At 40.9% G+C, this 121,264-nt stretch overlaps 7 protein-coding genes and 1 long non-coding RNA gene across 10 annotated transcripts; 3 read left to right on the top strand and 5 right to left on the bottom strand.

Moving 5' to 3' along the window:
- Nucleotides 1–1,087: 1,087 nt before the first annotated feature.
- Nucleotides 1,088–10,722, bottom strand: LOC133960705 (prohibitin-2-like). The gene is made up of 10 exons (XM_062395506.1): nt 10,614–10,722; nt 9,165–9,297; nt 8,509–8,593; nt 6,638–6,717; nt 5,972–6,156; nt 5,728–5,857; nt 3,711–3,814; nt 2,289–2,366; nt 2,037–2,116; nt 1,088–1,811 (listed from the first exon to the last, which is right to left on the bottom strand). Exons 1-10 carry the CDS (start codon nt 10,632–10,634, stop codon nt 1,796–1,798), a joined length of 912 nt encoding a protein of 303 aa, XP_062251490.1. The 5' UTR covers nt 10,635–10,722; the 3' UTR covers nt 1,088–1,795.
- A 2,719-nt stretch (nt 10,723–13,441) lies between these two features.
- pde6d (phosphodiesterase 6D, cGMP-specific, rod, delta) lies at nt 13,442–31,483 on the bottom strand. Its single transcript, XM_062395957.1, has 5 exons — nt 31,222–31,483; nt 22,791–22,879; nt 21,991–22,116; nt 16,768–16,873; nt 13,442–15,874 (listed from the first exon to the last, which is right to left on the bottom strand). The coding sequence occupies exons 1-5, from the start codon at nt 31,269–31,271 to the stop codon at nt 15,793–15,795; spliced, it is 453 nt and encodes a 150-aa protein (XP_062251941.1). The 5' UTR covers nt 31,272–31,483; the 3' UTR covers nt 13,442–15,792.
- Nucleotides 31,484–48,437: 16,954 nt separating this feature from the next.
- Nucleotides 48,438–50,561, bottom strand: rpl36 (ribosomal protein L36). The gene is made up of 4 exons (XM_062396003.1): nt 50,503–50,561; nt 49,485–49,579; nt 48,861–48,995; nt 48,438–48,560 (listed from the first exon to the last, which is right to left on the bottom strand). The coding sequence occupies exons 2-4, from the start codon at nt 49,575–49,577 to the stop codon at nt 48,471–48,473; spliced, it is 318 nt and encodes a 105-aa protein (XP_062251987.1). The 5' UTR covers nt 49,578–49,579; nt 50,503–50,561; the 3' UTR covers nt 48,438–48,470.
- Nucleotides 50,562–53,558: 2,997 nt separating this feature from the next.
- On the top strand, nt 53,559–65,771 carry lmnb2 (lamin B2). The gene is made up of 13 exons (XM_062395010.1): nt 53,559–53,990; nt 55,668–55,804; nt 55,949–56,105; nt 56,611–56,736; nt 56,898–56,996; nt 58,566–58,637; nt 58,725–58,850; nt 58,965–59,185; nt 59,706–59,937; nt 60,044–60,151; nt 60,849–60,968; nt 61,238–61,321; nt 62,879–65,771. The coding sequence occupies exons 1-13, from the start codon at nt 53,778–53,780 to the stop codon at nt 62,912–62,914; spliced, it is 1,731 nt and encodes a 576-aa protein (XP_062250994.1). The 5' UTR covers nt 53,559–53,777; the 3' UTR covers nt 62,915–65,771.
- LOC133960422 (uncharacterized) lies at nt 64,101–66,611 on the bottom strand. Its single transcript, XR_009921922.1, has 2 exons — nt 66,482–66,611; nt 64,101–64,335 (listed from the first exon to the last, which is right to left on the bottom strand). It is a non-coding gene; the product is annotated as an uncharacterized LOC133960422 (long non-coding RNA).
- Nucleotides 66,534–72,925, top strand: commd2 (COMM domain containing 2). The gene is made up of 6 exons (XM_062395011.1): nt 66,534–66,744; nt 67,901–67,978; nt 69,489–69,571; nt 70,895–70,969; nt 71,049–71,147; nt 71,496–72,925. The coding sequence occupies exons 1-6, from the start codon at nt 66,678–66,680 to the stop codon at nt 71,721–71,723; spliced, it is 630 nt and encodes a 209-aa protein (XP_062250995.1). The 5' UTR covers nt 66,534–66,677; the 3' UTR covers nt 71,724–72,925.
- Nucleotides 72,926–79,683: 6,758 nt separating this feature from the next.
- On the top strand, nt 79,684–108,974 carry trappc8 (trafficking protein particle complex subunit 8). 2 transcript variants are annotated; one of them, XM_062395216.1, is made up of 30 exons: nt 79,684–79,997; nt 84,205–84,414; nt 85,560–85,643; nt 86,943–87,032; nt 88,683–88,857; nt 88,983–89,136; nt 89,704–89,794; nt 90,393–90,655; nt 91,028–91,143; nt 91,288–91,438; nt 92,188–92,288; nt 93,049–93,154; nt 93,744–93,875; nt 94,322–94,546; nt 95,164–95,269; nt 95,404–95,598; nt 95,977–96,149; nt 96,232–96,306; nt 97,231–97,336; nt 98,114–98,271; nt 98,950–99,383; nt 100,078–100,234; nt 100,342–100,438; nt 100,679–100,747; nt 100,844–100,902; nt 103,172–103,366; nt 103,955–104,056; nt 104,363–104,502; nt 106,152–106,241; nt 107,466–108,974. In XM_062395216.1, exons 1-30 carry the CDS (start codon nt 79,841–79,843, stop codon nt 107,698–107,700), a joined length of 4,446 nt encoding a protein of 1,481 aa, XP_062251200.1. In that variant the 5' UTR covers nt 79,684–79,840; the 3' UTR covers nt 107,701–108,974. The 2 variants fall into 2 exon arrangements, with proteins under 2 accessions (XP_062251200.1, XP_062251201.1); XM_062395217.1 differs by lacking the exon at nt 85,560–85,643.
- Nucleotides 108,975–112,405: 3,431 nt separating this feature from the next.
- On the bottom strand, nt 112,406–118,132 carry ctns (cystinosin, lysosomal cystine transporter). Of its 2 annotated transcripts, XM_062395782.1 has the most exons (11): nt 117,967–118,132; nt 116,969–117,071; nt 116,595–116,673; nt 115,873–115,963; nt 115,531–115,634; nt 114,925–115,062; nt 114,320–114,419; nt 113,995–114,114; nt 113,384–113,554; nt 112,983–113,100; nt 112,406–112,850 (listed from the first exon to the last, which is right to left on the bottom strand). In XM_062395782.1, exons 2-11 carry the CDS (start codon nt 117,042–117,044, stop codon nt 112,705–112,707), a joined length of 1,143 nt encoding a protein of 380 aa, XP_062251766.1. In that variant the 5' UTR covers nt 117,045–117,071; nt 117,967–118,132; the 3' UTR covers nt 112,406–112,704. The 2 variants fall into 2 exon arrangements, with proteins under 2 accessions (XP_062251766.1, XP_062251767.1); XM_062395783.1 differs by lacking the exon at nt 113,384–113,554.
- Nucleotides 118,133–121,264: the final 3,132 nt, after the last annotated feature.

The following is a 121,264-nucleotide window of genomic DNA, read 5'->3' on the forward strand; positions in this document are numbered from 1 at the left end:
TCAGCTAGTTGTTTCAAGTGTTTGGCAAGCTCCTCCTCCATCTCATCTGTGCATATTCTCTTTACCTCAGCTACTGCACCCCAGGCTACTGATTTTACTTTCCCTTTCTCTTTTTTCTTTATGAATCTTTTGAGGGTTATCAATATTTCTCTCCATTCCAGCTTTTCTTAAGGACTTCTTTCCTTGCATGACCTCAGCGGCTGCACTCTCCATCTCTGCAAGGGGTGTTTGGCCCCAGGTTGTCTTCCTGGTGTATAGTTTCCTGGCATGATGGCTTTTCTACAATGTTTATCACATTATATATAGTTGTCCCACTTTACCCTAGCCACCGTTTTAGAAAAAACATCTCTTAGCAATTCAGGCTAATCTTCAGCTAGCATCAATCAACCATCACCAACTTCTCCTTCATGGCAAGAGGGGAATGGGAGGGGCTTGAAAACATAATGGTCAAATGACCACAAATGTGTTCCGTTGCCTAGATACAGGGGGTGTCCCACATTACCCCGCTCTCCCCTACCAGCTTGTCAACTGTTGCTGTACTGTGAGCGTTCACAGTAAGGGCTCCACGACTATAGACATTCCATTGGAAATCAGACAATCTACCTTGTTCCCCTCTTCTAAAAGTAAATTAAGGACTCATTAAAAAGATAAAATAAAGGGCTTTTAACTAGATTTCTTAAGTCTCTGCATGTATTTTTCCATTTGTGTTTGTAAAGCACTTTGTAAACTTGTTTTTGAAAAGTGCTGTATAAATAAAGTTTTGCTATTGTTATATAAAGACTGCTTTTTTACTCAACTCTTTCCTAGTGTGTGTCCTCAATGTGCCTGACAGAGACTCAAAATCTTAAGTCAATTGTGCCAACTAACATTTGAAGTTTAGGAGAATAATCACATGGTCATGATTTTTATTATATATATTTAACACAAGATGTGACAGTGTTTGTTAACAGAGTGACTGACTTAACATTTTATGTTGAAGGCACCTTATATGGAACTCCAAGAAAACCAGCTGAAGGTGAACCTATTTACCTACCTGATGTTTTGAGTAAAAGTCAATCACATCAAATTGACAAGATATGCGACAGAGTACCTAAAACAAAAGTTTATTGACAGATAAATTAGCATTGACTTATCTGCCAACACTGGTGGCTGTATATGATCAGGTTTACTATAACATCTGGAACACCTGCTCGACCAATGTGGAGATGTGGCCCTGACAAACAGTGTCAGAGCTGCAAAGACTTACAGGAAGAAGACTGGAACATTTCTGATGAGATGTGTAGAGCAGAGAAAGATCAGGACTAGCTGTGGCAGATGAAAACAGGAGAGAAGGTACTCATCGGACCCTTTGTCATTTTGGACACAAGTTCTTACTAACAGAAGACACTGATTTCCTTTATTATTTTTAATAATTGTTGCACTTCTACTGAAAATCATTTGATCACTTAGCGATTATCAGACGATGAGAAGGACAACCTGTTTTTGCCAAACAATTGTCTGAATTGATCACTTTGAAGAATGCAAAAAAAAAATAATATATAATGGTGTAATTTCAGTTAAATAATTAATGGACAGAACTTGAAATATAATGCAGGGTGCTTGCAAAAGTCTTAGGGAGGTAAAAAAAAAAAAATAGATGACAAAACAAAATAGCTTTTTTCTTGTTGTCCACTTTCAGACTTCTCCAGTCTCGTGTTGATTCTCTGTTCCTAAAAGCAAATGCGAGACTGTTTGGATGAGGCTGACCACGGAGAAAGTTCTGCTTCCTCTCTACACATCCACTTCATCACATCTTTTAGTCCAGTGACAAGCTGAAAAACAGTCATTTATTAAATCAGCAGCGTCCCACCGACACAAATGACAGAAAAATTGTTAACTGCAACTTACAGGCTTTTGTGTACACTCTAAAGTCTGAAATATTACTCACACAAGGTGACAGGGACACTGGATTTAAAAGAACTAGTGCAGTGCCTGTTCTAAACACTTGCTCCGGAGCTACTGTTGCAATGTTTTTGGAGCAAGTCCGTGAAACCTACTTGTTAAAAGATGCCTTGTCTTGTAGGTTCAGGATCAAACTGTCAGCATTAAGGTACACCTTGTTCTGCGATGTTGCCACCTGCAAAAACACACAACAGCCATTTACCTCATCATCACCATTGATTATTTTCTATGTAGCTGCTCATTCTGGAATCCTGTAATATTTACACAATTTAAATCTTGCACGTTTCATGCAGTATCATTGGGATCAGACAGAAATTATGTTGCAGGAGATGAAAAGTATTACTCACTGACTTAGCGATGCTCTGTGCTGCTCTAATTCTCCTCAGCTTCAGGTAACCCGGGTTCTTGGTCACTGCTTGTCCCAACTGACACACAAATAGACAGGAAAAATGATATGCAAAGTCAGCAATGGCATTGATCTAGACCAGTCATTCCCAAAGTGTGGGCCGTGAAGCCACTGCAGGTGGGCCGTGAGAAGTCATCGGAAAATAAATAGATACAAAAGTTTCAGATTTGTAAGTAAGCGTTGATTACCACTAAACATTTATAATAGATTTGTTTTAAAGTTATAATCACAGGTAATGAAACAGACACAAGATTTAAATTCCACGTTGTTCTTCTTTATCTGACCTATAGATCAGGTGTCGTTGTATTTCCTGACCGTCACATTAACACCTGAATACATCCTTAGGTGAGGGAGAACTTTGTTGTGTGCTGGGTCGAGCAAGATGGAGCTGAGGAAAGCTGCTAATGACGAAGGGGAATCAGAAAGTTCAACTGATTCATTCAAAACTAAAAAGAGGACTTGCGGAAAGGACTCAAGTGTGTACCTGTTGCAGGCCCAGAGGACAACCCCCAAGCCTGCGTGTGTGCTGTTCACAAGTAATGTGTAAACTGCGCCGCCACCATTTAGAAACTAAACAGGAACAATATTTATCCAAGCTTCGAGCATCTTATTAAAATACGCTGAGAGAGAATCGGAGCCAGCTCTCATCGAGTGAGTTACAGGTGACCCATTGTCACTTTACGCGATGTGTGATTCAAAATCAAGTATACCGAGATAAACTGGTTGAAGTGTCAGACTAGAGGAATTCCAGTGTTAATGTCAGTTTTTGGACACTTGATAGCGAGTTTTTTTTTGTGGGGGGTTGGGGGGATTAAACGCCTTAAGTATATTTGATTACGCCTCAAATGTGTTTGTCTTCTCCCGGATTTTCTTGTTGTGCTCGGTTATACAAACAATACGAATATATTTTTAACCATACACTTTATGTATTTTACATTGGTTGCTTTGCAAATTGTTACGCTTAAATGTTGATGATGTTGGATTTGCATTGCAAATGCCTGCGTTTATATACAATTATTTTTGCTATAAAATGAATAATATGTATGATTCTAGTTCTGTGTGTGGATCATATGGTTGTGATTAAAGGTGTGGGTGGGCCGCACACATTTTTTCAGTTTTCAAATTGGACCGCGGCATTCTTAAGTTTGATAATGGCTGATCTAGACTATTCAGTCTTCTTAGTATATATCAAGTCCTACCAGTCAACAATTGACTGCCAAACTCAAGTTTAGGTAAAAACAGAATGTGAGCACTGGTTCTGAACATCAGTGAACATCCAAGCAGAAAGCAATGTTCGAGGTGGAGCACTGCAGCTGTCACTGTAACTAGGAGAAGCAGGTTAGTCATGTGATCAATCAGTCACCATTTTGGCAGCTTCAGCCTCTCCCTCAGCCTGGATGATCTTCTGTCTCTGATCCTGTTTGGCTTTCTCCACATAGAACTGAGCTCTCTGGGCCTCTTGCTGGGCTAAACAAACAAGAACAGAATAACTGATACAATTCTATGTACAAACTGATTATTCATAAATGTGCAAAGCAAAGGGAAATTATTTCAGAGGCAAGAAACATTTTTATAAACAAATATTTGTTCTCAATTTATTTAGTGAATACTCTCATTCCTGCAAATACGGACTGCAGGTTACAGCCAGTGTAGCAGCTGTGGTGAGAAGAACCAGGCAAGCAGCAGCTGACATGATGTGAGGCCTTGTTCACACCTGGTATTAAAAGGGATAGTTTACCGAAAAATGTTCTGTGAACTATCACTTTAACCTCAGTTCTGAGAGCACTCCTCTCAACCGGACAGATCTAAGTCCGGTAGTTCATGCCTGGTGTTAGGAATGTGTCTTCTGTAACCAACATGATCAGAGCTCACTTCTCCATTTCTTTCTGTTCACAAAGACTACATGATGCTATTAGCCAGACTGGCTGTGTACATTGACAATGTGTTTGTGAGTCGTTGGTGTATGTGTGTGAGAAAGAGAGGCAAGGGGCTCTTTTTCATTCAAAATAGTAAAAAATAACACTAAATGCATTTGTGTTCACACGGTGATTGAATCTCAGGAATGGTAAATGGATTTGTATTTATATAGCGCTTTTCTAATCTTGATGACCACTCAAAGCGCTTTACACTACAGTTTCACATTCACTCAATCACACACACATTCATACAGTGCATCTTTCCCAGCACTTTGTTATTCTATGGGGGCCATTCAGGGTTCAGCATCTTGCCCAAGGACACTTCGGCATGCAGATTGTTCAGACTGGGGATCGAACCGCCGACCTTCAGGTTGGAGGACGACCACTCTACCCCTCAGCTACAGCCGCCCAGGAAGCGCTGATCACAGGAGTGAATTCCTTCAGACCTGCACTGACCACTTGTCATCGATCACTCGGATGTAAATATCGGGTCTGAATGAGATCACAGAATACCTCCCAATGTGGTCTGAGTAATCAGATCTCACATCAATCAATCAAATTAAATTTTATTTGTATAGCCCATATTCACAAATTACAATTCTTCTCATAAGGCTTTAACCGGATGTGACATCCTCTGTCCTTAACCCTCAGCAAGAGTAAAACTACAAAAAAAACTTTTAACAGGGTAAAAATACGTAGAAACCTCAGAGAGAGCCACATGTGAGGGATCCCTCTCACAGGACGGACAGAAGTGCAATAGATGCCACGTGTAGGAAAACATCATCCAGATTAAAGTTTTTAGCAGCATCGATGAGGGTAAACATCCTGAAGGACAACCCCAACAAGACATGCCAAGCAGTCCCGCTGCAATCACAGTCCACATGTGTCCTCAATGTGACTCGGATGGTTTTCCTTACTGAACTTAAGAGCTTTCTACTTTTGATCAAATCACCTCTATTTCGTTAATACCAGATGTAAACAGAGCTAAGTTCAGTTTCCTTGCTTTGTATTATGTCTTTCTAAACTAGCTCATTTAGAGAGCAAAGCATCAGTTAAAACTCCTCTGCACATTAAAACAGAACCTTTATTAAATTAAGTATATTGTGATGATCAGCAGCTTTCCTTGATATGCAATTAACATTTCTGAAATGTTGTATTTTCAACCGGATATACATTTTCTTTTTGTTTTCTTGAATAAAACGTCATCTGCAGACACACTTGCTCACAGTGAATCCTGCCATTTTCTCACATTGATCCTCCAAACCTTCTCCAGACTTTATACGAGCGGGCCAGATGGAGAAAGTCTACAGAAACTCTAGAGGTTCTCAGTCGGACATTTGCGTTCACACACTGGAAAAAATCCAGAAATCTCAGCGCATGTCTGAGAGCAACTCAAGACTAATAAGGCAGGTGAGCAACATTAAAACATGGCTGGCAACACGAGTGTGGTACGCTGAGCCTTACCAACTTGCTTTGCCTCCACAGCAGCAGTGTACTGGCTGCTGAAGCTCAGCTCAGTGATGGATACATCGTCAAGAATGATGTTGAAGTCTTTGGCTCTGTCATACAGCTCCCTGCGCACCAGCAGGGACACCTGGACAACACATTCACCAAGGGAAAAGTTAACTATAAATAGGATGAAACAATGTTACAGGCCAGCGTCATTGCAGCAGCTTAAAGAGATGTAAGGCTGTGGTAGCAACAGTACCTGTGCTCTCTGTGTGATGAGCTGTGAGGCGTTAAACTTTGCCACCACAGACTTCAGGACCTCGTTGACAATGGAGGGCAGGACTCGCTCGTCATAGTCTTTCCCCAACTGCTGGTACATGATCGGCAGGTTGGACGCCATGGGCCTGGACAACACACGCACTGCTATGCTGACCATCTGCAGATCTACAGAGACATACACAGATATTAGAAAAAACTGAGAATAATCTATTTTACAGAAAGTCTGCAAAAAGTATCTTTTATATTATATTAATTTGACATATTTAATATAATACGCTGACTTAAACATGAAAGCAGTTTATAAAGAATGTGCAACACATCCATTATGTCTGTTATTGTTCATTAATGTGTCTTGTGTGTTTGTTAAATTGCATGACTCCATTAGCTATTAGTGCCCTCTTCTGGTGAAAAAAGAATGCTTATATCTCATCTTATATTTTAGAGCTTTAAACGTTATGGCACTATATTACATGATTTATATAGCATTCAAGACCTTTACCGCCTTGTGGTGTGTAAATTACATTGGAGGGATGGTTAAATCGGATTATTGTATGTTGATGCATGAATTTAGTTTATCCTTGATTCCAAGTGGACTCTCTGTGCGTGTGTGTGTGTGTGTGTGTGTGTGTTTGCGTGTAAGTAATACCTTTGCTGCCAGTCAAAGAGGATATCTTCCTGGGTTTGGCTCTGATATCATAGATAATAGGGTACTGGAACCAGGGGATTCTGCAACAAAGGCATTGATTTCATGTTACCTGAAGTTACAGTAAAATTATCGGTTTCAGGTTTAGAGGATCCAATCACAGAAACATCTGGCTGTTCCAGCTGCTGACTGGATATAATATAAACTGAATGCCATGAATGCCAATGAAAAATAAGGTAAAAGGCCTATTTGAACATGGTGAGCTCATACCCCCTTCCACAGGGACATCGTTTGTCATTCAGGGTTAAGGAATGGCTGATAATTCAAACGATGACCTTTGAGTTTGAAAACATGATGCATTTATCCAGTATTTCTCTCCAAAAAAACACTTTGTTACTGAGAATCGCACCAGGAAACACTCAGAAAAATTATTTTAAATTATATAAATGACATATTTGATATTATATTAACGGTTAAATATGCATCCCATACTTTGGATTTCCCTTGTGTTGTCCTGGAGTTTCACTTCCCCCGATTTTCCTCTCATTATTAAATGTCCCCATTTTTTGTGCTCTAGGAGGAGATCTAAATGCAACAGAGTTTGTCAGGATTATCTGTCTTTTGATCAACCATTCTCTGGTGGGGTTTTGAAGTTAAAGATTGATTGTCACGAGTCTCATTTGAGTGATCTGTTCCACCAGTGAAGATTTAACAGTGCGACCACTATACCCACATTTGCAACTACAAACAGATGTGTGTAGATTAGGGGTGCAACGATTATTTGAAAAAAATAGCTGACGACGAATTTATTCGTCGATGATTCGTTGGTTACGTCATAGCGCGTGTTTTTCGTGCCGTGCAGCTTAACTAAATGTTGTTTTACCGAAGGTGCTGATGGAAGTATCTGAGGAGTTGAGCCATCTCGCTTCCTTCCTATCTCGGAAAGTCGCGTGTATGCAAAAGCGACAAAACATGAACCAATGTCGAGGTCAGTTGCAGCAGTATCACGTACCAGAAAGTCAATAGTTCGAGAGAATTACAACCTTAACATAGCCCGAAAAAAAAACACTGTGCAATATCTGTCGGGCGGACCTGCTCTCCATGGGAGTAGGACACGTGCATTTGAGGAGGAGGCACGTTTGACATCGTAACGTAACAGATGCAGACTCACTTTTGTAAGACAGCCTGTTAGCTAGCTTTCTATATAAACGTATATACCTATGCGCAGGATTTAAACTTTTTGTTAACGAGTTTAAAAGCGTAATGTTATCCTATTGCCTGAAAAATTAATTTTTTTATTACCATTATGCAGTCTGAAGAAGACTTTTCGTTTGTTGATGTTTTTATTGCTGCTACTTTCCCTGTCCTTTTTGTTAAAAGGAAATATGGATACTTGCTTTATATAAAAAATGTTGTATCAGCACTTGGCCTGTTCTTAGTTCACAGGAAAAAGCGAAAACCTGAATTTCGTTTTTTTTATTAGTACTTTGCCTGTCATTGGTTTTAAATGCACAAAAACTTGATCTTCCTTTGCTTTTGTGTCAACCGTAACCTTTTATGCACCAAAGTATATTAAAAGACATTTTAGTATCGATCTTTATTGTCTTTATTTTCAGTCATCACATGCCTCGAGCAACGTCAAACTAAAATTAAAAGCTGTTGGGAATTAAGAGCAATTGAGAATTTGTGTCATTCATAATACGATTAGTCGATTAATCGTTTCTATAATCTTTGACTAATCGACTATCAGAATAGTCGTTAGTTGCAGCCCTAGTGTAGATAATTTGAGTAAAGGTAAAAAGTTATCGATATTGATTTGAAGTCATATTGCCCAGCCCTAGTATCAAGTGAGTGAGTTTATCAACAGATCCTACCTGAAATGCAGCCCCTCAGCCAGAACAGTGTCCATCTGCATGCCTCCAACCCTGTTGAAGACGATGGCTCTGTGACCACCTTCCACTGTGTCCGCACACACAAACATACACACGTAAGAAATGGAACAGCACAACATTTTGCTGAGAATGTCAGCTATTATTTATAATCAAGATGAAACCAATTTTATTTTTGTGTCTGCCTCGTGACCTTAAAGATACTACCTCCTATTACAATTTGAGAATTATCTAATAAGGCCATGACTGAGAAGAGAATGTAAAAAACCCAGTGAGAAAGAAATACTCAGGTATGTGTTGGAAAATGGACAATGTTCAACATTCTGAGGAAAAAATGGCTTGGAAAGCGTCTTTATTTGCTTGTGTTTCTCTGTCGGCGGTGCAGTTCTTTATTTTGTGTGAGTATTGTCAACCAACTAACTTGTGTCTTAGTTTGCAGCTTTATAAAGCTAAAAAATGTCTCCAACTGCAGGCTGGAAATCTGACTCTGCACGAAGAAGCACATACAACAGCAAGTTGTATGTGCAACAGCAAGTTGTATGTGATGCTTTCTAGACATCCGCATCTCTTGGTGCCATCTGTGGGAATGACCTGCCACATGGTGAGAGCTTTATGGGAAAGTCCTGCAGAGTTGTGTTTACCTGTGTAGGTGGCTTCTTTGACGCCATATGCCAAAGCACCAGCTCCAAGCAGCAGCTTCAGTCCTAATCCTGCTCCTCGTCCACCAGTTGAAGACATCCGACCTGCCACATCCCTCAGCTGCTGGAATAAGCGCTGAAATGTACGCAAGACACACACTCCTTTAACTATCTTAAGTGGATAGTTCTGGTAAAATTATTTATTAAGTTTTGGGAAAATTAATTAAGTTAGCACCTCATGGTTGGATCCTCTGCCAACATAACCTGAATATTTTAGTGCCTACTACAGGAAAATGTCACACACCAAACTGTGTGGTTGAATTAGGCAGCTATATTTTGGAACGCTGATGCATTTCGATTCTCTGCCCTAACACCAACCCCTACCAAGATAAATAATAAGACCTGCTCCCTGCGGTTGGAAACAATTCATATATAACCAATGAGAACCTCTGACTATGACACAAATACATGATAAACTAAAGACTGACCAGCAGGCACCGTTGTGTTGCTTGATTTGGTGTCAATAAGCTGTAGAGTTTTTGATATTTCTTTAAATTCACATATTGTGACATGAGGGGCGTTGTTTACCATTCTGCATTCATGGAGAATGGTAAATTCTCCATGAATGCATTCATCTTTAGATCAATGTCATAATTCTCGTGTGTAATATCAATTTTACTTTAAGATTTACACAATACATAACTCACCAATCGGGTTGAAAGTTATTGAATGGATACAAGATAAGGGTGTAAACGATTCGGGTTCATCGTTTCTAAATCTATATATTTGCTTTGAGTATTGAAAGAAGTATAATGTCCTAACAATTAAGATCTGTCGGTGGTGGCTGATAGGAAACTTGCTCAATATGACATCCATCAGCAGGCGGTGACAGGGAGCCCGTGGCCTGTAGACCACAGTGGAGCAGCACCTGTGCTGAGTAAACCTTATGTACCGGTGTAACAGAGAGAAGCCGCAAAATGCTCAGCCACTGACACCGATCACACTTATCACACCATCAGCTGATCTCGGAATCAGTTAGTTAAAACACGCACAGAGAGGGACACGACCTTTCAGATAAATGGACTCAAGGCGAACTCCACATTAACTCTGATGAAGCAAAGTGAATGGAGAAGAAAAGGTCACTGGAGCAGCTCCTAGCTCGTGGTGTGTTATCACAAGAGACTGTATATCGGCACATTACCCGTCTACAGTCACAGCTCAGCACACACGACCTTCCTAACAAGCACCGTGCCCGAGCAGCTAACTACTGCGCCATGCTAACTGACCTAACGTGAGTTCCAGACTCTTCTTCTGCTAACAGCTAGCTGGTTGACAGTGTTAACGAGAACTCACGACCACACCATTAATGCCTTTAAGGACAGATACACATATGCTACTCAGTCGGACGAACAGACTGGTGAATAAATGTAATTCAGCTTTTAAAACACTTACATTAGGCTCCTTGCTCGCCATGCTGCCGTACGTCAAACTACAAGGTCGACACTAAACTCCGCCCCTCATCAAGCGCAATGCACCTTGGGATATGTAGTCCTTATTTGGCCCACAGCCAGAGCAAATTACTCGTTCAGCATTTAAATGTTGGTGCGAGATCAATTCAGAATCCAAGCAAAAGGGATGAACTTTTCAACGGTTTTGTATTGTAGTGTTTTACTGTTACATTGGATTTATCAGGTTCGGTACTGGACATAAGAAAGGAAAGAACATGTGGCACCTTCCTTCCTCTGGGTTGTCTAATTTTTACAAAGTCACCAGTGACAAACACAAAGGTCGAATGACGCGCAGTTGTATGTCTCCGCCCACCAGTCTCGATGCAGTTTACATTCATGTTTGACTCATGTGAGCTAATGGTATTTGACTTTAAAATAATTAGCCTTTTGTTAGATGGAATTCGTCATAAAAATGAATGAACTACACCAAAATCTAGTTTACTTCTCTGTTGAGTCCAAGTAAACGGATGAGCCATATGAGAGAAAATTCTCTCAAAATGTCAATTTCAGGGGTTTCAAACCAGTTACTGTTTTTTATGTTGTAACTGATTGGTTTTGTTTATTTTACCAGACATCTGCTAACTTGTCTTAGAATCAACTGACTTCTGATGTCCGGATGTTCATGGGGAGCTCGTTCCACCATCTAGGAGCCAGGACAGCAAACGGTCGTGATTTTCATGAGTGTTTAGCTCGCAGCTGATAACAAAGGTAACTCTGAAAAATCAATGAATCAGCGTGCAGATGATAAATCTCTCCGATTTAAAGATCAGAAAACCCAAAGCAGTCACAAAATATTCCAATAAGGGCATCAGGTTTCTATCTAAAAATGATGAACTGTCACATCATGGTTATCAAGTTATGTACTGGATTTGCTACTTACAATGATCCAGTGAAAAATTCCCTTTAGGTTTGGGTATTTTAATTTAAAAACTTTTTTTAAAAGGAAATACATGTTCCTCAAGCTTGATATCGCACTTGAAACTCAAAGGAACTGGTATATGGTCCATATTTATATAAATATTTTCAAAGCATTGCAGATTTTGCCGTCATCTATTCTCTATGATATATTACTCACACACTGCCTACAGCCATCAGGGGCAACTTGGGGTTCAGTGTCTTGCCCAGGAGCACTTTGGCGCGTGGAATGGATGTTTAACAAGGGATCGTAATTGATGAGGTAGAGTTCAGATTATGAAGGCAGAGGGAAAATACTGACTTGTGCTGAAACAGCAAGAAATCAAATCTGTGCTTTTAAGTTTGAGTGAGGTTAAGTGAACAGTGAGTGTATGAGTTTTATTGCACACACGCAAGTTCCCATTTGTTTCTTTGAAAGACCATGTTAAAACCCGGGTGTGTGTTTATAATATGAATAACTTTATCCAGAGTATAGTCTGAGGGGATTCTGTGGGCAAGTGTAAATGTCTGAAACAAGCCATGTCTGTTTTTTTAACTTAAGAGAAAAAAAAATGTCATCTTAATATAGTAAACACCATTATTAGTAATTTCAGTATGCATACTTTACATGTCATTTAGCTGACGCTTTTGTCCAAAGCGACTAACATTTTTAGAACGCTCAGCATTTATGAGGGGCCATTTTAGGGGCTCGGTATCTTGCCAAGGACATAGGCATGCAGATGGGTATGAGTGGGATTCGAACCGGCAACCTTCTTGTTGCAGAACACCCGCTCTATCCCCTAGGCCACGCTCTCCCCATCTGTCCTCATTTACACTGTTCAATTCTTGCTAAATACATTTATAAGTATACTCTGGTCAAGTTATTCTATTGATTGTATGTCAGTGTCCTAAATGCTTGCATGAGCTACAGTTCATGTTACCTGCAGGTTATAGGTCAGGTCCAGGGTCCGACGAAGCTTGGAAAAAGACACCACTTCACTTACTGGGTTTTGATCAGTGTCCGGATACCTATGCAATCATGATTATAGAAACTCAGACAATTGAGCCAAGGTCGTCAAATGCTCTGCTTGACATAACTCCACAAACCTAATACACCAAAAAGGTCCGTGACAAGCATTTTGTGTACAGAGAACATTAAGGGTCATTGGTCATTGTCTAATGAACCACTTACATATTCATGTATTTCTATCTAAGTAGAGCTAGAAGATTGCTACCGAATCATACATTGTATTTGTTTCTAAATTAAAATCTTTAATGTGATGTTTTGTTGATCAGTATGTCAACTTTTGCTCGTCTTGCACTCTTGCAGGTGGTGCCACCTGTCCAAAAGGCAGGAACAGAAGCTCATCAGTGAAGTTGATGGCTGAGAGTACAGATCAGTTCAGCTGCAGTCTTGAGAATCACGCCAGAGCACCAGCAGAGCGGCGGATGCACAGACTCAGTCCAGGTCTTTTTCTTCTGTTAATTTCTGAATGTCTATTATATTATTTTAAGAACTGTTCACATTTGAGATTTTAGTCTGGTGAAATTAGAAAATAGGTCAAACACCATGTGATCCTCCTGCATCACTTGAACAGGCCTCACATTGTTTGTTCGAGAAATTGATTGATGAATGGACACATTATTCTTATATTTACTTTATATTGTATAGCATTAAGGTAATCAGTGGGAGACACAAAACAGTAGCAGATACTATTGCTTTCATTTAGGCTGATATATGTTTACTTTTAACAACATGGCTGAAGTCCAACATAAGGTCAAAGACTGTACTGACGTCCAGTTCTAAACACATTTCATATACATTTCTCACTTCTTTATACAGTAGGTGATCAGCATAAAGTGGGTATTAGATATATTTGGTATAAATTAATGAGATAAGAAAAAACATATCATTTCTATATTTATGTTAATTTGGAAAATTATACTTTGCATCAATCTTTATTCATCATTGCATCATATCATTACTGATACATTAACATGTGTAGGTGTTAGGGGCTAGCTGAGCTGAAACTAATTAAAATTTATTACAATGTTGAGTAGAAATATTTACATCACTGTGGCCGTTTCTGTTTTCTTAGTTCAAATCTTAATGTGTAAAAGAAACTAACTACAGCAGTCACATACTGTATATGCTGTTATGTTCTGTATATGCTGAATATGCTCAATATTCCCATCACCATTCCCATCATCATGGATTAAAAAGTAAAGGCTGCTCATAATGGATAGAAAAATAATGCTATCTTATAAAGAAAATGGTTAAACATATATGGGAAAGCTGGAGCAGAGTGACTATGGGATGCAGACTTGAGCTGTTGTCAAAGGCATGACAAAAAAGGTGATTAACAATGTTACCCTGATACATGTCAACAGATGTCAGTCATCATCTGTACAGATAAGCCTTCAAAATTCAGCTGAACCTAAAGATAATTCATGTTTACACACACTGCAACTGCATTTCAGTTCCTGAAGGTGGAAATTTCACTTAACCAGTGTCATAGACATACTAGCTGCTTCACTAATTAAATATTATATTATATTATATTACAATTTTAAGTGTTAAGAAGGCGGCAACACATGCTTTCAAATGAGGAGCATGTTACCTTATTTGAAAGAAATGCAATAAAGACCACACACGTTATTACAACATTGGATGACTTTAATTCACTACCCCTGTCATATTAAAACAAATCTATTTTACAAATCTTAGTTAGCAGCTAAAGTAAAAACAAACAATGACATGAATGCAGTGAAGTGGACAGGAACCTCGAAGTTCAAACCTTACCATGATGTACGGAGCAGAGCTGTGTTAAACACCATAAGCAGCTGTTAACCTCAGGGTCAAGCTCAGATTAAACTATAAAACAGGTGAACTACTGAGAACAAAGGATGCGACTCATTACGACTCTGTCAACACCTGATGATGATTTTAGTGGAAAGTTAAACAATTTAAGGAAGCAAGAAAGTAAAACAACCAGCACATAGATGTTCTCAGAGAAACCCCTTGTGTTGATGAATACTTTGTGTCATTGTGACAATGTGCAGGTTCTCAGTTCAAACCATGGTACAGTACAGACTAGAAGCAGTCCAGTTAAGCCAGTGGCTCCTTGTGCTGGACAGGAATAAGAACAGGTGCTTGGGCCTCCATTACTCTACACTGAAAACCACTGTTCTGCACTGTTTGGTGTGTACAGAACAAAGAACAGGTTTAGTTGTAGAAGCTGTGTCCGACTTCAGAGGCTGCCTTAAATTTGTGCCCTTCAGAATAAAGCTACATTCGCAGTTTCGGTACTTGGCCTCACAGAGACCGCCCTTAACAGTGCATTCAAACAGTTCTTATCAAGTTGAGGTGATGGCTGACAAAGCAATTATGGCCAAATACATCCACATAATTTCCGTTGCTCTGGTAACAGAATCATTTTCTGACTTGACAAGTTGATAAACTGACCGCAATATCTCTTTTTTTCTCATGTAAATGTTAACAAATGAAATCACATTCCACTGGGCTTTTAAGACGGAAAAGCCTTATTTTTACCCATGATTATATTCTCTGTCAGGAAATGAAAGGGTCACAGGAGGAAGCCTCTGGACTGGGACACAGCTAGAGGAAATTATGTCTGGGGTTCTATGATGAAGACTTGTTGGGCTCAGGTGAGACACTGAGCTTCATCGTCCCTCGAGTATGCAGCTCCTGTTTAAATGGATGACACAATGGCGAGCAGTATTTCCATGTTCAGACAGAAATAAGATCAGATCACAGAAGGTTACAAGTCTAATGTTCTGTTCCTGAGTAAATGCAACCTTGGAGAGGAAGGGTAGAATAGAAAAAAAAAAACACAAACACACACACAACTGTGTCATTTCAGAGTAGCTTCCCTGCTGATTTGAAATCAGTGGTGATGTATTTACAGTGGAACAGTCTGAGGAGGAGGGGGTGAAGAGAGAGATAATTTTGGAGCAAGGGGAACAACTGAGTCTTCTCTCCTCCTCTTCCCTCTCCGCCCAAGGTCTAAGAAGTTTTCAGGTAAACGCAAAACATGAAAATAACACAAAGCTCACTGCACTGACCGTGGGACCACAGCTGGGTTTCACCCAAATGTGCTGATCCAAATTCAGCAAGGATCGGTTTACTGGTGCAAATGTTGGGTAACCTCGGAAATGTATAGACCTTGGCAGGACGTCAGCATTTTGGAAGGTAGGTGGGTCAGTGGTCAGACGTAGAAAAGTCGTACCCTGGAGGTGCTGACATGGAGGTCGTCATCATAGAACTTAGTCTCGATGATCACATTACCACTGGAACACAGACACATAAACTTACGTTCTTCAGCTATAACAGTATATTTCTCTGTAAACAGCAAATTGCTGAAGTGAACTGATAACATGATGACGTTACTAAGGAAAGAGAAGTCCCATGACCAGACATGGCCATGGTCCGTCCTGGGAGAGGGATCCCTCACATGTGGCTCTCTCTGAGGTTTCTCCATATTTTTACCCTGTTAAAAGGGTTTTTTGTAGTTTTTCCTTACTCTTGCTGAGGGTTAAGGAAAGAGGATGTCACACCCTGTTAAAGCCCTATGAGATGAATTGTAATTTGTGAATATGGGCTATACAAATAAAATTTGATTGAATTTGATTGACATGTTCGAAACAAACCAACCTCATTTCTGGGTCAAACTGGCCGGTGGTCATGCTCCAGAGCTACCTCAGAATTATTCCTTGTGAATACTCCTCAAACAGTTCTACAAAACACTTCGTTATTGTTGGTGTCCTGGATATTGTGTGCAGAGCTTTAAATAAATAGTCTATGGTACTGAGTGAAGTTAGAGGTGTGTGGTTTATGTATAAGTTTGAATGATTTACTTAACTGATGTTAATTTTCTATAGATTGCATGTCAGCTATTTCAGAGTTCTGTTCAGCAGCCAAAACAATCTTCAGTTCACAACTTTTCAAAATAAAAGCTGCCCTGTTCAGCTTGATATAAAGCATTGAAACATTAAAATGAACTTTGTGCTTTTACTTTGAAGACAATTTGCTGATAAGGAAGTGATTCTATGAATGTTGCTGCTATGACTGAGATGAATATCTGTGACAATCTGACTCCAAACCCTCACCCATATACTGAATGTGTCAGCAGTATGGAAACATAAAATGCAGAAAAAATTAACACATCTTAGAGGAGACTCACGTTAAAACATTGGCCGGCATCATCTGGGACTCTGGAGCTGCTTCTATCAGAGACTGCCATGTGTTGGTGGAGTTGGGGATAACAAAGCCAAACTCAAAGAACCATTCTGGACAAAGACAAAAGAAGAGAAGAGATTTCAGTGCCATCTTCACAACATACATCATCATCATTGTTATTATCAAAAGTTCAAAGTTCAAAGTTTTTTTATTGTCACATGCACCAATGACAGCGTCAGCGGAGCAGTGAAATTCTTGTGACATGGCAGGCAACATCTACGCAGTAGACGACTTTACAAAATAGAAAAATAAAATACTATATAACATACAACATACAGTATAACATAACAACGTAACATAACATAGTCAAATGAAGCAGCAGTTAACAGGGTGAAGGAGTGGGGAATATTAAATTAAATAATATGAATATATGTATAACATAACATAGTCAAATGAAGCAGCAGTTTACAGGGTGAAGGAGTGGGGAATATTAAATCAAATAATATGAATATATGTGAAATAAGTGTATTTGAATGAGTGGGGGGGGGAGAATGTACATGGTGACTGTTCAGAGGGTCAGTGTTGATTGTTCAGAAGCCTTACGGCCTGGGGGAAGAAGCTGTTTGAGTCTGGTAGTGCTCCGGAAACGTCTGCCAGACGGCCGCAGTGTGGGAAGTCCACAGCCTGGGTGGCTGTGGTCCTTAATGATCTTCCGTGCTTTTCTCAGGCATCTTGTGTTGTACATGCCTTCCACGGAAGGGAGATGGCAGCCGATAATGAGCTCCGCTGTCTTCACAACCCTCTGCAGGGCCTTGCGGTCAGCAGCGGAGCAGCTACCATACCAGTCAGTAGTGCAGCCTGAGAGGATGCTCTAAATCAGGGGTCTCAAACTCGCGGCCCGTGGGCCAATTGCGGCCCTCGGGACGATATTTTGTGGCCCCCACCTTAATATGAAAGTTTAATGTTAGTGCGGCCCGCGAGTTTTATATTGTAGCGACCCCGCTGTTAGCTTCTGTGTGGGACAATGTTATGATGTTCTGGTTTCCTACTGTGTGCCTGTCCAGTGAATGCAGCATGCATGTGAGTGACATGGGGGGCGGGGTCGTGTGTGTGCGTGAGAGTGAGTGCGAGAGAGCCGGAAGAGCAGGAGGGTGAAATTCATAGTTTTCCGCCCTCTTTCGCGCAGGTCATGATCTATCCAGTGCTTCATTTGTAAATGACAAGGTGCCGGAACGCTAAGTACATGTGACAGCGCAGGTACGACGAGCACAGGTCCCGGAACGCACATAAAACGACGCTTAAAACAGCACACACATGCCACTTATTTAGGCTATACTGCAGTGACGGTATCAGTCTTTGTGTCAGTGATTAATAAAGTGGCATCTTGAGCAAAGGCGACTTCTGTGTCCAGCGGAGGAAACGAACGGAACACACACACACACACACACACACACACACACACACACACACACACACACACACACACACACACACACACACACACACACACACACACACACACACACACACACACACACACACACACACACACACACACACACACACACACACACACACACACACACACACTTTGTCAAATGAGGAATGAAGGCAAATTCAAGGGACACCACGGCTCCTTTACGCACACGCTGCGCTGTGAGGTTTTGGGAGCTTCTTTACGCAGACGGATTTTTCTAAACAGCAGCAGTTTATAACACGTCATTGAGCTAATATCTACACTTTACAGTCTGGGCTGTTTTACATTATTATTTACACCTGATATGTGTGGATGAATTTTAATGATTTAAATTCCCTCAATTTAAATCTGTGGCTGTGGTGACATTTACGCACCGAGCCACAGACTGTACATGAATTATTTTGGTTCATCTTAGAAGTCTGCATTCGTTATTATTTTATGAAATGTGATGCTGTTGTTAAGAAAGCTTTATATATAATTTATTAGATTATCTTGTTATTGCATGGCCACAAATTAGTAATTTATCCACTGATGTCAACAGGGGCTCCGTAATTTTCTAGTGATTACATTATATTGTTATATTTTATTTTAATTATTTCTTTAAAAACTTTATTTTCGATACGAGAGGTACCGGATCTGGCAGCAAAAAGTAGGCAAGAGAAAGCATGTTCAGAAGAACCGTTCATGTTCTTCAATATTCTATTCATGTTCAGAAGAACCCATTGAAGTTAAATAACTGTTAATAAGGACATTTGAGAAGTTTGGATTTTTTTAGCAAATTTTTTTTTGTGGAATACGTGATGCGGCCCAGCCTCACCCAGATACTGCCTCCAGTGGCCCCCGGGTAATTTGAGTTTGAGACCCCTGCTCTAAATAGTGCACCTGTAAAAGTTTGTTAAAGTTTTTGCAGCCATGCCAAACTTCTTGAGTCTCCTCAGGAAGTATAGGCGCTTTTGTGCAGTTTTTACCACAGAGTCCGCTTGTTTGGACCAGGTAAGCTCATGTGATGAACACACCGAGGAACTTGAACTCGGAGACTCTCTCCACTACAGCTCCATCGATGTGTATCGGACTGTGACCCCCCTCTGCAGCTTCCTGAAGTCCACGATCATCTCCTTGGTCTTGCAGACAAAGCCATTCCTGGCTTTGTTGTGCTCTTCTCTATTTTTCAATAAGGGGTTGATGCTCCAGGTAGACTAGAGGTACAGCAAGGAAGGTGCAGGTGCTGTTGTGCTTCTGGGAGATGAAAGAGGACTGATGAGGCCTCTGCCCAGCCCACATGTGTGTGTGTTTGGTGGGTGTGCATTATTACATGTCAGAGGAGCCTGATTATGAGGCCCAGTTAGATATGGAGCTTCTGGAAATAAGTTTGGCCTTTTTTTATTACACTTGGAAAACAGCTCCACCTATATTGTTCACACACATCCACAACCATAACACAGAGCCATCTGTAACCATCCACTTCCTCAGCTCTCCTTGGCCTGTCTCCACGACTGCAGGTTCCTAATTAAGTGAAATGACCCAGAAGAATCTAAGTGTCAGCCATGATAAGCACTGATCCAATTCTCTAAATGCTGAGGAAAGAAGCTTCAGTGTTTCCTTTCCTCTCTCCTATAGCATAGGATATATTGATACATATTTTAAATAAGGAAAGATAATCCCTTCCCGCAATTCATTGCAGCAACAACATTTAAACTACTAGACCATTATACATTTAGAAATAACAGAGCATCCTTTTTTTACTCTTCTGACATAGTCCAAAACTGATATAAATCCTCATGTTAGTTTACAAGCATATTCAACATATAGTTCACATTATAACATTATAACAAAATACATATATATATAAATGTTGGTTCCCTATATATCCCCTCCATTGTGAAAAGGCACCCAAACATTTATTTAAATGTTTAAAAGAGGTTTAAGTGCCCATGCAAGGAAACTCTATAAGTTTAAACATAATTTACTCAATTGAATTATTTTCAGTTAATCATTATTTATTTGGCTTATTTCTAAGAATGGACATTTCTCCCATGTTGTTTTATTATTTAAACATCTTAGTTTTGTTTTTGTTGCTTTACATTACTATATTCATTTTCTGTGTATTGATCCCTCTGTATAAATGTAAAACTTCCTTCCTTTACTTTTCTGAATCCATTTCCACCATCAGCTCATCCACCAGATAAACCACACCATTGTCAGATCATCTGCTCATATTCCTGCTTGTGTTTTCCGTGTGGTCCTGCTACCAGTGTGTTTTTTCCTGTTTCTTCTGCCTGCATGTCAGTTTGTTCACTCAACAACCTGTTAGCCACGCGGGTTACTGGACTGCAATGGAGCAAATACGTTTCCTCCTGTAGAAACCAGTGACATAAACATGTTGTGTAGGTGAGGATTGTGTTGTCCCCTGGGACTCTCTGTAGCCTCACCTCTGTACTGCAGCGCCCCTGGGACAACACTTCAAAACACACACACAACACAGGAGTGACAACACTGACAACATAAGATACACAGCTAACTGAGCTGCCTACTGAGGTGACTACAGTTGATGCTTCGCTCTGCACAGGGCAGCTCTGAAATATTACCAGGAGGACGGGATTTAGAAAATAACTGAGGGATGAATCTTGTGACATTTAAGGGTACCAAATATAAAATATCTTAAAAACACAACAACCCATGTTTCAGCCAAAATTGATTCATAAAAACACAGCTCTCAATCAGTACCAGTTTAGTGTATATTTAACAGTATTGACAAACTCAATAGCCATTCATCGCTATCCAGGTTTTCTTAACATTATTTCAGTGGAACAGACAACTTTCCCTTTAAAGTAGATGAGGGGATATGTTAGATAAGAGAAGCCAAGATTAACTCACTGTATTTGGAGTAGTTTTTAGATGCCTCACAGTATAAATGTCATTAGCAGTGACTGAAGAAGAGAAAGGTGATGGAAATGCAGGACAGCAGAACACCGGACAGAAAGACTAATTTTTGTTGTCTGCTCTGATCCTCCCTGCTCTGGTGGCCAGGTGACAGCTCTGTGTGACAAAGAGATGCTCTGTGCTGCCTTATCTGATCACTGACCAAGACTCAAACTGTCTGATGTTTGTACATCCTAGATGATGAACAAAGACTAAAACAGAGTATTTATGCGAACCATGAGTAATTTACAGGAAAAAAGTGTGAGGGGGGCAGCTCTGCAGCTGAGCTGACACTACCAGTCCTAACGTACACCCTGTGCCAAGCACAAGCTAAGCGTCACTTGAATTTCAGTGCGGTGCAGTGCAGTAATTATTTTCTTGTCCAGAATATACCCAACCTAGCATCCATGGGTCTGCTGAGCAGATAAAATGTTGGAGCCTTGTTATCTTGACAGTGCATTGTGAATGTGTGATGACTGACCAACAAAATCCTGGGCGGTGGTGGAATATTTCTGCCTTAAATTAAATAAATGAGTTTATATGGAAACTTCTTGTGAAGGGTTCCAAAATCGGCAGGTGCACGTCCAAGTGCTACACACACTTAGACGTGCAACAGTGTTGATGAATGAACATGTCTAATTATATGAATCAGGGATGTTGAAACAGATAAATTCCTCTGCCGAGAATCATTGTGACATTGTTGTCCACCATTAAAACTGCCAAAAGATAGTTTGGATTTTGACAGAATAAATGCCTGCTTTGTCTGCTTTCAATGATGTGTTTAGATTCCTCCAGGTTCTTGTCCCTGCAAGACAGCTTTTTGGAAATTACCTTCTAGACACTGCCCTTTGAAGAAGACTTTCTGCTCCAGCCTGAACTTCTCCAATTTCTCAGAGGAGGAAAAGTTCAGTTCTCTGGACACTGCTTTACACTTCAGGATCTTCTTTGGGACACGAGCTAGAGAGAGAATGGGAAATTTGTATTAACTGTGCTGAAAATGTGAAAAAAAGTGTAGAAAAGAGATTCATATATATATATATATATGAATATATATATTTTATATATATTATATAACATATATATATATATGTTTTTGTATGTGACAAATAAACCTTGAATCCTTCTGCGTGACATTAACAAATGTGGATAAAAGGTGACGGGGTGATAAAATTCTGGTTTATTTTAATTTCTAACAAACTGCAGTACACTGGATTCAGGTATACCAATGTGGCTCATATGGCTTCCGTGTTCACTGCGCTGTAAAGCTGTTTGTCACAACCACAGCTCTTTCTAATGTAACTGATAAGCAAACCTCAGGAATGAATGCTATCACTGTGAAACTATTGAAAATATCAGAAAATAACCGATCTCGTAATGTGAGGGAAATTAACCAAAACATTTTGGGATCAGTCTCATTCACCAAATCTGCACCAAACACTTTATGGGTTCTTCACTCACCCATGCCAGATCCCTCCACACAGGAAGGGATATGGCACAAGTCATGGTTGAAAACATAAACTCCTTGGTGGAGTTAAAAGGGCTAGAATAGTGAAAATAAAAGTTTAAAAATCCTTTAACCTGATTTGTGATCATACATGCAGTGCATTGTTATGCCAAGTTTGTGAATGTACCTTCATGTTCCACTCCTGGTACAGAGAGGTCTTCAGTCCCCTGCCACAGCACTTTGCCTGTTTCTGCATCTCTGAGATTCATCCAGTTTCTGTCAGGAAAAGGTTAAGTGACAACAACTAAAGAATGTACAAAGTGAACTGAAATATCCATAAACACCAGAGGGAATGGCAGGCTGATCTAGCCTCAACACAGTCTCAACAATCTTTAACACCTTTGACACTAAAGCCTGAAACATGCTTCTGCGTTTTCACGGGCCCGTAAGCGCAAGAGCCCCTCCGGGTCCCTAAAGCCTGAAACATGCTTCTGCGTTTTCACGGGCCCGTAAGCGCAAGAGCCCTTCCGGGTCCCTTACGTGCTTATGTATCCCTCCTTACGTGCTGACGGGTGTCGACCACCTTTTCTAAAATTTACGGCAAAGCTCCGCAAGCTCACTCAGCCCGCAAGGCTGTGATTGGTCTGCTCTACATCCCTTCTGGAGCTGCATTTCCGGTTTCATGCCCCATAATACAGGCAGAAACAACGGAAGATTTAAAAAAGAAGAATGGACAACCGCGAAGAACTCCTGTCGGAAGAGGTCCGAAAATATGAGTCCTTTATAACCCGTCGATGTCCGAGTACATTTAACCTACGCCTCTGTACAGACCACCTACGCCTCTGTCTCCTCTCCAGTCGCTTTTCATGATGACTAATTATAAGAAGTTGCTCTTCAATGTCCAGCAGCTCCATCTCAATCAATTGTTGTTCGGTTGGAATCGTGAATACACTCTCTGCCATGGTTCACCGTGTGTTTGTAATGGAGAACACGACTGGTAGAAAGTAAATAAACAGTCAACAACGATTGCCACACCCACAAAGAAGGCGTCTCTCAGGTCGTCTTCGGCAAAAAGCATTACTCCGCCTAGTGTTCTGGCGCGGAATTGCTTTGTGAGACGCGCAACGGTTGGGGAAGCATGAATGAAAAGGAGTCTTGCGCCACAGCGGCGTGAAAAGACGCAGATGCAGTCGCAGAAGCATGTTTCAGGCTTAAGACAACAAGGCTGTGGTGGACTATGGATCACCTCAGAGTGGATAGAACCTTTGTTCAGGTTAACAGGAAGAGGATGGAGATTAAGTCTAATAGTCACTCACCAATAACATACCAATATTCTCCCCATTTATAGAAACTGCATCACTAATCACTATACAAGTGATTCTGTAACATTTTACATATTGCATTTTTGTCATCTACAATTTCCAAAGCAGGAGTCAATCGTCTTTGCTGCACTATAATGCATAGGAAAAAAAAGGCTGCCACTAGATGCACTGTAGAATGTGTGTGTGAATTAGTGAAAGGCAAAAAAACCTCTCCTGTAAAGCACTTTGAGTGGTCATCGAGACTAGAAAAGCGCTATATAAATACAGACCATTTACCATGAGAGAAGTATTGCATTACCATACTACACAGCCTGATGACTACAACAACTTGAATGACTTTAATGACTAACCTCAAGTTTTAAAAACACAAAAAAAATGTACAGACTAGCATTCAACAGCGATCATATCCCCAATCACAAATCCGTGTCTCAGTGGGACTCAATTTTACATGCAATTGAGTGGCTACAGTTCCCTGTACAGACACTGCAGAGGGGCTGAAGAGCCTTATTCAGCTCCGAACCCTGTGTGGAACCAAATTTGTATGGTGTATTGGACGTTTTTGTGTCTCCTGTGGCAGCAGTGTCCATCACTTTTAGCTCTCCTGAGAAAACTCTTCCCTTGTGGTTTCTCCTCTATTTGCAGCGCGTTTCTCTATTTTTTCTGTAATGTGTTGTGTTGTGAAATTGATGAAGATGTTTTCTTACTTTGCTTGTGTTTTGTCAACTTGCATGTGTTTTCTTAAGTTGCTGTTCGTTGAGCTCTCAGGGCCACCGTAATAAGAGAGGGGAACACCTCTCAAACATAACAACTGTTAAAAACATCACCAAAAAAGTTCAAGTCCCTTGAACTGCTTCAGAAAATGGATCCTGTGTTTTAAAAAACCCTGGGAAACTGATTTTGCTGCTTTATTATTTTAATTCTACACTTGTCCTAATGGTGTTGTACTTTAAGATTAAAAGAAAACCACTATTATCAACCACTAGTATTTGACTAGAATTGCTTGAAGCCCAACATTGAGGTGTGGAAATGAGGAAGCTGAAGAAGGCTTTGTTTAGCTGGCTGTTAGCTGTCCCATCAGGCTGTCAGCTGGTCAGCTGTTCTTGACCTCCACTAACGCTACCAACACAATACAACCATCATTCACAGCCTGTGAGCACACAGTGGCTCCACTGTGCATTACAGCTCATGCATTATTTACCAACTGCTAACACACACACACACACTCTGTCCTGACCCTCGACAGGAGTGAGTAAAAAAAAAAAAAACTTTTAACAGGGGGAAAAACCATAGAACCTTCAGAGAGAGTCACATGTGAGGGACCCTTGTCTCACGACGGACAGAAATGCAAAATTAAAAAATTTCCAACATTGATAAGAACGAAAAGATTTAAGCATAATGGAAAGGGTGTCAATGTTTATACATAAGAAAAGGGAGCAGAAATGACTAATATGTTGCTGGTTTGTTTCTTTCAAATACAGAACAATACCTGTGTGCAGGCTCAACAGCCCAGCAATAGCATCAATCCATTGAAGCATGCCATCATCATCCTTCTGTTTTAGAAGATTCTCCCCTCAACGCCCTGTCACACTCAGACACTACTTAGTGTCACACACACACAGTCAACTCCGTACCATCTGTGAAGCCCTTCATCCCACCACAGCCGTCTCACACAGCTTCTACAGCACCACGTCTCTCACCTTCCATGGCAGCAAAAATACTGTTTCACATGTGAGCTGCATTCACATTACTGACAGAGTAAACTACACCCTTTCTCCTGCACATATTACTGAGAAGGCGCATTATTGCCAATGTAAGGACGACCAGTTTCCTAACCTAAGTTTGTTATGGTAAATGGTAAATAGTTTGGTATTTATATAGCGCTTTTCTAGTATTGATGTCTCAAAGCTGTTTACAGTACAGTTTTACATTCACCCATTCACACACACATTCATACATTGCATCTATTAGCAGCACTGTGTTTTATGAGGGAGAATACAAGGTTCAGCATCTTGTCCAAGGGGGAAGACTGGGGATCGAACTGCCGACCTTCAGGTTGGAGGACGACCACTTTACCCTCAGCCACAGCCGCTTATGCAGGTTATTCATTGGGTAAAGATGTGTTTTTCATTTTCCTGCATTTTTTCTTTGTGTGTAGTTGTTTGTTTTCAAAATTAATCTGACTTGTGAAACAGAATCTCAAAATACTCCTCACAGATTTCTTTCAGGTCCATTAATCAGTTGATTTTTCTTTTATTCAAATCACTGTTCTATTATCTCCACATTAATTTAAATTTCTAATTAAAGCAACGTTTTATGCAATCATAATTTGATGACCAATTTGAAAATATTCATATTGTATACTACTCATCTGATATTACCTGCAAGACAATTCAGTCCATGTTTATTGGGGTTGTACTGGCCTTCAGAGACCTGTAAAGGTCACAGACCTCCACCATTTCCAACAACCCCTACCTCTTCCACTGGCTCTTCAGTAAAGTGTGCTAAATTCAATTTCTCGGTTTGTCTAATCCTCTCAAGTATAAGTAAATCCAATCTCCCACATCAAACTCATAATCCACCACATCTTCAACAATAATCCAGGCCTGGCTATAAAGTCATTCTCATTGATGCTCTTTTACCAGGTTTCACTGTAGTTTCTAAACATAGTAAAATAAAGCACACGTTATTTCAGTAAAGACTATGACGAGACAGTGGCCTAACAAGTGGGCAGCCTGTTCAGCTAGAAAACACACACACTGATGGTGTAAACCCCCAGATCACACACTCACAAACAAAAGGAATATAATTTCAGCACTGGAGCTGCAACCACATCATACATGATACTATTGTTTCCCCAGGGCTATCTGCAGGCGGTGGCAAGTGTGTGCGTAAACCACCAGGGTGTCAGCGCACACACACACACACACACACACACACACAAATGAGCCCCCAGTGAAAAGCTGCTGTCAGTGTTTAGTCTGCATTTATTTTTAAAGATGCTTTAATAGCTCAAACTACTCCTCACCACGACCTTCAATCAACCCAACAGCAGACAACACATCTACACGACTGATACAACATCTCAATTCAGTCTATTCATACTTCAACAACTAAGCAAGACTTGGTCCATAAACTCAGCGAGCATCTATACACTCCTCCATTATTCATATGGTTTCCCAACCTTCACTATAATGAAATCATGAGGTGGTAAAGGATTTTTTGTTCTCATGGTAGAAATATACAAGAAAAAAGGAAGCTGTTTGATAACCTATTATTTATTTGTCATTAAAAATAGTGAAAAGAAAGTGATAAGCTTAGTCAGAGGTCACATTTAGTAGTTTTTGTGTAAATCCTGAACGTCAAAACCAACCAAGAACAGACACAGGTGAAGACATAAGCTCCTTGGCAGAGTAAAAAAGAAGGCTGGGGAGAAGATGAACACAAACCAGTCTGATCACCAACAAACATTGTTTCCATATTTTCACTTTTACAGGTCTTCACCATTTCCTTTGCCATGAAAGTTATATTTCACCACTGTTCATTTACTTGTTTATTTGTAAGCAAGATTCTACAAAAACAACAGAACAGATTCACATGAAAATGGTTCCAGATCAGGGGTCAGATCCAAGAACCTTAAAAAACCTTTCGCGCAGAGAATAATGCAGATATCTTGATGGCGGGAAAAGAATCAGACACATTAAGGGGAATGATATCTATGAGAGTGTAAAATTGGGGGAATCTTGATCGAATATTAATGAACTGCAGGGGTTGGTCAGTATGTGTGTCATATACTTAGAATCATTAAAGTTTGAAGAGTGACCATTCTCAAATCCTCAGTTCAGTACATACCCTGATTTTTTAACCATGGGATATTTTATTGCTATCCATCATTTGCCAATCAAAACTGTTATTGTAGTCTTGATCACTTGTTCATGACTGATGGATAAAATAGGTGTAATGTGTAATATTCAAAACTTGCTAAGAGTTAAAGAAAATAAGGAGAATTTTGTGATTTACTTGTGTTGAAATTTGAATTGGGAAATAAAAAAAAACTGTTACATTAGTAAAGTGTTCCACAGGCTGTACCTGCAGTGGCATCAGATTTAGGTGTCTTGGTTCACTTGTGCTGTATCATGATACCAGATTGTTTGTATTTACGTTTTCAGTCTTGCTTTAAGATTCAATTCATACCTTTAGTATTACTAAACTGCTGCTCATGTTAAACTACAATGTAAATGGTCAATGGTTTTGTACTTATATAGCGCTTTTCTAGTCTTGATGACCACTCATAGCTCTTTACAGTACAGTTTTGCATTCACCCATTCACACACACATTCATACAGTGGCAGCACTTTGTTATTCTATATCAGCATTTTGCCCAAGGACACTTCTGCACGCAGATGGTTTAGACTGGGGATCGAACTGCCGTCCTTCAGGTTGGAGGACGACCACTCTACCCCTCAGCCACAGCCACCCTGTCTTAACAAAAACACTTTTTCAAGTAATAAAACTATCTATATGCAAATGACCACACTGTTTCAGAAGTGATATGAAATGTTTGGTGTTTGCACTTGATAAATGATTCATAAATAACTCATTACTCCCCAGTCTGTTCATTACTCAGTTAGCTGACCAGTCGACCAGTAACATTAGTTATCCTTAAGTAGAAGTCTAACAACTGTCATTTTATATTAGACACTATTTTAAGACAACACATTTCTTTTTTGTAAATTATGTTATGTATTTAATTTAAAGCTAATAAATGAGGAAAAACAATTCAGACTGGTAAATGTTTTGGGCAAATGTATAATTAAATTAATTATTGTATATATGAAAAAAACACAGACCCAGTGAATGCTTTACACAAATAAGTTATAGAGGTCCCTAGTGAACCTGCTTCTTGGAGCAAGCACCTGGGAAGGCACTTGTTCACACTCTATAGCTTGATGTAGCATTATTTCCATTGTCATTTTGTTTAAAAAAAAAATAATGAAAAATGGTCATACTTAAGATGACTAAGCATGCTATTGATAAGAAAACATTGTAGAAATTCCAGACAAAAGATACTGGTCAACAATTTTTTTCACAGTTGCATTGAATTTGTGGTAGCAAAGGAGCCCTGGGTGGGTATTTTTCATTTTTCATTTTGTTTGGAGGGGTGTGTACACCTCAATACTTTTTTCTTCTATCTGTCTAAGAATGATGATAAATTCAGCCAAACTTTGACTGAGAATATTTATCAGTAGCCTAGTAGCTACAGAGAATATGTCAGTAGCCTAGTAGCAAGGGCTTTTGTTTGAAATGCTCTCCATGTGCTACTCTTGACACACACTCCCCAACAAAGTGAGACAGCTCCCTTTTGCTTTAGGTTGTAGAAAGGTCCAGATTCACACTTTTATTTATTAGTATTTCCGAGGTTAATGTTGTACCTTAACAGTCTAGAAAAGCTAGCTTCTGTGTTGGCTTTAATAAGGCTCTATGGACAGAAGGTAGTAAATCCCTGCCCCACTAGATCATGGATTTAGGCATTACCACACTACAGCCAGAGGGTTGTCCTTACCAGGAAACACACACAAACATTCATACATTCACCTTTTGTATTGATTGGGATAAGAGAGGGGGCCAAATTTCACACCAATAAATCAAATGAAAGGTTTTTTGTTTCACCTACACAAGTTATACACTCATGTTTTCCTGGTGTGTTGCGACTACAAAACTGCAGCGCTCTACTGCTTGTTCTAGAAGGTATTACTGGGGATAAGTATTCAGTCCTACGTGGTCAAGTGAAGTTCAGGCAGTAATATGATAAGCATCGACTTGCCATGTTGGCTCCACCAAGACCATCTCATTCTATATATATATATAGCTCCAGTTTGCTTTTATACATGGTTTACAGATTAATGGCAAATTAATAATGTGGAAATTGAAGTCACTATGGGAAAATGAAACTGTGAAACACGTTTGATGTAAACTTCTAATGAACAACAAGAAAAAACTATGACAAAACACATTTTTGAGTAGCCAACTCGAATCTTAGAACTACTGGCCTCAGGTTACATTTACATATGCGAGTATCAGTCACAGGACTCCTGAATTACAACGAGGTTGAGGTGAACTCAGAATTTAACTGGTATAAAACTATATTTTTAGGCGTGATTAGTGCTTCGAACTATCAATAGATCACGTCTGTATCCTCCTGCTTAAATGTTCAGATCAGGTGAATCAGCTTTAAGGGCCTGATTACAATCCAAAGCGGACACAGGCACTGACTACCTTTAGCTGACTCAATGAACAGATGCGTTCACATGTGCTTGTTGCCACATGTGGTCTGCATGTTCATAAATTTCGAACATGCACAGATGGACACATGTTACCGCACAGAAAGTATAATAAGGGCAAATGTGTGTTACAACTGCTCTCCAGGTTCTGGGACCTTGGCACTTCAGACTACTGATCGAATTTGTTGTAATGAAATTGGTTGTCCTTTTAGGAAGCTTAGCAGTCAATTTCGCATTTTAGCTTTGAATTTCCCCTATTTCTGTGAGTTTACAAAGAGGTACAGCACAGTCACTACTAATGAGGTTTTTACTGATGCTGAAAGAAGGGCTGACCCTAAGAATGAAAGTGGCTTAAGCCTCTATTCTATTTTATTGATTTACTATATTTTTTATTCTATAGGTAGCTTCAACCTGAATAAAGAGCAGTACAAGAGGCGAGGATCAGATCACTGTAAACACAAGGGCCAGGGTGTTCTGGTGACCTAGTGCTCTGGGATGCTTACTGTACCACCACAACATCACAGCTTTCATTCACACCTGGGACCTTTCTTATATAAGCAGCAACACTCAGTGTGACCTCACTCACTGTTGGTATCAAACTAATACAGGTGAAGGTGTCCATGGCACAACACACATCCTGAATCTAACAACCACCACAGTCCCGTGCCCCGACACTTCATAGGATATTTAGCAACCGTCCGTAGTTAGCCAGCAAGTGAGCCACAGACAGATGCCACTTCTTCCAGCTACCAGGCCGCCCCTCTCATGTCAGCTAGCTAGCTCTGTCAACACAGGAACGTTATCACTTAGTCACATCACATAAGAACCAATATGAGCCATGTAGCCGACGTTCTCAAATACGCGGGGAGACAAGCAAGTTAGCTAAAGCAGCAGCTAGCGTCCCTGCACAACAGCCGTTCCAATGTGAGAAGACGTTATCTAGAATTAAACAAGACGCCCATTAAGCTGTGAGTCTGACCTTCGCAGGATATCACCAACAAAGCAGCAGAAAGGATACAGTTTGAAGCCCTTCAAAATTTCCTTGGCCCTGTCTTCGTCGGAAGACATTTCGAAATTCGTCTGTGTTGGCTCCTTTCAGAAAACCCAGGATGTGCTAGAAAAACAGAGCTGCTACTGGTGTTAGCTTCACCAGTTAGCTAACTACGCTGCAACTGTTGTTTGCCTGAAAACAGCGTAAACTATATGTACTTAACTCTATAACGTTGGACTACAGGTTCAATCTGATCCGATAATACAATCAGCTAAATATACCAAGCTAACTAGCTGACAGCCGCCTGGGCGAATCGGAGGCAAGGCGTTCCTCCCAACAGCCAATCACAGGGTGAGAACGGGAGGCATGGGTGGGTCTAAAATAGATAGAGACGCGTCACCAGGGGCAACGCCACACCACAGTGAAGGGTGTTCGGGCCACGGCGGGGCGGTCCGTGCGCGTACCACTCTTCTTATTTAAAAAGTACACGTTTATATTCTATTGCAAGAATTTCTCTTCTTCAACCATAGTACTTATCAGATATTCTTATTCTTATTTTTGATGTTGTTGTTGTTGTTATTATTATCAGGAACACCTGGACATCTACTTTAAATGGTAAATGGTTTGCATTTATATAGCACTTTTCTAGTCTTGTAAATACAGAAGATGCGCACAATTTATATTATTTATTTAAGACATAATTACTATTAGAGATCAGGGCCGGGTCTTGACAGGCATGTATGAGGGGGCAGCCACAAATCTTGAGGGGGCATTGTGCTCCAGCACCTTTTACCATGTCTAATCGACAAATTCACTCACTAGGATGCGGGTACACTGAACAAGTGCCTTGTAAAGTACTGTGGTCTCAAATGCTTGGCACACTTATTTCATTGTAGTTATTGTTGTTAGACTAACCATATATGAACTTGGGTAGTTAGTTGTATGTCCTACCCTTAACCTAAACTGACTGCACTTTGTCAGGCCTCTACCCTAAGACCTGCCCAACTTGGGTGTCCCTATGAAGACTAGCTTCTGTTGGTATAGCTGTTAGGGTCACTGAGGCACTCAAACCTCCTGACCGCGATAAGGTGGCAATCCCTCAGGAGGATGTCTTTGTATTTTTTTTGTATTTTTTTTGTATTTTTTTATTTTTATAATACCCTCAGGAGGATGTTTTTGTATTTTTTTGTATTTTTTTATTTTTATAACACCCTTAGGAGGATGTTTTTGTTTAGTTTTTTAAATAAAAATTAAAGAAATAAAACAAAGGCTATTAGCCTAGAAAAAACAAACAACGTTGGCTAACTACAGCATTTTTGCTGGCCACTAATTTTAGTTAAGTTCTCCTAGGTCTCTAGGTCAACGTCAGCCTCCTGTTTCCCTTGGCAAACTCCCTCACAAATTCGTCCATGTCCAGCTTGTATGTAATTGACTTTTCATGGGCCAAGATAACCAGATTCCTCTTTCTGTGATGCAGCATAGTTCTGCGAAAGGGTGTTAAGACACAGGACAGTGTGGAGAAAGAGCTCTCACATGCAGCTGAAGAAACCCCAATGATCAGTGCTGTAATGTATAACTTGTACAACAAGGGAAATGCTGCCTTGTAGTGCTGTAGGGTTTTGCACACTGTAGACAGATCTGGTTCATTGGGGCATTCCTTAAGCAACATGGGCTTTGCCACCAGGATTTCATTATTCAGACATCCTGCATCAGTGCCAGCCAGCTCAACCAAAGGATGCAACAGAGCTCCATGGAGGAATGTGCCAGATGTAGGCACAAGGCTGGACGTGGCCTTCATCAGCTCCAAATTCTTCTGGCAGAATCTTGTCTCCAACTCGGTAATTGCCCGGTCCAGAATGTTTAGTAGAGGTCTTTTAAGTGTCTTATGGGGGGGAACACTGTCATCTGCGTCTGTGTGGCCCACTGTTGTAATTACAACACTGTCACTGAGGTGCCTATTCATTGTTCTCCTTCTCTTTGCTGGAATGTCATCCCCAGCTCCTGTGTGATCTCCCTCTCCCCACTCATCGCTGTGATCCCTCATGGCCCTCAAAGAATCCAGTGCTGTACCAACCTCGTTTGAGGCTCTGCACATATCCACAGACTGAGACAGTAGTATGGCATTTGCTGGTTTCGGTAGACCAAGCACTTGCAGCAGAAACTTGACAATTTTAAAGAAGTGCTGCCTCTTAATCTGGCAGAGCAGGCCTGATGCTTCAGTGCACAGATCCACTGCAGCATCATCATCCGTTGCCACCTCAGACAGAACAGTGATTATTTGATCTTCATTCTCAGTAATGCAACATGTCACCTCATAGTGGCTAGTCCATCGGATTTGAATTAGCCACCTAAGATTAGGAGCATCATATTTTCTAGTGATGTAGTGGTGCTGAAAAAAGTTGTACAAGGAAGAAGACAGATAAAAAATCTTTTAGTACATTGTTCGCTTTGCATGGCATGCACAACTACCAGGTGCAGTTGGTGGTTGTAGCAGTGAATGTAGGGTATATACTTTCCCAGCTTCTGTTGGAGCAGAGCTTGAACACCACCTCTCACCCCACTCATCACTGAAGCTCCGTCATAACACTGGCTCAGAATGTTGTCAGCACTGTAACCAGCATCAGAGAGGCACTTCAGGATCTCAGAGGTTATGTACTGTGCATCTAGTTGGTCGAGGTCAAGCAACCCAATGAGATGCTCCTCGGGTAGGGAAGCACTGACAAACCTAATCATAACTGACAGGTTTTCGACATTACACCTGTCCCTTTTCCCATCACTCTTGAGGCAAAAACCCACAGCATCAGCCTTTTCATATTTTTTTTTATCTCTCCGAGCACCATGTTTGCCAGTGTGTCAATAATTTCATTTTGCATGTGATTTGATGTATATGATGCATTCCTTGGGATACCCTTGGCGATGCTGGCTAGTTTTTCATCTCTCTCAAGGGTATATTCCATTAACTTAAGAAAAAGCCCAGAAGCAATATCATCATCATCATGACCAGCAGCATCACGCCTGTGTTCCGTTGTTCCACGTAGACTCAACTCATTGACACAGAGGAACTTCAAAGCGTTGCCCACACTCTTAACATAGTACCGGTTTTTCTCTACCTCAATCAATCAATCAAATTTTATTTGTATAGCCCATATTCACAAATTACAATTCATCTCATAGGGCTTTAACAGGGTGTGACATCCTCTGTCCTTAACCCTCAGCAAGAGTAAGGAAAAACTACAAAAAACCCTTTTAACAGGGTAAAAATATGTAGAAACCTCAGAGAGAGCCACATGTGAGGGATCCCTCTCCCAGGACGGACAGAAGTGCAATAGATGCCACGTGCAGGAGAACATCATCAATAATCAAAGTCTCTAGCAGCAATGATGAAGCACAGTCCATGCTCAGCAACCATCTAGACCACGATCCACCATCCAGACCAGACGCCACTTCAGTCCTCAGTCACCGTCCACCGCCGCCCACCAGGAGGACCCATCACAAGCCACCACTGCGGTCCTGGTCCACCGCCCGTGCCCAATGCCAACGCGACACAGGGTCCGCCACCAGCACCACGATCAGCCCACATGACTCAGAATCCGCCACACTGGATCCAACACCGCGACCCCCGGTGCGCGATCCACAAACCGTAATCCATGGTGCGGCCACAGAGGCCCTGGATCTGCGGGTGATAAAGCAAAGGGATTCCGGGGAAGGGGGATAGGGATGGAGAAGAGGAAGGAGAAGCTGGAAAGAGAAGCTCCGTGTGTCATGTGTCATAAAATAGAACAAGTAACGTTCTGGCGCACTAATTAGCTCTAACTATAAGCTTTATCAAAAAGGAAGGTTTTGAGCCTACTTTTAAACGAACAGATTGTGACTGCCTCCCGAACTGAAAGTGGTAGATTATTCCACAGCCGATTATGGAATAATCATTATTGGTTGGCAAGACCTGTGTCTTGCCAACCAATAATGTGTCAACATTTCCCCGAGTAGCCTCTCTCTTCTGGTGCTCAGCCCAGAGAGTAGAAGCATGCACATGGTTGTGGGAGGACACATGCCTCTGCAGCCCTTTGTCACTTTCCAGTGCAACTTTCCAGTTGTTGAAACCAGTCAGAGTGAACACAACATCCCTCTCATTCACAGTACTGTATTTGCGACAGGGAAAGCAGAAACATGCATCCCGTTCAGCAGAGTATTCAAGCCATGGTCGTGTGCGGTACCAGGCAGGATTGAACGACCTCAGTTTTTTGCTAAATGCACGTTTTGGGTAGCTACTTAATAATAGCTGAGATGGTGCAATGGTGGTTAAGTCACTGGGTAACATGGGAAGTTTGGGGTTAACTGTAAGAACAGCTGGGAAAGGAGGAGGTAGAAGTAGTGCTTGCTGGTGTTATGCTAGCTACTGCTGGAGTGATGCAGGCTGCAGAACCACTACTAACGTTAGCTGATGCGCTGCTAGCTACAACACTGGTAGGGGTAGGTGCAGCGCTAGCTGCTGAGGTGCTAGCTAGAGCATTGCCACCATGATCTCCATTGGTAGGGGCAGGAGGAGTATGTTTTTTAAAAGCTCTGAAAAACTGATGCATTGTATATGTAACCTCAGAATGATCAGCAGAATGGAATGCAAGCAATCTCTACACTAGTGTTGTATGTCACTTGTTTACAAGGCTGAGTCCCTGAGGAGAATGAGATATACAAGGTTGGGACAAGTCTGCTGAAAGTTTTACAGGAGTTGAAAAGTGAAGATGGGATTGTAAAATAGCAGCCAGATTGCAGAAGTTGGGTGGGGGCGGGGCTTTCTTTAGGGGTCTGCACGCACAGATCATTTGTGCTCAGTCTGTGGCAGGGAGCGGACAGTGCTCTCTCCCCGTGCTGTGACACATGACAGGGACTGTGGGCCCACACATCCTGATCTAGGAGAATAGGCTACAGCTTAGCTACACCAAGAATTTGGTTATGTGGTTTTGGTTGTTGTTGTTGACTGAGCAAATAAAGATTTTCAAGAAAAATATCAACTCTTGTTTTTATTATGTTATTAGCAATTAAGTATGTCACTACACAAAACACTATGACCAAATTTAACAGAGCTCCTTTGCTTCGCAGTTTACTGCTGCAAGCTGCTATTAGAAACCTGACACTAGCTCATTTGCATACTAAAGGGTGATTGGAAGTTGGGCAGACAGCTATCCCTCACAGTGAACCGGCAGCAGCCTCTAGGTGGCTCTTGTGTATATTATTGTGTATATTATACTCGTGCAACACGAGTATAATTCGGCCTTAAAGCCTGAAACATGCTTCTGCGTTTTCACAGGCCCGTAAGCGCAAGAGCCCTTCCGGGTCCCTTACGTGCTTATGTATCCCTCCTTACGTGCTGACGGGTGTCGACCACCTTTTCTAAAATTTACGGCAAAGCTCAGCAAGCTCACTCAGCCCGCAAGGCTGTGATTGGTCTGCTCTACATCCCTTCTGGAGCTGCATTTCCGGTTTCATGCCCCATAATACCGGCAGAAATCACGGAAGATTTAGAAGAACGAATATGGACCAAATAGAAGAGCACTTGGCAGAAGATATCCGATAGTATGATCACTTGTATAACCTGTCACTGACTGGCGGATTTGTCCGCCAGAAAAAGGCTACGAGGAGCCGCAGTGGCTATGTAAATAAACAATCGACGAAGAAGAAACAAGGCGTCTCTATGGTCGTCTTCGACAAAAAGCATTACTCTGCCTAGTGTTCTGGTGCGGAATGGCTTTGTAAGACGCGCAACGGTTGGGGAAGCATGAATGAAAACGAGTCTTGCGCCACAGCGGCGTGAAAAGACGCAGACGCAGTCGCAGAAGCATGTTTCAGGCTTTAGGCCAAATTATAGTCGGGTTGCACGCACGCACACATGCACGCAAGACACGCAACACGCCCCTTTCGAGCCCTCTGGCGGATTGTGTTCGTCCGCCAATTTTTCTAAATATACGACAAAACGACGCGAGCCTCACGCAGCCCGCAAGGCTTGTGATTGGTCGGCTTACTACATCCCGTCCGGAGTCTAGTTTCCGGTGTCATGCCCAACAATACGCGGAAATCACGGAAGATTTAGAAGAACGAATATGGACCAAATAGAAGAGCACTTGGCAGAAGAGATCCGAAAGTATGACCACTTGTATAACCCGTCACTGACTGGCCCATTTGTCCGCCAGAAATAGGCTATGAGGAGCCGGAGTGGCGATGTAAATAAACAGTCTAATTATAAGAAGTTGCTCTTCAATGTCCAGCAGCTCCATCTCAATCAATTGTTGTTCGGTTGGAATCGTGAATACACTCTCTGCCATGGTTCACCGTGTGTTTGTAATGGAGAACACGACTGGTAGAAGGTAAATAAACAGTCAACAACGATTTCCACACCTACAAAGATTATTACTCCGCCTAATGTTCTGGCGCGGAATTGCTTTGAAAGACGCGCAACGGTTGGGGAAGCATGAATGAAAACGAGTCTTGCGCCACAGCGGCGTGAAAAGACGTAGACGCAGTCGCAGAAGCATGTTTCAGGCTTTAAGCCTGAAGGCCAAATTATAGCCGACAATTTTTTTAACTACACGACAAAGCGACGCGAGCCTCGCGCAGCCCGCAAGGCTTGTGATTGGTCGGCTTACTACATCCCGTCCGGAGTCTAGTTTCCGGTTTCATGCCCCACAATACGCGGAAATCACGGAAGATTTAGAAGAACGAATATGGACCAAATAGAAGAGCACTTGGCAGAAGAGATCTGAAAGTATGACCACTTGTATAACCCGTCACTGACTGGCCGATTTGTCCGCCAGAAATAGGCTATGAGGAGCCGGAGTGGCAATGTAAATAAACATTCGACGAAGAAGAAGACGTCTCTTCTTTGTGTGTTCTGGCGGTGAATTGCGATGCAACACGCGCAACACGTTTAGGAAGCATAAACCAAAACGGATCCGTCGATGCAGCTGCGTGGCCTTCCGCGGTTGCAGTCGCAGGACTATAATTAGGCCTTGAAACTTGCTTCTGCGTTTTCACGGGCCCGTAATCGCAAGAGCCCTTCTGGGTCCCTTACGTGCTTATGTATCCCTTCTTACATGCTTACGGGCTTTGTAAGACACGCAACGGTTGGGGAAGCATGAATGACAACGAGTCTTGCGCCACAGCGGCGTGAAAAGACGCAGACGCAGTTGCAGAAGCATGTTTCAGTCAGTGCAGCAAATAGAGAAGAAACGACAACGGAAGTGTTTCCAGAGGACAGCTTAAAGTGATGGACACTGCTGCCACAGCAGACACAAAAACGTCTAATACACCATACAAATTCGGCTCCACACAGGGGTCGGCCACCAGCGGCTCTGGAGCCGAATGCGGCTCTTCAGCCCCTCTGCAGTAAAGTGCTGTGCATATGTTTTGCGAACGCTGAACTTAACAAATCAGTTTTCATATTATTAACGAGAACGTCATGTTAATCATCGTATCAGGCCATAATGAAATACCAGGAGCGGGCGAGTGTGTGCGTGTGTGTGTGTGTGTATGTAGCGTGCGTGTGTTTGTGTGTCCCGGGGCTCCGACCCCGCCCAATCCGTCTGAGAGAGCCAGTGTTGCCAATTTAGTGACTTTGTCGCTAAATCTGGCGACTTTCCAAACCCTCACGGCTTTTTTTGTCAAAAGATACTAGCGACAAATCTAGTGACTTTTTTTGGTGATATTGGAGACTTTCTGGTGTTTTGGAGACTGATGTGAGAGCGTATCGTTCTGCAGTTACTGTCCTCAACTAGCAGCGGGTGCTGCCGTGAGCCCCTCCGCCGTCCCAACGCACTCACAGGTCAGAGCAGAGGGGAGACCCACGTCCCGCGTCCTCAAGACTGCAAATGAATTGCGCATGCGCAAACCCACCGCTGATCCTGCCCTGTCTTACATAGAGGGATGTAAGTGTCAATGTATCTTCACTGTCACTGGAAAATATCAGTCATGAGTCTAGATCCGTCTCTTCATCGATGTAGAGTCCACATCTCCCTGAACATCATCCTGGGGCGCACATCGGCGCACATATGATGTGCAGTGATGATGTGAGCCGCAGGATGATGTGTGCCGCACAATGATGTGCGGTGATGATGTGCGCTGCAGGATGATGTGCGCTGAAGGATGATGTGCGCCGCACGATGAAGTGCACTGCAGGACGATGTGAGCCAAAAGACGATGTGCGCCCCAGGATGATGTGCGCTGCAGGACAATGTGTGCAGCAGGGCTATGTGCGCCGATGTGCGCCCCAGGATGATGTGCGCTGCAGGATGATGTGCGCCGCAGGATGATGTGCGCTGCAGGATGAAGTGCGCCACAGGCCGATGTGCATGTTGATGTGCGCCACATCAGCACATCATCCTGCAGTCTGTGGCGCACATCATCCTGGGGCGCACATCGGCGTACATCATCTTGCAGCGCACATCATCCTGCAGCGCACATTATCCTGGGGCGCACATCATCCTGCAGCGCACATCATCCTACAGCGCACATCTTCCTGTAGCGCACATTATCCTGGGGCGCACATCGGCTCACATCTTCCTGCTGCGCACATCGACCTGCAGCGCACATCATCCTGCAGAGCACATCGTCCTGTGGCGCACATCATCCTGCAGCGCCACAGGATGATGGGGCGCTGCAGTACGATCGCAGGATGATGTGCCGCAGGAAGAGCACATCGTCCTGCGGCGCACATCATCATGCGGCACACATCATCCTGCAGCGCACATCATCGTGCAGCGCACATCATCGTGCAGCGCACTTCATCCTGTGGCGCACATCATCATGCAGCGCACATCGTCCTGCAGCGCACATCATCTTGCAGAGCACATGGTCCTGTGGCGCACATCATCCTCATTGCACATCATTGTGTGCTCACAGCACATTATCGCACATCATCCTGTGGCACACATCGTCCTGTGGCGCACATCATTGTGTGCTCACATCATCACCGCACATCATCGTGCAGCGCACATCGTCCTACCCCACATAACAGCCTTTTGATTAAATTTGATATTCTAACATTTAACAATACAGGACACAATCGATTTATGTGTGTGGGTCTAGATACAGCATTAAAGTCATGAAGTTGAGAAGTGATGGCCTATTTCAATGGCAAGATAAAAAAAAAAAAGAATTAACAGGAGAATACGGAACATATTGCATTGACTTTTGTATTTAATTTTTTGGGGCATTTGTAAGTGAATGTAATACGCTTCTGTAGAAGAAAGCTAATTTTTAAATTCTTAACAGTGTTTTTTTCTCACCCTTCTGTACGTCTTATAGCACCATTACATTATGAAAATTAGTCGATGACGTCACTTAGTGACATCTAGCAACTTTTAGGACAGCCAATAGCTACTTTCCTTACTGAGGAGTTGGCAACACTGGAGAGAGCCACAGTGAGCCCCGAGCACGGAAGATGGTCTGAGCTATACAGGCCGTCTTCTCCTGTTAAACTCAATAAACAGCGCTAACAAGCAAGCCCCTGTTTGTGAGGCAATGTATTGTCCATAGCGTGCAGGGGTAGGAAACCTTTACTATCAAAAGAGACATTTTGCCCCCTCTTCTGAGAGAGTAGGCGGGGTCGGAGCCCAGGGGCCGGTGCGCTCGCACACACACACACACACACACACACACACACACACACACAAACACACACACACACACACACACACACACACACACACACAGAGGGGCTGAAGAGACTTATTCGGCTCCAGAGCTGCAGGTGGCAGACCCCTGTGTGGAACCGAATTTGTATGATGTATTTGACGTTTTTGTGTCTCCTGTGGCAGCAGTGTCCATCACTTTAAGCTGTCCTCTGGAAACACTTCCGTTGTCGTTTCTTCTCTATTTGCAGCGCGTTTCACTATTTGCAGAGCGTTTGTCTATTTGCTGAGCGTTTCTGTAATGTGTTGTGTTGTGAACTTGATGAAGATGTTTTCTTACTTTGCATGTGTTTTCTAACTTGCATGTGTTTTCTTAAGTTGCTGTTTGTTGAGCTCTCAGGGCCACCGAGTTTATATTCTGAATGAGTCAAAGTGGGTTGTAATCATTTCCCTGGTCCGTCCAGTGTCTCCACTGACCATGGTTCGTCAGCCAATTGGGCCTTATGGTCTGTCTGTGGTCAGCAGATGTCAGTAAATCACAAGGATAATTGCCAGAACCATGGTCATCAGTGGACAGCACATGCAGCCCATTGATATGGCTGCTACTGCTGCTGCTCAAAATGGCGCAAAATGAAAAACAAAATAATCGAATGAAAGTGGTCCGAGAAACATCTTGGCGAGAACAACATGACCAACCTTGATATAGATGGTTTTACATGTAAAAGTCATCTGACAACTTCTGATACAATATCAAATTGCATCATGACTAGATGAAGTAACTTGTATCTCTGTTTCAATACTGGACTGCATCCCTACTTTATTACTTTATCACACTATCATTTAATTTGTGGTGGTTCATGAAAATACTTAAAAAGCTCTAAATATCAGTAGAATATACAGGGGACTTTTTGTGATTAAATGGTCCTTGTCTATAGATGTTCATCTTAAACCATAACTTATTCTCAAACTATCATTATACCTGTGGTGGTATACAAACAAAAACAAGGTCTAGTTCTAATACAAGGATAATGAATGTCTACAGCACAAGAACACTGGCGTTATGCCTCCATCCTTGGGGCAGCTGTAGATGAAGGCATAATGTCATGAATGTGATATCTCTGGAATGTCTTGAGAGCTTTTTTTCATATTCACTTGAACCTAAAGATGTAAATTATTAGTTGTCACTCTGATGATCATGACAACATTTCAGAGAAATTTCTAATGAGATTATATGACAGAGTGGCATATTATGTTCAGAGGTCAAAGGTTAATTTAACGAAGTGTTCGATAAAATCTCTTTCTTGGCCATTATTTAACACAAAACAGGAATAGAATTGGGAGATTGTGATAAAATATTTACTTCGTCATTATTTGCTGACCAGTTAAATACAAGGCAGTTATTCTTGTTCCTAACGTATGCATCATTACACTTTATCCCCAGTCTGAAACTTAAACACACTACATAGTTTTCATTTAAATGTTTGACAGTATGATATTTCCAACCACCCTACTTGGCCTTTACTTTATCCTCACTTTATTAAACAGTTAAAAATTGGCAGAAAAGCAGATAGTGGGGTTCCGTGTATAGGCAATATGTCATTTTCATTTCAAATTGATGCAAAAGTTTCGATTTCACTTCTAAGTTGTTTGTAAGGGTCTATAGAACAATTTTGGTCCGAGGGCCAGACATGCCGGTCAAAAAATTGCCCTCTAGGGGGCGTTGTTGGCTCCGAACCTACCACCAGCCTTAATAAAATATGGTAGCTGTTATAATTCTTGATCAGATTATCTGATCTGAACATAATAAGTATGTATTGATTCAGGATCAGGAGTAACAACTGACTCAAATTTGTATGAAAAAATATTTTTTGCGCTGTTCCTTGTTCGATCTCCAATAGCCTTTGCAAAGCTTCAAGCACTGAACCTTTCCTCAAGAGGCTGAGTTTTGACTCGCATGTTAGAATTAAAAGTTGATACCGGTTTTCAGATGATATTCAGTTTTCCCATTAATACGTCTTTTACACTGAAATTAGCAGTAATCAATCAATCAATTAAAAAAAATCAATCAATAAAACTTTATTTGTATAGCTCTTATTCACAAATCACATGCTTGATCTTAACCCTCAACAGTATTAAGGAAAGGTATTTCTTTTCCTGAATTGATCAAAGGAATGAACAAAGGATCAAAGGAGCAAAGGACGTGACTATGATCTTTGTTAATGTTAAAGATCAAAGTTGCACTTTCTGGATCTATAAAGGTGCAGAAAACGTCATCATTCTGTGTCTACAATCTTGAAGAGAGCCGAAGCATTTTGAACTCTCCACGATCCTCAGACGAACTTGAGTCCACGTTTCTGTCTGTGCTTCATCGGAAGTAGATCTGCTCCGTTTGGCGAACATGCAACTCCAAGACATCGTGCCGAGCTTCCGAGCCAAACTGCTCCGAGCCATAAGTCAGATTGAGGCTCTCAACGAGGGAAACTCAACTCTAAAGGAGCTGGTCGAGCAGCTCCAGGAGCAGGTGAAAGTAGGAGAAGTTCTCTTACAAAAAGAGAAGAAGAAACAACGTCGTCGCTTCAGGGCCTACATATACTGCAGGGAAGACCTCAGTGTGTGTCAGGCCAAGTGTGAGACCTTGGAGGCCAGTCTGCCCCAGGAGCCGGCTCAGCCTGAAAGAAGCCGAAGCAGGGAGGTGGAGGTTGACCAGGAAAAGCAGGCTCTGAAGGAGGTCAAACTGCACAGACTGTACAGAGGAATCTTGAAGATGAGCTGAAGAAGAAGGACAAGCTTCTTCAAATCACCCCCTACCTTAACTGCCCGGCCACACTGACTCTGACTGAGGGAGTGAGCAGCAGGAAGGTGGAGGCCGTTGAAAAAGAAAACCAGACTCTGAAGAAGCAAGTTGACAATCTAAAAGATGAACAGAAAACTCTCCAGGACGAGGTCAAACGTAAGGAGGAGCTGGTGAAAAAGGAAATCAGGAAACGACAAGCTTCTACCAGGTCGTACCTAGACTGCCTGCACAAGCTCAGTGACCTGGAGAACAAGCTGGAGAACGTAGAGAGGATTTATGGACAGAAATGTCGGGCAGGTTGAGGCGCTGAAGGTGGAGGACTAAGATGAACTCCTGAACCAGGAGACGGATCAAACTCCAAAGATGATAGGAATGATAGGACGTTTGCCCTGAAACCACTCACCCTTTTCCTTCACACCTTCTTACCCCACCCACTACCTACTCCTCCCCTCCTCCCCCTGCCCACCTTCCACTCCCACCCCTTTCTCTCCCACCCCTCACCCCTTTCCTATTCCCCAAAACAAACCCCTCAATGGCAACCTCTAACCAATAATGTATATAATAACAGATGTATAACATCTACCTGTGTGTATTTTTCTGTATATAAAATAAAAAATTCATAGTTCTAATCAATTATTACATTGTTTTTTTCTTTCTGTATTTAAATATGTCACAAGATGACAATAAAAGTTCACCTATCGTTAATTAGTGTGTGAATCACTGTGGTGATGAGTTGAGTCTTCTTAAAGAGCACTCGGTCCACACCAGTGCTCCCTTCACATACATTGTTATCATTTACTATTAATTTATTTAAAAAAAGGTATGAAAATTGGTAGCCACCTTATGTTTTTGCTATACCATAATTTTCATAACTTCCACATTTGAGCAAAAGTTCATTCCCATCATAGTACTGACTTGCAATAGCAATAAAAAATATAATATCATAGCAAATGTAAGAAAATTAAGACCTTTTAAAAATATATATATTTCAGATTTTTGCCATTTTAGAAAATGGGCCCAAAACCAATTTTTTTTTATGTGGTTTCTTGGCCCTCAGACCAAAATTGTTTCATAGACCATTATGTTCAATTAAGAAAACAAAACAAAACTTTTGCATCAATTTGAAATGACTGACTGCCTAGGCATCCCACTAAGAGGCTGTGTATTCATTCCTGTACCTTCTATGCTGTTATGGGTAGTTACGTTTAAATAGTTTATCCTTACCATCAGGCAGTACTCAAAACAGAACAGAAAAAAATGAATGAAAAGATGTAATACCACCAACCTTTCTGAAATCCTTCAGCCGTGTTTCAGTTGTCTTTGTGTATTTTCTATAATCTGTCCTCTTTTTAATTTTTTGCCTATGATCTTTGTTTTTCCATCCAAAGGTTTCTTTTTTCATTCTGCGTTTGCAGAATGTACTTCTTTCATTTCTTTTTTTGTAACGGCCCAAACCAAAAACATCATTGTGTCTATATAATGTTCATATTTCACACGTTTGACATTCCTGCTTATGCACAAAAATACCACAGAAAGTTCCTTGTATATGTAAACCCACTTGGAAATTTATTTGACTCTTTTTTTTTCCATTGCCAGTTAGGGTCAGGAAGAGAGTGACATTTGATGTGAAATATAGTGTAGGAAGGTAAAAAATAAAGTGAGGATTCTTGGGTGCCATTACTACCTTTTGTTTCTCAGTTATTTTCATCAGTTAATCAATTAGTATTTGATGTGAGAACCCCTTCCTGCAGCACCAGTTCTCCTCCATACACATATAGTAGTTTCTCAGCAGGGAGGTTGTTCTAAGTATCTTGGAGAACCTGCCACAGTTGTTCTGTGGATTCAATCTGTCTCCTCTTTTGACCCCAGACAGACTCCATGTTGCAGAGACACAGTCTCTGAGGGGTCCAGACCATCTGCTGCAGGACACCTTATTCTTCTTCTTTCTGAAAATATTCTTTGTGACTCTATCTGAGGGTTTTTACTGATAGTGAGAGTGCTTGACTTGGCACTGTCAGCCACAGCAGACCGAGTTCTCCCTGGAATCAAATGGAAGACAATGGTAACAAGTGAGTGGCATACTATCTGGAGATACAGGCTGGACTTGAGTAGTCATACAATCAACTGTAAGAAATACACAATGGGGCAATGGTTAGCACTGGACCCACAGCATGAAGGTTGCAGGTTTGAATCCCTGTGTCTGGGTCGGTTTTCTCCAGGTACATGCAGAGACTCTAAATTGACCGTAGGGGTGAATGTGAAGGTGAATCGTTGTTTGCCTCTTTTTGATGGCCCTGTGATGAACTGGCATGCTCGCTGAACTCCGCCTCTCGCTCAATCTCACTGGGATTGGGCCCAGCCCCCCTTCGCGACCTTGAGAAGGATAAGCGGTATAGATAATGGATGGATGGATGTTATAAATGATTTTGTGATGTCAATGACAGGAGCAGCACAAACTGTTTATTATACAGTGTTTTATCCAATATTATTGATAGTTATTGTCATATTAATCACGGGCTCTAGGAGTTCTGCTAAAAAAGCTGATTTACATATTGTATGTTAGGTGTTGACTTCACCGGTATCTCCACCCTTGTGCAGGGTTACTACTGTTGGGCTCTCATGTGAATCTGGAATTATTCCTGTGTGGACAGACAGAAACAAAGCGAGTTAAGGATCTTCAACTGTGGTTTGACATTGCAGCAACCTCATCAGAGCTCAGTGATGGTCTGCAGTGGTTACCAAAGTAGAGGAGGCAACTGGAACTCCCTCTGCTGGACAGACAACAAAACTGTCTACAATTGACTGCAGACAGGTGGCGTATATACCAGTTTGCCCTTAAAGGTTTCTGCCAGAGAATTTGCATGTGTTTAACATTGGGAAAGAGTAAATTTTCCACCAAAGCCCAATATTACACTGAAGCTGTAACCAAGTAATTTTGTTGCCGAAACATTACTGAACTAAGACTGAAAAGATGTCAGGAAGGCCTTTCGGCAAACTTCTCCCATGCAGCACATCATTAATTAAAGTAGCACAGGAGAGAAAAGGACTAAAAGCTGTGACCATGGTTCTCAACAGATTTTACACCTTTCGAAATTGTAGAGAAGTTGTTTTGAATAGACAAGAGAGCAAAAGGTAAAAACTAATTTGTGCCACTGAGGAACAAATTCTTGCCATAGTGGGGTCATTGAGAATAGATAGACTTTAACAAACTGTGAGGAGTGAAGGAGTGAAGGAGTTTGAATTCTTAGTGAATGAACTGTAACCTGATCTAAGATCTTTATTCATTTATCTCAGCTCTTAAAGGTTTTTAATAGTCACTTGACTGTAAGTGTAAATCCATTGATTTGCTTCAACAGAATATCTGAGCAGGATTGTGTCATACCACATATGTAATTTGTACTTGTGTGAATACCCATGTGTCTATGCTCAGGTCTAATAAACGTCCACACTGCTGCGGTATAAGCACGTATAGAGCCTGTGCAGCAGAAATACAGAGATGAGCAAAAATACATCACACAAGCTGTTGACTCCTCCCTGATGCTGCAGGTGTGGGTTCCCCACACAAGTTGATTAATAGGTTAGCGGATGTGAAATAACCTTAAGACTTCTGTGGAGCAAACAATTACTACTACTACTCTGGGGTCTAGCAAATCATCATTCAGTGGGGAAAAAAGCAAACCAAATCAAAGCTTCTTCTGTCTGTGTTTTTCATAATGTATAGAATCTGCTCTGTACACCCTGTTTTAGGTCTGATTAATAATATTGAGAGACGGCCAAGATTTTAAGTTCATCAACAAACTACTTCCTTTCAATGTCTGTGTATTGGAGTCATGCCAGCTCATCCATTGTTGTGGAGCGGACTTGATGCGAGTGAGCTCACTGGACCCAAACTTAGAAACTGTCAAAGATCCTTTAAAATGTCAATCTTGCTTTGTTCCACAATAATGATTACAAGGTTGACAGGACCTGGGTATAGCAGACTCTAGGACCCCCAGTTTTCCCGAGGAACCTGAATCAAACGCCGCTGAGGATTTGTTTATAGATTACACCCGCCGCACTAAGGTCTTATGTCTGTTATTTATGACACTGACAAAAGGTAAGAAGTTCTCTTAAAAAAATTAAAACCACCTGGGAGCAGGATCTTAATTCTTCAATATTGGATGACGTATATTACAGTCCTCAAACTGGTTAATTCAACATCCCTTGTGCCTGTCACTGGCTACTACAGTTTAACCGGGTGAACAAGGCCCACATGTCCAAAGCCAAATTGTCTCTTTTCTACCCAGACGGAACCCTTACTGTGAAAGATGCAAAACAGGTGAGGCCTCCCATATAAACATATTGGACTTGTCCCAGACAAGGAAAATATTAGAGGGACATCTTCCAAACTGTCCATAATCATCTGGTCACACTATTCATCCCCACTGGAGAGGTTGACACGTCTGACTCCAACCAAGGCTCACAGTCCTTTGCCTCCATGTTTGCCAGGTGGGTGATAATTCTTAGGTGGGATAGATGTTAAAAAATAAAAATGCATCTATAAACATACATCAAAAGATCCATAGCAGGCTACATATCCCTTACTTACACATACTATGTAATGCACTACTGTAATGAAACATATTAGAACTTTTATCGCATCTCAGCGTCCCACTCATATTGCCGTGATTCATGCTTGTGTTCCGAAGTATGTTTACAGCTTATACAAAAATGATGCCTAACATCAACTTAAAATGGAGCAGAGTTGGATCTTATATGAATGGACCATGAGAACCACACCTAAACTCCAATTTCGCGTAAATAAAAGACAAATAACCCACGAGTCCGACTTTAGTTTATCAAACGTTTATTAGAATGACGGATTAGTCCTTCTTGGCAGCAGCCTTTCTCATGGCAGCCAGCACGTTGCTCAGCTCCTCTCTCTTTCTCTTGGCGCGAATGTGAGTTCCAATCTGAGGAGGAAACACAGCAGCATTAGACAAACTCAATTCAGCAATGTTTAGACTGAGCTTTCTCTCGTAGCAGTACTCGATGTGAAAGCATTGAAAACGATACTCAAAAAAACCTGCCAGGCTCAGATAGCTGATGCACAATCTGCACTTGAAAAAAGTGAATAGTTGAGTATACAGCATATACGACTCAAATTGTGTACATATGAACAAGTCTATTTTCCAGTCCCATGGTTAACAAATGAGGGGAACACCACTGTGTCAGTTGAGATGCAAGTTCTGATATAAATCAAATACACTCACCCTCTTCTTGATAAACTTGAGAGCTCTCTTGTCCTTGGACACCTTCAGCAGCTCCATGGCTCTCCTCTCGTAGGGAGCAAAACCACACACCTCGCGGATCATGTCACGAACAAACTTGCTGTGTTTGGTCAGACGCTGCACAGGAAAGACAAATTTATAACATAGCTTACAAACATAGTAACCGTGTCCGAGACGCCTCAGCCGTTTATTCTTTGATAATAGAAATTCTGGTCATTGTGATGACCTTGCCCAAACTTTTTAACTTTTATAACAGTCCTGACAACAGATTTGAAACAAAACTCAACTTTGATATGTGAAAGTTCTCACATGACACAATGACTGACATGATCATTCAGGCATAAAAGAAATTAGGCTTATGTTGTAGCTGTTCAAAGTTTGTACCATGTTCTACATCATATAATGAATCACATGACTACAAGTTGGTTGTGTGTCAAACCAATTTTTTAATAAGACAAATTAGATGATACTGAAACATGTAAACAATATTTGTGGTATTAGGCTATAGGTAAACAAACAATATTAACTGACTTAATACTTCAGAAACATATTCCATGGTTGCACTACACTTCCTTTCACTGTGGTCACCCAATGGCAGGTACTCACCCCACGCCGGCGGCTGTGCTTGGGAGCAGTTACATTCTTGGTAACTGGGTGGCCTTTGTTCAGGCCAACGGCCATAGGGTAGCGAATAGCCATGTCTGTTAAAGAGCACACACAAATTCGTTCAAGAGTCGACAGATGTTATAATTTAGCAGCTTAACCAGATGCAGTGGGGACTTCCCACCTCCCTACCAAGTTATCAGACAGGTTTAAACTACTCATTTACAAACACAACCCCTTGATAGGAAAGTTGTGCCTGGAAGGGCAGGTTTAACTGGACCACTGTGAGACTTTTACTTTTTAGACAAACCTGTCACTATTATTGAACAATTCATTTCATGGTCACATTTTGCTCAGTGTTAAGTAGTTCTCTTGGAACCCTGACTGTGACAAAGCCCGTTTTGCTTCCAACCAGTAAATTAGTCTTGTGGGTTTACCAGGAGACATCCATTGGCAGTGCTCATTCCACTGAATTGTAAAAAGGCGTGATGATGTTCACCAATGACCTCGTCAACGCTACACTGAGCTACTTTGGTCCCACCAACAACGTAGGATAGAGAAGTTGCAGCTGGTGGTAATTATTCAGGAAAAGACTAGTAGAGACCGAGATCTCGTACAGTGTTTCCGTAAATCTATGGCTGCCGACAGCGTCCAGCATCTAGCTTCTGGCTTAGCTTCATGCTACATGCAAAACCAGTGATGCTACACAGACTAAAGCTCTGGTTCATGTAATCAACATTACAGAATCAACTGCTCTCTGTGACTAAGTGAAGACCGGAACAAATTCCAGCTGATAATAACTGAAGCAGCGTTATACAGACGAACAGACCCAGGTACTGGTTAGCCACCAATGCAGCTACATGTTTTCATTTATTATGTTACCTTATGTGCCACAATACTGGAGGTATACGTTTGGCGAACTTAACAGGCTGCGATACATTCAGTTTAATAAGAAGAAAGTAACGGATGGCAGAGATTAAAGATGGGTTTGTGCAAATAGTTCTCGACACTACAATCCTACCTGCTGTCTGTGATGGCGGTCAGGCCGGAAGGACTGTAGAACGAGCGAGGCGGGGTAATACACGAGCTGACCCGGAAGACTTTTCTGCAAAATATATACAACAGTGTGCCCTGCTGGCGAGGAGGAAGTACTTTTGGTTCATTACGGATAAAAGCACGATTTTTGTAAAAATAATGTACCAAGTCGAATGCTGTTTTTAAATCCAAATGGTATGTCCAACTTATTTAAAACAATAAAAGGAAAAAGAAAGTAGTCTTACAATCTGCACCGAAATCTTCGAAGCATGTGTTATTCTTACATAAAGGTCCAAATGTTATTTAATGAAGTTAATGACTTGGTCGAAATGTGCCCTTCTTCACAATGTTAAGGAGAATGATAAAAACCTTCCAGATTCCCACCTGTTGCCAGTTCCCAACCAAAAGTTGATCGGCCTACCTATGTGACCCCATCCACTCAACAGGTTCAGTGAGAATTTGCTCAGTACTTTAGGCACAATTCTGCTGTCAAATAAACAAAGAAACTAACAAACTGACTCAGGTGATAATGTTAATTCGTGGTGCAGGTAACAAAACTTAAAAGATGAATCTTCAAGATGAACTGATGACACCAAAAGCAACACTAAAAAGCTAAAGCAACTTTTTACATCCTTGGTTAATGCACTGTTGTCAGCTCATCTCTGATAATTCTTAACATATTTACCTGAAGCTCATAAATTCAACCACAGAAACAACCACTGCAACAAAAGTCAGCACACCCTTCATTATTGAGCTGTGTTGGGATTTTAAATTTTAGCTTCTCTCTGTTTCTGTGTCTGTGAAGATGTTTATGGAACCTGCTTGGTGTTAATCATTAATCTTTAACTTGTTCTCATCTCTTTTTATATAAGGCATTTCAAGAGTTCAAGCAGCTGTCCCAGGTTCTGGGGGACAGACAGAGTGACGTTGTTTTGTTTAGTTGTTTTGAATGTTTACACAAACAAAACATACAGTCAATAAAGCAGGAACACAATATTCTTTACTCCAATGGACAACAACAGCGACCTACAAAGCATTGGCTGTGTCAAGGCTGGTCAAGAAGTGAACATTTTGCCTAGCAACTATCAGAGGAGGAATGAGATTGGGAGCTGCTGCTCGTCATATCCTTATTCCAAAGCCTAAAGGTTGGACTACGCCTGCGCACTATCGAAAAAGAACCAGGGAAGACCTTCCCTCATTATTGACCAATCCTGTTCTACCTACTGTTAAAAAATATTACAGACAGCGTCTGTTTGATGCGAATGGTTACTTTCCAGTGCTACTAGAGTGCCGGGGTTTGCTTAGGGTGCCCATTTTTTTGCTGTAACTTTCATACCTTTTCATTGCTTCTTAATAAATACTTAAATTAGACCGGACCGTCTCTTCTCATTTTCAGGATAAACGAACAAGCAATAACAGCTGTCCTATAAAAAACATTTCTGTTTATTTTTTTCCTGTAACATAAAACACAGTAAGAAAAGGTAAAAGAAACACACAGACAAGACAATAAGATAAAAACAAATAGTAGGTTAAAGATTGGACAATGAAAACAAAAAGAGAAGCCAAAACCGAATAGGATAGTTAAAACATGACAACAACATTTACAGAACAAAATAATTATTAAAGGCCTGAAATGTGAGTCAATTCCAATAAAAAAACCTTCAATTGAAAGAACAAAACATTTTTATTTGACACCATTTGTTTTGTATTTGTTACATTGTGTAAGTGGTGAGTTCTAATTATTGGACAGATGTAATTAATGGCACAGAGAGAATGACCTCTAAACAGATTGACAGACATTAAACCAGTGGTTCCTAAACTTTCCGCACGATGACCTCCAAAACAAATGCACCACTGACTTGTGACTCCTTCTATAACTGGCTGTGGTGGAGGCACATACAGGAAGTAGTTAACAAACAACGAAAGGAACAATGTCTCAGTATTTCCTGTAGGGCTGTAAATGAGGCTGTTAAGTAGGCCTGTCTAAAATGATGCTGTCTCTAATCTGTTTTAAGCATCTTAGAGGTTGTGTGGGGACAAAGAAAATCGGAGGTAAGATTATTACAGAATTTCTCATTTGTTTTAAATATTTTTGGTGATCCTCTCACCTTTACTCAACTCTTCTTTTGGGAAGTGCAGGGGAAAAGAGAATGATTGGCATGAGACTTAACCTCTGTGTTCCTCCTCACTGAGTCAGTTTTGTGTGTTTACTGTTGATTTGTTTAGTGTCCTGCTTGCCTGTCTCAATTCTTGCTTATCCACCTGAAAGCCTGCTTTTGTTCATTTACTGAAGTATCTCCACTCCATTATCCTCTGTGTCTCTGTGTTTCTGCCTATGTTGCTTCAAACAACTACAAACAACTTAGACTTAGAGATATCATTATTATTGTCAGATGGTATATCGAATCATTTAAGTTGTTATTGAGGTTGAAGAAGGGTGTATACTCAGTTCTCTTCTAAATTTTAAGTGTGACAGGACCTTATTTTTTTTACTTTCTTGGCTACACCTTCTATTACCAAAACCCAAAACATGAACCCAAAACTATGTCCTGTATCAGAGATTGTGAGAAATTAAGTTTTGTTGCTCTATTAACAAGTTTGCCAGTCTATGATAAATAAATGATCAGTACTATAAAGGGTGCAGACTATTGTCTGCACCCTTTATAGTACTGCTTGTTGACAATAACCATTTACGTCATTCTATATGTTTATGTCACTAATAATGGGCAAAAAATATGATAATATATTGTTAAATAAGATCAAACTTAAAATTTGATATCGACATTTCCCTATAAAAGTTGTGATATTAAATCTGGATGGATCATTTGACATGTGGCCTGCAGTGTTAAATAAACATAGCCTGTTCCTGTTTATATACATGTAAACGGTATTGTTTTTAATAAGTATTTTGTTCCAGTGCCAAGTGTATCACATGGAACAGGAAACACACAGGACCGGTGGCTCGATTTTTCAAAGAGGTCCGTCTCCCTTGCTCCCCATTCTCCCACAAGCCATTGCGAGTCAGGAAGCGTTCTGTGCTTTTGGCGCGGTCTTGATAGCGGTGTCGGCCATATTGGAATCACCACCTTGTTTCATGCAACTGTCTGAGGCGTTGCATGGTCCAACGACTCATTGAAAGACACCGTCAGTTTAGGATATACGCCGTTTATTTGTTTGCATTCAACGAAACCCGCGGATAAGCTTATTTTCTAATTACGCTTTTAGCGGTGAAGCAAACTCGGAATTATCGAAAGAACCATTATGGCGACTGCAACTCCAAGTCGTGAAGCTGGCCGGTCGACGGCCTCTACTCCTCTCTCCCCGACCCGGATCTCTCGATTGCAGGAGAAACAAGACCTTCAGCATCTGAACGACAGACTTGCGGTCTACATCGACCGTGTCCGGTCATTGGAGCTGGAGAATGACCGGCTGATCGTCAAAGTGTCCGAGAAAGAGGATGTGATTACTAGAGAGGTGAGTCCAACCAAAATAGTAGAAAGTGTTCCCCCTGTTCCTCGCGCAGCGGTCAGGACACCAAGCGCAGCAGTAACAGTGACCATGTCTGAACAACACACCCACGTTCAGTTACCGACCCGAAGGTATAAAAAGTTACATTAATTAGAAGTAACAACTGGGCATAAACATGTGAAGTGACTGAAAGTTCGTCTGGAAATGGTCGGTGTTCACAGATACGCTCCAGTCTGAGTAGAACTGCGTTGATACACAGCATTGATCGTATTGCTCGTGTGCGGGGCAGTCGTTTGCACTGAGTTGTGATTCGCGCCTATTAACAAATGTTACCTATCATTTTCCTACTGTGCTTCATAAAGACACCATCCAACGTGGACTAGCGACATTAACTTAAATTTACATCGTGTTTCAGTTACTTTAAATACGAGCTGGATATTGTTAAAGTTAGGGAGTGTGCGCGCGCGCGGGTGAGTAAAAATGAATTGAACCAAGGTAGTAGGAGGGGCTGATCCCGCCCAAGTGTTTTAATCGTCAAAATATATAATGTTTTTTTTTTTAACATGATCTCATGCTGATTTTGTCTTGGTTATTTTCTTTAAATTATTGTAGTACAAACTATTGATTTCACCCACAATTATAGTGGTTTTTGAACAGCCATCTTGCTCACACTTTCAATGAAGAATACATTTGTCCGGCTTGCAAACTTGCTTAATCTCACAAGTTGATACACTATCATAGTTATGGCATAAACATGTGGTGTTTACATACAGTCTGTATTACGAAGCCAAATTTGCTCTTATCAGGGTGATTTCAGGTTTAGTTCGAGTTTTCCGATCCTGCGAATCTTGCTCACTTCTTATCAGGGGGAAATCGCCTAGGTAAAAAATAACCAATTTGACTCGCAGGAGCAATATACTGAAGCTAATGAAATGTAACTGCATCTGTAAGTAGGAGGAGGATATCAGCGGACATTTAGGCTAAAAACGAACAAACCCACTTCTTAGTACAAGTCCTCTGGGTTCAGACATTGTTGTTTGCTCTCCTTATATCTGCTCACATGTTATGTGAGTCAGTAAAAGGAAAGCCTAAGTTCAAGCTCACAGGGGACAGAAAGTAAAAGCTGAACCCTTCAAATAACACCCTGGATCTTTCCCTGTGATTTAAGATTCTAATGTCACGTATTACAACACAAATAACTACAAATGTCAGTTTTATTCTCATTTCCTCTGACATGCTGGAGCAACAGCTGTGTTTTGATGCCCTTAGGAAAACAAAAGCACAGCTTCTCTTTAGGAGAATCCTTTTCAGTTATGATATAAGCTCATTGAGGCAGGACAACTGGGAAATGGTCCTGAGCAACACATTGCTCCGGAAATGATCTAGTTTTTTGTACACAAGTATAGGTACCATTGGAGAACATAACTATCCAGAGTTGAGTACCTTCATTACATGTTTATGACTGAGATCTTTCTTTGGGTGTGAGAAATCCTTCCCTGTAATTTAAAGTTAAAACACAGTTTGGGACCTATGGAAAATCCAACTCCACACCTTTTTGAGTCTTGATAAAATGTTAGTATATGACATATTGTTTAACATCCTAATGTAAATTCAACCAAACTAATCTTTTTCACTCATAATAGCCATTAAGTGATGATATGTTTGTGTCCTCCTTCTCTGTAGGTGTCAGGTCTGAAGTCTCTGTATGAGGCAGAGTTAGCTGATGCACGACGTGTTCTGGACGACACTGCTAAAGAGAGAGCCAGGCTCCAGATAGACTTGGGCAAGGCTCAGGCTGACCTGGAAGAAGCCACGCGCAGGTAATGTGATACAGTACACACAGGTCACATCGTTAGTCATCTGTCTGGGGACCAACCATGTCAGAATTTGTTAACCGGGTCACTTTTGGGGCAGTGTCCAGTTAGAGGTGATAACTTTCTTCTCCCTCTGACTGTGCGGTCCAGTGTCAAGAAGAAGGATGGAGATCTTGCTGCAGCACTGTCCAGGGCCAGTGGTTTGGAGGGCCAGCTTCACAAGAGTGAAGCAGCTCTTTCTACAGCTGTAAGCCAGAATGCTGCGCTGACATCTGAGCTGGCAGATGTCAAGAGCCTGCTGGCTAAGGTGTGTACTGCACTATGTACCTAGGAAAAAAAGTGATGTTAGACAGATTGAAACAGTCTGTTAAATCTTTGAGTGTTTGAACAGGGAGGTGGTAAGCGCTTCACTACATTTCAGAAGATCTAGAAATTTAACTAACAACTGCTCTGACGTCAGAGCTTAAGGACAAAGCTCTTGTATTGCATCTAATGCTACAACTCACATCTACAAATGAACAAGACCAACCAAATAAACAGGAAACCACATTTCAATGTCTCTCTCTCACACAGACACCAATATGATGGAAGTAAAAATAATAATTTTTTATTCAATGACGTAAACCTATCAGAAAACCTTAAAAGGCTGCATTTCCCAACACAAGAACATTGCAGATAAACACAACCTAATGATGGCATGTGCTATCGTGTCCATCTGTTTACATGGTATTAGTACGATACTAAACTATACATTAAACTTGATTTGATGTATTCATGTGCTAATATTTCCTATGCCATTGTGTGGCATTTAGGCAGAGGACAGCCATGCTGTTGCTAAGCGCCAGCTGGAGGCAGAGACACTGATGCGTGTAGACTCGGAGAACCGTTGTCAATCACTGAGTGAGGAGCTGGAGTTCAGGAAGAGCATGTTTGAAGAGGTAAGAAGGGTTTGTAACTACCACTACTTTTATTTTCTAATAATGAATCCATGAGCTTAAATAACTGTTAATGCAGGAATGAAAGAATCCTTCTCAAAAGAAAAAACTCTGAATAGTCACCATTACAGTAACAATTTCCTGCTGTTTGTCTTTGTGTTCAGGAGGTGCGTGACTCAAGGAGTCGACAGGAGCAGAGAATCGTGGAGGTGGATTCTGGAGTCAGACAGGACTATGAGTTCAAACTGGCGCAAGCTTTACAGGTATGTTGGGGGATGAGTTTAGAGAAGCAGCTGTTGTCATGTTTGTGGTAAAAGTTAAAGTGTAATACTATGACCCTTTGGGAGTATTGCAACATGAGAAACACTGAAAGAATTCCCTGTCTGAATGGTATCTCCTGCTGTCAACACACATCCAATAAATGAATACATCAACAAAATAACCGATTGAATAAAGGAAACAGTTTGTAGCATAATGGAAATTAAATTAATTTAGGAGTTATTGTCAATAATGGTAGAGTATGTGAGTAGGCACATTGTATATCAAGCAGATATTCATTGACAGGGTTTTCCATCTATGAATCATTGTGGAAGAAGAGAAAATAGAGACAAATCTGGCTCTGCATCCTCCTGAGTAAATTCAACTGTGCGATCTACTAGTTATCATGTTTGTTGATTTATATAAAAATAATTTTGATGTTTATTGGGGGGGGGGTGGCTGGGAGAGTACCCTCACCTGCACCACAGAGGATCTATCAGCGCAGGTGAGAGCTGTTAGCTGATTGGTCCTAACACTAAAAAGGCAGCGTCCTCGCTGCCTAAGGGCGCCTCAGAGACTTGAGAGATTGGAGAGAAGCCGGACTAGGCTGGAAAGCTAGTCACTTTGTGTTTTTGTTAAGTTTGTTTGTTCACATGTGTGTGGTGTACAATAAATCATGTTCAAAAGAAGCCCTTCCGTCTCTGGCTGTGTGTGGGAGAGCCCCGTGGCAAGCACCACTGCCACACTGGCGCCCAACACGTAAACAAACAAACAAACTTTACACAAACACAAAGTGACTAGCTTTCCAGCTTAGTGCGGCTTCTCTCCAGTTTCTCCAGTCTCTGAGGCAGAGAAGACTGCCTTTTAAGTGTGAGGGCCAATCAGCTAACAGCTCTCACCTGCGCTGACCACAGTATTTATGATAATCCAAGAATCTGAGGAATCTCTCGCTCTCGCTATCTCAGACCCGACTGAAGTCTCTTACTCTGTACAGATTTTTAATGTTGATTTATTTGAAATGTAGAGTTGTGGAAGTTTCTGGATTCTTAGATGCATGGTTTCTACTACCTTCTTTGTTTTAGCTTTTTTTTACCGCTGAATAATTAAGGACCAGGACAGCAAGAAACTACAACCATTTCTGACATTTACTTTGTGTTTGTTTGATTCGCTCTAGAGATTAAAACTCACGTTAAACCTGCAACACGAGACGTGACTCATGATGCCACATCCTTGATTAATAAATAAATACATGTGTTACGGTTGTGTGTGAAGAGCGACAGAGACGAGAAGAAACACAAATAAAAACTCCTGCAGACAGAACTTCCTCCAGCAGATTTATTGTTGCAGATTTTATTAACTGATGAATAGCAGCCATATGCACTTACGTATATAGAAAGTATGTATGTGATACATTGAAATGCATCGATTTTTATCCAGAATCAGTGACTGCTGAATCGTAAACGAATAGTGAGGCTAGTGAAGATGAACACCTATTGAAATGATGCCACAATATTAACACTGATCATAACATAACGATCTATACTTTTCTTAATGAGTTAAATCTTTCCCACCAGGACTTAAGGAAGCAACATGACGAGCAAGTTTTTCTCTATAAGGAAGAACTGGAGCACACCTTCCAGGCCAAGGTGAGTAATCATTTTATAATAATATAATTTCCCTTTATGTTTTGATGCTCTGACTATCACACATAGTCTGTCTTGGCCTGTCTTTAGTTGGATAATGCCAAGGTGTCCTCAGAGATGAATGACAGGGCAGTAAGCACAGCCAGGGAGGAGGTGCAGGAGTCCCGTATGAGAATAGAGAGCCTTGGATATCAGCTGAGTGCCCTGCAGAAACAGGTACTGTAAACACATAACGTACATTACTGGATTTTTAGCTTCAAGCGTTACACTGCCAGATTGCTTCAGCAGTTGATGATTATGTTGGTTGTTGATATATATGTGTGTTTGTAGGTGGCTGCCTCAGAGGATCGTATCAGAGAGCTAGAAGAAATTCTGTCAGCAGAGCGTGACAAGCACCGTTATGCCATCGAAGCAAAAGAACAGGAGATGAGTGAACTGAGAGAGAGGATGAACACTCAGCTCAGTGAATATCAGGAGCTGCTGGATGTGAAGCTTGCTCTTGATATGGAGATCAATGCATACAGGAAACTGCTGGAGGGAGAGGAGCACAGGTACAACACATAAGATTACATACTGAAGCAGTTTTTAGACATGAATTCTGGAGAATGTCCAAACAATTGGATCCGGCCTTTCTTCAGGGTTTGCCTTTCACATATGACGAGTTGAGCAGGTTAGGCATGTTCACAAATACACAGATATCTGTTGAGTGGGTCCGGTAGTGCAGGAGGCAAGACGTTGCTTATTAATTATGCATTGGTGATGCCAGATTTGTTTTTTTTGCACTTGACAAACAGTTCTCAAATGTTTCTGTTTTATTAAGTTGAAATCTTTGTCCAAGTCTTCTATCTGTATAACATCTATTTTTCATACTAAGATGTTTGTATTATTTTTGTTGTTTACATTTTTTAAATTTTATTAATTTGAATCATGCAGAACAGACAAGTTATTGGTACAATCAGTCATTTAAAAGGTGGCTGTTCTCAATTTGTCTTTTGAATGGCGGTAGGTTTCTGTCCTTTCTGCTATCATTTGTTAACATTAATTTACCCGTGACTGCTGTGCTTCTTTCAGACTGAGGCTCTCCCCCAGCCCATCAGCTCGAGTCACTGTTTCCAGGAAGACAGGATCTTCTTCCTCGCACTCATCCAAGAGGAAGAGAGTGGATGGTAATGAAGTGCCCGATGTGGCAAGAGGAGAGGACCAGCTGCTAGTGTCAGAAGAGGCCACAGCTAGTGGAGCAGTCACCATATCACCCACTGACATGGATGGAAATGCAGTCACACTGACTAATAATACTGAGCAGGTATAAAAGACTGGATGATTGCTAGTCTATGCAGATGATGTGTGTGTTAGTGTATTCAGCAATTGCTTTCAAGTTGTGAAGATTCAAGCTTGGTTGTGTTTTATAGGACCAGCCTTTGGGCAACTGGAGGTTGAAGAGACAAGTTGACGATGGTGACGAGATTGTCTACAAGTTCTCCCCAAAGTTTATCCTAAAGGCTGGACAGTCAGTCACGGTGAGAAATCTAAAGTACAAAGCAGTGTGTGTGTGTGTCTTGGCAATAGTGTTGTCGAGGTTAATGCACTTATTGTATGCAGATGAAGCTGTGCAGTCTTGTCATAGAGTTTCACCAAGTGTAACAATGGTCTTTTATAGACTGTAGCATTAGGCTAGCGATCGTTTTCAAGACTGTCTTTAGGTTTCTATATTGTAAAGTGTTGGTGTGTCTAGTTTAACCTGCAGGGGTTTAAAGGCTGATGTAACGCGTTCTGCTGTCAGAGAAGGAATAGGAAACTGGAAACAAAGAGTCCTAAGTGTCTCCTGATGTCTTTACTGCAGAAATGCATCAAGAAGCAAATAGGAGTATTTTAGCTAAGAATTCTTTCTCTCATATATCATTAGCTCGATACAGGTGTCTCTGAGAGGAAAATGCAGCAGATCCAACTCCAGAGATTTCATAGTGTTTGGTGTTAAGCTGCCAAACACTGGGAAAGAGAGGGAGAAAATCTATTCACTCTTCCATGTTCTATCAATATATTTTTTTTTGTACTCACTTCAGTAGTGAGCATTTGTCTGAGGGTGTTTATAAAAACTGTAATGGCAATAGTTGTTTGAAGCCAAATAACATCAAACCTTTTTAGGGGTGAGGTTGTAAGTTCTTCAGTCTGGGCACTTTTGACCACATGATGTATTTAACCACACTATGTATGCAGGTATGGTCTGTTGATGCCGGCGTGGCACACAGTCCCCCATCTGACTTGCTGTGGAAGAGCCAAGCTTCCTGGGGCACAGGAGATGACATACTGACTTCTTTGATCAACACCGATGGCGAGGTAAAGTGATCAGTGCATGAAATTCATGTGTCCTTGATTTGGTTCACAAAGCACCTCGCTATATTAATAACGATTGTTGTGTTTTTTTATGTTCATTTAGTTATACTTTTTTGTATATATATTTGTATATTTAGATTTAAATGTATATATCGTAGTTAAATGTTTAGCCTAAAAGTTCCTGCTTTGTTCTCCTTGCTTTTTTGTATTTCTTTGTATGTCATGGAGAGCAACGGAAAAAACAGTCAAATTACTCCTTGTCTGTCATGCAGGAGGTGGCCAGGAGGAGTGTAATTAAGACTCAGCTGGAGGTAGAGAATGGAGAGGAGGAGGAGGAGGAGGAAGAAGAACAGACAGTAAGTATACTTTTCTTGTTTGTGCGCATTTCTTATTAACATTTAAAAAAAAGGTTATTGACATCTTTCTCTGTTCATGCAGAATGCATAGATCATGTTCAAAGTCACAGATATAAAGCTAATACCATTTTAATTTGAGACAGTCCTCTGTCCTGATTGTAACAAGGTAAGTTGGTGCACAGAGCCTACACTGCCATCCTTCTCACCACCTCATCAACTTAACTAACTGTTCTTTTTCAATACACTTTTAATCCTCAAATATAGGGTCATACTCTGAGCTCAGGACTGTATTTGTCATATATATTCAACTTCAATCAGTTCCATTGATTATACATTATCTATTAAATTGTTTCTATAGTTATTACACACCTGTAAGTCATAGGAATAGAGAAATCAACCTGACCTGGCTGTAACTCTTTTCCAGCCACATGATTGGTTCTCGTGGCACCATTATAATTGGCTGTTTGTCGACCATGCCTTATATTTCTATAATGAATTTATATTTTATTTAATTCTCTTTTTATCATATAGTTTATTGTTAGTTACCCCTTTTTAACAATAATCTCATCCTGCCTCTTCATACCCACTGAGTTGCCAGTTTATTATGCTAGCCTGCTAGCTGTGGATTTGGAAAGAAAGTCTCCGAGCTCGGCCAGCGAGCGAGTGAGTTCCTGTGCACGGCCTTTTCAAGTTAAAAACAAAAATAGTCTCTATCAAAGTAAGATCAGACTTAAGATAAAAGAAAATGAAAGAAATGAAAGAAAATAACTCTGGTTGCCCCCTTTAGCAACTAAATCATCTGGAAAGACCCGGAGGGGTCTGTTGACGTCTTCAGAGCAGGGAAAATGGCAGCGATTATTGATGTCTCAGTGGTTTTGTTCTACCTGAGAGGTCCTGCCTCCTTGAGGTGCTGGTCATGGGATGATGCTGGCTTTTAGCCAATTGAGTGTCAGAGGTCAAGGGAGAGTGGGAGCGGCCAGGAGCAGAGCAGGGGTTTCTGGGGAGACCCCAGGGATTAAGTTAACACCAGAAGATACAATCTCCGTGCTGGATCTTAGAGGGAGACTTTAGCTGGCTTCATCTTGGCTCAAAGGCCACGCTTTTACAACCCATTGTGTGTGGATCCTACCACATGGTTAGTTCTGTAGGGACTCTTGCCCAACAATGTTGAAAATGAGACAGGAAGACTGTGCCTTCACCGAACATGTCCCAGAAATGGCTGGGATAACAAGTTCCCAGCTCTATTTTTATTATTTTTTGGAAATTTTCTTTAGCAACCCCCGAATTGTTCACTAATTTTAGAGCCTTTTTATAGAGTCCCCCCATGATACCTTTTTTTCGTTTATGAGATGTTGTATTGGGAATATAAAGGAGGCTACTTCAAATTGCCATTGTTGTACATTAATATATTTTGATGAAAAGTATTTTATAGGGCATATTATATCGGGTACAATTTACCCGACGTTCGTGATGGTGTAACTCATTCTATGTTAGTGTTCTAGGCTTAAGAATATTAAAAGCTTGGTTTGTGTTAAACTTTTTTACTTTTTCCTCCAGGGCAAGGTGTCATCCAGAGAGTGCGCCATCATGTGAAGCCTTCCTGCTCTGCTGATTGCTTTGACTCCCCCAATCTATCAGATCCTGTCTAGTGCTTCATCATTTGGTGTTTTTATTGTCCAAGACAATGTAAGACACTTTTGGACAAATAGGCTCCCTTTTTACTGCTCTCTATATTTTGGGCCTGCTTTAATATGAATAATTTCCCTAAATGTAACTTCACAATGCCATCATGTGGGCGCCAAGCAGAGATGACGGATCCAAACTGTCAGACTGTGGTGTTACAGCAGAATATTCACACTCCTGCGAATAGTACTCTACATGTTCAGATTTATTTCATTCATCATTGCAAACATTTCAGTTTGCGTTATGATCAACTAAAAATAACCTTTTGTTGTTAAGATAAGGACCTACTATCTATAGCCATGAAGATGGAACGAATGAATAACTTAAGTGTTAAACATGTCATGGGAAAAATGTCTTCTCCCTGCAAAATCAAAACATTTTATTCAACAACAGTTCTTGTATTGTTTCCCATATATAATGAGCATGTGTGGTTACCAAGATAAACATTCCGCACATTCGACTTACATATTTTCATTCATCCTCATTTGAAGATGAGTAGAAATACAGTTATAACCGGGGTTTTATTCATTCGTTTTTCAAAGCCATTTGAAATTCAGCTCTCTTTTGTAATTGTGCTAAAAACATAATTCCCCTGAAGAAAACTTTGCATGTGTTTGACTGCTGTAGAAAACCACTAAGAATATACAATCCAAATCTTTATCACATGACCTGCTCTCAGAATCCTGAGCACACTCCTGAAGCAGGTTTACATGCCAGCCTTCTGCTGTCTCTGTCTCCTGTTGCTTCACTCTGCTTTACCTCTGGAAAGAAAGCAGTGAAACTTGATTGTTCATCTGATCAGCCTTACTTGGCAGAACTGAATAAAACTAGAGACAAACATCTGATACATAATGGAAAGGTTTGGAGTCATGGGATATCTTCCACTTAAACTGTTGCTATTAGCTGGAGGGGCTCCCTACAGCATGGCCTTTTCTTAAGCAGAAACACTACATTTATCTTGACTAACAACCTTTGACGTCTGAAGCAATTATACACTCATTAGCCATTACAACCCTTTACTGGTATAAAAGGCTGATCACTGTATGTCTGGCCTGTTTGAAAGGCATTCTGAATAATCAGAAACATGATTTGAAACTCAGTTTGTAGTTGAATTTATTAGCCCTTGGTGGCATGTTTGATTCGGTGCAAATACACTGATCACCTACAACATGAAAACACTTTGTAATGTGTTAATGTTGTGGCTGATCTCTACTGCCTTTTGTGGTCTGGTCTGTGTCCTGGCAGTGACCTCAGTGACTCCAGCCCGTTGAGCCCAGTTTTTGAAGATGTGTTGTGCTACCTGGGAGCCCTTTTGTCTTCCTCCTGCTTGCCTGGTGACATTATGGACAAATCCAATAACTCATACAAATATTTTGGGATGAAACCCTCAAACGTGCAGAATCTAAAGACCTGCAACATAGAACGTAAATAAATTCAGAGAGATGACACTGAACAGACTCTGGGGATCACCACATGTAACTTAGCAGTGCCAAGGGTAGTCTCAGTTAAACCAGAGACATGTACTGTATGATAAGTCGGCATGTTTGCGGCCATTTAATTTGTTTACCCATGATGTGTTCAGGCGTTTCTCGGACACGCCAACTCTGTTGATACCAGGTTAGGACAGAGTGGCTGATTTGGCCCTCCTGGCAGGTGTTAGAGTGGATGTGGGTTTGGTGTTTGACCCCCTGTCGTAATGCTGAAAGGCTTTGTCCATCGCAAATGTTAAACTGACAACATTTAATTTTTTTATAATGCATGAGGTGGCACAGTGGTTTCATCTCTGTTCTCATGAGTTATTTTTAATTGAAGAACATTGTACAAGTTGCTCTCACACCTTGTGTACCATCTTGGGAAACTCAGTTTTTATTATTATTTGTGTGTGTTTGTATGCTGTGTTTTACAATGCTAGTTATTTCTATATAGCTTTGTTGTCTTTGTAATCAGTTTATTTACATATAATGTTTCATTTATTTTGTATTTCGGATTTTTCTGGGTGAATAATAGGCCTGTAGCTCATGACTAAACTCCCTCTTCGGCTCTGGTATATTTCAGATTTGTTGTTATGTGAGTTTAAAGTATTTTACTGAAGGATATGAAAACGATTTAATAAGTTTCATGTTGACAGATTCAATCACTTCCTGTATAAGACCTGATTAGTGACCAACTTTGAACATGCATACAATATAGGTGAAGTCTGGCATTGTAAGACGGACTGACTTTGGAGATAATACGGATCTGACTTCAATAGCTCTAAAAATTGGTGCTACTTTACAGTACCAATCACTGCATTTTTAAAGATATATATTTATAATTTAATTTAATGTACACCATTTATCACAAACCAAAGCCAAACAATTAAATTTCAATGTAAACAATTATTTCCTTAACAAAGATTGAAGAGTTATTTTATTTTGGTACGCTGTCATTGCATATCAGTGAGCAGGATTACCAGTGTGTTGGTTGAACAGTCAATTTCAGCAGCTGATTTCTAAACATTAAACATAAGTTTGAGTTTTTAACCGGTCATACCCTGGAGGGACTGTGTGATGTCTTCTGTCCGACTAGTTCTGCTCCACTATGTGTAGATGTGACTGTGATAGCTCATGAACTGTAAACATCAGGTTTTAATCAGTAAAGCAGAGACCTGGTGTTCATGTAGGGGAGGGAGGGATGGAGGGCGGGAGCATGCTAAAATGTCAGTTTTCATTCATGTTTAACTGTTGTTGAACTACTTTTTGTACACACAATAAATGTTTTACATATACTTGTGGTTTCAATGCTGGTTATTGCTATAAACAAGTCAAGTCCCCACCTCACACGTTATTTACACATTTCTGTTACTGTTGAGATGAATTGATCAACAACTGGCATTTACAAAGTGATAATTTTTACTATCATGGAAACTGATGATCAATCCAGATAGATACAAAATGTATATAAGTGCAGCAAGTAGTGTGTCAGTGTTTAAAGAACCTTTGATTCATGCTAGTTCTATGTATATATTAAATGGTGTATAAATTGAAACCTGAGGGATGTTAACCCCATTTATCAACCATGCACACTCTTCTGTTAGCTGTTTCTGAACACTGTTTCTGAAAATCTGATGTCACTTTCCCATCACCTAAGTCTGGAAGTACCAGGAACAACAACGAAATTCCAGGGGGGAAATAACTTTTCATTTAAGTATGTGTTTAAAAATGTTTTTAATTTTGCTGGATAATCATGTACTATTTAGGGAAACTGTATACAAATCTAAGTATAAATTTGAACATCAGTTTTAAGAAGAAAGCTGTAACCAGCTATTGACCAATTATTTCAGAAAACCTCTGCCACAGCTGTCCATCTGAGTATTAGTATGTGTTAATCTGTCTGTATGTCTGTGTCGTGTGTTTCAGTTTGAAAAAGAAAGGACAAACCATAGAGTATAAGGTATATAAAGACAACAAACATTTAGAACCGCAGTCACATCCTTACCTAAAGGTGGCAGTAGCGTGCTGTGGAGGCAGATCCACAGCGGAGAAGAAGAGAAATGAGCCGTTAAGCAGGAAAGTGAAATAGGGGACGAACATAGCTAGGGACGAAGAGGAAGACACCAACGAAGAAGAAAAAGGACTCAAGTAATTTTCCGGCTGTTTGTTGGTGCTGAGTTTGGACCAGCACGCTGAGCAGAATGCTGCTGGTTCTGTCTGACGAGCATAAAGAACATCTTTCCTTCTTGCCGAGGGTCGACACTGCAGGTAACGTCCCTCAGTGTCGAGAGAGAGAGAGAGAGAGAGAGAGAGAGAGAGAGAGAGAGAGAGAGAGAGAGAGAGAGAGAGAGAGAGAGAGAGAGAGAGAGAGAGAGAGAGAGAGAGAGAGAGAGAGAGAGAGAGAGAGAGAGAGAGAGAGAGAGAGAGAGAGAGAGAGAGAGAGAGAGAGAGAGAGAGAGAGAGCTGAACGTCTCATGACTGCCAAACATTGAAAATACCTCATGCTCTAAACTGTATGTCAATATGTACATTTTGTGTGAATGTGGACATTATCCTGTAATATATGGTAGTGGAAGAACACAATCAAAAAAGAATACTCTTACATTATGTAACTTGTTTTTACATATATAATTTTTATTAGTGCGTGTGTCATGTACTAATAAAACCCCAGTTATAACTGTATTTCTACTCATCTTCATATGAGGATGATTTTATTGTCACAGAGATGTTTCTTGTGTCACAGCTGCTTGTACCACATCATATTCAAACAAGAACTGAAGATATGACTTTTAAAACATGCTCAATTACATTAAATTTACATTGTATGATAGGGAAAGATTTCTGTTCAACATAAGGTTGGAATATGTTGGAAAATGTTGGTGTCCACCAAGACCAGCTCCAGAAGTTCATCAACTGGAGAAAACCTCCCAAGTAATATTACCAGTTTAGTCTGTTGCTGGTTGGTTTTATGCACACGCACACACACACAGTCATTCTGCACACAGAGAGACGTTTGTGGAACTAGGTAGATGACATGAATGTTTCTTGCCCTGTGGTAACCAGTATTCAATAGTCTACTGTCTCCGTACAAAATATGGCAGGTGTAAAAACGGAGCTGATCGAGTAAGGAAATGAGGGAATCAAGAAACACATTGGAAAGAATCTGATTAACTATTCATTCAAACCATTTATGACAACATAGCCGCCCTGTGCCAATGGCTCATACCATGGCCCCCATTTGAAAAAGGTTTGAAACATCTGTGGTTTTCACTCTTTGAAGACCTGCCTTTGACACAGTACAACCTCCTGTATAGAACAAAAGAGTTACTGACTACATACAGTCATAACCCCAAATATCAATTGAACACGTTGGTGCATTTTAGATTTGAAGAATTGAGCATACATGTCTGTTTTTTTTCCTCAGTGGTTGCTGAGTTTGGTCGCATAGCACTGGAGTTCCTGAGGAGGGGAAGCAGCCCGAAGATCTATGAGGCAGCAGCCAGTAAGACTCTGCCCCTTCATTACATGCTGCGTACTGATACACCAGACCTGAGCTTGATGCAGTTAATATAAGCTGCATTGCGTTTGGGTCACCGTGTCTCCCATTCAAATGGTTACTGCTTGATTTCCTTGATTAAAGACATGTGCGGTGTTAAAAATCAGGGGGCACCTCACCACTACATGTACCTTCAAGACGTTCACCCATCCTGCTCTCTGATTGGCTGGAGTTGGCAATGTCTCTGAATAGATTTCCAGAAGGTTGGAAATATGATTGGAGTCTACCACCCACTGGGGACATGTTGAAGAGTTCACACACTGATCAACGGCTTGCAAAACAAAAATTGGAAAATTGGGCTGAAAATGTTAAACTGGGCTTTACCAAGCAAATGTCTACTCTACAGTCCTAGAAACACAAGTCAACACAACAAAATATAGCATCACATCTCTGATGTTCATATGGAAAAGCTCACACTGTAAATAAAGTAGTTGTTAAGGTTTGTAGTATTGCAGTATTATTCAGAAATGTGTTTAATTGTCATATTATTAAGTACACCTTGCTGCAGTTTATCCAGTCTGGCACAATAATAATGTGTAAAACATGTAGTTTACCTTAAGTTGATATTACTGGACAAGCTATGAGAAACACATTTCTGAGTTAAAACAGGAAATCAGAACAGCAGCACAACTTACAAACTGACACACACTTAACAACAGTTTCGACAAACCCTGAACATCAGAAGGTTCATGAAAGCAGAAGTTGAAGCTCTTGTAGACTGAACATGCCAGGTGGACCTAATAGAGGAACCTAATAGAGTAGATATTCAAACCAATAAAAAGCCAATTAGATTTCAGCATTAAAAGAGACCTTCACCCACCCAGTCTTTAGTTTGTCTGTCTTTTACATACAGTTCAAAGCAAAAGGTTTGGCCACCTCTAGCTAAATTCCCAATTATGATGATTCATGAAGTTAAAGGAAATACAACCCATGCAACAGACATTAAAAACTTTTATATATTCCATTTTTACAACCAGGGTGACTTTTTTTTTCCTCAGACCTCTTTCACCAACAAAAATTCTGCTCACTGGATGGATGTTGGTCGTTTTGTCACCATTAGAGAACTTTAGAGACTGTTGTGTGTCAAAATCGTATGGTATAAACTGTGTCAGAAATACACAAACCAAAAATCTTTTGAACATTTTCTTCATCCAGATTTTTTATTTGAACTTTGACTGAAGCTCCTGATCTATATCAGCTGGGTTTTCTACACTTCACTGCTGCCACTTGATTGGCTAAGTAGTTGTTCAAGTGTTGCTTATAGTACTTGTTGAATGTTTGTCAAAGACAAAATGCACACGCTAATACTAATGTTTTACATAAATCATTATTGGCGCTAAACAGAAATGAATAAATAATGTGGTATGTATTTTTTTATGTGGCTTTGACAAACACACAGGGATGTTTGTCACGTGCCAGGACTGCAAGTTAATCTATAATACTCTGCTGCATGCAGGAAAGCTCTGTGTTCCTGTGGATATGGTGCAGCACGGAGTGGAAGGCCTGATGTTCCTAATGACAGAGAGCTCCAAACATATGGTGACTCACACACACTCCTCATTCTTTCTGTTTTGAAATGCTTAAGGTTTATAAAGACACTGTCTAAGTTACACTCTGACTTCTGTCAGGGAAATATAACATGTGACCACAATATGATCATGTTCATTTCCCCTTAGATTGATCATGATTGAATCTCATACAATGCAACCTTGATCATGTTGTATCCTGTACCACTGAATGAATCTTGGCCTGTTTGCTTTAACTAGGCATTGCTATTTTCATGTGATCAGAAGATCCCAACCTTTGACTTTGTAACAACCACAACCAGAGTGGGAGGGGTTAGCCAAATGTATAAAGACAAAGAACTGTTTCCCAACGTGGTGCATATTACAAACTAAACTTTGTCGTATGCAAAGGTAACAATACTGTATGAGAATTGTGTCTGTCTCTCCTCGTTGTTAAGGTAGGATTGTAGAAATTGCCAAGACACTTCAGAGATCCAAGCAACAGATCAGTGTGACTTTCACTTTTACTTTCATTCTCCACACTCATAGCAATTTATTCAGACTCTCATTGTGTAAAAAATGTAGGAAGATGAATAGTGATAGAGAAAAATAGTGAGTATAACCATGAACTGAGACTCTCTATCTCTAATAATTTGAATATCATGAAAAAGTTAAACATTTTTATAATTTAAATTAAAGAGTGAAATTAAAATTGATTCTAGATTCATTATAGATATAATGTCAAATAATTTGAGCTTTTTGCCCGTTCTCTGTTGATTCCAATAAATACAGCTGACAGCTAATGGAAATCAAAAATCTTATTTCTCAAAATGTTCAAAAATTCCCTAGGATTTATAATAAAAAAAAGTACCATACAAAACTTTCTGACCTCTGAAAAGAATGTTCATTTATGCATCAATGTAGCATTGTAGGTGATCAGCTCATGACACCAGCCCAGGTTGCTTTGATAGTGTCCCTCAGCTATTCTGTAGTGTTGGGTCAAGTGTGTTTCTTGACTTTCTGTGGCTTACACTCCTTGTAGGTGGCGATTATAGTCTTCTGGAACTTTGTCAAGTCAACTGTGAAGCCTTTCCCTTGATTGTCTTAATAAATGTTAAATTGTTTCAAGATATTCACATTTTTTGAAATGCACCTCTATGTACAGGTAACAGAGGTGTCACTTTTATAACATCATTAATGAAAACTTTGTTCCGTTTAGTACAGGAACATCATGAAAGAGAAACAGAATGCACCAGGGACTTGAGTGTTATAAATATAGCTGTCCTATGTCTGTTAGTAAAGATTAATAATGAATGCCTGAACAATAACGGTTCCTATGGCCACTCTGCATGTGTAGATCACTGAAGTGGATTTCCTGGACTCTGTGTTAGATTTGGGGTTTGGTGATGAGCTACACCAGATCCTTGTACAGGTGAGATGACTTAAAATGAGTTTCAGTCAATATGATTGAGTTCACTGCACCCCAACTGAGCGTGAGTGTGTTGTTGCAGCTCTACCTGCAGCACCAACGTCCGATCCGCAGCATCCTGAGTCAGCTGCCCTCTACTCTACCTGCCTACCACAACCTGGAGTGGAGACTGGATGTGCAGGTGTGTGTGTGCGTGCTACATGATTTAAAATCTGTTATTTATCGGCTGTGATTTCAACTGGATAAATAAATGTTGTAGATGTTGTATCCTTCTGTGAAATGATGTTGGCTAATATATTATGAGTTAGTGTTCGTATGGTGTTTTCTGCATGATACCTGATACATGATGAAGACATATTTTGAGGGAAGTAATCAGTCAATATCTTTATAGCATACCCTCTGATTCCACTTGTCTGGACTAAAGCTTTTAGATTTAGGTTATCACACTCAGAATTTTTAATTCAGATTTGATTTTGATTTCATCCCTTTCTTTCCCTTTTTTTCGGTTACGGTCACTACTTTCTGCCAGTTGGCCAGTCGCTCGATCCGTCAGCAGGTCATTCCCACGCTGACGATGCGCCTGCTCCTAACAAGAGGCTATGACGGTGGCAGCAACAGGGTTCTCCAGACAGTCCCCAGCACCCGGGTTCTCCAGACAGACCCCAGCACCCTCCTGCACCTCATCTCCACACTGGAGGTCGCTCTGGCTGCCATGAAAACAAGCCACTCTCGACGCATATTACGCAATATCAAATAACCGCCCAGGTGGTGTTCGGTTTGGTTTGTGTGCCTCTTGCCACCTGTAAAATACCACATTACTGCCTTTATACACAGAAATATGAGAAACACATTTCTCAGTGTCTCTTTATTCTTCAGACTAAGAAATTATCATAATTCATAAAAAATCTTTTTTTTACCCTATGACCCAAATGGTATTGCCTGTAATGTACATAATGTTTCTACAGTGCTGCTGATGTTCCATTTAAGTGTAAGATACAGATACACCATTCTTGTGGTTTGTAAAAGCAGAGAAAACAAGCCTACCAACGTCTGACTTGAACAGAGTGTTAATCACATGATGCTGATGTGATTTACACTCTGTGTTAAATCTACAGCAGAAGACGAGACAGTCATTGCTGTTTCCTTTGACGTTTTTTGAGTTCATGCGTGTATGCTGCTATTGTGTACTCAGTGTGTTGGTGAATCCTGAGCCCTATTATGTAAAGTAAAATATGTAGAGAAACCTTTGACCACAGTCAGAAGGAATAAGGGGCCCCCTTTATTAGTTGTGTGTGTAACCTGTGCAAAAGAAGGTGTCCATGCATAGATGAATGGGATCATATGTGAGCGTGTCTGTAAATTTAGAAGCACTCCTGACCATGTAGGGAATGTTATTACAATGAGACTATGTTGTAGTAGCTTAAGTCTGATTAGTAATTTTCCGGACTCGTGACTTGAACTGGATTTGACTGCATTTTGTTGAAGACTGTTTTTAGTTTTTTTTGTAATACGTCATAACCGTGGTAGCTAATAAGATATTGATAGCTCTATGAACAATGTAACATTATTGGATTTTTTACAAGGGCAGGCGTGTGTGCTCACCTGGATTCATGCTTATACGCCGTGTAACAGGCCCTGCATATATTCTTAAGTGATACTCCAAATTTGACATTTAGTAGACCTGAAGAAAGCATGACCTGAATGAGTGAAAATCTTCAGAAACTGCTGCAAAAATTTTGCTCTCCAATGTCTAGCCCTTTGAATAGGGAAATAGAAGCCTACTTCTGCCTGATCATCTACTGTTTGTTTAAAACTGGCTGTAGTGAAAGAGGGGAGAACACAGTGCAGTTTCAGACCCAGTTTGCTTGTTGATGATTGTTGCACATTACTACACAGTGTAGAATTTATGGCATTAGATATGATTATATCAGTATTTTCAATAAAACCCAGTTATCTGCTTTCTCTGCAAATTTACTTCTCCACTTGGCATGACTAAGTGTATATACTTTATATATATACATATTTTTTTTATATGTGGGGATATGTCATACAGTATATTTGTGTTTTCATTACATCTTTTCTTATGTTAGCAGGATTGTTTTTCAGAAAACTCTGATTTTGTTGACCCTGATTTCATTTAACCCTTCAGTTACTGTTGTAACTTATTCTGTGAACATAATATGCGCCAGAAGAGAGGTGAGAAAAGATAGACATCCTAGTTGTTAGGGTATTTTGTTGCCCAAGTTCTATCTAGACTGCTGTTAGCACCTTCATGATTAACCATTCATCTCAATCAGGACAGACAGTCATATATATTTATTAGGATAACTGTCTGGTCGCCAATGTGACATGTTAACGCTACATTACTGTAATCATCACTTTAGGTACCTATATGTGGGGTTAAAGATATTGATGTATGTTGAAAATACATGAATGGACAAGCTGAATACATGTAACAGTTTCGAATTATTTACATTATTTCAGCTCACTGCTGCTGCAGTTTTTTAAAAAGACAAATCTGTATTTTCGCATGATTATTTTTATTCTACTGGATTAAGATGGCAGCCTTGCGCTTTATTTACCCGTTGCCATGGTGAATTTTATCCTTAGCTAATGAGCCTTTCTTCATTCACCACTAGGGTTGCCAGCCGTCCCTTGAAAAACAGAATCGTCCCGTATTTAGAAACAAAAGCACCCGTCCAATATTGAGCTAAAAGGGGACGGTCTTTGTCCCGTATTACTTACGGGACAAAGACCGTTTTTTCTGTGTGACTAAATCTATTTTAAGTTTCGTCGCATCTAAGAATCGAGACATTTCCAGAACTCTAGTATGGAACGTGGTGAAACTGAACCCTTTCAGGACCCTGAAAAAAAAGAAAAGAAAACTTGCTCTGCCAGAGTGTCTCTTTTGGCTCATTTTGCTGGTCCAAGCCCGGATAAAGGAGGAGGGTTGGGCGTAGAGCTAGTAATGCCGCCCCACTTAACAGTGCACCGCACATCATCCTGCGGCGCATATCATCATCACCGCACATCATCTTGCGGCGCACATCATCCTGCGGCTCACATCATCCTGCGGCTCACATCTTCCTGCAGCGCACTTCATCACCGCATATCATCATCACCGCACATCATCCTGCGGCTCACATCATCTTGCGGAGCACATCATCCTGCAACGCAGATGTGCGCACATCCTGCGGCGCACATCTTCTGCAGCTCATATCTCTTGCAGCAGACATCTCCTGGAGCAGATGTGTGCACATCCTGCCATGCAAATCTCCTGCGGCGCACATCTCCTGCGGTGCACATCTCCTGCGGTGCACATTTCCTGCAGAGCTTATCTCCTGCAGTGCAGATGTGCGCACATCCTCCAGCGCACATCCTACGGCGCACATCTCCTGCAGCGCAGACGTGCAAACATCCTGCGGTGCACATCTCCTGCAGCTCTGCGGCGCACATCTCCTGCAGCGCAGATGTGCGCACATCCTCCTGCAGGCAGATGTGCGCACATCCTGCTGCGCACATCCTGCAGATGTTTGCACATCTCCTGTGGCGCACATCCTGCAGCGCACTTAATTAAAAATATATTTAAAATATATATATATTTTTTTAAAATCAAATTAATAAAAAAACTGCGGGCACACCTACTGCAGCGCAAATCTCCTGTGGGACTTATCTCCTGCTGCGCAGATTGCACATCCTGCAGCACACATGTCCTGCAGCACAGATGTGCGCACATCCTGCGGCTCTCATCTCCTGCAGCGCACATATCCTGCAGCGCACATCCTGTGGCACACATCTCCTGCGGCGCACATTCTGCAGCGCACATCCTGTGGCGCACATCTCCAGCAGCGCACATATCCTGCAGCGCACATCATCCTGCGGCGCATATCATCACCACCGCACATCATCGTGTGGCGCACATCATCGTGCAGCGCACAATATCCTTAAGCGCACATCATCCTGTGGTGCACCTCATCGTGTGCGCACATCATCCTGCAGCGCACATCATCCTGCGGCTCACATCATCACCGCACATCATTGTGTGGCACACATCATGTACGGCAGACATCATACTATGGCGCACATCACCATGCGGCAGACATCATCCTGCGGCGAACATCATCCTGCAGCGCACATCATCTTGCGGCGCACATCATCCTGCGGCAGACATCATCCTGCGGCGCACATCATCTTGCAGCAGACATCATCCTGCGGCGCACATCACCCACATCATGCACATCACATTATCCTGGGGCACATCGTTGCACATCATCGTGCGGCGCACTTCATCCTGCGGTGCACATCATCTAGGGGTGCACATCATCTTGCAGCCCACATCATTGTGCAGTGCACTTCATCCTGTGGCGCACTTCATCCTGCGGCACACTTCATCCTGCGGCGCACATCGTCCTGCTACGGAGGAGGGTTGGACCTAGAGCTAGAAGTTCCACCCCACATAACAGCCTTTTGATTAAATTAGATATTCTAGCATTTAACAATACAGGACGAAAAAGATTTATGTATGTGGGTCTAGATACAGCATTAAAGTCATCACCACCGCACATCATCCTGCAGCACACATCATCCTGTGGCGCTCATTATCCTGCAGCGCACATCATCCTGCGGCGCACTTCATCGTGCGGCGCACCTCATCGTGTGTGTACATCATCCTGCGTTCACATCATCCTGCGGCTCACATCATCACCGCACATCATTGTGTGGCTCACATCATCCTGCGGTGAACATCGTCCTGCAGCGCACTTCATCTCGCGGCAGACATCATCCTGCTGCGCACATCACCCACATCATAGTGCAGCGCACATCACATCATCCTGGGGCACATCGGCACATCATCGTGCGGTGCACTTCATCCTGCAGTGCACATCATCTTGCGGTGCACATCATCTTGCAGCCCACATCATCGTGCGGCACACTTCATCGTGCGACGCACATCATCCTGCAGCGCACTTCATCCTGTGGCGCACATCATCCTGTGGCGCACATTGTCTGCAGCGGAGGAGGGTTGGACCTAGAGCTAGTAGTTCCACCCCACATAACAGCCTTTTGATTAATTTGATATTCTATCATTTAACAATACAGGACGAAATTGATTTTTGTATGCGGGTCTAGATACAGCATTAAAGTCATGAAGTTATTTTGAGAAGTGATGGCCTATTTCAATGGCAAGATAAAAAAAAAAGAATCAACAGAAGAATACAGGGCATTTATCTCGGAATATCAGAGATAATTATCCTAGAAAAACAGAATAATTTTTTGTGAAGTAAATGTAATACGCTTCTGTAGAAGAAAGCTTATTTTAAGCTCTAAACATATTTAGGGTGTTTTTTTCTCACTTTCTGTGCGTCCTATAGCGACCATTACATTAAGCAAATTAGGCGATGACGTCATTTATCAACATCTAGCCACTTTTAGGACAGCCAATAGCTACTTTCCTTACTGAGGAGTTGGCAACACTGACAGTGACATCAGAGCTCGTTCATGTGAAGCAGCTGCTCACTAACTCACCGGCTGCTTTTTAACAGTGGAAACAGTGAAAAAACAGAGTTTCTCTGGTCTCAGCTGCTCAGAGATCAGTGCCGCAGCTTCTTGATCAGAGCAGAAGCTGCAGGTTTCTACCGAGCTTCAGTATCTGTGTTCGCCTCCAGTCTGACCAGCTCTCACTTTTTTTATTCACATTCCCCAACGAAAATATATACGATTGCATGTTTGTTGTTTTTATTTATTTCAAAATAGGGTACTTCTTATTTCATACATTTCAAATATGGGGAGGACTCAAATAGCCCTACATAGTTCTGTGTTTAATTTATTTCAAAGTAGGCCGATACTTGCCTCTGTATTTTCTTCTCCTCTTCATAAGCGTTTGGTGTTTTCCTTTGTTGGAACTGGTAAAAATAGCAATAAAATGTCAACAGTTTTCTTTATTGTCGTTCTATAATTTCATAAATGCAACAAACTATAGTTTAGTATAGTATAACTTTGAAGCGTATATAAAACTTTATTAGCTTTGTTATCAAATATGTTTTGCAGCTCCAGACAAATTTTATTTGGGGGAAGAGAGGGCAAATGGCTCTTTTGATAGTAAAGGTTGCCGACCCCTGCTATAGACCTATGCTAGGTGGGATATCTAATGGACAACCTAAGTACTGCAAGCTAGACTAAAACTAAGAAGGATAAAAATGACTAAATGTGACTAAAACTAATATGCATTTTAGTCTAAAGACTAAGACTAAGACTAAATCAAAAATAGCTGCCAAAATTAACACAGCTTCATATGAAAATTTACGGTAAACTTGTTCCCAGGCAATGTCATGCTCTGGGATCAATGAGCTGACAGCATATTCAAACACGAGTATGATGATACAGAATACGTTGATCCCATTGGTCAAGGAGGTACTGTTGCTCGCGGAGAAGATTTTTTTTCTTCCTGTATTACTACAACTGTAGCCTACAGTCATGGCCTTTGAGGCACAAATATGTTTACAATTTTTCTACAGACATTCTGTTTGCACTTTTGTTATTGCACTAAAAATATGCACTATTTCAGGATGGATGTTCTGCTTTCTATCTATTGTTTTATATTAATGTATACAGTTTTAAGTTAAGCAAGGCAGGTTTCTGTTTAAGAAAGATTCTTATTTTATTCAGTTAATGAATTAGTTTATTATAAAAGTGTATTGCTGGATAATAATTTGTTTTCCACATGTTCATGTCACTCAAAAATATGCATCTAATTCAATTCAGGGTCAAATAGTTAAAAAATCGTTTCACTCACAAAAAAGGGGCTAAAGTAATTCACCAGGCCAGGAAGGGTGAAGCCAATGAGGTGTCCCTTATTTATTTTAAAGGGAGTTGGCAACCCTATTCACCACGCAAACTGAACAAAGCTGATTGGACTAACTCAGATTAGCTGATCTGGAACCAACAACTGTGACGTTCTCGTCTCAGGGTTCATCAAGTCAGAGTTCAGGGTTAGTTTATTTTATTTTATTATTTTATTACACCTGCTCTCTGACACAAGCCCGACGTCAACGCCACTACCTTTTGGAACGGAAATGGAAGTGTGTACCCCGCCTCGGTGTCAGATCAATCCTCTGGCTCCCATCCACTCCCATGTTAAATCGTTGTGCTGAACACACCGGACGCTGAAGCACTGCGCTGCGCCGCGGCTGCCTCGCGCCGTGCAGCGATTGTTTCGGCCTCGAATCTGTTTTTTCCGCTTGACGCGAGCGTATCGCACCAGGAAACACACTGAAAAACGATTTTAAACGATATTGACGACATATTTTATATGATATAAATTATCAAATATGCATCCCATACTTTGTATTCACCCTCTGTTGTCCTGGAGTTTTAATTTTACCACTTTTACCGACCACATTATTAAATGTCCCCCTCTGCCCATCCACTACAGCCACACAAGCAGTGATACAGATAAAAAGAGAGAGAGAGAGAGGGGGCTACGTATTCTCCACATAGGCTTGAGTGGAAAATACGTAATTTACCCCCGACCCCCGATTTTTTACGGAGCAAACAGCGAAGTTCTTCAACATGGATGACATTAAATTAATAATTGAAGTGGAGAAATGCAGTGAGTTGTATGATCCTCGGAACATGTTGTATAAAGACAAGACCAAATAGGACACATGTTGGGACGCTGATGCAGTTAATTTTGGAGCAACAAGTAAGTATATGCTTGAAAAAAAATATGAAATGCCGTTTTTACTGCAGGCTGATAACAGCGGCGCTTCTCCAACGTGGAACGCCCTCTCCGGGCCTCTCCGCGGCTCCTCGGAGAGCTTTTCGTGCAGCTCTACACGTCGAAATGGCGGAGAGCCCACGGATAGCCCTTGGCTGTGATTGGTCCGCTAACGCCAGCCTTTCGGAATGGAAACTTCCTGTTCCATTCCCTACATCACAATAAACCAAAATCACAACTACGACTCTATGATTAATGTGACAAGTGTGTTAAGCCAGCGGCGTTGTCCGGCTGACGGTGGCTGGTTAGAGCACTTACGGCAGGTGTGTACGGTCACATATGGTTATAACGAACTTTCATAACGGGGCTAGCGGGCTAGCCATCATGCTAACTGCGGTGGGAACAGCGCAAAAAACCGCTGACTTTAATCCCACGGCTGTCATGACACTGTTTCTCAAACACCGACAGGTTAGACGCAAACACTTGGTAGTAGTTAGTATCGGGTGTCCCTGCTGACTGTGTGTGGAAGCTGGGGGAAGCTAGCTGCCTCCGTGTAGCTTCAAGCTGTTGCAGCTGTTGAATTAGCAACGCAGTTTGGAAACAAGACCGGGGAACCGCTGCGTTAAGACACAATAACATAAGCATTATGACCCGCTGGGTGTCACTTTATTTCAGCAAAAACTGTCGCGTCATCAACATCCTTTTTCTGTTAGTTACCATCGTATACTGTGTGTGAGGAGCCGGGAGGACGTAAATAAACCAGCGTGGACTTCTTCTATATACCTCATGACGTAGGCTTCTCTAAGATCGACTTGCGCCATCTACTGTTCTGGCGGTGAATTGTTTTCACAACAAAAAGGCTCGTAGAACTATAGATCAAAAAGGGTCCGTCCGATCCGTCCGTCCGTCAGTCCGCAACGGACTCGGAGAAGCATACTTCGGCGTCGCTTCCGCGTCCGGTGTGAACCCGGCAAAGGCGCTGTCAGGCGTCACCTGACTGTCTTAGCGCTACACAGGAAGTGGGTTGGCGAATTCAACATGGCTGTTGTCTGCAAATAGAGAAGGACTTGCCATTAGCAATGAAATAGTCCAGATCTACTACATTATAGGACAACTGACTAGTGCTGTTTGTAAGCTGCTGCTGACGCTGCTCCGACATGGCGCAATGTGTTCAATCTGTGCAGGAGTTCGTCCAGGACTCGTTTGTCCCGATGGTGGCCGCCCTATGCAGCGAAGAAGCGGAGAGAGTGACTCGCAAAAACAATCTGAATTTCGCCGAGTTGCTGAGGCCTTTCTGCAGACTGACGTCCGAAGGTAAGGACCGCTGTTTAGGACCCACTCTGTCCGTGGTCTGTCGCCCTTGCGCTGTCACAAACCGAGCTGCATCCGATAACTAGCATCTTTAGCCTGATGTCACATCGACGTTAGCTCTTCGCTAACAGACTGCTAGCAGACTGGACTGTGACTAAGCAGCTGTGTGTTGACAGGAGGAGAAATAAAGTCAACACAAGACACCAGCGAAGACCGAGGGACCCCTGACAGTCTCTGAAAGCTCACCTGTAGGATAACGTTCAGACGGACAGCTAATTCTTCTGTTGCTGTTCCATCGTTTGCTGGGGTAGTGAGCAAGCTAATTGGCTAATGGGCTTTAGTTACTGTCCACACACACTTAACAAACTGTTATCAATGTAAAAGGTTCTAATTTTGTCTACTTATGTTTTAGAGAGTTTGATATGAATAAGGTTTACACTGATATAAACTTAAATATCCTCCTTCATTGAGGTCAGAATTCACTTCACTGTCAGCCATGTAAATGAAATTAGCACAACTCTAAATAATCATCAAGTTCTCATATAAATCCTTTTCACAGCAGCCATTTGACGTGAAATATTAGATCAACACAGGTCTTGCTTAAACCTGAATTTGACGAGTTACAGATCTGTTTATCTAGTATTTAATGGCAAAAACTTGTTCAGAGGGACCGAAAGGACGAGATCGCGGGTACAAGCGGCCGAGATGAGTTTTCTCAGAAAGGTGGCTGGCGTCTCCCTTAGGGATAGGGTGAGAAGCTCAGTCATCCGTGAGGAACTCGGATTAGAGCCGCTGCTCCTTTACTTAGAAAGGAGTCAGCTGAGGTGGTTCGGGCATCTGGTAAGGATGCCCACTGGGCGCCTCCCTTGGGAGGTTTTTCAGGCACGTCCAGTGTGGAGGAGACCTCGGGGAAGACCCAGGAGTAGGTGGAGAGATTATATCTCAACACTGGCCTGGGAACGCCTCGGGATCCCCCCGTCAGAGCTGGTCAATGTGGCCCGGGAAAGGGAAGTCTGGGGCCCCCTGCTTGAGCTGCTCCCCCCGCGACCCGACCCCGGATAAGCGGATGACGATGATGATGATGTTCAGAGGGGCGACAAATTAAAGAAATATTGAATCAAGGAATAGAATAACAAAATGTAATTGATCCATAGGACACAGGGAGTCCTTTACTGGTTTAATGAGTAGGGAAATTATGTGAATCATTTGCCACAGCCGATACGAGACGTTGGACAGCTCTCTCCACCACCTGTGACCGTGATGAAACACCAAGTGATGAACTTTGTTTTGGAAGAATGGTCTTCATCCCTTCAGTACACTTCCACACTTCAAAATTAATGTCAAGGAGCATTGTAACTCTTCTGGTGGCCCAACACCTTACTGAGACACTTTATGTTGTTTATTCCTTTATTTTGCCACAATACCTCCCCTACTCCTAAGCATGAGCTTTGATTCTCACCAGGGACACAGCCGACTGTTGCTTGTTCGCCTGTGGATATTATTAAAGACTTCCTGCAGCCTGTGGGGAGATTTGCTGCATTAGATTTAAAACTTCATCACATTATTATCTGCAGGTCATAACTTGTTTCTGCCATTGTCACTATAGCTCTCAAATAAGCTTTACATAGGATAGGATAACACAAGGAAAACATCTAACTCTTTAAAACAAATAAAAGAACATGCTTATAATGTAGAATAAGAGAATGAAAACATGAGGTAGGGTTAAGCTGGGGAAGGCAAGTCTGAAGAGGTGGGTTTTGAGGGCCTTTTAAAATAATAACAGTGTGGGGGCGGAGACCGAAAACTCCCTGTCACTTACCAGGTTTGGCACTTGGTCCTAGGGACCTGAAGGAGGTTGGCCTCAGCAGATCTAATTATGATCCGGTCTATAATTTAAATTCTAATTTACTTGATGAATCATTAATTAATCCCCACATTCTACTTGTTGGCAAAATATTTAAGTTGCTTCATTAGGGAAGAGAATAAAGCAAAACTATCAATCAGTCAATCAAATTGTATTTTTATAGCCACCATTCATGAATCACAATTTGTCTCATCGGGCTTATTAAAGCGAAGGAGAGTAAGGGAAAACTACAAAAAAACTAAAGAGAGGAAAAATCGTAGAAACCTCCATAGAGAGCCACATGTGAAAGATCCCCCAAGACAGACTGAAGTACAATCGGTGGCACATATAGCTGAAGACTCTGCCACAGGCAAAGTGGAGCAAAGTTATATATAATACTCCACCTAACATACATAATAATATTCCTAAAGAAGAATTGCCACACCCAACTCGGTATTATTGGCTTTTATTCCCAGGTTACTAGTGAGAAAGATGATGCCACACAGTAATGCACACAGTTGTCTGCCACACGACATCAACATCACATCAGTAACGATGAGTCCACAAATTATGGGTCTGCGTTGAACAGTAGACCAGATATTTATTTTTTACAGCCATAAATCATCCGCACTAGTTTTTCATTTTCTTGCTCTCCCAATCACAGAAATATATGCATTCTGTGTGTCTCAGTATTGGCTGGTCCTTTAAAAAAAAAGAAATGATCCTTCAAGCGAGTCCTTCTTTGTCTCATACTGGCAACATGTCATTAATAGAAGAATATGCAGCAAGAGTCACAACAACAGCTTCACTGCCTTAATGTGTCTGTGGGACTGTAGCACAGCGCAACTTATTATCCCTGGGGAGGAAACAACATGTTGACAAAAAATCAAAACAGACCACAGATCTTTGACAAATTTGTTCACTTATAAAACCTTCTCATATAAATCAAAACAATTATTTATATGACGTAATCCAACGAAACTCCAATAAAAGAAGGTCAGGGACCCTCTTAAGGTAGACCAGACAGAAGGTGCCAGCATGATGCATGGCAATGAATCAAATTTGCCTTAAAGAAACCATTATGACAATTTGAAGTAAAAACATAACTGTAAATGTAAAAGTGGGATGTTATTTTATAGGCTCTCTCATGGACCTTCGTTAGTCTCTATTGGTGAGTTGTAGGCTTCCAACCTCCGATTGTCAGTGTCTCTTCATTATCTTTTTTCTGTAATTTAAGAGTTAACTATGATTTAACCTCATCAATCACTCTGGACAGTCTATTGGATTTAAAATATTTAACAGTAGTGCTGTTTACTCCTTGAATTTGAATAATTTATTTTACCTTCAACAGCAACATTTAGGGGCAATAATCATGTACAAAGCTATTAATTTTAGGGTATAAAATACTATTTTGTTAAACAAAAGCTAACTATTATTAACGTTTTTGACAAATCAAGTGTTAATCATGATATCTGTCTTAGGCTGTTGAGTGTGTGCCTGTTCTCCCCTTGGATGCATGGCTTTCAATCATCAAAGTACAAATACTTAAAATGTACTGCAGTCATTCTCAAAGACTAGAGATAATATCTGTGATTGGAAAGAGATCCATGAATGTATTTAGCCAGCAATATGATAAAGTTCATCAAATTCATCCTTAATGGAGAAATCTCTCTGACAAATGTTCATCTGATTGACTTCAAACTTGGCAGGTGTATATCTGAGGACCACAGGAAGTGCAGTGGCAACTGAAGGTTTGAGCTTTGGGTTGGTGTTGGCACCTTGACAAGAACTTGCCACATTAGCAGGTGTAATAATGTTCATTTTAAATTACACTTGATGAGGTTGCAAGCACAGTTTAAAATGAAGGAAAGGTTAGAGTTAGTTTGAGTTTGGGGGGGGGGGGGGGGTTACAAACATGAAAAAAAACGGGGGTGGTGGTACATAGCTGGAGATTGAATGTCTGAAGGGGTACGGGACTGTAAAAAGTTTGGGAACCACTGCAGTAGTAGAATTGTGACCACAAGAAGACCAACGTCACAACAGAAATACACAATATATTTGGGAGGCTGTGGCTTAGTGGTAAAGCGATCTAACAGAAGTTTAACAGTTCGATCCCTAGTCTTCCCCATCGGCTTGCCAAAGTCTCCTTGGGCAAGATGCTGAACCCCGAATTGCCCGTCGTAGAAAGAAAAAGTGATGCTAATAGATGCACTTTATGAATGTGTGTGTGTGTGTGAACGGCCAATATACTGTAAAGCGCTTTGAGTGGTCATCAAGAAGAAAAGTACTCTTTTTTTTTTTTTTAATACTGTGTGATGCAGTGATTTACTCTCCTGAGTGACTGAACAAAGTATTTGTCTCCTCTAGGTCACATCCGGGACCCCAATAACCAGTTGCAGGTCGTGAAAAACGTGCGTATCTGCATCAATAATGTGGTGACGAGCCCAAACACAGCATCTGCTGCCCTAAGCCCCACTCAGCGCCGGCTGCTCAATGAAGTGGTGTTAGCTTGTCAGCCGCAAGAGGGCGCTGTGACCAATGCCATCACAGCAGGAGATTATGACCTCAACTTCAGTGGTAAGGACAAGAGCTTGTAAAAGTTAATTATATTGTATATATCAGCCAATTGTCATCACCAAAACACATTACATAAACAAACTATTGTGTGCAGTTAATGATTTATTTTTGAGTTATGTACCGAGGGACAATATGCAGTTGAAAAGCTCTATCACCAACTATTGCACTGGAATTATTATTATTGGTAATTGTGTTAAAAAGGTGACTCCTTCATAGGCAAAAAGAAAATACACCGTAGTTACTAATTAACAAACTAATCCAATTGTTTGTGTTGTCTAGCCGCCCATCCCACTCTGAACACTATATATCAGTGCTTCTCTGGGGGAGATCCTTCATTCCTCTTTGGCACAAATATTGATAGACTCAAGATTGAACTGATGAGATTTTAATGAGCAAAAGTCAGAGGTCAAGGTCAATGTGACCTAATTAGTCAAACGTTTGGCCATAACTAAATAATTAAAATGCTAATTATGATCAACTGCATTTCATAAATCCAGAGTCAACTGTATCTATCTGTCTATCAATCTATATTTGATATATCTTTCATATATTAGATTCTGGACAGACATAAATGTAAACTGCAACATGGGCCTATAATCACAAAGCTTTAACACTGTTTATAGTAGAACTCACTGTTTTTGTGTGTTTATGGCCTGTGCCCACTTCAAGTTAAGGACCTCCCTAAAAGAGTTACAGAAATGTATCTGTATACATTTGACAGGCTACTGCCAAAGTCAATAAGATTCAGTAAGTTACAAGTGGTATAATGCTTATCATCTACCACTCATTTGGCTATCTTCCCCTTTACTGAAAAACTATGCCTTTAGCATTTACAGTCTGGTCTTGACTGTATGAAATAATTGGAAAGAAGTAAAATAAGAGAACTGTCAATTTATTTGAGAATTACTGACACTTTTGAGTCTGATCTGTACTATTATAATGACACCATTAGCATTTTTAGAAGTTAAACTTAAATGATATGACAAAAGCCTTTGGGACTTCAATAATGACTTGTCCAACCTCTACTATGACTCTTCTCCCTGGTTTTTCCGTTGATCATCTGTAAACTGATTTAGAATGAATGGACCTTGAAGGAAATGGGATGTAACTAACATTAGCCCTGGCTCTCTGCTTCCACCTATCAGATCACTCTCTTAAAGCTAGCCTCCCATGGTACAGTGTCTGGAGAGAAACACTGTTGGAAGTCAGCACCTCAGAGCACTGCACAGGTATCACTGTCTCATGGCTCATGTGTGGATAGTCGAACTCCACACCTGCCTTCCTCCTCTCCCTCTAGTTTCCAATAGCTGCAGTGAATTTTGGGTGTCTCTGCTTCATACACAGTGGCGGAGGTTTTTTGAGATGTGACACATCTTATTATAACTTGTCTTGTAACTATTAGAAGATACCAATGCATACACACAAAGCCAGGCACCTGCCATCTTCCACACACAAACTGGTATTTATACAAGAAGAATGTACACTTCTCTCATACGTAGAGCAGTGCACACACTGTTCTACAATACACGGTGATCTTATCTTATGGAACTTTTTCTTGTGTTTCCTTGCTTGTATTATCTAAACAAATTTCTATTATAGGCTGATTTTATAAGAATTAACTCAAAATTCCTGTTAATGAGTTATGACTGATATCATTCTTTTTATTAACATTGCAGCCATGAATGGTTTATTTACTGAAGTATGTTTTACTTTGAGAGATATATAGGCGTTATAAATTTGTTTTTAACGTTTTTTACGTGTGGAATAAATAATATTGACATGTCATTGCGGGTGATGGTTTACAGGTCCTCATGTAATTATTTTTAAAACTGTAACATGTTATATCAATATATAAAAAGGGTGCTGCAATTTACATTTGTGTTGTAATTGTTCCTGTGTTGGAGCACCTCATCAATGCAAGGCAATCATTGAAATTTCACTTGTTCCTTTTGACAGGTCTGAAGAGTCAAAGAATGGTATCAGTTTGCAAATATAGGTTAGAGGGCACATATATAGCTTACTGGATGGAAAAATGGGACATTGGAGGAAAAACATATACATGTGCACCCAGTTCCACTATGTCATCTTTATTTAAAAATATATTTTTGTGACATGGGACATGCTTATTAGCTTACTTTGTCCAAAATCAATCAGGTGCAGTATTGGTGCTGGGTTTATTCAATTTTTATAAAGCCATACCCCTGTTTTTACAGAGGATAGGTGGCAGTTTAAGAAATCTGCAAACACAACTAAATCCCAACCAAAATGAGTGGGCCCTTCACCAATTTTCTCTGTGCTTGTTTGGTATAGCAACTCATAAAAAGCTATGACATATTAAGGCTTAAAGATGAAAACGCAACTTATCACTTGTCAGTGCAAGTTTTTTTACCTTGATGAATATGGGATACAGCTACTTTAGTAATAGGCACGTAGCAAGGATTGTTTTACTTATCAGCTAGACACCAAAAGCTATGTAAGTATTAAACAATGGATGTATATAATCTCTCACTTTATATTTGTGTTTCTAGCAACAACGCCCTGGTTTGAAACCTACAGAGAGAACTTCCTACAATCAATGCCTGCCTCTGACCACGAGTTCCTCAATCACTACCTCGCCTGTATCCTTCAATCAGGATACAAAACTGGGTCATCAAGAGTCAACATGCTCTGGTCAGGTCAATCTTTAGAATTATAATAAGATTTAGCTTTGTTTGGGCTCAGAGTTGCAATACCATTTTGGACTTCTCACTTATTTTTAGAAGAACGTGACACAGTCTGTTAATTTAAATCAGTTTGGTAATATTTTAAAACAAATGTCGGATATTAGGGAAACTGTCATGGTCTTGGAAGGTTCTGATCCTGGACCTTTGGCATTCTGGGTCGATACGCTTGTCTAGTCAGTGTATATAGGATCATCATATGAATACCAGGAGTTTGTCATTATCATCTATAATAGGTTATTGAATATATCACAGACCATGATTGCATTTGAATATAACTCAAGTATGCAACTATTTCATTTCCTCAAAAAATGTATCAATAATTTATTTTTTGATGATATTTGCAATAGAAGCTGAAGTTGCAATATCAATTGGGAAAGATAGATCAATTACATAGTATTTTAACTCTTTTGTAACTAGATTAAAATTTATCACTACCACAAATGCTGTTATCTATTAATCATTCAATCAAATTGTATTTGTATAACCCATATTCACAAGTCAAAATTTGTCTACCAGGGCTTAACAAGGTGTTACCTCCTCTGCCCTTAACCCTCAGCAACAGTAAGGTAAAACTACCAAAAATTGCCCATTAGCAGGGGGAATGTAGAAACCTCACCGAATGCAATAGATTGCACTTGTTACAGAGTACATCCACAAAATAACTATTTACAACATTGATGAGAAAAGAAAGTGTCTGACGTAAGTTAGAGAGGTATATTAATGTTTCAAGTATAGCAGTATTGCCAAAAATGGTTGTCTATTTAATTAGGCATATTGTATATCTATTCAGTCTAGTCAAAATAATAATCCACTCTACTTTTGGAGACTTTAGGTACGACAAGTAAGCCTGAATTCTGGGAGCTCGGTGCTCTAGTTGTGTGGTTATGGTACAATGAGCTCTTCAAGGGGTGATTGTGCCATGTTATCAAAGGCTTTGCAGATGAGGATTTTAAATGTTGTTCTAAATTTAACGGGAAGCCAGTGTAGTGAAGCTATTATAGGAGAAATGTGATCTCTTTTCCCGGTTCTTGTAGGTACAAGTGCTTCAGCAATTTGGTTAAACTGTAGAGTATTATAAGACTTACGTGTGGAGCCTGATAATATGGAACTACAATATTCAAGTCAGGAAGTAACGAAGGTGTGGACTTATGTTTCTGCATCTTTCTGAGACAGGAGGTGCCTGATTTTTGCAATGATATGTTGGTGAAAAAGTCCTTGAAATTTGGTTTGAATGTGAGTCAAAGGACAAATTGCGATCAAAGTTAACTCCCAAATTCCAACCAGTGTCAAAGGAAGTAAGGGCAATGCCATTTAGAGTATTCATAGCATTAGATGATGCTGTTACTGTATTATATGATAAATCCATGAAACTGTACTCGGTACAATGAAATGGTTACTTACGATACATAGTTTAAGTATTTCTAACAGTAGTCTTCTGCTCCAATAGACCTTCATAGTTGGTTGTATCTGCCATTCTCTGATTGCTCTTGATGATCAACGGAAAAATGGTTTAGTGTTGTGTCCTTGACATCCTGATTGTGACAGGCCTACTGGTGGTGTCCTCCACTGAGGCAGTTCCTGTGGAGCAGTTCCTCAAGCTTTCCCAGGAGCAGCACAGGATTCAGCACAGTGGAGAATACACTAACCCCAAGTGGTTCATCCCCAACACGCTCAAGTACTACGTTTTACTTCATGACATGAGTGAGGGGGATGAACAGAGGTATTGAAAGAAGCTTAAGTACTCACATTTATAGATTGTCAGTCTTGATGTTCCATTTTTTTATGGAATATCATTCACCATATTTTGGCATTGGTAAGAGTAAGTGTTCCCTTTTTCCTCTCCAGGGCAGAAACGGTGTATGAGGATATGAAACAGAGGTATGGTCCTCAGGGCTGCTATCTGTTGAAGATGAATTCTCGTACCTTGTCGACTGAAGAAGACGAACAGATTCCAGACCCCTGGAGTCAATACCTACACAGGAATAATCTGCACAACCAGGTAAGCAACACAGCTTCCTAACCCTAACCCATACAGTGACTGCACTTGGTCCAGCATCATTGCGTACGCCAACAAAAATGTGGTGTCTTTGTAAATCTTCAAGCTTTAGAGACATTGAGTAGAATCCAAGCGTTCAGCCTTCCAGACTTGCAGACTGAGGCTTTCCACACTAAAGTTGTGGCTTGATCTGTTGGTGTCAAGTCTGCAAGGATGGGAGACTGGAAGGCTGTATAAGCCACTGATGGCAATAACACACTCAAGTGTGTTACGCTTATTGCCATGGGAATCTTCAAAGTAACTACAGTCATGGACAGAATGATCGCTGCAGCTTATATCATACCAATGGTCACAGTTTGATTTGCCCTAAGGACACTTTCACTAACCTACAAACAAAAGAGGACTGATTGTGACTGAACCATGTGCAACCCAAACAAATGTGCTTTAACTCATTCAATAAGTTCAGTTCATCACAGCAGTTATGGCAGGGTTGCAACACATGGATCATAGTACTAGACTGTTATGTGACATTAAAAATATGCCTTGTGTTAACCTTGAACCTTACTGCAGGAGATACTTGATGATCTAACTGTGAATAGTGCTCCAGTTGAGAACAGTGTCGGTGCAGCTGAAGTGGACTACCCTCACTCAACAGAAAAAGGTCGGTTAATTCAACATATCCCTCATATACTAACATGGTCTCCGACATTTGGACCATATTCACATGTATGGTTGTATGTATATAAGCATATACATTTAAATAGTATATAAATATATATAAAATGGCTTATGTGTCTATTGCAAACACTGCCTTGTTGCTTTGGTCTAGTATAACTACAGTTTTTACAAGATGATATTTTTAACATGAATTGTCACATAGTCACATTTGTATGCTCCCTACAGATGGAATGAGCTGCAAAATTACTCTTATAATCGCTCCATATTCAAACATTATTCTTACAAAAAGTGCTTTGAGCTGCATTTCTTGTATGAAAGGTGCTATACAAATAAAGTAGAAGTTTATTATAAACAGGTTTCTTTGAAAGGACAGAAATTGAATAAATAAATTAGTGTACTGAAAAAAAGCTTTAATAAAAAATCTCCTGCATAAGCAACAGGATATAGAGTCCTGTAATGTTTTGTATCAAGTTTTCTGATTCAGCTGCTGTGAGTTTTTTGGTTCAGAGAAAAATCTAGCACTGATAAAGCAAGGGAAGACTAAAGGTCATGTTGTGATGTTGTTTCCTGTTTCCTATCAGATGGCGTGTCTAACAGCCTGGAAAGCCATCCTCTCCAGCTAGACACAGTGAGCAGCCCTGGGAGCCTACAAACTCTCAGTGCATTTAACACTGCTGTCAAGAAAGGTGCAAGAGATCCAGAGTGTGTGGCTGGAGGAGCAGGGAGCCACGGGGCATGTCTGACCCTGAACGACCATGACCACATCCGACAGTTCATCCAAGAGTTTACCTCCAGAGGCCTCCTACCACACATTGAGAAGAACATTAGGCAACTCAACGACCAGGTACATAGCCAGGTCTTAACCCCCTACCATGTTGTATTCAACTAAACAAACTGCATGTAATTTCTGTAGATTTCAAATTGCACTTCTCACTGTCACATTTGAAATGTTTTCATTAGATATTGTTTGTATGATATTGAAAAAAACATTAATAGATATATCATTTAAATTACGTGAAAAGTTTGGCCAAGCAAGGAATAAGTGATGTTGTTTTTGGGGGTGATTTCTGGGAGCAGTGATGTCATCATATGTTTTTTTGATAAGCGGTTTGTGTTTTACCCCATAACTGTTGAACCCTGAGTTGCAGTTATTGCATTAAGCACCTCTCAACCTCCTTGCAGCACTAAGACACATGATCTGCCTCTCTGTCTGCAGCTGGTGTCCAGGAAAGGTCTGAGTCGGTCTCTGTTCACTGCAACCAAGAAGTGGTTTGGTGGTGGGAAAGCTCCGGAGAAGAGCATCAGTGAACCAAAGAGCACCTGTGGCCTTCTGTAAGCTCTCTGTTGCTTTATATGAAATTTAAACCAGGCTCCTGTTTATTTATACACATGAGGGCTGTAACTGTATTTTAAAGTGTTTTGAGTCTTATTCAAACTACACCCTTCACTACTTGTTTTTCACTTCTATGATGTCAGATATCCCCAAGAAGCCCCTGAGTTGCAGATCAGAAAGATGGCCGACCTGTGCTTCCTAGTTCAGCACTACGAGCTGGCCTACAACTGTTACCACACTGCCAAGAAAGACTTCCTGTCAGACCAAGCCATGCTGTATGCTGCAGGGGCACTGGTGAGAACATGGACACTCACATACATCTGTCTTTCTGTTCTTATGTGGACCATGTGTTGATGGCAATAATACCCCAATTTAAATTTTAAAGCCGCATTAAGAAAGCTTGATCTATAGCAGGACTGTCGAGCTTGTCGTTCAACTTCATGTCAAATTTTTTTGAAAGTTGTGAGCACAGGTTTTTTTGCTGAGCAAAACTTGTAATCCTGTCAACTTAGTGTGGTTATTGATAGAGCACAGTCGTTAGGCTCGGGAAGAAATATGCACTCCTGCATCTCCAAGTTGTCACTGCAGCTCAACAGCAACAGCTGAAGTTGATCCTTTCAGTGCTGTTGTGTACATAAAACCCAGCCGGACACACACTACATGTTTAAGTCAGAAGAAGATTGGCAGGAAACCTAATACAGTCTTATATTCAGGCAATGTTTTTCTTTAATTTCAGGGAGATTGAATAATTTTGGCCAAAACACTGTGATCATCAGTTATTTTGTTTGGTCGAGTCAGTTTCACAGTAAAATCTAACATTACACAGGCTGTAACAGCTGAAACCCTGAGTGGATGGACTTGAGCAGTCGTTGCTTATTCATTTAAGTTGTCATTTGTAGGAAGGAGAATTAGTTTTCTCTGCTGTTAAAAACGACTCACTCCTTTACACTTAAAATCCTACATGTGAAATCATAATCTCAATCCTTCTGTTTTCTCTGCCCTCCTGTCATGATAAAACCCGTCTATTCTGTCATCCTCTCAAGGAAATGGCTGCAGTGTCAGCCTTTCTGCAGGCTGGAGCTCCCCGACCATATCCATCTCACTACATGGACACCGCAATACAGACGTACAGGGATGTCTGCAAGTATGACCTCATTAAATAATTTTTTTTCTGGCTTCAATGCTTACTTACAGATGATCCTAGTATTTTGAAGTCGTGGTTTGGCCAACCAAAGGCTCAGTTGCTTTATATGCCATTATGTTTATTTTTATAATTTTTTTCATCGTTATTCACATATTATTGTGTGATCACTGTGCGCCTCGGCCCTCTGACTGCAAAACAGTTATCCTCTGGGTTTTAGGTTCATAAATCCCATCGCATTTTTGAATTATCAATAAACACTACTCAGAAAATGTAACAAAACTATTGTATATTATTTTCAGGCTGCACCTGATAAAATGCAAGACCACTTCCAGACTAAGTCAGATGTTACTACAAAGATTGTTGTTCAGTTCAAGGCTCTGTTTAATATTACTACATCAGTCATGCATACATGGCACTCTGTATTGTTTGGCCCTTCACCTGAACCAGGTTTACATCATCACAGTTTTCCCAAATGCTCATGAAGCTTGCAAACCTTTCTTCACTATGAAAATGCATTTTGAGGGAACACAACATCGCAAATTGTAAAAAAACAACAGAAACATCTGAAAATACTTCCATACTGCTCCTGAGGTGTCATCCAATTGTCCGCAAGCCCCAACATTTATATTTGACTCGAAACACGGTCATTTACATCATGTTTTTAGTCTAAATGTCCTGTGATCCACGTGTGATCGCCTCTCCATTGGAGGATATGAGAGTTTGTTCTCCTGACAGCAACTCTTCCTTCTGCCCTCTACAGGAACATGGTGTTGGCTGAGCGTTCTGCTTTACTCAGTGCTGAAATACTCAAGAGTCAGGGAAAGTACTCTGAGGCTGCGACCCTCCTCATAAAGATGACCAGCGAGGTGAGGAACCCCACACATCATAGTTTCAGAGTTTTTCTGGCTCGCCCCTAGTATACACATTGTGCTTTTACTTTGAAGACACATTGTAAAAAGTGATTTTATAAACGCTGCTGCTATTACATAGCACCCTTGAATGTGAATGTGTCAGGCCAATATGGTGAAATAAAAAAAGTATAATCTGAAGGCTATGAGAGGCTGTGAAGAAAGACATGTTCAACTTGTTCCACAGGCTGCCTGTTTAGCCCTGCCCCCCATTGACGCCAAAGCGATATTTGCTTGTTAATTAATTTTTTTTAATTAAAGTTCAACCTATCACATGTCCAGTTTGGACAAGGTTCGACACTGCACTTCTTCGGGGCATTAAAGATACACATGCCAAGTCTAAAGCCGATAAAATGACTGGTTTGCGAGATGTGTTCCACATACATACAGACAGATATTTGCACAAATAGTAGGTAGATACTTAATTAATAATTTTACAGTCTGTGTAAGCTGGAATATCTAGGTTGATTAGTAAACAGAGCTAGGATCAAGTGAAAATCTGTTGGATTAATTCTGCTTTGAAAATGTTGTTACTTTTTTTGTATAGGACTCTGACCTGCGCAGTGCTCTGCTGTTGGAACAGGCCGCCCATTGCTTTATTAATATGCGAAACCCCATGGTGCGCAAGTTTGCCTTCCATATGATCCTGGCTGGTCATCGTTTCAGCAAAGCGGGACAGGTGAGCTCTTCAACCACCTCTGTTCTATGTGGTCTGATACTGGGGCCCAAGTTTATACCTCTGAATGTTGTGATGAGCTTGTCTATGACACATTCCGGGATAACTCTCCCTTTATTTATCTCCTTATATTTTAAGGCTGACTAGTTGATGCCATGTATGTACATACACAAACTTAAATGTACTATGTGAATATGAGACAGGTATCCTGGCATCTTGAATTCACAATAAGAAAACACTCGGGTCAGGTTAAACTTATTTCAGTTGGAAAATGTGGAAGACAAATAATAATTTAATTGTGATTTCAGCAACCTATTATGAATCATGTCTAATGGGCTGACTAAATGGACATCACACTCATTGTTTTCCTCTTTCTTTATCTTGCTGGGTTTACCTCACACACACTTCTTTCTCCTATCACTTGCTCTCTCTTCTGTCTCTACATATAGAGGAGGCATGCACTGCGCTGTTACTCCCAAGCCATGCAGGTGTACAAGGAGAGGGGCTGGTCTTTGGCCGAAGACCATATCAACTTCACAATCGGCCGTCAGTCCTTCACACTTCGCCAACCAGGCAACGCTGTTATAGCCTTCAAACAGATCCTGACCAATGATAGCAGACAGACGGCCACGCAGCAGGGCGCCTTTCTTAGAGAATATCTCTATGTTTATAAGGTAACTACAGACACTTCTTTTATAATAAATGCTGAAATCACATATCATTACACATAATGTAGACACTTGGATGGTACTACTATGATGAACACAGCTAGCACTACCAAATGGCTTATCTGCTTTTTTTGGTTGAACTCCTTGAGTAAAAGTTTAAAGTCTATACCTCAATCACATCTTGATGATTTTATTTAAAACCCATTAAGGTGGTGCACAGAGAGAACTGTAATTGAGAAAACTGTGCCACCATCCTTATCCTTATGAAGCACACTCTATATCAAATGTCAATTCACAGTAACCTCTAAGCTCAAGTGGTAGCCTGCACAGCAGCACACTCAGCTATTGAGGAAACTGGTTCACAGCTGAAGTTTAGAGTGTCTGAAAGTTTAGCTTGTTATTCCTCTTACAAGATGGAACAGACACAGGCTGGAAGGTCATCCAGCATGTGACTGTAGATACAAATTATGGTTTCTTTAAAATGATTTCAAATGAAAAGTGAGTATAGTACTCTTTATAGACAGACAATCAAATAAAATGAATGTATGAAATCAAAACCGGTCGAGAGGATAAAAGTAGTCGCATAAGTCACAAAGGTGTGTGTGTGTGTGGGTGCTTTTCAGAGTGTGATAGGGGGAAATGAGCTGCGCCTCCCCCAGCTGCCTCTTCCCTGTATCCACAGCTCGGCCACAAGGGTCTACTTTGGACATGAGCGCCGCTTTGCAGAAGGTAACACAATGATTAATCAATTCTGATCTCTTCCAAGCTTAACGTAGGCTTCATCCATACAACTATAGAGAAAGATATTATTCGTCATCATATTCAACAATAAAGCACTAATTCGAATTATCTGACATGTGCAGGGGAAAAACAGGCAGCGACTCATGTGTCCCTAGACCAGGAATATGACCAGGATTTGGCAGCCATGTGGTGCCGCCTTGAGGAGCAGATTGTGGCTTCTGCCAATCGGGGAATTGTCCCAGCAAACTTCCAGCCCAGCCAGTGCTGCCTGAACAGCCAAACGGACAACCTGCGCCACCCACTGGCTGTGGTGGAGGGTAAGACACAGAGGGGCTAGTTTTTAAATGGTATATAGGCTGCTACCTGATCGTCTACACCTAAGTGCTAGTAACTCAAACACACATTTTGTAAAAGATGCATGACAGTTAGTCAGGAATTACTATTTATTTGTTGCCAGAGTTTTTGGGGCATTTTTGACTTTATTTCATACCAGTATTTGGGATGCAGACAGGCAATGTGGGGAGAGAAAAAACAGTATGAAATGCATCAAAGTTTTCAGAGCTAGAGAGTGCAACTAATATGTGGTATTTGCCTGAAACATAAGACCCGACCACCGCATCCCTATTTTATCAAGTTATAATAGGATGGCTCATATTATGATTCTATCACTGAACTGGACATTCTTGTTTATGCAGAGCCGGTCATAGTGGAGGTGACATTTAGGAACCCTTTGAAGGTTCCTCTGGCTCTGTCCAACCTCTCGCTCCTCTGGAGGTTTACTGCTGATGGTTCCGCCCCATCAGAGGTGGAAACAACTGAAGAGTCGGAAGCAGATTTCATCACTAATGAGGAGACCTTGGATATAGGGGTGGGTAGCCTGGGCATTTTTCATGTAGTGACTTTTACTTAAAACCAATACTAAGATTTTCATGGTGTCTTTCCTCTTGCAGATGACACAGAAAGATGATATTGTCACCACTGAGACCATCCTTGATTTTCATATGGGTCCTGAGGAGACTAAAATGGTAAGGTCCTCACATGACTCAAGATAAACTGTAGAGTTGCAAGTGCAGTGTCTTGCTGTTTGATGCTTTGATAGTTTGTTATGATCTGCTGCACAAAGACTATTGCAAATGTGTGATAGGTGGAAGTGAAGATTAATAAACTTGTGTATCTGCATTTTATTAGTAGTTGTCTAATATCTTTGATTATTCAAGTGAAGAGGGGATCCTAGACCCGATGGAGTATTAAATCTGTAACACATTTTGCTGTAAGTTTGTCTGAAACTTTTTTACTTTAGGCAACTACACTAACAAAAAAAGCCATGCTCATGAGAATTCAGATTATTCCTCTTGTTTCAGAAACTGGAATAGATTTATGGTACAGTGATTGGACAAGCTGCATTGGTACAGCATGATTTTTAAGTGTATGAATTTTGCAAGAGCCAAACATTCAGGAGACGGGAGAAACCTCCGCTTGAGTCATACCTTAGAATTATTCTGACCACATGTACCTGTAATTATCTCTCCTTCACTCTTTACCAACAATAGGGTCCCTGTCTCACGTTTTGTTATCTGCATATTGTCACATATGAAAAGCAATATAGACACCAGTTGATATGGTTACCTGGCTAACAACTCCGTTTTTTTCATCAGAACTCTCGCAGAGGATATCAGGTTTCTCCATTTAGAAAAGGTTTTAATAAATGTCATTACTAAATTTAAGTTGAGGTTTTTCAGTGTGTATGTGTGCATGGATTTTAAGAAGCAAGTAAGGCCCCGCTGCACTTGTTATAGACAAGAAAAGAGGCCATCAAAATGACTGAAAGTTTTAGTCTGTAAAATCTCCAGAAAATAATTAGACAGTACCTTCTATGTCTCATGAGAGGCTGTACAGATATCTAGATATTAACTTTGATATTAACAGTCACTGTGCACTTCTGATTTCAGGCCCGACTCAGGCTGTTGCCACACAGAACTGGACAGCTGAACATTGTTGGTTTGGTGTACAACCTGGCTGAAGCCTCCCCTGGAGAGATTGCTCCCAGCACTGATGGTAATACACACAAATCATAACGTCTCAGCTTTGATTTAGGTAGGTTCACATCCTCCGCTCTTTAGTGTTGTCTTCAGCAGATGAAACGTTGCTCATTCTGACTGACTCAGCCAGTCGAGGATATTCTCCCTATTCTCTCTTTTTTTTTTTTTAAATCCTTTTTTGCTGCAGCCTGGTCTGTTTTTGAGATGTACCAGTAGTTAGTTACATCTTGTGGCGAATCCTATAAGGTTCCAGCATCAGCCTCTATCCTGGAGCTCTTTCTCCAAAGTCACAAAGATTTTTTTTTCCTCCAAGCCAATGATTTTTCAGTCATCTGTGACTTTGTCTGCTCAGTTGACCAGCTTGTTTGTAATTTGTTTAGTTTCTCTTCACACCAATGCCTCTTTGAAATATACTTTGTCGCGTCACCTCTTTACTAATACCAATATAAAACACCTCCAATTAAATGGCAGCTCTCAATCACATGGGCTTTTTTGTGCACTAACTGACATTTAAATGCCACAAGTAATGAACAAAATATTAGTCGCCAAGTGTCCAATTAATTTGAACCATGACGAGTTTCTTGAAAGCTGGTCACTACATTAAAGGAACTATACAAACAATTAATCTGACATATATGCTAAGCTGCTTAAAGCATTTTAATATAGCATCCATTGTTTTATTTAAAAGGTTTTTTTTGACTGTGGAAGTGTGGACTGTAGGTGACTGAATTGTATTGTATTGTTTGGTGTTTTCCTCCACACTAACACGGTGTGGATGTCCTCCTGCCTACAGGCCAGCATACAATGGATTTGATGGTGGTTCGTGGAAAACAGGATCTGAAGATCCAGGGCCCACGGCTCAACCTGACCAAAGAGGACAAGATGTTGGTTCGACATGGTCCTGATCGACGTCTGGATCCTATCATAACGTCATCCATGCCCTTGATGGAGGTAACAGTGACTCACTGACTATATAGACGCTCATTCACAATGCAATGCTAACAGTCTTGAAAATCTAAAGACTGACACGTATACAAAAAAAACATGTTGAGCATGGTGTGTGATGATACCTTCATTCAATGCAATTTAATAATATTTTCCATCAAACTTCAGCTCCTCAGTGCACCTGCTTTACCAAAAGGAAGCAATGTCTATCTCAGAAAACAAAAAGTATTGCAGTTGTGTTTGTTCTGTAACATTTTCTTAAAAATACTGTCATGTGATTTATCAGTTATCTTCAAAGTGCAAAGCCCTAACCCAAAATCCTTTAATCTTAAAATTTCATAATCAGCACATAAATATGAGACTGTGTCCTTACTTCCCCATGTTGAATTAGTACTTATTAATCTAATTAATATACCACTGCAGTAGATCTCAAACACAAGCAATGCAGTGCTCTAAAAGATCACAGTAAGTGTGATGAGAAAAGTCTCCAGCACATTTCACCCCAAAAGCTTGATTCAGTCATTGAGTAGTTTATTATAAAGACAATAGTTTTCTGGCCATCATCCGCACACCTCTGAACTCCTCACTTACAAAATATGAATATAGATAAAGGGTTATTTACTTATGCCAATGCTGCATGTTTAACTGTTTGTGTGTGTGTGTGTACGCTTGTGTGTGTGTCAGGTCTTCTTCCTGCAGTTCCCCACTGCTCTGCTGTGTGGTGAGATCAGAAAGGCCTACGTTGAATTCTGCAACGTCAGCAACGTTCCTTTATGTGGCCTGCGAGTGGCGTCCACACACCCAGATTTCTACACCTTTGGCAGCCAGGCCACAACACCCCTCACGCCGCTCAGCCCGACCTCTGCTGAGAACTGCTCAGCCTATAAAACACTGGCCATGACCCCACAGCCAGGCTCTGTGGCATCTGAGATGTTGGTTTCAGCGGAGGATTTCAGTCAGCTATCCAGTGTGATGGAGATCCCAATAGGGGGGAAGGCACTGCAACCAGGGGAGTCCATCCAATTACCTCTGTGGCTGAGAGGACCAGACCAGGAGGGGGTCCATGAAATCAACTTCCTGTTTTACTATCAGAGCACGGAGAAAGGAAACAAAATCAGGTAATACAATTTGGAGAAACTGCTTGAAGGCAATTTAAGAGTTTAGATGCATCCTACTCATCTTAACATAAACAAAAGCAGTTTATACAACAACGGTTAATATGATCAGTTTGGAGTATGTTCAATCTACAGAAAATCTGCACATGTATACTTGGATCACGCTGCGCTTCTCTGGATAGATACATTTGCATTTATAAGAGCAAACAATCAGACCAATATCAATCCATTTCACTGGAACCATGTTTTCAAATACCTGAACAGTATGGGCACAGACTCAAGATCTTCATCTGTTCTTTACCTTGTGTGGACGTTCCTTCCTACAGTAAACAGCACTGATGGCTATTAGTATCAAGGAGGACAGGGTTCGGACATTTCTTGTAATTAACTGCATTTACGATAAAACATATTTCTCTAGTTGATGTCTTGGTAAGAATCCAAGTACAAATAATCTAAGGCCACAAACAAATAACTTGGAAAGAGAAAAGTGCTAGTGCTTCAGGCAACAGCTATATCTATAACTCTGGTCTTTGGCTGACAGCCGACATTTATTGAAAGCACTGATATTATAATATACCAGTTGTAAAATATTTAGGAATTTACAATTATGGAAGTAGGCTGAGGAATGACACTGCATTAACCAGCAGATCGTGCAATCATTTCAATTATCTCTTACATACTCTCTCTTCATGTGCAGTCATCGGGTGTTACGACACACAGTGTTTATCTGTGCCAGCCGGTCTCTGAGTGTGCAAGCATCAGCCTCCCGCAGCAGTGTCCCTCCACATCACAGTGTAGATGCCAAAGGCAGTGGTGGAACGCTGGTCTTTATTGACGTGGAGAACATCAACACGGTGAGATGCACATTTATCATATGCAGTTTTTTTTTGCTTTTGCTGTCAAGTTGAACAACCAATCACTGCTCAAACTTTATTTGAATTTACCTCCTCTCGGCTCTCAGAGTGAGTCTGGCGTGCGTGAGTTCCACATCGTCCAGGTGTCCAGCAGCAGCCAACACTGGCGTCTCATCAAGTGTATCAACCCAGCCAGGGATACAGGTGTGTCTGACAGACCGAGTCATCATGCTCTATTTCTTATTCCTTCTTTCTTCTTTCCATGGTCTATTTCAATATTTCTTCTTTTTCTATATTATATATATATATCTTATTGTACAGCTATATTTAACTGTCAAATATGGCTTATTACCAAATCTAAACATGTGATGTTCTCTTTGAAACAAACCTGTTTATCAGTATCACTCACTGCTTCTCTCTGTCTCCCTCTGTCTTCAACTTTAGACTGTAAACTCACCAGCAGAAAAAGAGCCAAGCTGTGTTTCAGGGCCACACGTTGCAAGCCCCAACAAGGTAATTCCATACAGAAAAAAACAAATCACATCATCTACTTTGATTAAATTTGAAATTTTCAATGAGCAAAGCTTTGACTGTTTTTTTTGTTTGTAGCTACCTCGGATGCCATAGAGAGATACACTTTCGCGGACCTGAATCTGGGAAATGAACGGGTAACTTCAAAGTACACATTGATATAAGAGAAAGAGGTGTTTGCCACAATTCTACAATGCTGTCAGTTTAATCTGTCAGATGTTTTCACTATAATACTTTGTAATTGTTAAACTTTTTGTCTGATCCTTTTGGAGCTTACTGTTCATACACAGGCTCGATTTCCCTCTCTGGATGTCTCTTGTGGTTGGTACTTTCTGGCTAATTTAGGATAGTTGAAACTTCTTTTTAAACTGTATACTATCAAACAGTTGTCTATCAACCCATCAACTATCAACTATACACAGGGCAGCAGTCATTTGAAGTCTTGTTTATTTCTACCTGATGCATTGAAGTCCAACATTCACTTTGATTTCACCTTTACCAAATCTAAATTCCAGAACAATGAGCTGAAAGGCACTATAATGATGTGATTCATTGTAATCACAGAATATTGATTGTAACCCTAAATAACACAGTAATGATGAAAAAAAACCATGCATTTCCTTGGTGTTAGGATGTTCAGTTAGGTCCATACATATTTGGACATTAACACAATTTTAATCATTTTGGCTATTACCACCACAATGGATTTTGAATGAAACAATCAAAATGTGCTTTAGGTGCAGACTTACAGCTTTAATTTGAGGGTATTTACATTCAAATCATGTGAACGGTGTAGGAATTACAACAAATTTTATATGTGGCACCCCTTTTTTAAGGGACCAAAAGTAATTGGACAATTGGCTGCTCAGCTGTTCCATGGCGAGGTGTGTGTTATTCCCTCGTTATTTCATTGACAAGGAGCAGATAAAAGGTCTAGAGTTCATTTCAAGTGTGGTATTTGTGTTTGGAATCTGTTGCTATCAACTCTCAATATGAAGTCCAAAGAGTTGTCACAATCAGTGAAGCAAGCTATCATTAGGCTGAAAAATCGAAACAAACCTATCAGAGAGACAGCTAAAACATTAGGTGTGGCCAAGTCAAGTGTTTGGTACATTCTTAAAAAGAAAGAACGCAGTGGTGAGCTCAGCAACACCAAAAGACACGGAAAACAACGGTGGTTGATGACCGAAGAATTATTTCCCATATGAAGAAAAACCCCTTCACAACATTTGGCCAGATCAAGAACACTCACCAGGAGGTAGGCGTATCCGTGTCAAGGTCAACAATCAAGAGAAGACTTCACCAGAGTAAATACAGAGGGTTCACCACAAGATGTAAACCATTGGTGAGCCTCAAAAACAGGAAGACCAGATTAGAACATAAAAAACATCTAAAAGAGCTTGCACAGCTCTGGAACAACATCCTATGGACAGATGAGACAAAGATCAACTTGTACCAATATGATGGGAAGAGAAGAGAAGAGTATGGAGAAGGGAAGGAACTGCTCATGATCCAAAGCATACTACCTCATCAGTGAAGCATGCTGGAGGTAGTGTTATGGCGTGGGCATATATGGCTGCCAATGGAACTGGTTCCCTTGTATTTATTGATGATGTGACTGCTGACAAAAGCAGTAGGATGAATTCTGAAGTGTTTTGGGCAATATTATCTGCTCATATTCAGCCAAATGCTTCAGAACTCATTGGACGGCGCTTTACAGTGGAGATGGACAATGACCCGAAGCATTCTGCGAAAGCAACCAAAGGATATTTTAAGGCAAAGAAGTGGAATGTTCTGTAATGGCCAAGTCAATCACCTGACCTGAATCCAATTGAGCATGCATTTCACTTGCTGAAGACAAAACTGAAGGGAAAATGTCCCAAGAACAAGCAGGAACTGAAGACAGTTGTAGTAGAGGCCTGGCAGAGCGAAACCAAGCGTCTGGTGATGTCTATGGGTGCCAGACTTCAGGCTGTCATTGACTGCAAAGGATTTGGAACCAATTATTAAAAGTAACAATTACATTTATGATTATGTTAGTTGGTCCAATTACTTTTGATCCCTTAAAAAGGGGGTGCCACATATAAAATGTATTGTAATTCCTACACCGTTCACTCAATCCATTGTGGTGGTGTACAGAGCCAAAATGATGAAAATTATGTCAATGTCCAAATATTTATAGACCTAACTGTATCTTTTCGCACCTGAGGTTTGAAAGAGCCAAAATTAATTAAGGAGGCAAATTAACCTACATGTCCACATAAATTCACATCGTAAATGTCGCCATGGCAACGTGTAAGCAGTAGGGGAAACGCATATGGGAAGATGAGTAAAAATAGCTGGTAATGAAGTCATGTTCCTAACATGCACTTGTTTCTCTACCCTCCTCTGGCTTCTCCTCACCAGATCATCAGTTCCTCTACACCCTGTGGAGATTTCTTTTTTCGATGCCGTCCCCGAAACCCAGAGCCCAAGCTCGTGACATCATCCAGAACATCATCAAGCCATAAGATTCAGAGCCCTGAGGACAGAGCCGCGGACCTCACCAACATGGTCAAGAAGTGTAACGAGCTGGACCTCAATATAATTGTTATCTGGAAGGTACATGAAACTCAGCACCTCCATGACAGCCTGGTCAGACAGAGAGCCTGATTATGTAGGACCACCTCCCTAATATAGACAGACAAGAGACACATGTTGGATCTAACCAGAACCAATCAAATAGCAATACAATTTATAATGCGATAAAACAGAGTAGAACAAAACACAGAATAGGATGCAATGTATTTATATAAATTTCAAATTCAAACCTTTTATTCTAACTTAACTTCTTTACAATATCGAAGCAAACTGAACTCTTTAAATCATACCTAGAGTCTAGTATACATACTACTTCTTGTACTTTTGTGGCTCCTAGCACTTACATCACTATTTACAAAATGTCAGTTTTATTGAGCAGCAGTACTGGTCCACTGTTGATATTTCAGATTTATCATTCTCTTCATAAGCTTAGGTGATGAAAAAGTGCCTATTACCACAGAGTCCAACCTCACATTTATCCACACAAAAGACCTACCAACCACTGTGGTTGACTGATTTCCACATCAACTTTACAAAGTAAATTAAATGAAACTCTAAATACACAGTTGGTATGTAAGTTTACAGCTTGTGATTTGTGCTTATGTCTAGGCCTTTGTGGTTGAGGATAATAAACAGCTGATCCTAGAGGGCCAGCTCCATGTGGCACTGCAGACCATCGGCAAGGAGGCCACTTCTCTCACTCCCAAAGAGGTCAGTACTCACTCACCCGCTCGCACACTTGCACGGACAGAACATCCTAAAATGATTGCTTATAAATAAGCAAGAGGACAATATAATGGCCAATACAATCTGTTTTATCTAGCCCAATCTTGTGTAAACCCACAAAGAGTACTGAAGCGGCTGCTGCTGTTTAGTTAACATGCTGCTCACATTACACCTCCTCAGTAGACCTGGTGTTACATCTGGAATGACATGAATAGACATTTTGCCGGAGACTATGTCCAAGTAAGTGTTGTGTACTGTAAGCTTGTGTTTATGTGTGTGTTGTTGTTTCAGGAAGCTCAGGAGATGGTGCTACTCAAGTTTAAATCAGAGCTGCCTCTTCCAGTCGCTTTGGGCTCTGTAGAGCTGTCCCAACTCATCAAAACCAACCTGCACTACCCTGAGACGTACACACATCCATTTGTCCAAGATAGGTGAGACACACACACTCGCTGAATGTTCCTCTAGTTCAGGGGTCGGCAACCTGCGGCTCCGGAGCCGCATGCAGCTCTTCAGCCCCTCTGCAGTGGCTCCCTGTACAGTGCATGTTGGGCTTATTTTTCGTGAACGGTGAACTTAACAAATCAGTTTTCATATGATGAACGTGAGTGAACGTCACATGTTAATTTTTTAAATCATCATATCAGAGCTGTGAAATGCTGTGTGTGTGTGTGTGTGTGTGCGCACACTCCCAGATAGTAGACACACACAGAGGCCCCGGGGCCCCGCCCCGCTCACTCGCTCAGAGACCTACACAGTGAGATCAGAGCTCGTTCACGTGGAGCAGCCACTAACTGACTGACCGGCTGCTTCTTAACAGTGGAAACAGTGAAAACAAAGAGTGATTCTGGTCACAGTACCTCAGAGATCAGCACCGCAGCTTCTTGATCATTTGGTTTGTACCGAGTTTCGGTGTCTGCCTCCAGTCTGACCTGCTCCCACGTTTTTTTTTTTTTTTTTATATTTCGTCAACTAAAATATGCGTCACATCCTATTACAGCCCAGCGCTCTTCCCTGCAGGTCCCTTGCAGATTCATTAGCTTTCACTGCCTGTATGCCTGATATGTGGCAATGAATTAGCAAAAAAACAAAAATGTAATGTTTAAAGACATTTCCAAAGCAAGCACACAGCATCTGCTGAACATTACCAAGCTGGAGATGAGCAAAAAAAGCATAGTTCTGTGTTTAATTTATTTCAAAGTAGGCCTACGCATGTATTTTGTTCTCCTCTTCATAAGAGTTTGGTGTTTTCCTTTTTTGTAACAGGTAAAAATAGAGGTTAAATGTCTAAACAGTTTTTTTATTGTCGTTCTATCAATGAATAAATGCAACAAACTATAGTTTTTATATATATTGTAAAACTATATATATAACTTTATAACCTGTGTTATCAAATATGTTTTGCGGCTCCAGACAGATTTCATTAGGGGGAAGAGGGGGCAAAATGGCTCTTTCGATAGTAAAGGTTGCCGACCCCTGCTCTAGTTGAAAGGAACTTCACAGAAGCTGAAGGAGCTTTTATTTAAATAGCAATGACAAATGCTGTCTACACAGGAGGCAGTGAACAAAGATTACCCATAGCCTGGCTCTGGCCCCCTTTTATAGATGCCCCTGTACTCTGTACTCACTCTTGGACATGTTGTACTAGATGGATTAAATGTAATTGCTTGTAACCCAGTATATGACAGGTATTTTACACCAAACTATGGTCTAAAATGAAGAAATCATTCCAACTAATTTTTTTAGGATACTCAAATGGCAAGTTTTTTCTTACACAGATTTTGGAGGGAAACAGAAAAGATACCTGCTGTACCCATCAGTCATCAGTGTTTGCATGAAGAAGAGGTGTATGTGTGTGTCTAAAATGCAGAAATTGATATCAAAGATAGTCAAGACAATACTCATGTCTAACAAACAAACCTGACCACTTTACCTTTTTAAGAGGTTTCGAGCCTGTGTGTGGTATGTTCACTTCATCTGACTTGGCATGGAATAAAAGTTTAAATGGCTCTAACTTAAAATGAACAGTCAGTGTCTAACATCTTAGAGGAAGTGCTCAGTGAAGCTTGTTTTCTGTCTCTAGTCTCTGTCTGGTACCAGTTACCCTGACTCTGTCAAACTGTTCCATGGCGCTGGTGGACGTCTTCATTGACTTGCGGCACAAAAGCACCAGGTAAGTTTCTACAAATACAATATGTTCTATGTGTGATAGTCCCTCATAACACAATACCCACGAAAACATGTGTTTGCTCTAGAGGTTCAGCAACATGCTAATTTAATTTAGCCCAATGATGGAATTTGGCTCTTCACAACCAGTATGGAGGTGGAGGGATGATTAAAGATACATGCAGCTCCTTCGATGATCGCACAGATTTGTGATAGTTTTATGAGGGCTGTAAATATCTGAACATGTCATTTTAATAAGAACCCTCCAGTGCTTAAGTGTTAGATTTCTATAAAGAGTGGCCACTTTCAACTTGATTGCATCTTCAATTGATCCTTTCTATTGTATGTCTATCACTGATAACATCAAGGCGCGGTCAAGTTTTCCCAGAGTCACCAAAGACATTACTAAGGAGTAATCATCAGTTTAGATCCCTCTGAAGAAGTGAGCGAACAGCTCATCCCCTAACAAGTTTAACTCCTCACACGTTGTTTCATATAAACTGAGTTTTCACAGTTTATAGTGGAGACTTGCTGCTTTTTAAATCAGACAGACTCTCTTGGATGACAAGAGTAAACTAATTAAATATGTTTTTCATTTTATATAATTCAGTAATAGAGCTACAAGATATATCGGAAGTAATATTAACGTGCGCGATAAACGTGTCACAAACAGCAAAAAATATTTAGCCAATCAGATGCAGCCCTGGTGCCCTAGATAATAAATTAAAGATATTCAGAACATGGACAGGTTATTTTGTCAATTAATCATTGTCCAAAGTAAAGAATAAGAAGAGAATATAGAGTAGACTAAATTTGAAATAAGAGCTTTGACGTGTGAGGTGGCTCCATCAAATCTTGCTTCTCCTCCTCCCGTCTAAATTGTACTGTGGAAACGTGGTGATCACGTTTGGTGGTGCTGCAGCAGCCAGGCTGTGCACCTCTCACATGCTTTGGACCGGTCTGTGGTCGTTTTGTCCGTAGGCAGGGAAGGTTTTTTTATTTATCGCAAGTCATATCATTGCAATATTAAACAACGTTATCGCATGTTTTCCTAACACCATGCAGCCCTAATCAATAGTCTGTTTGTGTATATGTATATGTGTGTGTATATGTATGTATATATACACACACAAATACATATATATGTGACATATATATGTGACACACACATCACAAGGCTTGGGTGAAGTGAACCCACTTTCTCTGATCTTGATCCACCTGTGTTTTTCAGCCAAGAGTCTCTGGAGGTCCACAACTCCTTCACGTGGGTGGGTCAGACCCAGTACAAGATGCAGCTGAAGCCTCAGGAGGTGCTGTGCCTGACCCTGCGAGCCTGCTTCCTCCAAGCAGGAGTCTACAACATAAACACGCCCAGAGTCTTTGCCAAGCCGGCCAAGCAGGTTGCTCTGAGTGAGACGAGTCAGCAGACGGCTAGTCCTGCTCTCATTATCATCAACAATGCTTGAGAAAAGGATATTGGGCTGCAAAGAACGAGTCTTGACTCTGTGAACAAACAAACCAATGAACAATCTCCCAGCGAGTATATACACAACCATACTTGGTCTTCTTGAACAATAGTGGACAGCAGGATGCGCAGATGTTTTGTATTGATTATGATAGAAAAATGTTTATTTAAAACAAATTAATGCAGTTTATGGAGACTGGTGAGCTGATGTTGACAGTTTATACGCCTCAGAACTATTGCGTTTCATCAACAAAGCATCAAAGAGTGTCACTTGCATGTGACTTTTTCTGTACACAGCCCCTATCATCTTCATCAACCTCTTCCTCACAAAGGTTTACCCCTGTACCATCTGGACTTACATACATAAACTGTCTCCGTCTTCCCCTGTCACCAGCATCTCAAACACCCACTTGTGGTAAGAACCTAATGCATACATGTTTTGCTGGTGTTAGACCAGAATATTGACTCTGGTGTAAAACTAAAGTCTAAAAACTGACTAAAAGTCAGCTGCTCCTCTTGTGAACAAGGCATTTCTATGTTGAGCCACACTTCTAGAGGGTTCACATCTCTGGGGTATCTGCGTGTGTTTGGTCCATTTCAGTTGGATTGGCTTTTAATCCTCAGTGGAAGGATGCAGTTTATGTGTTTTAACAACCTCAGCCTGAAACAATACTGAACTGATAGTCATGAGTTGACTGAGCAGTTCTCTTTCTGTGACATCCTAATATCTGTTTACATCCTGAATATTGTACATCTCACAACTCAGCTGCCTTCTTATTGAGTCTACAGCTGTGAAGCCTCCAGTTTCTCCTGAAGTCCTGAGCAGAGATGGAGGCAGACAACTGAACCTTGTCTTCCTGCCATTTCTCAGTGTGATCTACACCCTCATTACCACAGGCGACCATCAATGTCCTTATGTGCACACAGTTGATTTCCTCATGTCCAGCCAATCAGCACCGCCCCCTCCTTCCAACCCATCTCTCTAACCTCTCTGTATTGTGATCAAGCTCTTGTGTGCATTGACTTGACAGCTTTTCTGAAAAGTATGTAATATATTTATATAACAAAGTGGATGTAAATAGTAAATAAAATGTAACTAATGATACTGTATGTATTGTGACCGACTGATATCTGGACAGCTCTAGTATATAAAACTACAGCTATGCCATTACAGCTCAAGGAAGTAAACTTCCACACAGGTATGTTTCTATGTTTCTCTGGAAATTTGGTGGTTTCTTGTACAACTGTAATTAAACAGACACAGTGGCTATTTTATGTGGCTGAAAATACAGCATTTATTAAGCAAAAACCTGAATGTACTAATACAAAGACCAACAAATACATTTTTCAGTATGAGCAGGAAGTGTAGAGAAGACACAATGGCAGTGTTTTCATGGTTGTCCCTCCGTACCACTATCATGAACCTTTCTCAGGAACGCTGTGAAGAAATGTAATCAAATTTGGTACCTGAAGTTAGATTCACTTGGAGTCAACAATGAACTGCTAAGAATTTGGTAGTCAAGGTCACTGTGACCTCAGAAAACACCCTTTTAGCCATATTGAAAATTCAAAATAAGTATTACTTGCAGCTGTGGTTCAGGGGTTAGAGCGATTCCACAATTCCCAAGCCAGGATTGGCAAGGCACCAATATATAGTAATACTCAACTCAGAATGCCCCAAATTCTCATATAAAAAGTGCTACACATGGATGCACTGCAGAAAAGTGCAGTGTAAATACAGAAAGTCTGGACAAACCTGGTTGAAGAATGCAACCTGAGTGGTGGCTGGTAATTTTTCTGCTTGGTTTTTGGATAATTTGTTTAGAGCAAAAACAGTCAAGCGGCTGGTCAAGATCCTTCATGAGAAATAAGTAAAAAACTGTAAGACTTTATTTTACATTTGGTGTTAACTGTCTTCAACAGACAAAAATATTAAATATTGATAACATAAGTATTATTGCAGCCTTAATCCTACTACACTTGCAAATCCCATCCACTTCCATTAATTTGTAGTTTGTAACTTCCACTAGTTACAATCAACATTTACCTGCCCATACATCAGTGCTCATTTTGGACTGAAACGTATACAGCAGTGAACAAGGAAGTCCACAAGAACCTACATAGAATGCAGACACAAAGGTGATGGGACCATCAGAATCAGAAACCGTAATGGTCTCAGCTTCACTGCATTGGCTCCCTGTAAAATACAGAACAGATTTCAAAGTCCTGCTTCTCAAACACATCAAGCCCCATCACATATTAAAGAGCTCAGAGCATATATTGTCCATATAGTGTTCATTATTGTTATAAATAACTTTGTTCCCCAAACACAGGCTCACTTGTGGTTCCTAGATACTTTAAGAGTATGGAGGGTAGAGCCTGTGGAACCAGCTCCCACTCTGGGTTCAGGAGACAGACATCATCTCTACATTTAAGGTTAGACTTAAAGCATTCCTATTTGATAAAGCTTAAAGTTTGGGAACCATCCCTTAGTTTGGCTGCAATAGCACTAGACTGCTGGGGGAACTCATATCATCTCTTTCTCTCATAGTCTGCAGGTATTTCTGACTCCAGGGCTTTAGGATCACAATCTGACATTACTCAATAATAATATTTCTCATGGAACGGTTCATTACTCTGAAAGATTGATAAGCACAATCAAAACTGCTAAAATGAAATGTACAGTTAACTTTTACTACAAGTTCAGTTTGACTGACTAATATTTGCTCTTTGAAAGGACAAATTCAAAAAATTCAAGGTTGTGACCCTTGACAGTTTCTATTTTCTTTTGAACTTATTCTGTTCGTTTTTTTGTTGATGTTGTGCCTAAATATTGCTCTATTGGATTGAGATCTGGTGACTGTGGAGGCCATTGGATTACAGTGAACTCATTGTCATGTTCCAGAAAAAAGAGACTCTTCAGACCAGGCAACATTTTTGCAATCTTCTATTATCCAATTTTGGTGAGCCTGTGTGAATTGTAGCCTCAGATTCCTGTTCTTAGCTGACAGGAGTGGCACCCGGTGTTGTCTTCTGCTTCTGTAACCCTTCTGCTTCGAGGTTCGACGTGTTGTGCGTTCAGAGATGGTATTCTGCATACCTTGGTTGTAACGAGTGGTCATTTGAGTTGCTGGTGCCTTTCTTTCATCTCGTACCACTCTGCCCATTCTCTTCTGACCTCTGACATCAACAAGGCATTTTATCCCCCCAACCGCCACTCACTGGATATTTTCTGTTTTTAGACCATTGTTTGTAAACCTTAGAGATGGTTGTGCGTGAATATCCCACTAGCATAGCAGTTTTTGAAATACTCAGACCAGTCCATCTGGCACCAACAACCATGCCATTTTCAAAGTCACTTAAATCTCTTTCTTCCCCAATCTGTTGCTCGGTTTGAACTTCAGAAAGTCCTCTTCACCATGTCTAGATGCCTACATGCATTGAGTTGCTGCCATGTGATTGGTCAATTAGCTATTTGTGTTAACAAGCAATTGAACAGGTGTGCCTAATAAAGTGGCCGGTGAGTGTATATAGCTGTTAGTCCGAATCTGAGCGTGAGAAACATCTTGACACATCAGTGAATCATATATCATATATAACACATTCTGAGTAACTTTCAATGCCATTAATAGATGATCATGGAGTCTCCATCTGCATCCCTCTCCACTTATATTATTTTACAGAAGAAACAATTTTCAGAAGCTTTATCTTTTGGTTCAGAGGACTGTAGTTTGAGTGAATCAGCATGTCTAGGTGGTGGACATGGATTCTACTTTCTAAAACGAAAAGCACCAGAGGGGTGATACTTACAACGCATTGTAATAATGCCATTTCATAAAGATATCATGCCATGATGCCATGTATACCACATGATTATGAAGGATTGGGTCATCTAAATATGTTGTGGAAGCAGATCTCTAATCATATTGGTTGCAAAAGGACATGGCTTCACTTCATGACCTTATGACGTACTTTCTACCATAAGATCAGAGACTAGTTTTCAATCTATTGTAGGCTTTGTCATTTCTACAGTCTTGTAAGATAGAGATACTTGGAAATATCCGTTTTGAATACGCATTGCTCCATTTTCTGACATTGTGAATTCCTCATGACGTCACAAATCATATGACACCATGATGCAGGATCATTTCTTCAGTTGAAACTCTTTCCTCTGGAAATACTTATATTATAATATACAAATAATATAACATGTACCATGAAGTTTGGTGAAAATCCATCCATGCCTTGTTACAGAACTTTTGCATAGACACACTACTATTGTACATCCTGACGACAGGTAGATGCTAATGGAGTTTTGATCTAAAAAGAAGCATCTGTCATGGCTGTCCAGCATCTCTCTTTATTCTCTTTACAACTTCTCATGAAGTTGTAAAGAGAATCAATAGCAGATCATATTGAACATGTTAGATATAAGTCTAACATGAATAAACATAATGCTCTAGAAACTAAAGCTAAATTATGAGATGAGGAAAAAGCTTAGATTAATGCTAATAAAGAGAATTTACCGGGCTCTGTTTTTATTTAGTCAAAGAGCCGGGATCAATGCGATCAGTATCACCTCTGTTCCCCTTCTGTCAAATGGCTGCAGTCAGCATTGAGAGACATTAGATACATCCTAACTAAAACTAGGATCGTTGTTGTGACAGAGGGCTGTAATCAGTACAATCAGACCTTTAGAAAACAGCTTACATGACACTGAATTTAATAAAAGTGTAACATTAATACATCAATTTTTCAACAACAAAGTAGATACATTCCTAAAAAAAAAATTCCCTTTAATGATCCTGAGATATTTTGGAGCTCAGAGCTGCTGCTCTGCAGCAACATATCCAAGATGACATCCACCACCACCACTTCTTTTTGGTGACACAAATCATCTGCTGGTCGATCAGGCGTGCTCATTCATGTTGACGGACCGAAATCGGTCCTGTGCTCCCTTGTGATCCATTTGTAAACAATTTGTCCACACAGCAGTGAGTCAGCGTCAGTCTGTTTGCTGTGTGACAACCTCGTACTGCGGTTGCTGTCTGTAGAGACAGTAGTGCTGAATCATGAAAAGGATGTCAAATACCACGGAGAACAAGCCCAGACCAAACTTTGTAGGATCGCCAAATATCAGCCTCCACTCATCTGAGGAGAAACACAATGCAGTCAGTCACTAAGTTTGTGAGACAAACTGTAATTCAATCCTCTAAAAGAGGACACCAGATGTGGCTGTCAATACGGCAAAAAGTATAAAACAGGATTAACGACTGTAGTTACCGTTGTTGTAAGACTGTAAAATCATCTGTAGGATACTGAGGTTTCCTCCAGTGAAGTCCAACAGCACATTGCCAATACTCCACCCATCAGTGCTCTGTCTACTGTAGTTCATGTACGCCTGCAAACACATCCACAAAGCCAGCAACAGTCAGTGAGACCTGCTCGATGAACTGAATAATCACATATACAACAGTATGAGTTTTGTGGAGTAGCATAGGATGTGTTGATAAGATTTTATAAACATGGAATCAGTGAAACTGAATTACATTAGGTTTTTATCAGTGTTTTTTCAATACACAATTGTATTATATTGCTATTAATATATTTTGAGAATTTTTGAAACATTTGACCAAATAAACTTTTGTACAGCTTTTTATACTCACTGTATGAAAGTTGCTTACCTGAGGCATATATTTGATAAGAGTGACTGCTAGTTTAATGTAGGAGAAATAATAGAGGTAATCCAGCCAGGTGATTTGTTTTGCTACAGCTAGAAACAAGCTGACCAGAGCAAACGTCCAGGCAACCAGCAACAAACACAGGGCCGTCCAGGAGACCTTTTGACCCCCCCTCTGAAAGAAGGACCTCACAGAGGTTTACACAGACACAAAATCCATAATACCTTTCAGAACAACTGCATGTCTACACATTTACTTGCATATGAAATCAACTACCCGAAACTGGAGTAATATTCTCATTTGTCGTTTTGTTGATATTTTTTGCGTTATAATGTTGTTGTGTTAATCCAATGGCTTTACATAGCACACAACTCTCCTGAATAGTGAATATTAGTAGAGGGAAAACATAGCATTCTTTTTCCTTTTTCACATACTTCAGCAAGAAGTGATAATACAAACAAAAAACTAGTTTAGTTTGGACTAGACAGAGAGAGAAGACAGTATCCATCAACATTAAGCCATAGAGTAGCCATTTTTGATCCTTCATTAATTCTTCGAGTCCCGGAATATAAAAGATACATTTGATAAACATCCACCCTTTCATGGGAGCTCACCTCATACAAGGCAGCCTGGCTAATGTACACCAAACAAAGAAAGACAGCATGGAGACTGAAGAAGACGTCATTTGCATTGACAGGGTTAATTCCATTAAGGTTTCTCATCAGAAACTCCTCCTGCAGGGCGGACACACAGAAACGTATCAGGGTAATATTCATCTCAAATCCCAAACAGAGACCTGACAGGGAAATTCCCCTATCCAATGTGACCTTTATTTCAATATAGATGTGTATAGTTACATGCTGTTCACTGATGTGCTCCTATTGCTGCATCCACATGTATAAACTGTTGAATCCTGTTTTAAAGTAGGAGGTTGGTTACCTTTATGTATGGCACCCAGAACAGCCCAATGTTGAAGACACTGTAAGCGATGAAGCCTGTTAGGTTGAGAGCCAGGAAGTCGAAGTTGAGACCTACAACACTGAAAACAAATATGTTTGAGTTATTGGTCTGAGGCCGTTTATTTTTCTCAATTTTATATACAGTTCTTTCATGTACAGCATGAGTCAAATAAATAGTGCAATGTCCTAAGTTGTTTGAGTCTGTTTTCTTGACCATATAAAAGATAAAGAAAAGGTGCCCCAAAATATACTTAAAATAATGATAACTTTTAATATTAACATGGGAAACATGCCCGATGTTTCTTAATTTTGTATCATGTATTCACGTATTACTGCAATATTAATAATAAACTATTTATACAGCACTTTCCTCAACATTGTTGAACACAACAGTAAATACAATTTTATTTCACCTGGTCTGTCAAAGCAAAACAACATTTTAGTGTATGCATAATGTACAGTATCTGATGCTACATAACTAAATATTGTGATGCAAAAATCATGCAGTACAAGAAAATACATATTTCTCCACAAAGAAATATTCAAGAAAAGCGACATTAATGAAGAGAGCAAACAGAACACTACCTTTTTCTCCTCCAGTTTTCATACGCTTGTGGGTAGAAGGACACCGACCAGGCCACGAAGTACATCCAGCCAATAACCTGACTGATTACCGATAGGATGTTGCTACGGATAACCATAAAATGGATCCTGACCGACATGCTGAAAGAGAGAGACTCCGGATTACACACAAAAACTGGGACTGTAGAAATGCACCATCATCGTAGCATTATCATATAAAACAGGCCATAAATAGTCCTATAGTTTCAGTGTGCAGTATACAAAACTTCCACTAAAGCTATTACAAGGCTTTAGTAGTGTATGTTAGACAATTCAAGTACTTATCTTCCAATATATCTGCAGATTCCTGCTTTGTTTTACTGGGTTCCAGTAAGAAAAGTTCTATGTACTGAGTAGAGAGAGGGAAGTTTCTACTGACAACACTTACTTTGGAAGAGATCAGGGTTCTTATATTAGCCTCTGCTGAACTGCAGAATGTATATGTAGGTTTTGTCTCTTCAAACATACAAATGGCTTTGTCAATACCGTTTGAAAATTAGATAAAATTTGGATGTGAACCTGTCCTTGCACACTTGAGTCAGTGCATGCTGTTACTCTGCTGATACCCACCTGTTGAAGTCAGTGCTGTTGCTAATCAGGTGGGTGGTCACCTGACCGACATTACGGGCTGTCACATTGAAATTGACAGAGGTTGCTTCAACTGGCAGCAACACCTAAACAAGAACAACCACATGAACGGGTGATGTGATATGTTTGATGAACCCATTGAATAAGAGCTGAAATCTACACTTCAAATCACATCTTGATTGCAAATCCATTGTGGCTGTGTACAGAAGCAAATTTACAAAAATGTGTCACTGTCCAAATACTTATGGACCAAAGTGTAAACATAAAACCTGCACAGAGGCACGCCCAGAGGACAACTAGTTTGTATTTGGTGTGATAGGTTACCTGCTCAGGCACTGTGATTACGGATGTGTAGTTGGACTTGGAGCTGTAGGTGACGTTTAACTGAATCACAGCTGACTGGTTGACAGGGGAACTGGAGACAGACACAAACATTCAGTCAGAACAACACTGATCCTGACGGCTGATTTTACAAGAACATTAGGGGCTATCAGGATTTGGATTGTACCTCTATAACTTGCTTCTTTGCTAAAGGCAGAGGTTCCCTGATTGTCTGACATGTTTTTCAGTTTAAGCTACTTTAGAACAACTGCAGAGTGACATCCACTTTTTCATCTACACAGTCTACTTTAATTTGTACAGGAGGTTTCTGTTACACACAGCATCTAATTCACATCTGTCCGTCCGCCGACAGAGATCCTCCTGATTCTCTCTGAGGTTTGTACCTTTTTTTTCTGCAAAAAGGGGGTTCAGGGGAGAGGAGGACCTTGTTAAGCCAAATTACTTTAACTGGTGTATTGATACAATTGATGCCTGTATGATGTTGAAATGCTTAGGAGACTATGACAGGCTACAAAATCTGCAAATTACTAATAGGTGAAGATCCATGTTAGCAAATTGGAATTTGCCCCCAAGTTACAGAAATCGTTTCCCGGTTTCTTGTATTCCCCCAAAGAATAATGACTAGATCCAAGCAGTAACCTCAATGCAAAGATTTTAGCCACAATATAATGTGAATACAACTTTTGTAGACTGTCTATGGTTACCTGGAAGTAATGGTGATGTTAGCTGTAGAGTATTCCTCAAGTGTGACGGCAGCAGGAGCAAACAAATACACTCTGGAGTCTGTCGAAAAACAAGGACATTTAAAAAAAGCTATTAATCCAAGATGCTCACAAAAAGTGTCCAGGTTGTAGTGTGGCATGATCATAAAGCATATCTAATCAATTAGTAAATGATTACTTTAAAGCCCATCTATTCACTTCATCATGATCATCATGATGTGATTACAAACTTCAATGGTGACTGAACATGTAGATGAAACCCTACATCTTGCTTTACTGTTTTATGAATTAAACAAACCCACAACACCTCATTGAGACTTTTACAGTGAAGACATGAGACAAAAATAGTTCTTCACCAGAGATGTTGGGCAGTGTCCACAGGAGCAGCAGCTGAACAGATAACAATCTCTTGGCCAAGCCCAGACCAACCATCTCTGCAAAATGATGGATGCTGCCTGCCTGAAGAACAAAAGACACACAACTCATCTCAGGAATCCCATACAGCCAACTCTTAAACACTAATAAACGAGAAATGCAAGAGAAATGTGGTGCACATCAAACTACAAGAGAAAAAAGAAAGTAAATGGGATCTTCACCATCTGATATCACACATACAGTGCAAAGGTTAAATACACTAAGTCCAGCAATCCCTAACCCAAACTGATGGTATATATAAATATATACAACAAAACCCACAGAAAAATTGTAGCTCATTCTCTTCTCCACTTGGTCTCGGATGAAACACAAACGGTCAGGATAGGGAAGTGATAGCAGGCAGATCACCATATAGCACATTCCTTTTATGGAATCTAACATAATCCTCCCTTCCGGTGTTACAACATGCTTCTTGTTTCCTTTACAAGACTTTTTAGAAACCCGGTGTTTGGAGCACATGTCCTGCTCAATATTAACAGAGGTTATCGTTTAGAAAAAATCTGCTTTCATGGGATATTATCAAATAAACATATATATAAAAAAAAGGTAGTTATTGGGATAAGTATGCTTACATATTTCACATTCTTTTGTGGTTTCAGCATTTTACATGCTTTTAATTTCGTTAAAAGCATGTAAAATGCTGTTAATTTAATAAAGTAATAGTAGTATAGACTTTATAGTTTAACAGAAAAATAAGACAAAGGCTAACGATGCTAACGTAAGACCCAAAGCTTTTCTGCTATGTGTTGTCGAAACGTGATTATAGAAATGTCTCGTCCCAAAAGAAAAGCTTTACTTGGATTGGATTCAATTTATTGTCATTACTTAGAGTACAGGTACAGAGGCAACGAAATGGTTGCTCGGCAGGTAACTACATTCTGTAGTAAACAACAATTGAAGGTTTGACAACAAAACTCACCCTGAATAAACTTAGCTCATTTTCTTCTCCACTGGGCCTCGGGTGAAACACTAGCCGTCAGGAGAGTGACGTGATCACAGGTGGAACACGGACATTTACTTGATCTGAACCAGACCAATGATCAAACTTACTGCAGCTGTGATGTTCCACTACTTCCGCATTGGTCACGCGACAAACCTCCTGGTCTTGTTTAGATGAGACAGACCAGACGCTTCAATTGCGTAACACTGCCCTCTACTGTCAGTTTTGAAAGGTCCTGTAGCAGTCATTTGTATTTTTTATGTCTGATACAATAAATGTCTAAATGTTATGTCTAAATGTGCCTGTCTTCAGACCTTGTATGGTTCATGGTGAAACATCGACTGTAAATAAAAAGGTGACATGATCGGTTACAAGCAGCACAAGTCCGTCCTGTTAGAAGGACGGACTCACACCTGGCTCTCTCTGGGGTCTCTATGTTTTTTTCCCTATTAATAGGGTTTCTTGGTAGTTTTTCCTTACTCTTGCTGAGGGTTAAGGGGAGAGGGTGCTGCACCTTGTTGAGCCATATAGATAAATTGTAATTATGGGCTTTAACAATGAAATTGGATTGATTGATCGATTAACTGATTGATGCCAACCTGGCTTCACAATACTCGCACTGATGGATATGTTGTTTACACCCAAAAAATATGGGTTAGTGTTAGGGTTACTGTAGCAAAGTGTGACAAATATACAAAAATAAAATAAATCAGGAAAGGGGGTGTTTGGTTCCAGAATCCTAGAACTGGGCAAGTGAAGCTCCAGTTTTCATCAATCCTTGCCATGGTATACGACCCTTAGCATCAGCTGGGGGCCCTTCGATCTCTTCTATAGCCTCTATAGTCTCTACAGTATATAAACGCTCCTCTCATACCATTATCTATGTTGTTATCACTAGTGGTAGTAGTCCACACATATATGTTGTTTTTAAAAGTCAGTAAATAAATCCTACAAGATCTGATTATGATTTCAGATTAGAATTCCCGACATCAGTGGCAAATACTTCACATCTCTGTATCTGAAAGACATCAAAGAAATTAAACAACTTTACATGAACTCGTATCACAACAGTGTCAGCGGCTAATGCCATTTGTCCTCACTTGTCCCATCAGCAACAAAAGGTTTTGATAATCACAACTAATGAAATTCCACAACTTCTGTTATAATGATAACTGTTCATTTGATGATTATCCTAAGTTAATTATAAGGTTAACAAAAGTAACTATTATAGGACATTTGTGAATAACTGAAACTATTGTGCAAATGATTAGGGTCAAAAGGCACTGAGCAATGAAGGTACAGGCTGGTATAAGCTATTATCAATACACTTCCCACAAAGTTAATAAAACTGTACACAGTTACAAAATGTATACTCACATTATAAGTGTAGAATAGAATTTAGACATCTCAAACATTTAATTGAACCTTCACATATATTGCACAGTACAACAAACACAAATGAGCAAGACTACACCTCAGGTTACCCACTAACAAACACACTACCTTCTTTGCTCTTGGGCTTACTTACCAATAAGCATGTTGCCCACTGAAATCAGACAAAGTCAAACTGTCCATTTTATGAGTGGAAAATTTGTCTAAAACGATGCTTTGATTGATGATGCGTTTTTCAGTCCTGGAAATGTTGAATTTGGTCAAATAACTCATATTTTTTAGTTGATATGTAGCAGTTTTTTTCCCCTTTATGAATATGACCTAGACATATATATGACCTAGCACAATGTGCGACACACATCATCCTGCGGTGCACATCATCCTGCGGCAAACATCATCACCGCACATCATCTTGCAGCGCACATCATCCTGCGGCGTATATCTTCATCACCGCATCATCATGCAGCGCACATCATCATGCGCCGCAGGCACATCATCGGCGCACATCATCGTGCAGCGCACATCATCCTGTGGCTCACATCATCACCTCACATCATGGTGCAGCGCACATCATCCTGGGGTGCAAATAATCATCACCACACATCATCCTGCCGCGCACATCATCCTGCGGCACATCCTGCAGCGCACATTATCGTGCGGCGCCCTTCATCACTGCATCCTGCAGCACACATCATTCTGCTAAGCACATCACAGTGCGGCGCACATCATCTTGCGGCGCATCATCGTGAGGCGCACATCATCCTGTGGCGCACAACATCACCTCACATCATGATGCAGCGCACATCATCCTGGGGCGCATATCATCATCACCACACATCAACCTGCCGAGCACATCATCCTGCTGCACATCCTGCAGCGCACATTATTGTGCAGCGCACTTCATCCTGCAGCGCACTTCATCCTGTGGCGCACATCATCCTGCGATGCACATCATCACTGCACATCATCCTGCAGCGCACATCATTCTGCTGGGCACATCACAGTGCTGCGCACATCATCTTGCAGCGCATCATCATGTGGCGCACATTATACTGTGGCACACTTCATCCTGCAGCGCACATCATCCTGCGGCGCACATCATCACCACACATCATCGTGCGGTGCACATCTTCCTGTGGCTAACATCTTCCTGCGAAGCACATCATTGTGCAGCGCACATCATTGTTGGGCGCACATCATCCTGCGGCGCACATCATCTTTGGGCGCACATCATCCTGCAGAGCACATCATCCTGGAGCGCACATCAGCCCACATCATCCTGCAGAGCACATCATCCTGGGGCGCACATCAGCCCACATCATCCTGCGGTGCACATCGGCCTGTGGTGCACTTCATCCTGTGGCGCACATTATCGTGTGCCGCACTTCATCCTGCAACACATCTTCCTGCAGCACACATCATCCAGCGGTGCACTTCATCCTGCGGTGCACATCATCCTATGGTGCACATCATCACCGCACATCATCCTGCGGTGCACATCATCACCTCACATCATGGTGCAGCGCACATCATCCTGGGGTGCATATCAGCGCACATCAGCGCACATCGTCCTGCAGCGCACATCGGCCTACGGGGCACATCGGCCTGCAGCGCACATCACCGTGCGTTGCACATCATCCTGCAGCGTGCGCACATCATCCTGGGGCGCACATCGGCACATCCTCCTGTAGCGCACATCGTCCTGTGGCGCACTTCTTCCTGCAGCGCAAATCATCACAGTGATCACAGGTGGAACACAGACATTAACTTGATCTGAACCAGAACAATGATCAAACTTACTGCAGCTGTGATGTTCCACTACTTTCGCATTGGTAGCGCGACAAACCTCCTGATCTTGTTTAGATGACAGACCAGACGCTTCAAT

Source organism: Platichthys flesus, chromosome 9, assembly GCF_949316205.1.
Source record: "Platichthys flesus chromosome 9, fPlaFle2.1, whole genome shotgun sequence".
Taxonomy (NCBI): domain Eukaryota; kingdom Metazoa; phylum Chordata; class Actinopteri; order Pleuronectiformes; family Pleuronectidae; genus Platichthys; species Platichthys flesus.

Bases quoted from the DNA above. Each gene is read 5' to 3' on its own strand.
- lmnb2 (XM_062395010.1), top strand. From the start codon at position 53,778: ATGGCGACTGCAACTCCAAGTCGTGAAGCTGGCCGGTCGACGGCCTCT. The intron at 53,991-55,667 runs GTGAGTCCAACC...CCTTCTCTGTAG, and splicing joins AGGATGTGATTACTAGAGAG to GTGTCAGGTCTGAAGTCTCT. The intron at 60,969-61,237 runs GTAAAGTGATCA...TCTGTCATGCAG, and splicing joins TGATCAACACCGATGGCGAG to GAGGTGGCCAGGAGGAGTGT.
- commd2 (XM_062395011.1), top strand. From the start codon at position 66,678: ATGCTGCTGGTTCTGTCTGACGAGCATAAAGAACATCTTTCCTTCTTG. The intron at 66,745-67,900 runs GTAACGTCCCTC...TTTTTTCCTCAG, and splicing joins GCCGAGGGTCGACACTGCAG to TGGTTGCTGAGTTTGGTCGC. The intron at 69,572-70,894 runs GTGACTCACACA...CTGCATGTGTAG, and splicing joins CAGAGAGCTCCAAACATATG to ATCACTGAAGTGGATTTCCT.
- trappc8 (XM_062395216.1), top strand. From the start codon at position 79,841: ATGGCGCAATGTGTTCAATCTGTGCAGGAGTTCGTCCAGGACTCGTTT. The intron at 79,998-84,204 runs GTAAGGACCGCT...TGTCTCCTCTAG, and splicing joins CTGCAGACTGACGTCCGAAG to GTCACATCCGGGACCCCAAT. The intron at 104,057-104,362 runs GTCAGTACTCAC...TTGTTGTTTCAG, and splicing joins CTTCTCTCACTCCCAAAGAG to GAAGCTCAGGAGATGGTGCT.
- LOC133960705 (XM_062395506.1), bottom strand. From the start codon at position 10,634: ATGGCGAGCAAGGAGCCTAAT. The intron at 5,858-5,971 runs GTACTGTTGCTA...TGTGTTGTCCAG, and splicing joins TCATCACACAGAGAGCACAG to GTGTCCCTGCTGGTGCGCAG. The intron at 3,815-5,727 runs GTAAGGCTCAGC...TTGTTTGTTTAG, and splicing joins TGTGGAGGCAAAGCAAGTTG to CCCAGCAAGAGGCCCAGAGA.
- rpl36 (XM_062396003.1), bottom strand. From the start codon at position 49,577: ATGGCTATTCGCTACCCTATGGCCGTTGGCCTGAACAAAGGCCACCCA. The intron at 48,996-49,484 runs GTGAGTACCTGC...TTTCCTGTGCAG, and splicing joins AGCACAGCCGCCGGCGTGGG to CGTCTGACCAAACACAGCAA. The intron at 48,561-48,860 runs GTGAGTGTATTT...TTTCCTCCTCAG, and splicing joins TCAAGTTTATCAAGAAGAGG to ATTGGAACTCACATTCGCGC.
- ctns (XM_062395782.1), bottom strand. From the start codon at position 117,044: ATGGTTGGTCTGGGCTTGGCCAAGAGATTGTTATCTGTTCAGCTGCTG. The intron at 115,063-115,530 runs GTGGGTATCAGC...TCTCTCTTTCAG, and splicing joins AACAGCACTGACTTCAACAG to CATGTCGGTCAGGATCCATT. The intron at 112,851-112,982 runs GTAACTACAGTC...GTTTCTCCTCAG, and splicing joins TTTACAGTCTTACAACAACG to ATGAGTGGAGGCTGATATTT.
- pde6d (XM_062395957.1), bottom strand. From the start codon at position 31,271: ATGTCTTCCGACGAAGACAGGGCCAAGGAAATTTTGAAGGGCTTCAAA. The intron at 22,880-31,221 runs GTATCCTTTCTG...TTTTCCTGACAG, and splicing joins ATTTTGAAGGGCTTCAAACT to AAACTGGATGAATCTCAGAG. The intron at 16,874-21,990 runs GTAATTTCCAAA...GTCTTTGTCCAG, and splicing joins CAAAGGGCAGTGTCTAGAAG to AATGGTTCTTTGAGTTTGGC.